At 38.0% G+C, this 117,976-nt stretch overlaps 2 protein-coding genes and 1 long non-coding RNA gene across 9 annotated transcripts; 1 reads left to right on the forward strand and 2 right to left on the reverse strand.

Moving 5' to 3' along the window:
- Positions 1-8,214: 8,214 nt before the first annotated feature.
- LOC127436958 (high mobility group protein HMGI-C-like) lies at positions 8,215-53,335 on the reverse strand. Its single transcript, XM_051691505.1, has 5 exons — positions 52,704-53,335; positions 51,108-51,194; positions 42,007-42,057; positions 16,923-16,955; positions 8,215-12,170 (listed from the first exon to the last, which is right to left on the reverse strand). Exons 1-5 carry the CDS (start codon positions 52,821-52,823, stop codon positions 12,132-12,134), a joined length of 330 nt encoding a protein of 109 aa, XP_051547465.1. The 5' UTR covers positions 52,824-53,335; the 3' UTR covers positions 8,215-12,131.
- Positions 53,336-72,514: 19,179 nt separating this feature from the next.
- Positions 72,515-79,303, forward strand: LOC127436959 (uncharacterized). 5 transcript variants are annotated; one of them, XR_007896491.1, is made up of 6 exons: positions 72,759-73,069; positions 73,268-75,053; positions 76,876-77,004; positions 77,126-77,283; positions 77,402-77,474; positions 77,569-79,303. It is a non-coding gene; the product is annotated as an uncharacterized LOC127436959 (long non-coding RNA). The 5 variants fall into 5 exon arrangements; XR_007896494.1 differs by having other exon boundaries at positions 73,268-73,351; XR_007896495.1 differs by lacking the exons at positions 72,759-73,069; positions 73,268-75,053 and adding an exon at positions 72,515-72,748.
- Positions 79,304-96,107: 16,804 nt separating this feature from the next.
- On the reverse strand, positions 96,108-115,467 carry LOC127436953 (methionine-R-sulfoxide reductase B3, mitochondrial-like). 3 transcript variants are annotated; one of them, XM_051691500.1, is made up of 8 exons: positions 115,308-115,444; positions 110,866-111,056; positions 107,432-107,586; positions 104,547-104,655; positions 103,545-103,622; positions 102,847-102,875; positions 97,430-97,527; positions 96,108-97,279 (listed from the first exon to the last, which is right to left on the reverse strand). In XM_051691500.1, exons 3-8 carry the CDS (start codon positions 107,505-107,507, stop codon positions 97,106-97,108), a joined length of 564 nt encoding a protein of 187 aa, XP_051547460.1. In that variant the 5' UTR covers positions 107,508-107,586; positions 110,866-111,056; positions 115,308-115,444; the 3' UTR covers positions 96,108-97,105. The 3 variants fall into 3 exon arrangements, with proteins under 3 accessions (XP_051547460.1, XP_051547459.1, XP_051547458.1); XM_051691499.1 differs by lacking the exon at positions 110,866-111,056; XM_051691498.1 differs by lacking the exons at positions 107,432-107,586; positions 110,866-111,056 and having other exon boundaries at positions 115,308-115,467.
- Positions 115,468-117,976: the final 2,509 nt, after the last annotated feature.

Here is a 117,976-nt window from a genome sequence, read left to right on the forward strand (position 1 = left end):
ATTTAATAGCGCAGTCATACGGACATTGAGGAGGAAGGGTCGAGGCGCGGGATCGGCTGAATACCGCCCTCAAGTCGTGATACTCCTGCGGAAAACCCAAAACATCTGCCAGCTCATCCTGCAACAAAAAACAAGAGTGGACAGGGGAGACAGCAGAGTTAAGACCATGTGAAGAACAGAAAGAGCTCCAAGACAAAACAGAGTTGGTTGCCCAGTCTATGTGACGGCTATGTGTTACCAACCACAGGTGCCCCAGCCCCACCGAGGTAGTAGGAGACCGGATGAGGAGGAAGGACAGCTGCTCAGAATGATTCCCGGAGACCATGGTGACAGGTCTAGTGGCATGTGTGATTACTGATAAGGGTGGATCACTGAAAGTGTGGGCTGTGATGGGTTCCTTCAGTCGGCATATGGGAAGCCGCCACCTTAAAGCCAAATCAGAGTCGAAAATGTTCCCCTCGGCTCTGGAATCCACCAGAGCCAAGATAACATGGCTATCGGAAACACTCAGTAATCGGAATGGGAGGAGGGTGCAAAGTCCGGGGGCTTTGTCCAGGGGAGTTGCGCTCGCCAGTAACCCGCTACCTACTGGTGAGCGGGGTCTATTAACGGACAGGTAGCGGAGTGATGGCCAGCTTGGCCACAAACGAAACATAGCCCCTTGAGGTGCCGTCACTTACCGGAAAGAAGCGTGATTATGCAGGCAACCTTCATGGTGTCAGACGTGAAAGTAGAGGGCTGTATTGAGAAAAACAGAGAGCATTGCCCTGACAGATCCCTCTCCCGAGTATGGAGCTGGGGGAAGAACTTGCATGCCTGACCTGCTCGCAGAAGCGTGGGAAACAGTTGATGGGGGAGGAGGTAAATCCTGCGCTGGGATCAGGAGGGAAGCGGAGTTGCTGGGTGAGTGCCGTAAGCTCAGTGAGCTGTGATGCCATCATCTCCATGGTGCAGTTCGACATGGATATTTGGTCCTGGTGTTAGCCATGTAGAGCCCCTTGCTGGCCAGAGCAGAACAAATAGTGCTCTCCTCCACTGGGTCCATAACTGGCTGGTTTATTCTGTCACGGACACTAGGGAAAACAGGACCCAAGAGCAGAGGAGATAAATTTCAGTCTTTTATTAAACACAAAGAGTGCTCAGCACCAGCTCGGTCGAGCTCAAAATAATAAAGCCAGGAGGGCGAGGAGAGTGTGTTCGTCAGTAGGTGTTGCAGTGGAAGTCCAGAAAGATCCACTGAATATAGGTGAGATGCAAAGCAACACCCAAGACTCAAGCTCCCCATCACACGGGTAGATAATCCAAGGAATCCTCCTCGGGAGCGACCAACAGGGCAATGGCGAGCTGTGGGGTAAACACCACCTCGAGAACAGCACAACCAACTCCACACTAAACAGGAGACAAATGTGAGTGGTACAGCAAACAATAAACCAGCAAACAAACTGGGGAAACACACAGGATAAAATAGGGTGTGCAATCAGAGAAAGATAGGTGGAGTGTGTGAGAAACCTATTACTATAATCGACGCCTCCTCGGGAGCGATCGGCGCTCCCATGGAAATGCAGATTACGCTCACCGACTCCACCTGTGAAACATGAGGGAGAGAAATCAAACAACAGAATGAACCGGAGCCATGACAATTACCTCGCAAACATAAAGTAAAAAGCATAACTTAATGAAGACACATGTGCTGATATAAACTCCCCTTACAATGTGTGCTTAAAAGAAGGATTGTCTTTTGTTATTTTTTCTGCAGTGCTTTTTGTGTAATGCTGCCAATCAAGAACGATATGCCGATAAATAACTCTTGTTTGTGTGTTCCTCGTCTCTAGATTAATAATTTAGATCAACATCAATGCCGATAAAAAACATGGATAAATGAGCATTGTTGAAAGCAACTTTGTAGAAATGAATGGTGCTGCATTGATTAGACTGTCTGACTGACGGCCTATTACTTAAGGGCTGTTTCGGTTCATGAAACTCACCTATGATTCGCTGGATGGTTGCTCAATCAGCCCAAAGTAACAAAACGCAAATAATACTGTATACAAATCCACCATTTGGACACAATATGGATTTAGCTTGAAAAGATGATTTTGTGCAGGGGACAAAATCATCTTTTTAAAGAGTGCGAGGGACGTGGGGGACACTGCTACAGCACGGCTGCTATGCCCTTAGTGGGTATGATATATTGATGGGACATTGGTCTTGGTGGACTACATCTGCTACACTGCTGCTACTGCAGAGCAAGTATGAAGACTTGCTACTGCTAGAAAAACACATACATACAGAGTTAGTATGTGGACTTGCTGCTGCTGCACAATGAGACAAAATGCAAGACATGGTGCAGCAAACATAAACTATCCCTGTGTAGCAGATCTAGGCAGGTGGAAGCTGGGATGGAGGTGGGTTTCAGAGAAAACTCACGACACGCTGCAGAGAAACCAGCTTAACTGCAAAATTGAGCCATTTAAATAAAACACAAGGAGAGAGACGCAAGATCATTGGCTACCCGAGAACAAGTCAGAGAACCAATCAGCTTACAGCATGTGAGCTAATTGGCTTAACATATCATATGTGAGCGAGCCGATTGGCTAACAGATAACAAGTCAAAGAACCTATCAGCTTGTGCCACGTTGAGTTGCATGGCTGAACTTTGGTCATTTATTAAAAGGGATTTTCTAAGGACGCGTCAATGTACACATACGCCAGACAGACGCTTTTGGACTATCTTCCTTTGGCTGCGTTGCATCATGAACACAGTATTTTTAGGTCACTGTGTCAAGTTAAACGTAGTTTGAAACATAGAAAACCAGATTTCCCTGCATTCGGAATTGCGTTCCATCCCACTGTGTTTGAACACAAGAACGCATTCTCATCTTGTGCCGTTGCTAGTGTCAAGCAAGCCCAGCTGCGCGTTTCCTATCCAGCTGGAGTTTTGCTTACTGCCCCTTGCTGAAAACAGATGATGCTTCAAGCTTGAATTGCTCTGATGGAAGGAATGTTCCTCATTGAGGTCTGGGATATTTTTGAATGCGTTATATTTTATATAATTAAAGCTACACTATGTCTGAACCCCAAATTATGTATCAACAAGTCCCCTTTCTGTTGGTCAGAGTGGATTGTCAGGGGGGTTACTACACTCGGCGACCTGTATGAGAGTGGAGTGTTGAGATCTTTTGAGAATTTGGTTAATCATTTTGGGATTCCCAGATCTCAGTTCTATAAGTATTTATACCGGCAGGTGCTTTGGGAGAGGTGATTGCTGCTTTTGGAAAAGGTCATTAGGCATCAGTGTATTACTCCCTGCTAATTCAGAGTCTGGGGGATGGAGCCTTGACTTCTCTCAAGAGAGTATGGGAAAAAGATTTGAATTTGGTATTGGAGGATGGAATGTGGACTAAGATTCTAAAAAAATGTCAAGTCTGTATCTAGAGATGCAAGGGTTCGCCTTATGCAATTTAAGATTTTACATAGATTTTATTGGACCCCCTCTAGATTATATAGGCTTGGTCTCAAAGACACACCCACCTGCTGGCGATTCCAATCAGAAGTTGGAGACACTACCCATGTCTTTTGGGGGTGTGTTAAGATCCATGAGTTTTGGTTGAGGGTTCGGAGTTATTTGTGTGATGATTTGAACATTCAGGTTTTGCTTTGTCCCAGACTCTGTATTTTGGGTGATGGGGCGGTCATGAAATTAGGGGATAATCACATTAAAAATTGGGTTCTGTCCTGTCTCATGATCGGCAGGCAAGTAATTTTAAGGGGTTGGAAGTCAAGTGGAGCACCCTCTTTTTTGGAGTGGTGTGTGGAAATGGGGAGGGTAGCTGCATTTTAGGAAGCAGTAAATAGAAGGCTGGGGTTTAGGGACTTATTTTTTAAAAATGGGGCAAATATTTAGTTTTTTGGGGGGGACTCTCGGGGAGGGCATGTGGAGAGTGTAGTTTAGTTTAATTATGTATGCTTATTATTATTTTATTTATATATATATATATATATATATATATATATATATATATATATATATATATATATATATATATATATATTGGATTGTGTGTGTGTGTTATATGGGACCACAGGGGTTTTCGTTAGGGGTCAGGGTGGGATTGTATTAGTGGGGTTTAAATGTAAAATGTTGATTCTTTATATATGTGTTGAGTTTTTCACTGTCATGTGCATGTGAATAAATAAAAATGTTAATTACAAAAAAGCTATATTATGTAACTTTTGGTCCTCTAGCGGTTGAAGCATAGAACTGCAAGTTACTTGCAGAGGAACACTGTTATGGTAGTTACGTCAGTCGGGCGTCGCTCTCCAGCACGGACGAATCTGATGGTTTGAGGAGTACCGGTGTAACCATGGATACAGATGATCAACTTATCAGAGCAAATGTCACTAACAACAACAAAACACGCCCCCTCCCCTCGAAAAAAATTAATAAATAAATAATGAAAGGAAGAAAAAGATGGATATCCGAAAAATATGTCTTATTAAGAGGTAAGTAGCATATCTTCCGCTATTGTTTTGACTGAATTGTTGACTGAAACAGTTATTTAAAAATAAATAACATTTCAAAAGTTAGGCAACAATGACATTAGACATAGCTATTGCTAGTCATAACAGATAAATTAAAACAGTGGAAACTATTAAAACTTAGCTAGCAGGCAAATAGTCCAAGGTAGTAACTGGTTTAGAGATTGGCATTGTCAATGAAATCAAGCACTGCAGTTCCACAATCCATAATAAAATGCCCCATTAGAGTGGCTAACACTATCTAACGAACTACCGTGTACTTGCTCATTAATGATTTTTTTTTTTCATAGTGTAGCTTTAATTGCATTAGATTAACGCGTTACATCAACAGACCTAGTTTCTACTAGTATAAACATAATTTGCTGACATCAAGAATTACCATTTTAAATAGTGAAAACTGAATTAGATATCTTTATTCTGCACATGATTAAATGTCACAAAAGCTCGAAATAGCCTGTGAATGGTATTTCTGCAAAGGCATCAGTAAAGAAAGCTTTTGCAATAGGTGTCCATATATATTTCAAGACTATAAAAGTTCACTGTTGTATTGGCCTGCATCACAAAAACATTATTATTATTATTATTATTATTGCACATTTAAGAATAAGACATTTAATTTTTATTTGTAATGATGTGATTATATAAAAACATGTTTCTCTATGGAGATGACAAATTATTTTCAGTACATAAAACATGCAATATTGACTTCATAGACAACAACAATCAAAGGCACCTTTTTTATTGTGCTGAATAAAGAGGAAGATATGTATAAAGAGGACTTTTTCTAATACGTTTTTTTTTCTTGTCCTTTTTTTTTAAAACAAGCAAGCAATTTTAAGTGAAATCACAAAAGCAATACTAAGTGAAACAGCCATAACTGTTAGAAAACAAGTTATACCAAGTGAAGACAGCTGACAGTGAAACTACCTAGTGATAGTTTCCCATCTCCACTGCCACAGAAAATATGTAACATTGCATAATGAAAGACAAACGTTTTAACAAGTCAAATGTCCAGTCTTTCCTAACTTGTGACTGAGGCAGAGAGGTACAGCCTTATAAAAATCCCCCCATACACACAAAAATAAACTATGAATATATATTTATATATATATATATATATATATATATATATATATATATATATATATATATAAATTTAAAACTATATGATGTTCTCTCTGGACTCAGGCACCTGAATTTAAGCAGATAGCAAGTTTGAAAAATGAGGTAACAGGAGGCCCTCTCAGAGGTAGAAAAGTGTATTTGATTGTTCTAGAACATGTTGTCGTGAAAATACAACTTCATCTTCATTAAGACACCCAGAGTTGAAAGCACATGAACAGTGGCTCCTGTAGATACACAATCAAACCAACATAGGGAGTATATGAACACAATGATAAGGTTCAGAAAGGGTTTTCCTTATCTCAGGGACACATAAATGTCAGTTGTGGGCATCATCATAGATTCCCCTTTTTTTGCAAAACAATGAAGGGTGCTTTGTGTGAAAGTTGCCATTTTACACTGACCTAGAATCAGCTTTCCGCCTACAATCATAACCATCACCAGAATTCAGACCAAATGATCTCAAACTCACTGGATGGTTTCGAGGTTGTCAAAAGGCAAAGCTGAGGCACTGACATGACACTTTTACAAGAACTGTAACCATATAGGTAGTAGCATTACAGTGTTTGAGCACCGTTTAATGGTGGTTTGTGGCAAAAGCCAAGCTGCCGCATATAAAGACGGTCATTACATGCCATTGTAAGTTCAAGAGGCATGCCAACAGTTCCTTTAGCTTACTCTGAGGCTCTACCTCAGGCCCAGTTGAGATTACCATGTTAATATTTCTTAAGGTTTTCATGGTGACAGGCTGAAAAAGGTGTATTTTATACTACATAAGCATTACATATACATCTGTTTGAACCATATAACAAGAAAAGAAAATCACATTTGTGTAAAGTACACAAAAAAAAAAAAAAAGCTAATCAAGTATATCTCAATATCTACTAATTTCTTTAAAACGTATTCATATATGCAGTATACAAAATCCGAAAACATACACTGGCAGCCAAAAGTTTGGAATAATGTACAGATTTTGCTCTTATGTAAAGAAATTGGTACTTTTATTCACCAAAGTAGCATTCAACTGATCACAATGTATAGTCAGGACATTAATAATGTGAAAAATTACTATTACAATTTAAAAAAATGTTCAGAACTTCTTAAACCGTAAAAAGTTCTCATCAAAAAATCCTCCACGTGCAGCAATGACAGCTTTGCAGATTCTTGGCATTCTAGCTGTCAGCTTGTCCAGATACTCAGGTGACATTTCACCCCACGCTTCCTGTAGCACTTGCCATAGATGTGGCTGTCTTATCGGGCACTTCTCACGCACCTTACAGTCTAGCTGATCCCACAAAATCTCAATGGGGTTAAGATCCATAACACTCTTTTCCAATTATCTGTTGTCCATTGTCTGTGATTCTTTGCCCACTCTAACCTTTTCTTTTTGTTTTTCTGTTTCAAAAGTGGCTTTTTCTTTGCAATTCTTCCCATAAGGCCTGCACCGGTGTCTTCTCTTTACTGTTGTACATGAAACTGGTGTTGAGCGGGTAGAATTCAATGAAGCTGTCAGCTGAGGACATGTGAGGCATCTATTTCACAAACTAGAGAATCTGATGTACTTATCCTCTTGTTTAGTTCTACATCTGGCCTTCCACATCTCTTATTGTCCTTATTAGAGCCAGTTGTCCTTTGTCTTTGAAGACTGTAGTGTACACCTTTGTATGAAATCTTCAGTTTTTTGGCAATTTCAAGCATTGTATAGCCTTCATTCCTCAAAACAATGATTGACTGACAAGTTTCTAGAGAAAGCGGTTTCTTTTTTGCTATTTTTGACCTAATATTGACCTTAAAACATGCCAGTCTATTGCATACTGTGGCAACTCAAAAACAAACACAAAAACAATGTTAAGCTTCATTTAATGAACCAAATAGCTTTCAACTGTGTTTGATATAATGGCAAGGGATTTTCTCTTCCAAATTAGCAATTTAGCATGATTACTCAAGGATAAGGTGTTGGAGTGATGGCTGCTGGAAATGGGGCCTGTCTAGATTTGATCAAAAATGACTTTTTTGAAATAGTGATGGTGCTGTTTTTCACATCAGTAATGTCCTGACTATACTTTGTGATCAGCTGAATGCCACTTTGGTGAATTAAAGTACCAATTTCCTTCAAAAACAGCAAAATCTGTACATTATTCCAAACTTTTGGCCGCCAGTGTACAGTTGTGCTCAAAATTTTGCATACCCTGGCAGAAATTGTGACATTTTGACTTTGATTTTTTAAAATATGACTGATCATGCAAAAAACACTGTCTTTTATTTAAGGATAGTGATCATATGAAGCCATTTATTATCACATAGTTGTTTGGCTCCTTTTTAAATCATATTGAAAACAGAAATCACCCAAATGGCCCTGATCAAAAGTTTACATACCCTTGAATGTTTGGCCTTGTTACAGACACACAAGGTGACACACACAGGTTTAAATGGCAATTAAAGGTTAATTTCTCACACCTGTGGCTTTTTAAATTGCAATTAGAGTCTGTGTATAAATAGTCAATGAGTTTGTTAGCTCTCATGTGGATGCACTGAGCAGGCTAGACACTGAGCCATGGGGAGCAGAAAGGAACTGTCAAAAGACCTGCGTAACAAGGTAATGGAACTTTATAAAGATGGAAAAGGATATAAAAACATATCCAAAGCCTTGGAAATGCCAGTCAGTACTGTTCAATCACTTATTAAGAAGTGGAAAATTTGGGGATCTCTTGATACCAAGCCAAGGTCAGGTAGACCAAGAAAGACTTCAGCCACAACTGCCAGAAGAATTGTTTGGGATACAAAGAAAAACCCACAGGTAACCTCAGCAGAAATACAGGCTGCTCTGGAAAAAGACGATGTGGTTGTTTCAAGGAGCACAATATGACGATACCTGAACAAAAATGAGCTGCATGGTTGAGTTTCCAGAAAGAAGCCTTTACTGCACCAATGCCACAAAAAAGCCCGGTTACAATATGCCCAACAACACCTTGACACGCCACACAGATTCTGGCACACTGTAATTTGGAGTGACGAGACCAAAATAGAGCTTTATGGTCACAACCATAAGCGCTATGTTTGGAGAGGGGTCAACAAGGCCTATAGTGAAAAGAATACCATCCCCACTGTGAAGCATGTTGGAGGCTCACTGATGTTTTGGGGGTGTGTGAGCTCTAAAGGCACGGGGAATCTTGTGAAACTTGATGGCAAGATGAATGCAGCATGTTATCAGAAAATACTGGCAGACAATTTGCATTCTTCTGCACGAAAGCTGCGCATGGGACGCTCTTGGACTTTCCAGCACGACAATGACCCTAAGCACAAGGCCAAGTTGACCCTCCAGTGGTTAAACCAGAAAAAGGTGAAGGTTCTGGAGTGGCTATCATAGTCTCCTGACCTTAATATCATCGAGCCACTCTGGAAAGATCTCAAGCGTGCAGTTCATGCAAGACGACCAAAGACTTTGCATGACCTGGAGGCATTTTGCAAAGACGAATGGGCAGCTATACCACCTGCAAGAATTTGTGGCCTCATAGACAACTATTACAAAAGACTACACGCTGTCATTGATGCTAAAGGGGGCAATACACTGTATTAAGAACTAAGGGTATGCAGACTTTTGAACAGGGGTCATTTCATTTTTTTCTTTGTTGCCATGTTTTGTTTTATGATTGTGCCATTCTGTTATAACCTACAGCTGAATATGAATCCCATAAGAAATAAAAGAAATGTGTTTTACCTGCTCACTCATGTTTTCTTTAAAAATGGTACATATATTACCAATTCTCCAAGGGTATGCAAACTTTTGAGCACAAATGTATATATATATGTTTTTTAAACCTGAAAGTTTCAAGTTTATTTCTTTTTGTTTCATGTGATGTGTTTTATGTTTTTCTTATCTGTCTTCTCCCCCAGTTGAATCAAGATGACCAAGATTCAAATTTAAAACATTTGTAAAACAGGATCTTGTGCAGTCCGAATGTAATTTTCAGTACCTGAATTGATACTAAGACATCAAAAATCGTTAAATTTTTTCAAGACTGGAGGTAGGTATTTGTCAGCTGATTATGTCAATTTTTATAAATTTTTTGAGGTACATATCTGAATAGTACATAGAGAAAACGAAAACTATAAACTCAGAGCAATAGTGGAGAAAAAAAATACGTAAGAAAAGAAAAATCCATTCGCAACTATGTCATTTAGTGTTGTACAAGCACTTGATCCTTAGAAACCATTGAGTAAATCAGTACAAAATATATATATTCAAGTTAAAAATGTAAAACAGACATCCCAGTTGTAGAGACAAGAGTGTCTTGTTACAAATGTCAGATGCTAATGTGAAAAAAAAAAAAAAAAAAATTAACAAGAACAGTACTTTTTTTCCCTTAGCTGCATGATTAGTTCTACATATGACTACAAACAGACCTCAGATTTCAGTTATTTCCTGCACGACACTCACAAAAAACATTTTGCAGAGCATTGCTGCGCCCTCATGCCAAGTTACGACAACATTTTAACAAGGTTCATTTTCAATGTTGGCACTCACTGCCATCCCCTGCTTTGTAATGAGAACTGTATAGCAGCGTGCATTTCTCAAACTGATTTGCTGGTTGAAGAAATCAGAGGTAGCTTTGAAATGGAGAGGAGATATTGCATTGGTGACAGTGCTGGCATACGACTGAACATCTTTCGTGTCTTCTGACATAACGCCGTCACTGCTGTTCAGGTATTTTTGTAAGTAATGAGGTATCGTGTGGTTTTGTTCCTGTGGTTTTTGAGGTTTAGGTCTTGAAGCAATCTGAGTTGATACATTTCCCTCTAGTTGAGCTTGGATATTATGTTCTTAAAGCTATGCCATACAAAAAAATGAAAACAATTATGTACATATGTGTGCGAGATATGTACAGTAGAAGGCTGCGTCATTGTTCTGTAGTAATGCTGGAAATTACTGACCATATGCCATTTATGTTTGCGCCAACAATAAAAGAATGCGTAATCAAATTTTAGGTTCAAATTTGCCTCCAAGGAATTAAACGTCTTTGATAAACTCTTACCTTCTTACAAAAATTACACTCACAATCAGTTAACTAACAGGGTAGTGGGTCTGACCGCAATTTAATACCCAAATAAGGCAGATCTTTTAAAGATCACTGTCATTTTGATGAAATTACTAATGCATCGCAAGCAACAATTTCTGACAGATTAACATTCTTAGTCATATTCCAGGTTTAAAACAAGTTAAGCTCAATCGACAGCATTTACAGCATAATGTTGATTACCACCAAACATTATTTTGACTTCTCCCTCTTTAAAAGAAGCTAGGTTTAGAGGCAGAAATGTGAAGATTATAATTTTATAAAAGCATTTACATAAATTCTTCTGTTAAAACCTGCATTATTTGAGCTGTAAAGTTGTTTAAATAATCGCTTTTAGTCATTTAAGGGTTGAGTGTTACGTCGTCATGGCAACAAAGTTGTAAAATTGGCTATAACTTTACACAGAAAAGGTTAGTAAGTGATTTTATCACACTAAAATTATGTTAACAGATATTGTTTTCATCATGTATACACTTTTGAAAGAGTGAGTATTTTAACATTTCCAGACTGGCCCCATTTACTTAGATTGTAAGTGCTTCACTGTAACCCAGATTTTCTTTTTTTAAAGAAAAGGAGGGACAAGTCAAAATATATATAGATATTTTTTTTGTGGTAATCAACATTATACCACAAATGCTGTCCATGAAGCTTCATTTGTATTGAACATGGAATATTACTTTAAAATATCTTAAGAACATTTTTAAAGGTTATGCAGCAGCATTTCACACCAGTTTGAATATTTCATTGAATTTGAGCTTATTATGAAATCACTAGGACATTTTTGAGGTAAACCGCAAACCTTAGCCAGTCAGCTCTTTTATAAACTAAAATGTTCTAAAACAAAAGGGAAAATAAATCTTTGGTGGCACGGTGCTGTGGAGAGGGTGTTCAAGTGTGTTTGTTTGTGTATGACAGAATGGGTGTGTCCATTTAAAGCTCCACCAAAATACAGGAGGCATCTCATGTTGTGACTACTTCAATGACAAAAACGGACCAATTAATTTTCTTCTTTACCAATGAAGCCTGGAAAATTAGTCAACGAGAGTGTATTGCAAGGAAACCGCTGCAGCACATATTGTGTATTTAACCCCTGCACATACTCTGTGCGCTTACAGCAGTTTTGAACACTTAAGTGGGAACAGCAAGGTGGCTCCAATCATCATCTGCAAGATGTTTGTTTGCATTTACGTCGTTTTTAGGTTTAAGCTCTGAGATGTTGTGTGTGTTTATCACAAACAAATAAAACCAAAACAAACGAATGAGGGAAAAAAAAAATTATAAAAAAAAAAAACCGATCAAACAAAAGTGGGAAGTCAATAATAAGTGGTCAAGGCAGTCTTTTCCCTTGGAGAGAGCTGACAGCTGGATGAGGTAGAGGTAAAATCCTGTGGTTGCTTAGTCCTCCTCTGGCTCTGCCTCCTCCTCTTCTTTTTCCTAAAAAGCACAGTGGGCAGACAAAACACACAGAAATCAGGATCTATTCACCACAAAAAGACAGAAACATGGCTGTGTGTATTCAGAATGTGCATTTTTGTCATTTTGACTGTTCGAGTTCACAGCAGAGAAATCAGCTGAGCACTTGTACATAAGATCACATTCATCCGGCTGACATCTTTTAACCAGACTGACCTCATGGAAATTATGTGACTGTGGCGACCTTTTTGCAAAATGATATTATGTAGCTATTAACACATATTGCGCCAGTTCCGATTATAAATGTCCACTGAGTGGCGCTTAAAGTTAAAGGTGCACTCAGTAAATTTTTGAAGTATGTTGAAGTATAGCTTACACTGACACATAATGGCCCGGATGCTGCATCATTCAAACACAGTAGTTTTCAGTTACCAGTGCCATTGCAGAAATTTACATTGCACAGTAAACCAGGATTAGTTTAATCCATTAATGAAAGTGTCCAATAACAGGGCAGTTACTGAGATTAAGCAAGTAGTATTCAGCTAGTCATGTGATTCTAAAATGGCAGCCCCCATGAGGTGCCCCTGCTCCATGTAAAATTAAAAAGCTTTTATAAGGTTACTGATATGACTGGTTGTGGTTATGATTTTTATTTATTTATTTATTTATTTTTTAAATAACTATTCATTTCTTTAGAAGTAAATCTTTTTAAATGAGGAAAAAATTACTGAGTGCACCGTTAAATTTTCTTTCAAACAAGGTTAAGGTTAATGCACTATGGAACCTACCTCCCAATCTTAAACGTTAAACCTAACTGATAGTTTCATAAGGGCAAATGTGACATGAAAACGCTATTACTGAAGCAACTACACAATTTTGTGGTGCTTCTATGACACTTTCATGTCAATTGACTCTCGTGTTCTTTGGGAGTGGTGTGGAAGTGCAACGCTCTATCGAGTGAGCTACAGTACAATTTGATCACATTCGAACAAGCTTAAAAATGAATGAGTTACACTATAGTAAACGTTTTTGATGTCATAAGATAGCATTGTGTGAGGAACAGGGTGAAAAGTGTTTATGAACTGATAATCTGCCCTTTTACTCGTGATTTGTGTGAAAGGGGATAAAAGTCGTTGTTGTTGTAGTAGTGTTCATTTCACCAGGAAAGTGATGTGATACGTACAACAGGCCATGTACAAATTTTGCAAAAATGTAGGTATAGGAACATGTTTCTGTAAAACCATGTTTCAGCATCTCACACACTGGCCGTTGCATTTTTAGATAGCGTGTCAAGTAAACAATAGTCAATGTTTTATGCTTTCTCTGTGGTTACAATGTTCTTTTTTATGCGCTCAGACAGTGAACGTCCCACAGCTGCTGCCGAGATGACCAGTATTGAGATGGAGGAAAGTGGTGAATGGGGGGACTAAGCAGAGATGCTTAACTTTGGGAAGTTTTCAGAATGAAATGGATTTAATTTTCCACATGGCTTCATTTTATTTGGGGAAGCTAACTGACATAATTTATAACCCTCTTCCTTTCCCAAGTCGCTGTGTTGCTCCCATTCAGGGGAAAGGGCCGTTGCAAAAGCCTGTCTGCATTATATGAGCCAAACTCCATTCATTAGTGCGGCAGACACTTCAGCTGTGAAGGACCAGCTAAGCGCTACCATGTGTGACATGGGCGAGTGAAAGAACGGAGAAGGAGGGGTTGAAGGAAGGTGAAAAAACTCTTTAATCATACTGGGATATATACCCCATCACTCATGCCACACAGACCAGAAAATACCAGCTCCATTCCAAACTCTTTAGTGCTTAAATTCTTTAGTTTTTTCATTTTCAGCACTAGAATTTTGGAAAACAAGGACATTTTGTTTTTTTTTCTTAAGGATTCTACAATCATTTTTAATAATTTGCTCACAATTTGCTATTATTTAATTTAATATATAATTAAGCAATAGAACAAAAGAGGCTGTGCTGTACAATAATATTACCACTAGTAAAGGGTATTATTATATTTCATGAATTAGTTAAATAACTAATTCTATTTATTAACATTATAAGAGTTCTTCCATCAAGTAATGCAAATAATTAGTCTAAATATAGGTGATATTATATATACAGTATGTAGACTTTGTGCATTCATTAATTACAGTTTAATTCATGTGAGCTCACAGGTTTATGTATTATGATATTATTATTTGTACGAGATGGTGAAATCGTAAGATATTATATGACTTGGCTCGTACGAAAAGGTATGACTTTTATTCCCCTACGGACCAGGCAAATAACAAACAAAATTTGGAATCGATACAATACAGGCATAACATTAATGCAAGCCCAACACTTTTTTCATTGACATTTCTTTAAATAAATCTGGTTACACATTCTGTTCTTATTTATGCAATAGAAATTACTGTTTTCTATGGTAGTTAAAGTGACACATTTTTGTGGGAGTCAACTCGTACGAGTAATTATGACCAGTTATGAGACTGAATTCTCCCATTCCCTTCTGTATTTTGAAATGAAAGAAGTTGGTATTGGTAACTAGAGGTGGCACTAAAATCAATTACAATGTAGTGCTGTGTGGAGTAAAACCAAGTGGACACACTTTCCTTTATGCAATTAAAAAAGGCTGACATTCTATTGATCACTTAATGCAATGGATTCCATGCTTTGGAAACAATTCAACAGCAAAATACACAACAAAATTGCTCTCTATTTTATGACAAAGGGAAGACCTACCTATATAAACATTTGTTTTAATGAAAATGAAAGTCATTACAAGCGACTGTAATCAGTGTTAGAATGTCTTATAATTACACAACTACATACACACTACATAATTATTACAAAAGAGGATAATGATCAAGTTTTGCCTTGTGGGTCAGAGGAACTATCTTTGTCCACTTAGCTACCTGGGCAGTGAATGTGTGTGTGTGTGTACAGTGTTTTTATGTTCTGTAGCTTCCAGTGTGGCTCAAAGCCATCAGAGCCTTTGCATTCCCACATAGCAACAAATCAGGCTGCAGTTATGCATTCACACTGTAAACTGGTCCGCACCAGCGAACAAGTGGGGGCAAGCAGATTCCTGTTAAATGTGTGGAAGTTGGTGTGGGGGAGGTGGGAATTGTAGCTTAGCCATTTGGGTCTTTTCTTACTATTACAGTCTTTTCATACAAATAAAGACACCTACACCCAAGGAAAACCTCATGATTATATGTCCATACACTTTAAAAACGTTTTGTCAGGCCCCTAAAAATGTGGGTCATCTGATAACATCTAAATTAAAAGAATAGTTCACCCCAAAATTAAAAATGTCCTTTATTTAGCTTTGTTTTTCCAAACCTTTCTCTTCCATGGAACACAAAAGAAGATGTTAGACAGAATGTTAGTGACCGACGGTCTCAGACACCATTTACTCTCACTGTACGGAGTGTGTCAACATTCTACAAAAATTCTCCACGTGTTCCAAGGTAGACATTTTTCAGTGAATCCCTGTTACTCGTTTTGTTCAAGACAAAAATATGACTCAATATGACCAAATGAACCTGATTACGTTAGGACACCAACGAATGTAACTAAGGGTCAGACCAGGTAGAAACGTTTTTTAAGGTAACAGCTGCATGTTTTCACTTTTTATAGTATAGTCATGTATTCCAGCATATTGTGAAATGGAATATAGTTTAACACCAGTTCACATTAATTATTTTAAAATGAAAGAATTAAACTTCACACCAATTCGGAAATACCATACTTGTTTTATTCAGACTGGAGTTTTAATTTAGAGAATGACAAAAATTTGGTGGTGTAAAAAGTAGTTTTGGTGTGAAAATTTGTTTTATGAATATTTTGTATTTTTGCATCGTCAAACTTTCACATGGTTTACTCTAACCAACATATAGAAAGCAGACTTTGGTCTTTTTCTCATGAGCACACTGAAGCAGCACCGTGCACAGAGACTTTGGAACCAACTCCATTGTTAGAAGGAAGGAATTTTGACAAGAGAAAAAAAGGGGCAACCCTTCAAAACTAATCCTGTCTGCTTAGATTGCATATCCATCTGTGAGGGGATGAAACTGAAGAAGGCTGGGATTCCACACATAGTGCTGCAGGATTTACATTAGCCTTAATGATTGAGCACACAGGTCTCTCATCAAGTCAGAATCATGCCATCCTTTCACTTACTTTGGAATCCTAAAGACTTTAATACCAAAACAGTAAATGTCCTCCCTCTCATACGTTCACACAATCATCAGTCTATTTTTCTCTCAAACACAAGGCTTCTCATGTCCTCTCTTGACTGATTGTACATGTATTATGGCTCAAACAAGTGTGTGTTGAGTCTGAGCCATTGCATAGCAGTTAGGGTCGACAGGGGTTCAAAAGTGGTGAAACATGGATAAAGTGGCAAAAGTTTGTCATACAAATGAAATGCGTAGATCTCAAAAACAGATTGAATTTTTTTTTTCGTATGCTCTGAGTTTGGATAAAAGTATCTGCCAAAAGCATAATTGTAAAATGCTTGAGCTGCCACATTAAATCATGGAATGCTCGAAAGCAGAGCGGCAGGACACACATCTTGATTGGCAGTTAACTATTCTGCAGTACATATGAGTCATTAAGAATGTGACAGCCCAGAGCCAACTGCACTGGGCAGATATCTACTGATTAAAAATAGTATAAGGCAAATACTGAGAATACTGTGTCATATCTGTGAGCATGTCCACCTGTTTCATTAACCATGTATGGTACAAGATTTCATTTTACATACCTGAGCGGGCTTTTCCTGAACCACTTGCTGTGGCTGAAAGACAAAAAGGGAAACAATCATGACTTTCTAAATGCAACAAACTAATAGTTGCCATACTGGCAGAACATTCCATTCACAGAAATATATTTGCACTGCAAAATATACACAGTACATTGTAAATGGGAGCGTTAAAATGAATAAATCAGAAACAAAAAGGAATCGGGCGGCACACCTTAAATTGCCAAAGCAAGCATTTTTTTTACAAGAGAAAGCAGCTTATTACAATCAATGGGTAAACACACCAGATCGTAATCAATGTCAACAGAATAGAATTGACCAATGATTAAAATGAATAAATGCTTAGTAATTTTTTTACCATATTAATTTAAAGCACTGAAGATAGTTTTTAGGGACTAAACTTTTAGTGCATCTTATTAAAGCATTAAAACTCCTTTTCTGACCAACATATACATCTTATCACATTGTAGATTCTGCAGATTTTGATTTGGGATCATAGAAAGGCTTTGTTTGTTGATATTGTAATTTGACTAAAAGTACATTTTATTCAGCCACTGATTGATAGAGACATACTTGTACTCAAGGTTCTTATTATGATGGCTTAAAAAAGTGAACATACTGTTTTTTTTTTTTTTAAACTTGGTTAGGGTTTTTTATAAGAGTCCTTAAACAAAGACCAAAATTTCCAATGGTAACTCATCCTAGAGCTGTTAAGCTACATTCAAACTTGGTATATACCTTCAAACTATTCTGACATGGGTCGCTATAACTTTTTTAAATGATTGGACTTATAATTTTCCTGTAATGGATAATCAAAAATCTAGGGTATAGATTTTTGATTATCCATTACAGGAAAATTATAAGAGACAGTTTAGCAGAGACAGACCACAGGTATTAAAATGAATAAGAGAAATTGGAACACCCAGTATGTATAAGAGGAAATCTCACAAAGCCTCACATGTAAAAGAGCCAATCAACTTTTAGGTACAGATATCGCCAGTCAACTCGAAAATACGCATACGCATTAGCTGTACCAGCCTGATCTGAGCTAAAGAAGCTTAATTTAAGATTCCATTGTTGTTAGATTTTACTGATTTGAAATTTATTCTGTGATTGTTATCTTGACCAACCGTTTTGGAGATTTTGGTCTTTCCCCATTTAAGTAGAGAGGGGCTGTACTTGAAGAAGAGCTAACAAAATGTATCAAAACATCAAAAGCCACAACATGTATGTTAGATCCAACACCAACTAAGCTCTTAAGAAATATTTCCTGTAATCTCAGAACCTTTTCTTAATATTATTAACTCCTCGCTATCCTTAGGACATGTCCCAAGAAACTTTAAAATGGCAGTTATCAAACTGCTTATTAAGAAGCCACAGCTTGATCCAGGAAAACTGGCTAATTATAGACCGATTTCAAATCTCCCATTTATGTCGAAAATACTAAAAGGTAGTGTCCTCCCAACTGTGTTCATTTCTACAGAGAAATAGTATATATGAACAATTTCAGTCAGGATTTAGGCCCCATCACAGTACAGAGACTGCACTTATCAGAGTTACAAATGACTTGCTCTTATCATCTGATCACGGCAGCATTTATCTTCTAGTGCTTTTAGATCTTAGTGCTGACTTTTACGCCATAGATCACGACATTCTCTTGAATAGGCTTGAGAATTATGTTGGCATTTGTTGACTTGTATTAGCATGGTTTAAGTTCTATTTAGCAGACCGCTACCACTTTGTAAGTGTAAACGTGGAATTGTCAAATCAAACAAAAGTATGGAGTGCCACAGGGATCAGTTTTAGGGCCTCTGCTTTTCTCCTTATATATGCTTCCCCCGGGAGATATTATCAGGAATCGTGGAATAAGTTTCCACTGTTATGCTGATGATAACTTTATATTTCTACGAAACCTGACAAAATGTCACAATTCTCCAAATAACAGTGTATCAATGAAATCAAAGATTGGATGGCCAAAAATGACCTTCTACTCAATTCCAACAAAACAGAGGTACTAATTATTGGACCAAAAACCTCTAAAATAAGCTACTAAAATATAATTTGACTATCGATGGATGTACTGTTACATCGTCTTCTACAGTGAAGAACTTGGGTGTTATATTTGATACCAATCTGTAATTTGAAAATCCAATTTCCAATGTTTGTAGAACAACATTCTTTCACCTCAGAAATATTGCTAAGTTATGACACATGCTCTCTGTTGCTGATGCCGAAAAACGAATTCATGCGTTCATGACCTCAAGACTAGATTATTGTAATGCATTACTGGGAGGATGTCCAGCGAGTTCAATAAATAAACTTCAATAGGTTCAAAATGCAGCAGCCAGAGTGCTGACTAGAATCAAGAAATATGATCATATTAGCCCCATTTTATCATCGTTACATTGGCTACCTGTTCAATTTCATATTAATTTTAAAATGTTGTTAACTACGTACAAAGCTTTGAATGGTCTAGCTCCGCAGTACTTAAGTGACCTTCTACCACGCTATATTCCATCACGTTCATTATGATTGCAAAATTCTGGCCTGTTAAAAGTTCCTAGAATATCAAAATCCACAAAAGGAGGTAGATCATTTTCCTATTTGGCTCCTAAATTATGGAATAGTCTCCCTAACACTGTTCGGGACGCAGACACACTCACTCAGTTTAAGTCTAGACTAAATACTCATCTATTTAGCCAGGCATACACCTAATTTATCCATAAATTCACAAATAGGCTGCTTTAGTTTAAGAAACATTTATCATCCTCTATAACTCTGCAAAAAATTGCATGGCATCTATGCTAATATTGTTCTATTTGTTTCCCTGTCACCGAAATGACCTGCTGGTTGAACTGTGATGCACCTAACTGATCTCTGCCTGCATCACCTTGGTCTAATGATGGACTACATTCTTAACATGGAATACACAGACTTTCAATTATTTGCCAACAAAAACCTTCATCAACCAATTAACAAATGACAATGCATCTATGTGAACTTCTGCAGTTAATCCAGGCTGAACTTCAAAGACATTAGTCATTAATCTTACAGTTCATACAAAATCTTTTTTTAAACACTGGCCCTTAACACTGACTTAGTTTACTCATTTTAAACCATGACCTGCACTGCACACAAATAAATAATATTGGCATTATATTCATGCTGGTTAGCCATAGGGGAACTGGCCCCCACAGTGAGCCTGGTTTCTCCCAAGGTTTTTTTTTTTTCTCCATTAACCAACATCTTATGGAGTTTTGTGTTCCTTGCCACAGTCACCTTCGGCTTGCTCACTGGGGTTCTAAATACAATTATTATATATACTGTATATATACATATATATATATATATATATATATATATATATATATATATATATATATATATATATATATATATATATATATATATTAGTATATTATTTAATAATTAATTTTTATACACAATTTACAATCTTATTTAATCAAACTACACAATGATCACTCTAAGACTTTATAGATATTACAGTTTTCATTTTCTGTTAATGCATGATTTTCTGTAAAACGATGTGTGTTGTGAAAAGCGCTATACAAATAAAAATGATGACTATCTATCTATCTATCTGTCTGTCCTGTAAACTGTCATTTTAAAGCCAAAATCGAAGTTTGTCTTGACAAATTTGACCTGTAGTTCATTTTAAAGATCACTCACAACACGACCAGATGTGCACATATAGAAGTGAACACAGCAGTGCAAGAGGAGAGTGTACAAAGCCCAAATTGTGCCCTACTTGCATTACATCACAAACACTAAGCACTGCCACCCCACAGGAAGTGGTTCTAAGACCGGAGCTTGACAGCTGAGGAGTCCTCCGCTGTTCTGAGAGCCAGGCAAAAAAAAAAAAAAAAAAAACCCTGAGAGTCCCCAGTGTTTGGAACCAAAGCCAGTACACACACACACACACACACACACACACACACCACTTGGGATTGTTGGGAGCAGCTGGTGTGTTTTGTGCCAGCTCCGCTTGGAATGCTATTAGGCTGTAACACAGTAAATGTCAACACCAGATGGAAGCAGGCGAAGAATGTAACTGGCGATAAAGGCAAATTGGGAAAATGATGCACACATTCCAAAACGGAATGGATGGAACACAAATATACCCTGGATAACCACAGACAGCAATACACATGAGGAGGAGTGTAATTCCAACACCTTCCTGGTTGCACCTATTTGCAAACACATGAAATACAAGATAGTGCCATGTGCACTTCATGATTAACAGATCATCCTTAATACCAAAATTGTAGTCTGTTACATCCCATTCTAATGATAATAGCAAAAGTACAAAATACATACAAATTGAACTATGGAAAAAGGTGATGCTGTAGACGCTTAGCATGTTACCCTCAGATTCAGCAACAATTACATATCCCATTCACTACTATTAAAGGAAGATGAACCAATCAAATATGTTAGGTTGTAACTAACATGTCTGCAGTCCTTCGATTATTTTTTAAGGTTAGGATTTTGGATATGATATGACTGCTTTTTTGAGTTTGGGTGAAGGACTATATGGATAAAAATGTTATTTTGTATTACAGTAGGAAGCAACTTTCCCATTGCATGTTTGAATATTGTCATCTCTGCAATTCTAATGGAACAACAGTCCTGTTATTAGCAAGCACTGAATTAAATTACATTTTCGGTTTCTGCTAACAAAAGTGGTTCTTTATACTCTCTCGCACCAACAGAGCAAGTTTCCAGCATCAAATAATTTCTCTGTCGTCACTGAAAGCGAAATGTTGCTCTGAAGTGACAAAACCACTATTGTGCCTAACGATTCTCGAATGGAAACCATGCCATCCTGTACCAATCCAGGTTCATTGATATGGTTACGGTTTCCTTTTCCACTGTGGTGCTGCGAAATCAGGATAAAAATGGACTGACTAAGCAAGAGAACAATCTTAAGTCACCACATCATTAAAGTCGTTCCACCATCACGGTTCTCTGCCCTGAGTACGGTCATCTATCTGCACTGAGAAATCCACATAATCGATAATGAAAAAGTGATATGTGTGGAGCAGAATTTTGGACTAATGACATAGCCATGGACGGGACTACCCAGTAAAATAAATAACAAATAAGTGACCACCAAAATGTCTTTCTTCACATTATTTGTTGCAGCCATTGCTGGTTTGGACAAAAAAAGCCATTAACATTCTTGCTTGATGCTTTATCACATCATATTTAGGTTTTACCTACGCAATACATTTCTCTCAACATTATCTGTTTGGTCCCTATTGCTATTGGTTTTAAGCATGAAGTTTCCGTGACTGACAAGCCATCATCCCTCTCTTCCCTTTTGTGTTGACCTAAACTGAGGATTATTTGGAAGGCTAACTGCCTATGAATCCCTGTAGGTGATCTAACACCTTCACTTTGGCCCCTCTGAATGGCATGATATGCTAATTTGGAAACAAACCACTAGCCCTTACTATTGTAGACTGAGAAAGGAAACTTAATTTCTTGTTTAACATTCATCCATTTGGAGAAGACAAGAAATTTAACTTGGGAAAACCATTCTCTTTCCTTATCATTGCTGGAGGAAAAATACTGTCTGTAGAAAGCACCATTTTCTTAATGGCACTGAACTTGGCCCCCTAATGCACACAGGCTTATCAGAAATGCCATCCCTTCTTGCTCTTCTGCCCCTCAACACCAAAGGTGAACTCACAGCATTGTCTTTCACAAGATTGAGCTCACTCTTTGAAGTCGTTAGTAGCTGACACACCAAATCACTTCAGCAAGCTCTGCTGAAATGAGGGCTAGAGGAGAGCTGAATGACCCTGGTGCCCCTGTGTCCCCCTTGTGCTCTGCGTATGGGCTGCACTGGTAGAAGCAGAAGTGTGTTCCCAAAAACACAAGGGGAAGAATAGTAGAAACCTTAGATGCAGTGTGTATATATATACATACGCACGCACGCACGCGCGCGCACACACACACACACACATATATATGCCCAAAGTAAATTTTAAATATAAAATAAATTATAAATAATCAAGGCATGTTTTTTTTTTTACTGAACACATGGATGAATACATCAATTTCAATTAATTTAATTTATATGCACCAATAAAACAATACATAGTAAACATCAATACTTATCTACATCTGTTGTTCAATGTTTTACTAAAACTACTTCAATACTTTCAATACAGGAAAAATGCCACGCAGGGTCTGTGAATATGTTTGAGTAATGATGCAAATAATTTTTTGAATAACAGTTTTTAATCAGATTCACTGAAATGGACAGAAAGAACCAATTCACGTAAATCAATCAAAAAACATATCAACTCTTAAGGGCTTTTTGTTTAAGTTTTAATCAGAGACACTATTTAAACATCTGTACTGACACTCTCAAAAGTCGCAAGACAGGGAGAGATTGAGGAATTAGTCTAATGAAACCATCTTTAGGAAACTTAATTATACAATAAACACATTAACGTCACTCTGATATTCACAATATTGCTTACTTTTTCTATAACCAGCAAAATCATAAAAAAATTGAATATTCTGTTCATATTTGATTTATCGGCTAGCGCTAGTGTGAACTGCTCTCCATAACTTCTGGATTTACTGTGAGCTAAGCTGAACTCCCAATCTGAGCACAGTTGTGTTGGCAAGTGACACTGCAGTTGATATAATGGGTATGACTACTTTAGATGTATCAGATGACACATGGAAAAATATCTCAGACACTATTCCTGTCCCAGTGGCAAATTTGGGGTAATCATTTGGTGATACATTTAGCCATCAGGGACCGGATATCCAGATGTTCTAATTACAGATAGTGTCTGAACTGCAAAATTCCTTTTTAAGGAAATACACTCATTAAACACACAAAAAAGCCATAAAGTTACATCTTCATTATTGTTCATTTTTAATTTGGCACCTCTTCTGTAAACAATTAACTAATCCATAGCTATAAATAAAAGTTGTTACAAGAAAAAATAATATTATCTCCTCTCTTCTATTCTGCAATTACACTTATGCTGTGGCAGTGTACATTTAAATTTGGTAGAGTGCCACTCCTAATATTGTCGGCTCCTTAATGATAAATTGCTTGAGTTTTTCCTAATTTCCTAAGTCACTTTGGATAAAAGCATTTGCTAAATGATTAAATGTAAATGTTTCTCCATCTAACAGCTCTGTACTCTTAATTTATTGGTGATGGGATCTGGATTTAATGGAGGAAGTCACGCTTGGTGACCAAAGGGGAACTAACTGGCGTGAGACAAAAGCCAATTACTGTGTGAGGAAATTGTGCTATGATTGAGTATGTGAGTTAATTTATTTAAATGTTGATGTGATCGGTGGCCTTTGCACCTTATTTAAAAGGACACACATGAACTGGCACACACAGTCAAAATGTTGTTTTACAACCATACCTAATGCCTAATCGAGAGCCACCCATTTAATTTAAGAAGATAGAGGTTCATAATGAGGGAGATCCTAAAGAACAGTTATATCTCTAAACAAATAAATGGTTTATTCACACAACTTCATCTATAATTTCACACTATCAACACTGTAGTATGGCTTTCCAAACTAGTTTGAAACCAACAGGTCACAACTAATTTTTACATATATATGTTTTAAATTAGATTTCATGCACAAATATGTAGGTGGTAAAAATCAGGAATGCCAAGCTATTTGCACAGTTAGGTTTTAACAACCTTGCCTTTCAGTAGGTGAACTTCCAATGTAAAGGCTTGTGTTTATATGTGAACAGAAACAGCACTCTGAGAGGTTCTTAAGGCCATTAAAGTTTTATGCCAACATGTGAACAGAGCAACTGCTCAAATATTATTGCAAGCCATGAGTCACATTCATCATGTGGCACAAAAAAGTGAGCCTACTTTGAGGCTGGGCTGATTGACAATGACCAGAATTGTTCTACAGCAATTAAAACCATTAACATGGATATACAGGTCAGTTTGAGCACCATATTTGTAATATCCCTGATAAATTGGCTGGTTAGAGTAATGCACATACAGTGGGGTTTAAAAGTCTGTGGTCCACATTGAAAATACTGGATTTAAAAACTAATTTAAACCTGGAAATGAAAAAAGATTTATTTGAAAAATAAATAAATAAATGAATGAATGAATAAATATATACAATTAATTTGATGACAAAATGAAATATTTAAGATTCTGCTCTATTTCTAGGTCACTGATCAAATAGGTTTGTGATATTGACCATATTAACTCCTTTGAACAAAAGGTCAGGTTTCTTCTCTTCATGCCAGCATGAGTGCATAACAAATATGAAAAATGCATGTTAATTTTACAACTCACCTTCTTACTCAAATTGTTATGCTGATAATATAATTTATAATTCAAAAAAGTAACAGAGGCATTTTCACAAGTGGACTCAGATGTTTGAACCATAAACTAAAAAAAAATAAAGGATAAGGCTCTTTCAAGAAACATTTTATAAGCACTAAACCTTTACTATTCTCACTGTGGCGACAGACTAAGGTATTGCATAAGAGTAATATACCAGTTAGGGTAAATTTCCAAACTCTTAACACTACACTGCCAACTAGTCACAGAGTTCATTGCTTGCCGCAACCCGCAACATTGGAAACAAGTACTACTGTGAATTAGTTTTCAGCCAACAGTGTTACGCATGCCTTGAAACAACTGCTGGGAGGAAAACGGAGACACCCACCATGTTCAGGAACATCAATGAACAGTATCTCCAAAATAAAAAACAATGGCAAAGAGGGAAAGAAAAGAATGTAACATCTCTAATTCTTTCCAAGCCTTCTGGACTTTCCCTAAAATAGGTAGTAGGGTCTAGATTTTTTCTCATAAATAGTCTACACAGTAAACCTCGTTTGTTTTCCACAGAAAAGTTGCGTTTTAAAATTCATCTTTAGCCCTCAGACACCAAAGCATTGATACTGATTTTCTTTTTTCTGTTTTTCCTCCTTGAATGTGTTTAGGAAGCCACTGATTGTAAAAACTTTGATTTTGTTCTGGGGTGAATTTTGTGTGATTTTAGCAAGCTATGACATTCAATATGCAATTTATTTCCTGCCAAAACTGTTGTTGTGGTACAGTTCGGAGTGTCAGCTAGTGTTATATGTAGTAACATGTAATAACATGTACTAACACAGATATTATTTAATTACTTTAACCATATGATACCCATTGTAGCAGGACTGGAAGTTGCACCATCACCATCGTTGCATTTTAATCGTGTTAGGTAAAAAAATTCTCTGGACGCCTGTGTTCTGTTCCATCCTGTTGTGCTCTGTCTAGCTGTTTTAATTGCAAGAATGCATCATATGTAAACACTCCCCAAAAAAAGCATTCGATTGGAGTCAGGTGAACCCAACACCAGCCTTATAATGCAAGCCTTTGTTAAGGTTGATTAGTTGACTAGTCATTTAGGCAACCGACTAGTCATTTAAAAAAAATATATTTAGTTTTGCACATCTAATAGTGTTACATATTACTTTCTAAGGACAACTTAACACACTTCCCTTGACATTTCTTCTTATTAAAGAGTTCAAATAACAAGATAAGCAACATCTTCCTCTTCTACATCCAATTAAATCCAGTGTCGACTGGCAGTCTCTTTTTAAGATGTGTTTACCCTGACTACACAATCAGTCAGCATGTTTCTTTAAAAATGATGAGACAGGCTTGACCTTATTCCAGGAGAAAGTTGTGTAGGTGTTGCATTACGGGCCAGAAAACCCACATGATTCCTTAGCTTAAGAGCCTAGTCTTATGTCCCTGGGTCCAACAGCTAGAAAAAACATGGCAAAGCCCTCTCTTCTTGCTATCATTCCAACTGCTCAACATTGATAGTAACAGCAAGTCAGCCAGAGCAACATTCCAAATCAATTCCACCAAAAAGCAGAGGGACAATATCCAAATTTCAAACACTGCCACGGGTCTGTCAAACATCCATCTGAAAAGCTAGATTGTGGCCATTAAATACACATGCAATCGCTCAATGTTCTTGGATTTCATAGAATGTTTGAGCCCATATTCTTGGCAAAAGGTGATGCATACTGTTGTAGAATCATGTTTTCTGGCTACCATGGTGTGTCTCGCAGCTTTGAATGGAGGGAGGTTCTTTAAAATCTCTTGATTTTTGGTAGACACAGTTTTGGAGTCCTTTTTTGTAATTCTATATCAGATCTTTCAGTCTTAAAAAATGAGAAAAGGTCTTTGGACCAGTTACACAAAGAGATTATGTAATGGTTGTAAGTCAGCCTCTGGCACAGGTACCTGGGGTAAAAAGCTGGGAGCGTGCAGCTGCAAGTCTCAGCAGCTCCAGAACACAACGTGCTGGGGCAGAGCAATGCCAAGCTGCTACACAACTAGTGAAAGACTCAAGCCCTCAGAACCTGGCATGTACTACCAAAACCAATCCCTGCTGCTAGAGTCATTTACAAAAACTGTGGAACCCCCTTCTTCCTCTTAAAAGAAACTGCACAAAAGTCCACTGAAGTCATTCTAGAGGTAGACCGATATATCGCTTTTACTGATTAACTGGTGCCGATAGTTACTTTTTGGAACTATCGGTTATCGGCATAGATCTATGCTGATAGTTTTTTTAAATTCTTCCATGTTCCTCTGTGGTCGGTGCTGGAGGATTCTACAGTTTGAACAACTTGGTTCTCCAGTATGACAGCGGCCTCTAGAAGTGAAACAAAAACAGTTACTGACACCTCGTGGGGATTTGCTGTATCTTAATCATTTATCATTGACAAAAATGTCTGCTTCTATATCTGCACCTGTCATAGTAAGGAAAGACTAAGATTTTTAAAAACTATCGGCTGATTAATCGGTTATCGGCCTTTCCCACCACCTTAGTTATCGTTTCTGAATAATCCACTATCGGTCAACCTCTAATTCTTACAGCTGTTGATGCATAGACCAACAAGAAATCTGTGCCTGTAGAATTGTTTCGCAAAACTCTAAATTCTATAAATCCGCCCAATCTTTTGGCTAATTTGATAATGCTTTCAGCTACCAATACACTAAGAATTCTCAGCACTGTTTAACAAATTTTGGCAACATTTAAATCCATTCTTGCCTCAATATCAGCATATTTGAAAAGATCTGCATAATACATCTGGGTCTACTGATGCCTCAATGCTGAAAAGGAATACTGCATTTGAACATCCAAATTTGCATCATTATTGAGGCCATGTCCACATTAATACGTGTAAGTTTAAAACCTCCATTTTCATTTTCCTAATGTCATCATTTTCCAAAGTATGTGGTTAAGGAGAGCATTTTCAAAATGCTCCGTTTTCAGTGGAAGAAGATGGCATTCTAGCGTGGAGGAGAGGCATAAATGAAGTAATAAAATGTGCTTTCAAGTGAAAATGTATTAGTGTGGACATGGCTTTCTGACATAGCACAGACTATGAGACCTTCTTGCCCACAAGCCAAATTCGTTTTACCTGGCTTGCTGGCGAAATACGTGAAAGTCTAGAGCGACAGAACAAAGCTAACATATGTTTTGCGTTTGTGAAAAAACTTTACTTGAACATAGTCTTCTTAGGGCTGCTGACAAGAATTCCACAAAGACAGGAAACATAAAAAAACACTTTGCTTGATTTGATGAGGTAAACTTATCCAAGGACTCCCTTACTAGAGGCAGACCACACAGAGGAGCCACCCAGTAACTGCACCCCTCTCCACCCCCACCGCTCCCATGAATAAAGGCCACATGTTCTGAAAAACTAGAGGTGGAAGTGGGGAAAACAAGCCAGACATCTCTAGGGTACAGGGCTACAGCACTGGCTTTGTGATCTCCATTGGAATGCCTCCACCAGTTTGGCCAATTCTAAAAAGACTCCAGGTCCAAAAGTCCTTCCAAACCCAACTCTCTCCATCCCCTCACACACATCTCTTTTCAGGCTTCAAATCAGCCACCCTCCCCAACCAAACAGTGCTATGAATGCCACCTATCAGAGCCTGCGATTAGGGGTAATTTGCCGAAGGGCCCTTTGTAGAAGAGAAAAATGTCTGCCAGAGCAAGGAATGTGGAAAATTCCTGGCAGGACAAGCAACCTTTTGTTAGGAGTTTTTTTTTTTGGAAGGGGGGTGTTCTGGAGTAAAAGAAAGCGCAGACAAATTGGATCTGGTCTGTTTAGGAGCCTCTGCTGTTTGAAGTGAAATCAGTTCCCAGAGTTTCTCAAAGGAGAGAGGAAGAGTAGGAAGAGGGGTGGGGGCCGGCACAGTAATTCAGGTTTTACTTCAGTTCCACATAACTTTCTTCTAGTTCTTCTAATCTTGACTGGGGTCTTTATTATTTGGAATTGCATCAATACTTCAGTAAGTCCAATGGGATGCTTTACAGTTTCACTTTTTCCAAACCTTCCAACTTGATTAATGCAACAAAATAAAAAAAATTGTTTAAAGTTTTTCCATAAATTTGTTAAAACTTAATGTATGGGTTTGTAGATATTTGACATGTTTGTGGTTGCATCCAAACATCAGATGGTACAGGTGAGTGTGGACACTGGAACTGTGCTGAAGAGTTTAAGATCAATGTATATGTTTTAGGTTATAGTAACCTGTGACACCTAGAACAAATGACTTCCTGGCCTTCATAGGCCCACAGATACTGCAACGGAATAAAGATAAATATGTAAAAAAGCAAAAATAGATGAAGAATAAACTTGATACTCAAGTCTAAATATTTACATACAGCAATATGCATTTGCAAACCACAACCACAGCGTTAATTAACAACAAAAGTGAGTGCAGAGGTGCTGAGCCTTGTAACGTTTCATAATAAGTCATGCTTTCTAACAGTTTTGAGTCTGGGTATGTTTTGCTTCTGATCTGGGGCATATAAAATAGTCACTGTAACATACAAGTTTTTGTGAACATGTCCTGCAAGTGACAGGAGAAAGATACTGATGAAAAAAATGCATGCTTGCAGCCCTCTCTGTGCATCACTTCGCCTGCATTGCCATGCATGATAAAGGTCTTGTGTCATAGACATATCGCCATTAATAATGTATGTCACATTCCTTTTCCTGTTCTTCCAAAGACAAAAGCTTATGGTCTTCCACGCACTTTTTCTCTATTACTTTTCTTATTTATTCATACATCAGCACTGCTACGTATGCTGCCGTTATGGTTTATTAGTTAAGTGTTTATTATGTCGCCTGCCAACACAGCAGCAGTTTAAACTAATTGGCCTAAGTAATTATTTTGTAGAACAGCTTTCAAATTTTTTTTTATTGCCATTGCAGTTAGTCATATTAACATAATATGTGTAACAGAGACAATGATGTAAAGTGTTACCATTTAAGTAGACTTAAAAATATACTTTCAATAAAAGAATCTCACAAATAAGAGAAAACCTAGATTGCTCCAATATTGGCTAAACTATGTTTTTGTTGCTATTTTTTCACAGATCTTTCACTTGCTTTCAGAGGTACTGTCTCTCTTACATTATTCATATAGTGTCATCTCCAGAGCACCTACCGAGGCAGCTGCTATGGTCACTGGTTAAGAGCAAAATTATTAAAGCGCTTGCAGAAGTTGGAACAGGAAAATGAGAAGAGAGGAGGGAAGGGGTCACATGGGTCATTGGTCAAAATCTCTTGAGGTGATCCCAGCAAACTCCTGCTGTGTGAGCAGAGCCCCGGATCAACACACACCCCTACTGGCAGGAATTCAGGTTCTCGGGTCTTGGTTAAGAAGAAGAGATAGAAAAGAGAGGAGAGGAGGGAAGGACACGGGGGAGGGCTTGGAGAATGTAGGGAATGAGGCAGAGGTGTCCACTCGCTCTCTCTCATACTGTATCCAACTTGCACAGCCGTTCAAGTGAGGGACAGGAACGGTTCCAACCCACAATGTAAACCAAGCTTGCGCAAGTGCTTACTTTCTAGACCCCAACTCTTGCCCATGGTTTCAATAATTGCTAATAAACTTTCTGCAGCTCATAACAAAATCTACTCACTATCCGCTTACATCTAATTAGGAGACTTCTGCCAGACAAAACCAAAACTACAAGTAATTTCTGGACATGCAATACAACCAAGATGTTTGGTGCAACTCACAAGTCCATTGATTATTTCTAATGGCAAACTGTAAAACTGAAAGAAATACTTAATTTTCAACAACTATTTAACCTTTTCATTTTTTATTTTGTGATTGGTTACAATGACGTACTGCGCGGGTTCCATGAAACACAAATGGAGATGTTAGTGTGACAGACTTATTGTGCCTCCATTCACTTTCACTGTATGAAAAAAAAACATGCCATGAAAGTTAGGGCCCTACAAATCCATTTGATTTTTTTCCCAATTCTGTTTTATTTTTACCCAAATTCCATGTTTTATATTTTAATTTCTCTTAATTCTGTATCTGACAATTTTATTTAATTTCATCAAATGATGTCTAATCAAATTAATTCATTAAAACCTTAATAAAATGAAAATTGAACAAATAATTTTCAATTTCACACTGTATTATTTCTGTCAAAATTAAGCGCATTTATACAGATCCTCACAGCAAAATCAAAAACACGAGTTATTTTTGTCAAATAAAGTACTACACCACAGAGTGTCACAGATGTGAGATATTGCTCAAATATGTTATTATAATATATAGTATATTTTTACTATTACATAGTGCAGTACTATTCAGTAGTAATATGTTTGTCGTGTACATACAGTGTGTGTGTGTATATATATATATATATATATATATATATATATATATATATATATATATATATATATATATATATATATTTACACACACACAGGCAGCCAAAAGTTTAGAATAATGTACAGATTTTGCTGTTTCGGAAGGAAATTGGTAATTTAATTCACCAAAGTGACATGCAACTGATCATAAAGTATAGTCAGGACATTATTGATGTAAAAAACAGCACCATCACTATTTGAAAAAAGTAATTTTTGATCAAACCTAGACAGGCCCCATTTCCAGCAGCCATCACTCCAACACCTTATCCTTGAATAATCATGCTAAATTGCTAATTTGGTACTAGAAAATCACTTTTCATTATATCAAACACAGTTCAAAGCTATATGGTTCGTTAAATGAAGCTTAATAAATGAATGTCACTTTGGTGAATTAAAGTACCAATTTCATTCCGAAACAGCAAAATCTGTACATTATTCCAAACTTTTGGCCACCAGTGTATGTGTATATATATATATATATATACATACATATATATATATATATATATATACATATATATATATATATATATATATATATATATATATATATATATATATATGTGTGTGTGTTTTTGTCTGTAGTTTCTCACCTCCGGATAAGCAGTTTGCTACATGGAACAGTTTGATTATTTAACCACAAAAGACTTAATTATACTAAATATACAGTCTGTATGTGCTGAGTGCTTCATAGTGAATGAGTGCTCTGCTCATGATCAGGTGTTTTCAGTATATGAGCGGCCGGCTTCACACATTCATTTTATAGCTCACAGCACAAGCAGACTTTATAAATACTGTATTAAATTGCAGCCTTTAGTGGTTTAATAATCACACTAGGACATACTGCAACTTTAATTTGTTGTATTGTGTATTCAAGCATTCATTTTATCCCACGCAATAAATACAAATTTTATGACCATATTGCGCGATTCCGTTCTTGTTTTCTGCATCGCAGAATTATAGGGCCCTGTAAAGTGAATGGAGACGAACACTCTGTCTAACATTTCCTTTTGTGTTAAAGAAAGAAAGAAGAAAAAAAAAGTCATATGGATTTGAAACAAAATGATTAAATTATTAAGTAAATGACGATTAATTTTGTGTGAACTAACCCTTTAAAATGTAGATGCCTGTATGGCTCAGATTCTTTACACATTTGGGTTCGTTTACATTTAAGTAAAGCTGACACCATTGTACTATTTCAGTCCCATTTAGTGTGCAGGAACCACGATAAAAGATGTTGACGGAAGGAGCATAGGCCAAACCACTAATTCATGTGAGAAGGACAAGACCTCAGCTGACTGCAGATTCTCCTGCCTAGAACGCCCAGGCAGCCGAGTTCAAGATTTTGCCTGTGAGGCTTGCAAAGGCTATAAAAAGGTTTTGATGTTTGACACCAAGTTCCCATCTCAATACCCTCCTCTTGGCTCACACATGCACACATTAAAAAAGGGAATAAGGAAAAAAAATAAGGACAGAAAAAAGTATTTTCACACTTTGGCAGTGGTTGAGGGTTTTCCAAGCCTCCCCACCAGATCGACACTGTTGGATGACTCCCAATCACAGCCTACAATCTCCAAATGCCGCCTGCCTCCCCTCTTCCCTGCCAGACTCTTTCCCTCGGCTCTGATTCCGCTCCTCACCACCTGACAACACTGTCTGTCTCTCAGCCAAGAGTAGCAGATCCTTGTGTGAGACGAGGGAACTTCCTCCCTTCATCTGCTCATCCGTGCCTCTTCACTCATTCATTTCCTAATTTCCTTGTCTTTTCCTAGACTTCAGGCGGGGGAGTCGAAGGCGCAAGTGTTAGGATACAATGTTCAAAGTCATTTTTTCCTCTCCAATTTGGCAGTAGCCGTTTTAAAGGGGTAGTTCACCCAAAAATGAAGATTCTGTCATCATTTACTTACCTTCATGTTATGACATGTGAAGACTCATTTCCTTTCACAAAAGCAGATGTTAGGTAGAACGACAGCCTCAGTAACCATTCTCTTTCATTGTATGGAAAAAAGAACCAGCCTAAAAATACTAAGCTTCCTTAAGGCTGATAAATGAAATAGTCATTCAAGCAAACCACCGACTAGTTGATTTTGAAAACGTAGTTTTGCACATCCAACTCTGGGCAATGAAAGGGCAGTGCACTGTTTTTATCCAAAAAAAACCATTGCTGGGTAAACTAAACAAGGGAGTTGAAGTTAGAACCACCTGGGAAGGAAAGAGCGAATATGAATCAAAACCTTGTCATTAACCTCATATCAATGGAATTCTTGGCGTGAGATAAGGTGGACATCATCTTTTTAGTGTATGTAACATCCCATATGGGTTCGCTTCTGAGGGAATACACCATGGGAAGTATATCTACTGTCTTTGCCTGTGTTCCTATTTATTACCGTGGTAACAAACAGGCAGGGCTGTTGGCTGAGGAGCCAAGCGCTAAGTAAGCGAACACTTGACCATTGTGGTGGGAGTTGGAGATCTAGAGAGAGCAGAAGAGGCAAGAACTTTCCCTCCACTCACTTGCAGAGGAATCAAACACGTAACCTCGATGGACACAAGCCAGTTGGCACTCTAAAAGGGATCTGCAGTGCACAAGTGAATAATGTTTGCTGTTCGAGGACATAGATAGCTCGTTCCAACACGCCCCCAACTCGAAAACACAGTGTGGTTTGTACGCTTGGCACGGCATTCCCTGACCATCTCCGCACCTGTGCAAGAGGAGCACCCAGAAAAGGAAGAGTGGGGCAATAAATCAGTATTTTGGCTTCTGAGGCAAATCTTCCAGATAACATTTCGCCTGGAGTAGAGGATCTGCAGAATGCGCTCTATAGCAGGACTTCCTGTTGGCCTGGTTCATAAATAACAAAGGACTAGCTAAAAACAAGTAATGAAACGTTATAATGTAATTCTGCACCAGTGAATGGAGTTATTTACACTTCAATATGTTCTATACTTCAAAAAAACACCTGAAATACAAAATTCTGTCAATTACTCATCCTCATTATTCACATTGCGGCATCTTTGAAGAGACGGTAATTAGGGATGTGCACAGATAGCATTCGGTTAACGCGCCACTATTCGAATACCAAAATCCCTATTCGCTATTCTACACATGATGTCTTCAACCCCACCTGAACTCAATGAGTTCAGACAAACTGTCAGGTTTTCTGGCCAAGTTTGGTTTAGTTTTTCAGGGATAGGGCGATTTAGGGGCTGTTCAAACAAGATTTTGTGTGTGTATGTGCACTGTTTTTCTATATACTGTTAAGACTTACTGAATGGATGTCTTTGACCGTTGCACTGAATCTCACTTTTTGCACAGCATCTCGCTCTCATGCAGGATCGCCACATTTTTAGACACCAAGTGAAAAGAACAGTTAAAAAGGACTTTAATTTTCATAAATGCATCTTGAAACACCTGCGTTATGTTTCATTCATTGTGCTGCGTTCTGAAGTTCAGGTTACAAAAAGGACTCCATGTGACTGTTACACCATTAAACATGTTTCCAGGTTGATTTTCACAGAGCAAAGTTTCAAATCTTGACATACGATAAGACACATTCACGTTCAATAATTAGACAAGTTCAATGTCCTTTCATTTTAAACTATTTAAGCACCCCAAAGAGGATATTTAACCGCAGCAGCGTAACTCCTTGCACATGACAATACTTGCGTTCACTGCCTCATGGAAATGTGAACCTGCCTGGGCAGAGCGCATATACAGGCAGTGACAGTTTAATTATTTCTGTTTGAATTAAATGTGAGATTTTATCATTTGAAGATCTGTGTATTGTGCTATTTAGGCTGATAGCTCACTGTGCACTTTATTTGCTGCTAATTTAAGTAGTGTTTGAGGAAGTTACATAAATGTTCTTTATTCCCATGTCCCAACTCCCAATGAAAAAAAAACAATTCACCGTTCATGAAATCTTAAGGTTAAACCAAATGTTAATACAATAACCATAAATATCCCTAATGGTAAGTATATCCCACACAGCCTAGTTTTTTTATTCATGTCAAAAATCAATGGCATGCACTTTATATAGCCTTTAAAAAGCTCCAAGATAACATCTAATTTTCCGCAATTCATGTTTTTTATCAACTGAAATTTCTTGGAAAGATGTCTTTTTTTGTTAATATTTCTTTGGCAGAACGATCCGAAACACTTTAAACAAAAGTACAACCCATTGAAGAGACTGTAAATCTGTAAACTTCACAGCCTTGTTATCATTCCCACCAAAAATTAAAGATGGCACTACTGTGAATAATGTCCATAGAACACATGAGATGTTAGCCAGAATGACAGCCTCAGCCACCATTTACTGTCATTGCATGGAAAAAATATGCAATGAAAGTGAAGGGTGACTGAGACTAGCTTAATGTCTAACATCTCTTATTGTTTTTCCCAGAATATTGAGAGTCATATGGGTGTGGAACAACCTTTAAATTACAGAATTTTTATTTTTGGGTGAAATATCCCTTTTTAATGGATAAATAATAATAATATCACAAGTGTAATATGTTTCCTGCAACAGCATCATACAGCAGGTCTTTTTAACTGAAGTTGGTGCACAACCACCAATATGAATTCCCTCCATGTTTGATAATTAGACAAAAGTTTAATCTAAGATATTCAGATCTTTTATTGGTTAAATGTCTTTTCACCAAGCGAATCCACAGACCAACATTCACCAAACCTGCATACCTATGCTTACATACATAGTCTCTCACAATCATATAATTATGAAAGGAAGTAAATGAAACACAAAATCTAGTGTGGCTGCACCTTAAGAATCCAAGGAGCAAAATCAAACTTTTCTACATCCTCTGACTGTTGGATTTCTTATTAGAAACCATGATACCCAATGCATTATTCAGCAGATCTCTGGCTACAGGGACAGGGATGTTCTGAAGTTGAATGAACCACAGACTGATGGGCCACAGTAATGAGGCTTCAGAATTTTGGTGAGCTCAAATTTCTCTTTTTCTTACGGTCTTATAATTCTGGCAAAACTTGGTGGACTCACGCTTTTATAGTCTCCAGTGGAATGGATATGGTTCAACAATCATATTCTCTCCTTATGGCCAGAGTCACCTTCCACTATTAACCATTTAGAGAGGTGGAGATACTTGGTTGGGGAGGGGGCAAAGAAAAACATTCCAGCAGCCCCCTTGTAGCCAAAAAGGATATGGTATAATTAGTTCCAGGAGGGTGAGCAGTAGCTGAATGAAGAAAACGGATTGTTTATCCAGAAGAGGAATGGCAAAGCTCTTTTCAAGTTCACGATGTATACGTGAGACTGCTGTGCAGCCAGGCCAGACCTCTCGGCCATGCCAATTCATCTGTAACATACTAAACAGATCATAATCCACACACAATGACCCATATGAGAGGAGGGAGGGCTGCAAACACATTTCCTATTGCCCATTCATAAAATAGAGGAGACAGAAAGCCCAAAAATGTTGGTGTCCTGCCGCTGACTGCAATGGCAGAACCCAATAAAGTCTTGGCATACATCAGGAGATGTAGAGCTCATTCTTTAGCAGACTCTCTGACCCTAAAAAAACAATCTGAATCCTATCTCTGTCTGCTCTCCATTGTGCCTCTCCATTCATTCCACTTTGTCCACTCATCATTCAGGATGTGTGTAATATGACTACAGTTCGAAGAATATGCCTTAAAGGAAAATTCCAGGTTCAATACAAGTTAAGCTCAATCAACAGCATTTGTGGCAAAAGATTGATTTCCACGAAAATTAATTTTGACTCACCCCTTCTTTTCTTAAAAAAATAAATAAATAAATCTGGGTTACAGTGAGGCACTTACAATGGAAGTGAATGGGGCCAATTTTTAAGTGCTAAAATACTCACTTTTCCAAAAGTATAGCCACAAGACATAAACAATATGCATGTAGACAAGATTTTAGGGTGATAAAATAATTTACTAACATTTTCTGTTTGAAGTTATAGCTAATTTTACAGCTTCGTTGCCATGACGATGCAATGTCAACAAACCCTAAAATGACTGTAAAAATTACAATTTAAACAACTTTACAGCTCAAATAACGCGAGTTTTAACAGAAGAATTAACGTAAGTGCATTTTTAAAATTATAAGCTTCACATTTCTGCATTTAAACACTCCAAAAATTGGCCTCATTCACTTCCATTGTAAGTGCCTCACTGTAACCTCAATTTTTGCATTTTTAAAAAAAAAGGAGGGACAAGTCTAAATAATTTTTTGTTATAATCAACATTATGCCACAAATGCCGTCAATTGAGCTTAACTTGTATTGAACCCGGAATATTCCTTTAAGTCCAGAACCACATCAGTCTGTAACACTCACATCAACTGCAAAATTAATCTTAACATTAATATTGATTAATAATTTTTTGAGCACAAATATTACCCACCAATAAAAAAGATCCCACCTAAAAATACAGCTTAAAAACTGGTTTGCTGGTCTTTAAGATGGTCAGTTTAAGATGGTCTCCCAGCCCACCTAGCTGAAAAGTGCCTCAGCTGTTTTCTCCAGCTTGAATAAACTTTTTCTAAAGGGAAAAGATTTGCTGCTTTAAAAAGCTGGTTTATTTGTTTCTCCTGAGGAAAAAATTAATCACACTTCCATGAGAAAAGTTCTTGTTCATTGACAGACTTTGCCCTTGCAAAGTCTACTTAACCTTTGACTCATAATGTTGTAGTTTTCAGGTAAAACTCATTTGTCAGAAAATATAAACTCTTTTGCATTTTAAAATAAAAGTCTACTAACTTTCTGCTTCAACTTTCAAACAAACAATTACTTTTCTTTTAAATTCCTTTAAGACCTTGAGGCTTTTTTCTGCTTTTCCTGTTTCTCTGAGGAAACACGATAACAAAGTATACTTTAGGGCTGAAACGATACGTCGGTGTTATCGTCAACTTCGAAAATAAAAAATTGTCGACAAAACTTTGTTGTCGAATAGTCGTTTGATCTAATTTAACGTAACATGAGATCAGATATGAAACGAATGATGGCGCGTGAGAGCAGCACTGCAGTTCGTGCATGACCGAGGAGAGAAAACACAGCTTACGGTCCAGACTCACTCCAAACTTTCCAAACAGCTTCAGGTGATTTAGATCGTCAGAGCGTCTTTAAAGGAAACACCCCGCCGTTATATCTTTAATGCATCCTTTATTAAAGTTCAAATAATAGGGAAGCAGGTCATGTAAATAAGTACAAACTCCGAAACTGGCATATCAGCGGTCAGCACCACTTCTATGAGTCATGTGAAGTGACCCGATCTGAGGGGGAGAGATTGAAACTGCACCCGGCTGATGTACACTCTGGCGTGAGCACGCTTGTCCCTCGTGCACACTTGCTCCAGTTAGATTATAACATAATAGCTCGCCACGAATCATAATACATACTGTATGTGTTGCAGTGTGTATCTTATCGTGAAGAAAATCGGTGATATGCTGCTCAATTAAAAAGAGAGAGTTTGTTTGTTTTGAGTTAAAGATGAAATTAAAGTTGTTGCTTTGGCTTGTTTTCCAATATGAATATCTAAAACTCCTTTAAAATAAAGTACATTTACTTTAGGAGCTAAACTGCAGAAGAAAAATTTGTTGTCTGAAAATGCTGAATATATTAAATATTTAAATATTTTAAAATATCTAAAAAATCCTTAAAAAAAGATACATTTACCTGAAGCAACATATTAGATATTTAGGCTTGCTTTCAGAAAATGTATCTTGAATATAATTATATTTTGACGTTACTGCATTGGCAGAAGAATAAATAAGTGAAAAAATACACTTATATACAAAATACTCTTATATTTAAGATACATTCTCTGAAAGCAAGTTTAAATATATTATATGTTGTTTATCAGGTAAATGTATCTTGTTTTAAGGATTTTTAGATATTTTTAAATGGAAAACAAGACAAAACACTTGATTACAATATGATTGTTTTTTACTGAATTAAACTGAATAAAAAAAAAAATATTTTTCCTTTAATTCAATTAATGTCATTTAGAGGTATTTTAAAAGATGATTTTGTCCTCTTTATTTTTAGTAAGCACATTAATTACAACCTTTTAATTCAAGGCACAAGCTGAATAATCTTTATGGTTAAGAGCTAATGATTGATCGTTGCAATAATCGCCGAATAGTCGAATAATCGTTCTAATAATTGATAGATTAGTTGATTATCAAAATAATCGTTAGTTGCAGCCCTACTTAGCATCTACAATGCATATTACTCCATTATATATTTGTTTAAGACTAACTGCCATCAATGTGTGAGTGGATCAAGGTTAATGCATGTTTGTGTGGGGAACGTGCCACGTGGGAGTGTGTACCTGCATCACGCACCCATCATGAAAGCACAGCCGAACGCACCTCGGGCATCGGTACCAAGGAAATAGGAAATAAATGTGAACCTTATCAGTTTAGTCCAAAGTGTTCAGCCATAGCCAAATGATCACATCCAAACTCTAAGTCTCTCTCACTGTAGTGCTCTATGAATTAAAGAGATAATTCGGGGTCACATTACGTCTTGGTATGTGGTATACCTCAGCCTTTAAGTTTGACCGTTACAATGCAATTTATTGGTTAAACAATAACATTAAATCAAATGGGCTACGGTAAGCGTTTTAGGGCTTAAATGGACAGATCATTCTCTTTGGGGCAAGTCATTGCATGTGTAGAGGATTTGATGGCTAGAGACGGGTAAACACAAGCACGAGCATTGGTTCAGTTGTTTCTATATGCATGCTGACACATTCATTTAATAATTTCATTTAACCATTTAGCAGACACTTTATCCAAATTGAGAAATGAGAAAAACACATGCAATTTATAATACAGGAGCAAATAATATTAGCAGTACAGCTTGCAAGCTTGCAAAAATTCCCAATCCTGTTTCCTCCTTCTCACCATCATTTCCTGTCCTATTTTTCCTATAAATAAAGGGGCAAAAAAAGAAATTAAAAAACTGTGTGTGTGTCCAAAGATGTTCTGTCCTAGACCTGTCTGGCATGCTGAGTAAAGTCTGAACTTCATCATGTTAGCAAAAGGGCTCAGCCAACACTTGAAGGTAAAGGGTGTTTTGGAAAAGCTCAGTTCACATGTGACTCAAATTACATTCCTGGATGATAGAGTCAGATGGGTTGTGTTTTCCTCCATTACCAATTTACACATTTCTGCATTGAACAAACCATTTCAGCTTGTGCTTCCAAGACACCCCCCCCCCCCACCTTTGCATTATGTTGGAATACATGCAAATATTTTGAACACTTCTATGAAAATGAATTAGAAGATCCAAGAGTATAAAAAAAATACAACAAACATTTGCACTGTACTATAATCAAATCCGTATATTGTCATTTTCTCTTAAACTAACTGCAAATTAAACGTGACACACTTTATGAGCCAGTGTGTGTTCAGCGACCTCGGAATGCTTTGCTTTTCCTCTCTGCCTGAGAAAATTCCATAAGGAATCGGCATACCACAAAGGGTTCATTCTCTCCATATCTTTCCACAGTCATCCTGGTGGCACTTTTAACTGCCTGCGGCTTTACTCCCAAAGCTATCAATCAAAAGTGTCACTTGCGGGCTGATAAACACTGAAAACTTCAGGTTATCTAAAGAATTACTGAATTAAATGTGAGCGCAAACATCTGCACAATCTCCACTTTCATTTGCACACTGGCAACCAACAGATTAAGTTAAACATGATTAACTAAAAAATGTACTTGATTAGATGGATACTGATTCCTAAAGGTGACAGGAGAAGTCTAAACTCTAATATTTGTTCAGCTGTGTTATTTTTGTTTTGTTTTGTTTTTTTGCCTGGTTGTTAGTTACAATCACTGACACCATTTTTAATTAGCAAACATTAAGCAAAATAATACTTAAAATAAAATATAAGAAATATTTTGAATCATGTTATTTTGAGGCATCCCAAACATTTTGACCAAAGCATTTTCATGATTTTCCTGTTATCTTCCAATCGTTTGTGATTAAAAAGAGCAATTTTTAATTAATTAAAAATGTCAGATTTATCAAGCAAAATGTTTGGACAGAATAGAAATTCCCAATACTTTTCCATGACTTAAAGATTTTTTTCCAGGCCTGGAAATTACAATTTTAAAACTCTTCTGGTATTCAGGATTCTCATGACCGTGGGAACCCTATTTTAATTGTATTTTTTATAACATATTCACAGCACAGTAATACATTGAAAAGACATACGCATTTCTATTCTGGGTGGAATGTAAGAGTTTTGAAAGGTATGTGAACGGGCTGTGATGGATTTGACTCTGATGGGCCTCTGATGTGTCATTATTGCAAACAAACTCACCCACTTCCTGGGTCTTCCTCTGGGTCTTTTCTCCCCTGTGGTCTCAGCTTTCTGCAAATGCCAAATATCATGAATTAGTGGTGGCAATTTATCAAAAGCTTTAAAGAAAAAACATTCAGTCACAACATTTATGCAAATTCACTTTCATATATGGACACAGAAGGAAAGGGTGAAATGCTGGGGCTCCATTTCCTTTAATGCTTTTAATGCACAGAGAGTTGTGTCAGGTATATCCGGGCCTCCAACAACGAACTGTCTACATTGCTCAAGTTCCTGGACCGTGTAGAGTAATATTTCACTGAAGGAATCTTATGCCATTCAAGTGTAAATCAGAGCACCATTATCAGCAGAACCACCCAGATAAGGGCCATGACAGACAATTATGGAGTTTCAGTCAGAACAGGTCCAACTTAATGGGTGCACTGAAGTAGAATTAAAGTCTAAGAGCTGAGTACTCAAGTTAAAATAAAACACACTGCTGGACGTTTTTCTAACATCTTTCTTGCTAAAGACTCCATAATCATAAACAAAGGGATTTCCCACTTACAGTGAAAAACAAACTCTTTTCACTCTCACTTAACGTTTCCGCAGTTTGACTTCAGCACATCATCTTACATCCATACTGTTTGGGAGCCCATATTTAATCTGATGGCTGTCTAACTACACCATAGGATCCCTGTAAGAGAGGTCAAAGCCAAAACAGAAGGGTAAGACTTCTCCAACTCTGTGTATTTGATTAAGAATTCCTAACTGACATTTTGCATTGTTCGGGCAACAATCCCGCCACCCTCTGAAAAACGCTACTGAAATAATTTGACAGGTGGAAGCAGGAGAATCTTGCCCTGTGGGCTTGCACAGCGGTGCCTTCCTGCAGCGACTGAAGACAATTAACAAGACGATGCGCCTTTATATCTTATTTATAGGATATAAAGTTTTCTTCTGGTAATGGGCTTTTGTCATGCAGAGCCAAGGAAACCTTATTCAAATCATCAAATATCTATAAATTCTGCAAATAACCTGGGAAGGCAGGTGTCAAAGATATCATGTTTGTTAACAAAGAGCATTCAACTGAGCAAGATACAAATCAATGCTGGTAGTGTGTGTGTGTGTGTGTTTGTCTCTAACACAGTGGTTCTCAAAATGTACAAGATTAACAGCATTTTCTTTCATCTTCATATCACGTAAAAAGTTTTATTTAAAAATACTATGAAAACTGAATGAAAAATTACACTTCACTGAAAAAGAATATGAATGAATGAACATTTGTCACAATGCCAACATTGTTCTGTTATTTTGTGTATAATTTCTGTATTACATAAATACATCAAACATTTTAATTGTGCCTATACACTTTCAAACCATACAAAAACAGAAGGAAAATTAAATAAATAAATAAAAAAGTGATACTGCTGCAGGAGCAGACCCTGGGCATGAACACATTGCAAATCCTCCATTCATCTGCACTTAAATAGCAGAAGATTTTTCTCTCAATGGAGACACTGAGATTTTTGTTTTTTCAGATTTTTTTTTTTTTAAAGATAAAAATAATAATAATAATAGCAAGGATTCATACCTGTGAATGTTTATCCACCTCAGTAGTATCTATAAAAGCATTTTTAAACTCCAGTAAACTTCCAGTAAGGATAAACGACTGTGCTTGGCCCATCCTGGCCAGCGCTGAGAAACGTAACAGGTACTACGTGTCAGCGATAAGACTGAGGGATAAGAGGATGGTTATAGGCTGTCCAAGTTCCAAAAGCACTATACAAGTCGTCCTTAAATCTTGTCCTTATATATATCAATTCTTTTGAAGCCATTCGATAGTGTTGTATGAGGGACCGACCGAAATATCAGTGTTAATTCATCATTTCCCCCATTTGAAACTGGCGCGCAAGACATCTTTGTTTACATAAGCGCAGCTGAGAGCGCACCTGACACTATTACATGCTTTGTGCAGTTTGCGCTGCAGTGCCTGCCAAAAGTTTAAACAAAGAAGGAGAAAAAGCAGGAGCTGTAGAAATTGCGCACATTGATTCTTGCGTGTATTGTCACTATTTTTGCTGAATGTGTTAAAGTGATTTGAGAACGGGTCAGTCTTCCGCGCCCCCCCAACGGGGCGCGCCCCACACTTGCTCTAACCTATTAACAACACCATAACTCATTATAAGGATTACACTAATGTGAGAGAATTCCAGGAAGATAGTTACCGAGGTACAGTATCAGTGGCTCGGTAATGAGGGATCCTGAATCAAGAGAGAATCCTATAAAGCCAGACTCCCCTTTGTTTTGGACACTTTCCCCTCTGGACACTTTATTCCTCGTTTTCTGTTGTTATTATTTTAAATAAACGCCTCTCCGAGGCCTGACACCACACCCACTGTGTCTGTTTCTTGCTCATCCTGCCACACAAGGCTCATATTACCACCTCTCCAACAGACACTGTTTGTTTTGAATACCCCAATGACGCTTCACCGTTCAGCAAAGGCGTGAAGGCCGGCCCCAAGAACGGACACAGATGGAACTCTGGGTCAGCGGTCAGCCAAGTCCGACAAACATTTTTTTTTAAATGTTAGGAAACTGAAAGCCGAGTTTTCAAACAAAAACAGATTAGTGTGGATGTGGACAGAGACTTTTTATCCCGAGATGGACCACTGGTTTTAAAATGAATGGGAGAAACTGGAACTCCCAACAGCCAATGAATGTACAAAGGGAAGTCCCACCATACAAGTTTTTTTTTTTTCTCTCCTCTTTTCTCCCCAATTTGGAATGCCCAATTCCCAATGTGCTCTAAGTCATCGTGGTGGCATAGTGACTCACCTCTATCTGGGTGGTGGAGGACGAATCTTAGTTGCCTCCGCGTCTGAGACCGTCAATCCGCGCATGTTATCATGTGGCTTGTTGAGTGCGTTACCGCGGAGATATAGCGCGTGTGGAGGCTTCACGCTATTCTCCACGGCATCCACGCACAACTCACCACTTGGCCCACCAAGAGCGAAAACCACATTATGGCGACCACAAGGAGGTTACCCCATGTGACTCTACCCTCCCTAGCAACCTGGCCGATTTGGTTGCTTAGGAGACCTGGCTGGAGTCACTCAGCACGCCCTGGATTTGTGACTAGTGACAAGTTTTTTAGCGTTATCTAGGCTAAAGAACAACAATGTATGATACCATTGTTCTCAGATTTTACTGCTGATTTGAAATATCTTCTTTGATCGTAACCAACTTTTTTGGAGATTTCGGTTTTTCCCCATTCAAGTAGATAGGACCATGCCGCTTACATAGAAAATAGTTGACCAGCCTGCCCGGGAGAGTTCCAGAGATGGCCGCCGAGTGAATTGACTTGCTTTGAAATGGACTTTGATGTGGTCTAATATGTTTTGGTTGAAAACTCTGGAAAACAATGATAGGAAACGGGAAACAAAGTAAGCAGTACTAGAGAGTTTTCGAAAGTCTCCATTTCCAGTTCCAGTGTGGATGAGAGGCATACACGCAGCTAAATCAATGCGCTTTCAACCAAAAATGTATTAGTGTGGACGTGACCTAAAGTTGGCTATTGGATTTACAGTAGAATGTTGGAAACATAACTGTTATTTTCACACAGACCCAACAAACACCAACAGGGTTTTCACACTTAGAAGCCGTTCAGAAACATTCTTGCGTCCCCCGTGCTGTTTTCATTGATGTCTTGAATATGTGCACCGTGTCTTGCTGTTTTTTTTTGAGAGGAAGCTGCGTGTTTTTAAGACAATGTGTCACATTAAAAACAACTTCAACTTTTTTAAAACGTGTCTCGTGACATCTGTGTTCTGTTCAGTTCGTTGTGCTGCATGCGTCTAGCTTTTTTTTTTTAGCATAAGAACTCATTTGGTCTGAACAGTCCCTTATCTAGAGAGCAGAGTGGCCAATTGCAGATATATTGCCAATTTCAACACTTATTTGATCACTTATTTTACATGATATTTACTAAATATTTACTTAAAATAACAAGTTAACAAGTTTTTAGAACAGACAGAAGAGGGAACTACAATTTATTTTTAATCCGTCAAAAGGACAAGATTATTGGCTAATAATCTCAAAAAGGCCAAATATAGCTCGGATGGACATAATTAGGTTTCCCTTAATTCTATGATCTAAAGTAAGAAATAGATTTTTGAGTTTCTTGAGTTTCTGTGTAGTGACTTAGCGAGTTTTCAAAGAGATACAACCCCTTTAACCTCATTCTCTCTATCTCTTTTACGTCTTAGTCTTTATTCTCAGTGTCTCTGTCTGTCTTTCTTGGGCCAATCAGTGTCTCCCTGCCCTCAGTTCTCTGTTGGGGATGCTGCATTTTTAATCAGGAGATTTAATGGTCTGCAAGCTGACACCCTGATCAATTAATCATGTCTGTGTTTGCATGTCTTGTCCAGCCAAGTCCCGTGTCCATTGCAGATACAGGCCTGGCCGCTCCCTGTCCTCTGCGACACCAAGACATCCTGGCATGCGAGTGAGGCCCGGTACAAGGCCATCTCTCATTAAGGTAAGGGAGGGCAGTCTCGCCTCTTGCCAAATGCACTTTTGCAAATGGCCAGTTTAAAATTAGCCCTCTGGTGCCCTGTATCAAGTTCCAACAATGATAAGTCAACAGAAAATGTTCCAGTTTGTCATTAGGGGCGCTTTATTGACGAAACGATCAGAGGAGGGAGAAAACTGTCAGATTATATCTGTTGACAGGCACAGCTGTGTTAATCGCCATCGAGGAATATCCTGACACATTTAGTCTGATTTAGGCTGAATAGGTCATTTGATACCATTTCTGTCAGATCTTTGGTGCAATTGAGGGCTGACAACTGTGGAATTTGTAAAGTGCAAATTAAAGAAATATTCTGTATTTAATACAAGTTAAGCTCAGTTGACAGCATCATTGCTGAATCGCACTTACAATGGAAGTGAATGGGGCCAGTACATAGACATTAAAATATACACATTTTCAAAAGTATAACCACAAGATATAAATGTTTTAACATGGTTTTAGTGCAATAAAATTGTTTACCAACCTTATCGGTGTGAATTTTGTTGTCATGATGACACCAGCAAACTCTGTAATCTCGTAAACATCTTAATGATGGTGCATCTCTGATCACAACAAAATCATGTTAAAACCTATAATGTTTATGTCTTGTGGTGATACTTTTGAAACAGTGGGTCTGTTCCAAAACCTTAGTGAGCTGCCTTGCTGTCTCCTGCCTATTTAGGGTACATCCTAATTTAAATGGAGCCTCATAAGAGAGCAATTTGGAACACTCTACATAGGCGGCATCTCCAAGCTTCATCCAAATAGCGTTCCTCAAGCTCAGCGCACAGAAGACTTCATTCCCAACTGATTTCACTACAGGTGAAGTGAGAGGAACGATGCGATACTCTAGTGAGCATAAATATGCATAGCACACATACACATTTTGGGTAAAATAGTCTGTTTTCTATCATATGTAAAAAAAAAATATCAATAGTTCTCAATATTGAATGGATTATAAGTATATTTATAATGGAAATTTCTCTCGCTTTGTCTGCCAACCTGGGATTGAAGGATATATAAAGTATGATGATACCTTAGAATCTGGTCAAAAAGAGATATCTAAGGCGGCAGACTTTTCGTACAGCATTCGGGAGAGCGCATATGATGTCTCCACCATCTCTCTAGGTTTTGGAACTGACCCAGTGTTACCCCACGTGTAAATAAATGAACACAATTAACACAGTGTATGTTTTTTTATACTTCCCGAAACTTGGGTTGGGAGAAAGATATCTCGAGTTGTTCCTGGCAGGCTACTCCACAGGTTCGATATGGTTAGGAATAGGGTGGGGGCGAGGTTATTGCATCTGCTGCCTGCCAGGAACAAACCCAGGCACCTTTGTACAATGGGTGAAACTTCACTATTGTTTTTCCCCACTTTCTGTGGCTAAACTGGGCGAATCTGCCCATTTGATCCCGTTATTAAAAAAAGTACACTGGTAAATGCCAGAAGATTTTGTCTAACTAATTAAAGCATGTCCACTGATTTTATGGCATGCACACATATATTTGTATCAAACATTAATGCATTAATATATTTTGACCGCAAAACTGCATAACTGACCGTTGTCCCTGGCCACCAATTTCCAACATAGCTTTACTCATATTTCATGTCTCTCACATTACTATTCAGTCTTTTTCTTGTCTTATATTAAACTCCAAGTCCAAGTGAATATTCCAAGTACGTTTATTTATTTATGTGCCAAGTAGCCATGCAACAAGCGAGTGCTGATCACACTGTTGGGATTTATTTTATGATAACTGGCTGATTGTACTTTATGCTTTACGCATTAACGCATCTTGATTGAACAAACCTGGAGGTAACTGTTTATTTGTTGTATTGTCTCAAGACAATTCCAGTTTGTCTATTCATTCTGGTTCATGAGTATGCAGTTTCTTAGGATAGTTTCACATCTCAACAGCTGACCAGGTAAACTCTGATGGGAGTTCCATTTTCAAAATAAAATCAGCATGTTTCTCTGCATACAGTACATTATCTACAGTATAACTGCCCTTTACCATTTAAGAGCAAGTGCAGCATCTGCCTGTGAGTGAGCTTAAGAGCTTTTAAACAGAGGACCTAACACTCCATCCTCTTACGGAGGTCTTTAAAGTGGTAGGAGACACTAAAGCTGACTGATTCCAGGTTTGGACGGATTCTTGTGCAAAGTGTCTCTAGTGAAGTGCCTCACCAATTTTAACTCCTTTCATCTCAGTAGATTTATCAGTCTACTGTATATCATAACAATGCCAAAAGAAATGAAACAGGATTACGCTGGCAGAAAAGTGCCCGAAAGTTTCAAAGCAACCCTGTGACTGTTTACAGCTGTAAATTAATGCTAAAGAGAGGGGTATGAGCCGTCAGCAACTTATTAACACAGACTAATTCAACAAATTTCAGCTCTCCTCAATGGCTTGGAGATGAGAATTACTAGTAACACTTTTAAAACTCGAATGCAGTGTCAGTTGGGGGGTGGAGGGGACTTCCCACAAACATATGCCAGACTAGACCACACACACAGGAGTGAGCGAGGCAGAAATGTTAGTGACTTCATCACGAAACACTCTCCAGAACAACCCCTCTTTAAAGGCATTCCCAATACATAAACAGAATTCTGCAATTCGAATTGCCGACAGTCACATTCAGCTAAACTGCTGTGCGCCAGCTAAATCTTCTGTGATGCTGCAATTTGCTTTTCTGTTTACATGGGCATTAGCAAGAAATGGGAACAGACTTCTTTTGGCAATATGCAACAGAACATGCTCTATACTCCCTGTGCATGCATGAGTGTGTATATATGTATGCACGTCTGCATGTTTGTGGTTCTCTCACATATGCATGGTAATTTGCCATGGGGAGACAGAGTATTTATGTGTGCGAGCATGTGTGTGTGTGTGTAGAACTCACTATTACTTTTGGGTGTTTAGGTCAGCAGGGGGGAGCTTAACGTTTACTGCTGTGCTGAAGCTCAAAGTGATGTGCTCAGGTCACTATGGTTGGGCCTGGGTGTTCCACCTACCCATTCACACAGGCGACATTGGCATTTTGTGATTAACTCATCAAGGAGGCAGTCCCCCACATTCACTTACACATAGACTGTCCTGGATGTTGACACACATCACATGTCTTTAAAGAAATGTTTTAGGTTCAATACAAATTAAGCTCAATTGACAGCATGTTGATTACCACAAAATTTAATTTTGACTTGTCCTTCCTTTTCTTTAAGAAAGGCAAAAATCGTGGTTACAGTGAGGCACTTACAATGGAAGTAAATAGGGCAAAGCCGTAAACGTAAAAATACTCACCGTTTCAAAAGTATAGCCACAAGATGAAAACAATGTGCACATAAACATGATTTTAGTGTGATAAGAATCCTTCACTAACCTTTTCTGGGCGAAGTTATAACCAATTTTACAACTTCGTTGACATGACGCTGTGAACCCTGTTATTCCAGTACACAACTTTTAAACAACTTAGCAGCTCAAATAATACACAAGTTTTAACAGCAGTTAAAATCATAAGCTTCGCATTTCTACCTTTAAACCCTCCAAACATTGGCCCCATTCACTTCCATTGTAAGTGCCACACTGTAACCATAATTTTTGCTTTTTTAAAGAAAAGGAGGGATGAGATTAAAAAAAAAATACAAAATACTTTTTTTTTTTTTTTTTTTTGGTAATCAACATAATGCCACAAATGCTGTTGATTGAGCTTAACTCCTATTGAACCCAGAATTTTCCACACATTCCTGATAAGTGATTCATAAAAACTGCAAGAGCATTTTTTTCCTCAATTAATACGCCTGAGGTTAAAACCAACACGAAATGGTGTTCATAACCCATTGTACTTGAGTAATATGATGTTTCAGAGTGAAAAAGGGTATACAATAAGAAAAACATATGTAGGGCGGGACTTATTTTATACATCGGGAATTGATTGGATTTTGAAAAGTTGTCTCTGTATGACAGATTGTTTAAGGGGAGGGGTTTAAAAATAAGAAGGCTTGATGATGTCAACCGAAAAAGAAAGAAGTTTCAGAGACGGAGCAAGCTATTACAGTTTGATCTAAGAATACTAAGACATTTTTTGTTCTTTAAAATAACATGCAATGAAGAATCTTTCAAAGTAAGACCAGGAATGTGTAATAAGAAAATAGAAGAAATTGTGAAATCATGCTGAATAATATTCCTTATCCTATGAAGGTGTTGTTGTTAATAGTACAATAATTATAATGAGAAGGTTAAGAAAACACAAAGAAAGTGCAGTTAAAAAAATTATTAGACAGACAGACAAAAGTCGAAATTGAGTCAATTAAAATCACTTATGGCAATTAAACTTGATGGGATACAAGTAAAGATCTGGTGTTGATAATGTCATAAATATAGCAGCAGGGTTACGAAAACACACAAACAATATGTGTCTTTCTGTTAAATTTTCAACAGAGCTGAATGAGTTGCTACAAAATGTGGCGAGTGTCTGTGTGTGCAAGCACATGTGTGAGTGTGTTTGTAACTGTTGTGGTGTGCAGAAAGCAGTCTGGTTTCTTACCTTCTGCGCTGCTTTGGAGGGGCCCTTGTTCTTGCTTCCTTTGGGGCGTCCCCTCGGCCGTTTGGGGACAGGCTCTCCTGTGGGTTCCTGAGGAGGAAAGGAGGTGAATGCAGGCCGTAAGGTCAGGAAAAAAGCCACGGCCTAACACCGGCCCCCCCTCAACCATCACCATGCTGCACCCTCCCCCCACTCACACAGGACAGAGTCCCTTTCAACCATGCACACAGTTACTGGTGGTCTCCCATTCACTTGTGCTTTACGAGTGAAGACCAAAGGAATGGACAAAGGTTGTGTGTGCCTATGTGTGTGCACACAGGAAAAACAATACGCAAAATTAATACCTGCACAGGCAACAATAATAATTAACATGTAATACACAAAAATGTATAATGCAAAGAAAATGTGTTGGAATAAAATGTATGTAATTTCCAGGTGGTTTAAAAATTGGATAGGGTGAAAAATAAAAAGCATGCACATATTTTTCTTGCATTAAATAACATCACCTTTTACTACATGTCTATATATATTTTTATGGCAGGAAATACCACGGTAATAATAACGTGATAACATAAATCTGAATGTTCAGAAAACCCTTTTTATAAACCACATGAATTTTGAATTTAAAATTAACAAATAAAATGTAAACTATATATTTTAAAATGTAATATGTCCATTTTAGAGTCCTCTTTGTTCTGTAGCAAAAGATTGTGACATTTGTGTAAAATACATTAGTTGATTGTGTGATTTTATTTTTTAACCCAACTCATCCTGGTGTATACTTGCAAGATGATGTATTAGAGTGACTCATTAGTGAATTATTTGAGATAGTGAATCACATCCTCTAAAGCATCAACCCACTCAACACAAACATTTTGAAGGATGTGGTCATGACAAAACAGTTAGATGTTCGGTTGCATTACATTTTAATTGTATGCTGCTTGTTGTTATAGTAACCATTGCACACACTGACCTATTCAAAAGAAGTATTGTTATTATCAACACAACATCAGAGGTCTTGGTCACAGCACATAAATATATAGAGTAAATGATAAACAATGCAACCTGCACGGAGAAATAAAAACAAAGTAACAAGCAATTGTGTTGAAAATCAGCTTCGCGTGTTTTGTAATTTGCGCGTGCAAACAGCCGAAAATCACTGGTGGGCTATGCATCATTTACTAAACCCTATTATCTTCTGTCGATTTGTTGACAATTCATTAGCAAACGTCAAATTTGGTTTGGAGAGCTGAAATGTTTTGAAACATTTTTCAAAATCACAAAGAAAATATTTTAGATCTCATCACAACAACAACAACAACAACAACAACAACAACACTGCACGCAAGTTTTAGAGCGGAGTACCCTATAGCGCGCGCTGTACATTCAGTCAGTCCGTAGACATTCTTCACAAGAGAAACTCAAACTTTAAAATGCATAAAACACAAGAAAATTAAATAATTCGGTCTAACTTCACCTCATTAATTTGTTCACATTCAAACATGACTACAGCCATTCTTGAATATACAAAAATAAACACTAAACATAAACAGGCAGTAAAGTATAGTCTAAAGCACATTCAGTCGCGAACACACTGACCTGTTGCGGTTTCCTCGGTCTGCCCGGACCCCTCTTCGGTGGCTCGGCCGGGGCGGGCTCGGGCTGCTCCTGCGATCCTGAAGCTTCGCCGGCGGCTTCCTCACCGCGCGCGCTCATCATGCGTGTGCGAGTTTTTTTTTTTACCAAACAAAAGTCAGCTCGAGCGCTCAGTCAGTCAGTGAAGTCGCGCTCACCGGACGTCCTGCTGCTGAAATCCGCGCTGAATCAGAATAAGCAGCACGCGCTTATAAAAACAATGCAAAGGGATGCCAAATGTGAAAATTAAATGCGCGCCTTTCGCCGTATTGTGAGAAGCACGTGCTGCCTCTTGGTTGAAATTTTGGCAAACACATGCACAGGAAAAAAAAAAAATCTCTTTAGATTCGGGCGGGGATGGCTTTCAGTAATAAAATAAGCCAATTGGTGATCGATTGGAATTTCAGTCACCCTCTGTGCAAACGAGAGGGAACTTGTGACAGTGCCCTGTCAAATCCACGCTACTGGTGCGGGCGATTCAAGAATTTGCGGGGAAAGACTTTCTACGCGGATTGGTTTAAGCAAAAAATTGTTTCCATTTTAAATGCATCCCTGCTGCCCACACGGAAATAGTAATTTCAGCGATTGGGGATGAGGATGAGGTATATACATTAAAAAGAGAGAGAGAGAGAGAGAGAGAGAGACAGAGAGAGAAAGAAAGAGAGAGAGAGAGACGAAAATCACTTTTCCCGTGGGTGGATAACACAAGGAGAGAGGGAGGGGGCACGAGAGGCGCAAAGACAGAGAGAGAGAGAGAGAGAGAAATTGGACAACAGCCAGAAAAAACATGAGAAATACTGCGACGCTAAGAGGAGAGACCACATTGAGACGAACTCACGTGTCCAGCACCATTCATGTAACTGGCGACACTCCAGAGAAGTTTAAAGAGACATCACATTTCATAGACTGTTTATATTTTTGTTTGTTTAGATGAATGGAATCAATCCACCAACTTCTTCACCTAATTTAATTCAATATGTGGTCAATTACGCCGTTCATTCATTAAAAAAGTTTGACACAAAGACATGACTAGCATTTTTTAGAAATATGTTGAAAATGATGTACACTCACATTAGATCAAGACTCCAGTCATATCAGTAACCCAATAAAAGCAGTTTCAATTTAAATGGATCGGGTCGCCCCTCACGGCGCTGCCATGTTGACGGCACATGACACTGTGTCATGCAATTGACCGAGTTATTACCATTAATAATGACAATAATAATAACATGTTTTACTTAATATAGCGCTTTCAGCCAATGGCTGAAAGTATGGCGTATATGGGGTTTTCATGGGCATGGATTATGATAATTGTGAATGAAAGTGCGTACTCCCCCTACTAACATACTCATATTTAACGAACAAATCTGAGGTGTTTGCAGTGTTTGTGAATCCAGAATAAAGTTTTTGGGAGGGTCCATTTTACATGTAAATCTCTCCTAATTTACTCATATACAGTACTTACCAAAGTTTCATGAATGAGGCGCATTGAGTGCAAATGGAAAGATAAAATGTCCCTGTTGGAATGATGAAACAAACCGCTACTACCTGCAGCTCTCATGGCGCGGATCACAGATGAAAGGCGCAACGTCTAAGGTCAAGCACAAGCGCAAGGCGATATTCAGCCGGCAGTGAGATTGCGAGTCTCGGTAGCTCGTCCAGCTCAGCACAGTCCAGCTCGGCCCATTGAACATAGGGGCCATGGTTTGTTCCTTGCAGGCAGCAGATGCCCTAACCCCGCCTCCACCCTAATCCAAACCATTTCTACCTGGAACAACGGATGACACCTTTCCCCCATGGCGAGAAACTTACTGAGTGCACCTTTAAGGATTACAAAACGGATAGTTCTGGCTCTGGATGCACTCCCTGGCAGCTATTTTCTATGAACTCCAGGGGCATAAAAGTACAGCTCCTATCTACTTGAATGGGGAAATACCATAATCTCCAATGGTTGGTCAAGATGATGATCAAAAAACATATTTCAAATCAGCAAAAAAAATTTGACAGTAACAGTATCAGTAGAAGGAATTGTTGTGCTCAAACAAGACTTGTATAATTTCAGGTGCGTAGAGACAAAAAAAAAAAAAAAAAATGTTTATACAAAAGCATGTATCCTGAAGCACTGACTAAAGCTATGGGCTGAAACTTTTGTTCGCTGGTCTGTTTTTAACTTACACTCTGCACTTTTTCACTAAGCAAGTCTACAATAAAAAAATATATATATTTTTGCTAGACTTTTTTTTGTGTGTGTGTTTTTCATTCAGTGTACGGACAACTTCTCTTGTGGATTTTCAATAATGGTATCACAAATTGTGCTTCTTTAGCTCAGATCACGCTAAACAAAACACCATTTTTCAGGCTGGTCCAGTTAATACGCATGTGTGTTCTCGAGATGACTGACAGGCAATGTCTGTATCTAAAAAGAGATTGGCTCTTTTACCTGTAAGGCGGGACTTCATTTTCTACATCCGCCATATTGGGCGTTCCAATTTCTCCAATTTATTTTAATACAAGTGGTCCATCTTGGGATAAACACACTCTGGCTTAATTCAAGATTTTACTGTGCAGCATCCATGAATGACCATTATGTTTGTTATTGTTTACTGTCAAGGGTGACAATTAATGATTTTTCTTAAACATTTTAATAAACATTTGTGTACTTAATATTTGCATTATGTGGTAACCATTTTATATATACACAGGTAAGCAATAAGGCACTCGAGGCTGTGCCATTTTTTGAAGGGGTTCAGCCGTGACTACATTTACAATATAGCACGACTTTTCATAAACAATTGCTTAAATATAATTTCTTTTGAATTTAGTTGATGCAGTTTAGGCAATTTTTTAAAGCCAGAACTTTGCCATTCAAACCAAATGCATTTGGTTCAAGTCCCTCGCGAGCATGGCTTGTTACCAACTACGCGCATGTGCATTAAAGTTTGTATGCCTCTCAAAAGTGTGCGTTGTTACTGAAAAGTGAAGCTGCTGTTTTTTGTCCCTCAAGGCCGTGAGCACAAGCAGCCCGACCTCCAACAGCCACGTGTCTTTGAAGTTTTCCGCGCATCGACGTGGAGTGAGATCAATTACACAAGAACAACAGTGACAAAGAATAAACTGCTTTACGTGGAGGGCCTTTCCCACGATCTGACCGAGCCTGCTCGACAAACGGGGGGAGAATGGAAAAGTCCTCCCTTACCCTCTCCAACTCAACACAGTTGTGTCAGAGATGGGCTTTATAACCAAGAGCTTGAGGATCTTTAACTCCAAACGATACACACACACACACAAACACACACACGTTGGTGCAGCTATCATTATGAAGACTCTCTATAGATATAATTATTTTTATTCTGTACGATCTATAGATTCTATCCCCTAACCATAACCCTACCCCTAAACCTAACCCTCACAAAAAACTTTTGAAAACTGCATTTTTACATTTTCAATAAAACATTGTTTAGTATGTTTTTAAGTGATTTAAATTATGGGGACACTAGAAATGTCCTCATAAACCACAGTTATAGCATAATACCCTTGTAATTACCAGTTTGTAACCTAAAAAAAAATAAACCACTTAAACCTGCCCACACACACACACACACACACACACACACACACATGTATCACTTTACACTAAGATTCTACATCTTAACATTAGTTAATGCATTAAGTATGAACAACAATTAAGTCATTTTTTACTGCATTCATTATTCTTGGTTAATATTAATTTAAATATAGCCTACTATTGCTCATTGTTAATTCATTATGCATACTAATCAAAAATCAAATCAAATCACTTTTATTGTCACACAGCCATATACACAAGTGCAATAGTGCGTGAAATTCTTGGGTGCAGTTCCGATCAACATATCAGTCGTGACAGTGATGAGACATATACCAGTTTACAATAAACATCAGATTTACACAACACAATTTAAAGTCTAATATACACATAATTACACACAACACAATATACAAATAATAACATACACTGTACAGTATACAATACACACAATATAGATACACATTAATCAATAAAAAAGTATATATAGTGTATACAGAATGTACAGTAGGTTGTATTGTACTGTATTGACATTCAGGCTGTCAGTTGATAGTAAGTTGTTAAGAGAGAATATAATATAATAATAATATATTATGTACTACTGTTAACCTATAGCTTTGAACTTTATATGGTTATATTGTATGTGTTGAAATCAACATTAACCAAAATTAATAAGTGCTGTAAATGTATTGTTCACTAACAGTTGATGTTAACTAATGTAATTAACTAATGATAACAAGTACAACCTTATTGTAACCTTAAGTTTTATATATAAAATTCATATATAAAAATTATATAAATATCATGTAAACCATAATTGCATTGTGTAATGTAATAAGTTCTAATGGATACTCTTATATAGAGAAATTGAACATTTTGTAGAATTTTTGTTGCACTTTACATTATGCTTTTCTGCCTAATCTTCCTCAGTATACAGGCCCAAACAAAATTATGATATAGGCCTATGGCAATATTTGCAAAACAAATATATGTTCACATATGGTTTTTCACCAACATATACTGTAAATAAAAAGGCATACTTGTACATCCATACAATACATATTTTTAAATACTACTACTAATATATATATATATATATATATATATATATATATATATATATATATATATATATATATATATATATATATATATATACACACACACACACACACACACACACACACACACACATATACATACATACACACATACATACATACATACATAGAGTATATATATGGCTATATATTAGATTTCTGGATGGGGGAATTGAACATGTTTGTAGAATGTGCTGCAGAAGAAGCGCCTTTCTTGTTAAAGAGAGTGGTTAATTTGTCATTGGTATTCAGTTCATTCATAAAAAAAAAAAATAAAAAAAAACAGCTCTCAGACCCCCAAAGAAGGTGGAGGGGAGGAATTTCAGACCACTCCCCCGCAGACAGAGCGGCGTCAGGACCGCCAGCAAATGAAACGAATACGATCAATAGCCCCAGCCGCAAATTACTGCCCAAAGTACTACCAAGATCGATTACGGCCAACTTCAAACTTTTGTCAGAACATGGAGACATATGACTTGAATGTATACATATGATTGTACAAAATGCGCTTCGCTGTACCTTTGCAAGATTCAAGACTGGTAAAAACCTTTCCATTGCCAAAGCATTAGTGAATAATTATAGGCCCATAGACTGTATATAATTTTTTATATACAGTTTTATTATTTATACTGTATCCACACACACACACACACACACACGCACACGCATGTAGGCAACACAAAATGTAATTAAGTCAAACTTTAGCTTTTTAAAAGGCACATGTTTGTATTTTACATTGGATAATGTTTACTATGTTTAAATATATATATATATATATATATATATATATATATATATATATATATATATATATATATATATATATATATATTATAATTTATTTTTTTACTATTAAAAGTAGTGCCTGAAGTGGTAAAATCACAAGAATGCAGCCAAAATGTGAGGGGAAATAAAATGCTCACAGGGTGTAAAAAGTAGGAGCATGGGCATTTCAAAGACATTCTTTGGGTTGGACACAGATTCCTTTTTTTTCTCTCTCTCCCTCGGACAGTGGAGGGGAATGCGCTAGGCAAGTTGTGGGAGAACTCGTCCACCACGGCACACTAAAAAGATTTGAGACCAACCACAGCCCCTTTGCCACCCGATGTCAATTTTAACTGTTTCACCCCCAGACAGCCTCAAAGCAGCAACCACATATGCAATACATTTATGAAAGCCGGCTGCCAGGGGCCTACAGCTTCACATCAGGCAAACTCTTAAAGCATTTTCCTCTTTTCATCAGTCTTATAGCTGCATAAGTAGTGGTATGAGGAAAAAATGAAATGAAAATTTTCAATGTTCATGGGTCCTCTTATCAAAACTTGTGAAGTAGCAATAAGAGGCAATTCTTATATTTGCTATTACTAGCTCTCTTAAAAACAGATTTTCACAGTTCATTGGTTGGTTGTTGTATGACGCCATTGAAAATAAAATAAATACAGTAAGCAGAAAAAATAAACTGGATCCAGATGATCAGCCATGTACGACTGTTTGAGAAGCAAGCAGGCGCATAACCACACAGTCAAACTGCCTGTTTGGTCACTTAGGAATGCACTATCTAGGGTCAGTCACCCTGTCGGTGGGTTAAAGGTGACGTGGGGCCATAAAGACAAATTATCAGGCCAAGTTGCCTCTCCCATTACCTCCCTTCTGAAGTGATATGGACGTCTGGCCAGCTCCCAGGCCACCTTGGAGAGACAGGGAGGCAATGTGTGCATGCTCACACAAAACTCCCACCTCACTGAACCTGAGTTCCTTGTGAACAGCAGGGTCCGCTGGTCTATACATAGTCTCCAGGCTCTTGCGTCCCTTATGTAGCAGCATGGAAAAGGCGATGGAAATGGACCTCAGTGAGCTCATGCGCTAGTTTGGGAAGCACTTCAAGAGGAAAGCAAGTACAATGTGGTGTCACAAGGTCAATAAATGATGCTGATCCAGGAGAACACTTGCATGTCTCCATGTTAAGGGGCTTCAGCTCAAGGGAGCCTTTCTTAGACACGCAACAGAGTGGGTTGGTTTAGAATTAGTGTGAATATTTTGTCATTAATCTACCACAACCCACTTTTGACCACACTGATGTTTAATTAGGTATCACTTCTTAACCTATCATTGTCATCATGCATGCATCTGTTAACTTAGGGGCTGTTCACACAGGATGTGTTAATCACAGCGCAACAGAAAAGAGCGCAGTTGTCTCATGATGCGCTTTTAAAAAGTTTACTTTTATTTATTATTATTTTAGTTCTGTACCACAATGGAGCAATGCATATAATGTTATATGAGAATTTGGGGGATGATGAACCTGGCTATCCACTTTCCAAATGTATAAATATAATCAATATTAAAGGGGTAGTTTCTTTCTTCTGCTGAAAAATAAGTTGGCAAACTCTTGCTACACACTCTATCACGCTTGGTTTGTATGAAAGTGCTTAAATATAACAACTTCAACATGTTTGCATTTTATATCAGCAAAATAAAAACAACCCTTCATATAAAATAACCATTAACAACTGCTTTGCAACACTGGCAATACTACTATATTTTTTCACAAATAATGATCAGTGCTTTCAAAAACTGTGACAATATAATTTATTCTAGGTGTACGCTGAGCTCGGCAGACCTGCTGTTTTTAAGAGCTTCCAGTGCTGGAAAACTCACCATGTTAACTTCCTGTGAAGGTGGCATTCAGGAAACTGAGAGTAGACCAACCCACTGACCTTTGATATTAGGGCTGTCAGAGAGCTACAGGGCCAGAGATTTTCCTCCACACCTTGTTTGGGTCAAAGTGTACAAAACACAAAGGATGTACCTCCCAGGCTGAGGTGAACTGCAAAAATCTTGTGCACTGTTTTTCCTCCACCTTCCTTGTTCTCACAGTATAAACAGAATCTGCTCTCTCCCAACCTGTCACACTTGAAAGTTCTAATTTTTTCTTTGACCACCTAATACAGACATTAAGAACACTATTTAAATCTATATTCAAACAGAAAATGATAACACTTTGAGAAACAGAATATAGCATAGGCAAAAAAGAAAAAACAAAAAGCAGTATTGCATGGACCTTAAAAAAATGGTCTACATTGATCATGGAGAGTCAAGCTATTTATTGCTGGACATAAAATATTATAACAGCAATGCAGGCCAACCAGTGAATTCTTACTGAGCGAATTCATCTTTATCTAATTTCTCAAAAAACAGTTTCAATCAACTAGCTGGTTTATCAGCTGTTTTCATCCTCCTGTCTAACCACAAAAGGATTAAAACAAAATACTTTCATGAGGAGCATCAGAGTTGCCACCTGAATTAAGTCACTACCTGACCTGTCTGTTCCACTCAGTGCCAGCTCTAAATGTGTGCAGAGAAGACGACAGCTGGCAGACCAAAGGCTCCATCTGCCGGCATAAAGGAGAGAAGTTGACAACAAACACTCCCCATTCACTCAAATGTTCAGAGGACGCCAAATGAGCACATTCCATTGAAAACCTCCAGCCCTGTTAAATCTATTCCGACACTTTATCATCTTTCAGTGCACCTCACTGCAGATGGATTGTGCTGAGACATTATGATAGTAATACAGCAGTTACTGCTCTTTGTCTAGGACTTGTTCAGACTCACATTTAGATGTTTTTGTAGCAACTGAAAATGGGAAATAATAAGCACAAGTTCTGTCATGGTGTAAATATTACAAACTTTTTAGATATTACTTATTAAATTGTTAAAGGAATAGTCCACCCAAAAATGAAAATTCTCTCATTTACTCACCCTCATGCAATCCCTGATGTGAATGACTTTCTTTCTTTTGCAGAACACAAACGAAGATTTTGTGAAGAATTTTTCAGCTCTGTAGATCCTCACAATGCAAGTGAATGGTGTCCAAAACTTTGAAGCTCCAAAAAGCACATAAAGGCAGCATAAAAGTAATCCATAAGACTTTAGTTGTTAAATCCATGTCTTCAGAAGTGATTATAATAGGTGTGAGTGAGAAACAGATATTTAATATCTCAATATTTATTTATTTGTTTTACCATAAATCTCCACTTTCACTTTGTTCCTTTTGTTTTTTGGCAATTTGCATTCTTCGTGCATATCACCACCTACTGGTCGGGGCTGGTCAAAGGTGTTTTTTTTAGAGGGACAATATAACAGTACTTAATAGTGTATCCACAAGTAATTCACAACTTTTTATTTTCAAACAAAAAATATACTTTGAATCAAGCAATTCATAAAACACTGCCTACTAACAAAATAAATTATACATGTATACATTTTTTAGTTTTCTTGTTGACGAAGTCACCATAAGGTCTCTGAAATAAGAGCAAGGTTATTCAGTCTATCCTGAGACATTACTGCCTTTATATTACAAGTCTTGACATTTACACAGGGTCCAAAATTAACTTTACAAATTGTAATATTTATTATAATTTATTGATTATAAAAACATGTATTTCTTCTTACTAGCCATGAAACTACTTTTTGCATTTTTTTAATAAAATGTATTTTTGTTTCTATGACATTATTTAGCTTTTTTCCCCTTTTCCCCCAGTTATTCATTGTGTCAGTAAAGTGAAACTGCCTCTCAGAAAAAATTAGCTACATCATTATGATTTTGTTCCTCATATATTCATTGGGTAGCTTATTGTGCAGAATATTCCACACGTATCTCATGTCATTGGAAAAAAACCTTTAGGCATCATGCTGTAGATAAACATCTGATGGTAAATGTTTCACTGAGGTAAAAGATGTGCAAGTTGTGGTAGATGTTTCCTTTAACTGACAGTTTGATTCACGAGGGCCCCTGTTTCTCGGGTCCACTATTAACCCCCATCCGACGCCCCTGGCTGTGTCGTTCCAAACCCGAATTAGTTTCTTTTGAGGAATTTTACAGGATGTACAGTTCGCTGGTTTCAATACAATGGCAGCTGGTAGTGACTCACTTTAAATCTAAAAAAGGACCCAGAAATGTCATAAAAGTCCATGTGAGTGTGTCATACTTCGTCTTCTTGGTGAGAAACTGAAATCCAAGTAATTTTACAGTGAAAATCTTGACTTCCGCCATGGCTCTCCTTTGCACAGTCATGAAAGGTTACATTCATACGGGTTTGAAATGACATGAGGGTGAGTAAATGATGACAATTTATTTATGGCTGATCTATCCCTTTAAGTACTAAACGTGAAGTTTTTCTAAAACAAGAATTCCAAACTTTAGATATGAAACATTTCTTTTGAATTTCTAATGTGAACATCTGAACCTGAAAGAGTTCAGTGTGACCATAATCGATGGCTGTAAATCAGTGAGTACATTTCTGTGTACAAGTGTTTATTTTACTTCCACACAGTTGTTGTAAAATAAATTCCTTTTCTTCACACGCTCTTCCGTCATATGGCGACAGCAATCCAAACTATGTTCTATAGGAGGTCTTGCCAAGTGGAGACACATGTAAAGTTTATGAATAGACTGAGTTTTGGGCACAACAAAATCTCTGTTCTTCCATTGGCTGAACTCAGCGAAACAGGGCACAGCAAACCTCAACTTTGTGAGTTTTTCCTCAAAAGCAAATGTTTTTCCAACCAAGGAAATATTTTCAGAGGCACGATATCCCCATTGCACACACACACACACAAATACAAACATGCCTACATGCTTTCTTACCCCATGTTTCTTAAATGCACATGGTCACACACACACACACAACACATGGTATCAGTGTAGCCCTAGTAAATTCTGCTGTGTTCTTCGATTAACTTGCTCTCATTGACAAATTTATGGATCCTTGGCCTCTGAGACAGGAAGTCTTCAAAAAAGAGAGTGAACGGTCCACTGCACATTCCTGACCTCCCCAAAAACATCAAGTGAGTCTGCCACTGAACCTCAGCTGCCTTCACACTGTACAGACCTGCGTCTGGCTGCAAGAGGCATCAGCAACTCAACTTTAAATGTTAATGTATATTGAACAAACTAACTTTATGAAAACAAATCTGGATATTTGTTATTTTTTATATTTGGATAGTTTACATATTTCAAGCAGAAACAAGAGATGATATCTCTTTAACCACAATCGTGTCTCTTAGGGAGCAATGAGATTAAATGTAAAGAAATTGAGACTTATGCTTAAGTCTCCTGATTCTTTGATTTTTATTCTGAGAAAAAGATCACATTAATCTCACATGTCTCCTCTAGTGTTAGAAGGTATCTTAACAATGTCTGACTAACATTGTGCTCATATTTGCCAAGATACAGAATTCTGCAAAATCTGATTTTTATTTGAACTCAAAATTTCTTAAGTACTAAAAGAAATATTCTAAGTTCAATGCAAGCTCAATAACAGCATTTGTAGCATAATGTTGATTACCACCAAAAAAAAAATATTTTTTTTTTTTTGTCCCTCCTATTCTTAAAATAAAAGAGAAAATAAAGACGTACAAATCGAGGTTACAATGAGTCACTTACAATGGCAGAAATGTGAAGCTTATTATTTTATAACAGCACTTACATTAATTCTTCTGTTGAAAATCATACATTTTGAGCTAAGTTGTTTAAATCGTCGCTTACTGGGATTACAGGGTTTATGTCGTCAATGGCAACAAAGTTGTAAAATTGGATATAACTTTACACAGAAAAGATTAGTAAGCAATTTTCTTGTGGTTATACTTTGGAATTTGTCCCCATTCACTTCCATTGTAAATTATTTTTTTTTGATAAATAAAAAAGAGGAGGTCGAAATTAATTTTCCAAATCAACATTATGCTAAAACAACAACAACAACAAAAAATGCTGTCAATTGAGCTTAATTTGTATTGGACCTGGAATATTCCTTTAAAAGACCATCCTCACTCATTTTATAGCTCTATACTGTATATACACTTCATACCATATGTCAACAATTGTCTCAGTTTTTTTTTCTAATTTAGGAGAAACACTCAAGACAAAAGTTGAGACCAAGACAAAGAGGTAACACAATATGTAATAGTCATAATGTAGTTTTACATGGAACATACGTTCATTTATCTATAAAAATATTTAAAAATATAAATACTTTCATTCTAGTATTATATATAGTACTGTGCAAAAGTCTAAGGCGCATTATATTTTTCACAAAAACATTTGTCTTTAAACGGTTATATTGTATATTCTGCTTTTAGTGTATCAGTAGGAAATTTTAATTTTATATTTCAACAATCACTTTGCAAATAGAACTGAATAGAAGAACAAGGAGTCCTACAACAGATGGTATGGCCCCCACAGAGCCCAGATCTCAACATCGTTGAGTCAGTCTGGGATTACATGAAGAGACAGAAGCAACGGAGACAGCCTAAATAGATAGAAGAACTGTTACAAGTTTTCCAAGAAGCTTGGAACATCCTATCTGCCAACAGCCAAGAAAAACTATGTACAGGTGTACCTAGAAGAATTGGATGCCGTTTTGAAGGTGAAGATTGTCACCAAATATTGATTTAGCTTTTCTTTTCTTTTTTTTTTTTCCTTTACTGGACTTTGTATGAAGATAACTGATCAATGAAAACTGTTTCTATTTTGAAGACATCCTCACTGTGCAACATTTTTCACAAGTAACTTAAACTCTTGCACAGTACCATACATGCAGGTTTTATGATTTCACATTAATTGAGAGAAAAATGTATATTTCTATTTTAATTCCCCCCCCCCCCCAATACATTCATTCTAATGTAAAACCTTAGTGAACAAAGTGTTGATATTTTCCTTATGTTTTCCATTAAGAACTCTATTTGTGCTCCGTGCTCTCCATGGAAACAAGGGTTTTGTGGGTCATTGATTAGTTATTGATCAATTTCACTAATGGCAGAACTTAGACATTCCAGATAAGAAAGCACATGTTGAGCCTTTGACACTTTAGCAAATACTGCATACCTTTCGGAAACCTGTGCTCCACAGTCACCTGTAGTTTGCTTGAATACCTGTGTCAAGGGTCAGTCTCCACGACCTTTGTTTGGATGAGTGGAATGTGAGATGACAGAAAATAACAGAGGGAGGGGTCAGCAAAGGTCAAAGCTGTCAATTTGTGTACTACACCAATATCCATTTTAACCACAGACCACGACAGTCAGCAACTTCTGTTTTTACTCCACTTTGTCGATGATGGCTAATGTCTCTCTCAGCCCCTTAAAGACACAGAGGTTTCAAGTAAGATCAGTTAGTGATTGTTTGGTCTGGTTCCCACACCATTCCAGACAAGTCTCTCAACACATTCTATATGTACCTTTACAGATTCTGTTATTTGTCTTCCTTGCATGAAGAAAGGTGAAGGCATGAAGTTATCTGTGCTTACCAAGGAAATGTCCATGCTATTCATGCTTAATAATGGAAATATGCATATTTTGCATGCATATTTCATTAACCACTGATGTTAATTAAATATGCATACATAAACACTTCAAGGGTAGTTCATCTAAAGATGTTCATTTCACCTCATGATGTTCCAAACATGTATGACTTTCTTCCGTGGAACACAATGTGACAGAATGTTATGGACAAACAGCCTCAGTCAACATTCACATTCATTGTATGGAAAAAGATGCAGTAAAAGTGAATGCTGACTGAGGCAGTCAGTACATTAAGTTCTGCCTAACATATCCTTTTATGCTCCATGGAAGAAAGAAAGAAAGACATACAGATTTAGTACAGAGTAAATGCTGACAGAATGTAATGTTTTTTTTGGGGGGGGGGGGGGATGAACTACCCCTAAAAATCATGCACATTACGATATCGAATTAATCTGAACTCTTCAATCCATCTCAAATATCTGGATGCTCCAACTATGTTTTGTGCACTACTTTGTTCACACTTAGATTAAAGTTGGAGACGGAGGGTTTGGACCAATCAAATTATGGGACTGATCAGTTGGAAGTGAACCAATTAAGGGAGAAATATTCAACCAATCAAGGTTCGATGCCAATGAGATGCTTGTTGGCTTTATCAGAAAGAGTGATTTTCTAAAATGTCCATTTGTGGCAATTTTGGCATATTGAAAAAAAATTTTTTGGTTATAATTCATTTAAAAAGTAATACATATTTGTAAAATAAATTTTGAATCGCCCCTCCTTTTCTTAAAAAAAACAAAACAAAACAAAAAAACAAAAACAAAGCTAAAATCTGGGTTACAATGATGCACTTACAATGGAAGTGAATGGGGCCAGTCTGTAAACATTAAAATACTCACTATTTCAAAAGTATAGTCACAAGATGTGACTAAACAAAGATTAAATATGATTTAAATGTGAAAAAAAATCCCTTACTTACCTTTTCTGTGTAAAGTTATAACCAATTTGACAACTGCAGTGCCATGACGATGTAATGTCAACAAACCCTAAAAAGACTGTAAAAATGAAGATCCAACTTTACAGCTGAAATAATACACAAGTCTTAACAGAAAAATTTATGTAAGTGCTTTTATAAAACTATATGCTTCACATTTTTGCCTTTTAAACCTTTTAAATGGCCCCATTCACTTCCATTGTAAGTGCCTCACTGTAACCTCGATTTTTAAAAAAACATTTTTTAAGAGGGACGAGTTGAAATAAATTTTTGTAGTAATGAACATTATGCCACAAATGCTGTTGATTGAGTTTAACTTGTTTTGAACCCGGAATATTCCCGGAATAAATCTCCTTCTCAGTGAAGCCAAGTGGAGAAATTGCATGTAATTAAACTCTGGTCATAAATTGGACGTGGCCCCTTTAAAAGTTTTGCAAGGCCCGCTGCATTAAACACATGTGCTGGTTAGAGATGTGAAAACAAACATTGTGCAAGAGAGCTCCCGGTTTTGTTCATCGGTTGAGAATTATTTGGGTAAATATCAAAATTAAATGTGTGTTCAGAAGAGTCATATGTTAAAACATGTGTTATGAGAATTCTATTGTTTTAAACTGCAATACATGTCTTTAAAGCCTGGTTAAAAAATGCATAAAATGCATAAAAGGCTGGAGTTTATTTTGTAGAGTAACACACTTTCAGGACAGTTTGATGGATGAATCTACACGCTCTTTGTGCTTATTCCGCCTATTGGCTGGAGTTTGTTTTGTGGAGTATTTGTTGCAAAGTCAATGGAGTGAGTAAGCCATCTTGTTGTATTCACGTTGCAGCTGAGTGGATTGGCTCACTGAACATTCGCTTGACTGTTTGAAGAATCTGCACGCTCTTTTTGTGCTGGTTCCGCCTGTCGGCTGGAGTTTATTTTGTAGAGTAACACGCTTTCAGGACAGTTTGATGGATGAACCTACAAGCTCTTTGTGCTTATTTCGCCTATTGGCTGGAGTTTGTTTTATAGATTTTCTTTTGCTGTGTAGTTCTGTCTCACAAAATTTTTATAGAAACACCAGACTCGAGCAATCTGACAGCAAGGCTGTTGCAGGGGTTCTCATGGGCTTGCATGGACTGTTTGAGTTTGGAGGGATGGATGCCAGTTGGCGATGTCGTGCATGGGATTAATGTGCACATTTTTCCTTTTTCTGTTTTTTTGTTCTGAGGATGTTCGGGTTTTGATTGTTGCACTAATGTTGGAATGTGATCTTTATAATCTTATTTTTGACACACGATTTTTTTTCTTATATGTCAAAATGTCAAATGTTAATATGAGTGGATTATCTCTCTCCACGGGGAATGGTAATGGGTTGGGGCACCCCATAAAAAGAAGGAAGGTTATTTCTCTTCTTAAGCGTAAGAAATATGATATAATGTTTCTTCAAGAAACACACCTTCCTCCGCAGGAAGCTGAAAAATGTGGGAAGATATGGGGTGGGCATGTTATCTTTAGTGCTGGCTCGAGTAAGAGCAGGGGAGTCATTACACTGATAAGTAAATATCTACAATTAAAATGTCTCAAACAAATTAAAGATAAATTAGGAAGTCATTATTGTTTTAGCTGAAATTCAGGGACAAAGTCTGATTTTGGCCAATATTTATGCACCTAATGTTGATGATCAGGGCTTTTTTATAGATCTTGAAGGGATGTTGCAAGCCGCTATGTAATGATGCTGGCAATGATGAAGACGATGATGTGTGATGAACCTAAGTGCAGTTTATTATCAATCATGAAATCCAAAAACCGTAAATCCCAACGTGAAAAAAATACAAAAACATGAACTTGACTTGACATGACATGACATGAACAATCCAATAAAGCTGCATTCACAATACCTGAACAGGAACAGGAACTAAACTTTAAAATAAAAGACATGAACACAAAACATGAACAAAAACACATCTAGATGTGACATATCCCCCCCTCTAGGGGCGGCTCCCGATGCCCCAAATAAAAAACACAGGGTTCAAGAGGGAGCTGGTGGGGGGGGCATGGAGACCTGACGTGGTTACATGGCATGACGTGGTAACATGGTACGGCAGTATCCTGACTTGGCCATGGTAGGCATGGATGCTGACTCGTTGGCCGTGGCAGGCGTGAGCGCTGGCTCATAGAGCGGAGGCGGGCCTGGACCGTGAAGCAGAGGCTTGGCCATGGCTTGTGACATGGCATGGAGCAGTCTGGGGCTTGGCTGAGACATGGCATGGAGCAGACTGAGGTTGGTCTGTGACATGGCGTGAAGCAGACACAGGCATGGCTGTGACATGGTATGGAGCAGACTCAGGCGTGGCTGTGACATGGCATGGAGAAGACTGAGGCTTGGCTGTGACATGGCATGGAGCAGACTCTGGCGTGGCTGTGACATGGCATGGAGAAGACTGAGGCGTGGCTGTGACATGGCATGGAGCAGACTCTGGCGTGGTTGTGACATGGCATGGAGAAGACTCAGGCGTGGCTGTGACATGGCATGGAGCAGGCCGAGGCATGACATGGCATGGAGCAGACTAATGCGTGGCTGTGACATGGCATGGAGCAGGCCGAGGCGTGACATGGCATGAAGCAAACTCAAGATCCAGGGCAGAAGGTGGCGCAAGCTCTGCGACCATGATGTGGGACCCTGACTCGGGACCATGACGTGGGACCCTGGCTCAGCAGCCATGACGTGGGACCCTGGCTCAGTGGTCATGACGTGGGACCCTGGCTCGGCGGCCATGACATGGGACCCTGGCTCGGCAGCCATGACGTGGGACTCTGGCTCAGCGGCCATGACGTGGGACTCTGGCTCGGCAGCCATGACATGCGACTCGTGCTTGGTGGCCATGACGTGGAACTCCGGCTCAGCATCCGCCTCCCCCACAGTGAACGTAGAACCACTTATCTGCAGGGCAAGGTCGATATACTGAGCCAGATTGAGGGGACTGCGACCACCAGGCATCAGGGAAGAGATTGGCTCATTCAATCCCACCTGGAAAATGTCCTTGAGGGCGACTTCAATAAAGTCCACCCGGCAGGCCAGAGCACAAAATTTCTCCACATAATTTTCCAGGGATCGATTCCCCTGGTGAAAACGAAGAAGCTGGATTGCTGGGTTCATTTTGTCGGTCAGGTATTCTGTAACGATGCAGGCAATGAGAGGCAGACGATGAAGACAGTGATGTGTGATGAACCCAAGTGCAGTTTATTATCAATCGTGAAATCCAAAAACCGTAACTGCCAACGTGAAAAAAATACAAAAACATGAACTTGACTTGACTTGACTTGACTTGACATGACATGAACAATCCAACAAAGTTACATTCACAATACCTGAACAGGAACAGGAACTAAACTTTAAAATAAAAGACATGAACACAAAACATGAACAAAAACACATCTAGACGTGACACACTGGCACCCCTTATGATATAATATTGGGAGGGAGCAACATTGACGCTTCACAGGATCTTGGTCTTACAGATATTTGGAGACTTTTGAACCCACCTGGGAGGGACTATACATTTTTTTCATCAGTCCATGAGATTTACTCTAGAATAGATTTTTATTATTATTATTATTATTATATCTAAATCCCTCATTTCATCTTTTGCTGATTGCTCAATTGGAAACATTTTAGTCTCAGATCACTCCCTGGTGTGTTTAGAGGTGCTGCCACACATGGAGAAAAGGAAATCATATAGTTGGCGCTTTAATGTATCCCTTTTGCAAAATCCTGAATTGCAACAAATGTTAAAGATTGAAATCAATGTCTATATGGCGAACAACTGGTCCTCAGTATCCTCTGTGGGCATGGCTTGGGAGGCACTTAAGGCAGTTCTTAGGGGCCGGATCATATAGTATGCCTCATTCACCAAAAAAAAAAAAAAAAAGTGCAGGAACTCATGGAATTGGAAGGGAATATTAAAAGTGCTGATGCAGCCGAATGTCGTCTAATGGCCTCAGGAAATTGACCTGATTGAAATATAGAAATTATACTATTTTGTCACGGAAGGTGGAGTTTTGACTATTCAGGGCAAGACAGTCATACTCTGAGTAGGGGTATAAGGCAGGGAAATTTCTAGCTAGATATATAAAACAGAGAGAGTCTTTTTCAACCATTCCTTCAGTGAAATCTGCTGGTGGTATATTTACCTCGACCACTGATATTAATAAAGCCTTTAAAGAATTCTATCTTGATCTTTACAGTTCCACATCTTCGTCTACTGATGAGGGTATTAGAAACTTCGTGGAACCATTAGAACTTCTAGCTGGATCAGGGAAATTGGATGGTAACTCTTACACTAGCTTGGATCTTTGTCCTTTTTAAGAATCAGACTGATCCTGGCTTGCGTCATGGTTGGCGAAGCTTTCCATTCTTTAATGATGGAATAACACACCGTATAAACGTATAAACTTCTAGCAAAAGTGGAGCCAGTTCTGTAGAATATGATCTAAAAAAAGCTCCAGGGCCAGATGGCTTTGCTGCTGAATTTTTTAGATCATATTGCTACAGAACTGGTGGAGGAGCGGTTTCTGTAGTGAATGATTTTATTAATTTTTCTAAATGCAGATATTGTACCTTGTTATTGTTTGTCATTTCGATCATTTGCGTATCTCACCATTTCACGCAAATTTTTAATTTTTTAAACCGAAAATAGCATGTATTTAACCAAGTCAAGCTGACTAATATGTATTACTTTGTCAAAATAAGGGTTACCGAAGAATTATGCAAGAGGGAACCTGAAGTTCTCCATGTTTCCTATTCTTTCAGACAACAAAGCACTTGAATGTGACGTTCTCGTAATTATGACTTCATAAGGAATAGGATAATTCCAAATAGCACATGAAGGCAGCATAAAGTCTCCTGAGCTATGAAAGAACAACCTGTGAACAATAACATTTCCTCTTTGGTACCTTTTAGTGCTACCAACAACAAACAGTTCTTTTGAAAAATAGAACCACTTGAAACCATGAGTTTCAGAGTGTAAAATTTGGCATGTAATTTAATCACAGAATGAAATTCTTTCATCTGCCGGATGATGTTTACATATTGATCCTGTGGAGAAAAAAAAAAAAGCAAAGGTTTACACTGGTTTTGTTGATTGGACCAAATGCTAGCAGCTGCCTAATCTAACTACTCAAACAGACAACCTCAAGAATTTGCCAACAGCCCATTCACTATTAGCCTAAGCAAACAGAACTGGGTCACCATTAAAACACCTGCCAAAACCAACGGGAGAACAGCAGATTAGAGTAAAGTTAGTTTAACTCATTTGCTTGAGTGGTGGAAGCCATCGGAAAGGCCTGTTAGGTGTGACCAAGTTTACCAAGTCAACCCAAGGTTTAGTCTTTTGGAAAAGCATTTCTCATTTGAATTTCAATATGTCATACTTCCAAATGTGAATTGTGTGAACTGTGTAAAAAGCACACAAATTTGGCACACTGTTGCCCCCAAAATTACTACAATTTATTCTCACCTCACAGACATGAGTAACTTGTATGTTTGTGGTTAGAATACATTCAAGTCATTTTGGGAGCTACATTTTGTGTTTCTTTATTTATCACTTTCATCAAGCCACAGTATAACGAAAACCAAAACAAACCAAAACCCACTCAAGTCTGCCTTCAAGCTAAGTGCTTGTAATTCCCTTGGTTTCTCTTTAAATGTATATCCAAGAATGTATGCAAATGCACATACGTTTGTATGCACAGTATGTATCTAGTACTATATGTATAAATATTCAGACTTCCTGATATGGATTGTGTAAATAAATGCCGTCTGAGTGCGTCTGTCTGGGCGACCTCTGGCAGCGGCGAAGCGCGTGAGCACTGCTCACAGGGACCCTGAAAGAATGCACTTTCTGTGGGCCCGCTCCAAGATTTGTTTTGAAAAGAAGCCAGGGGAAAGTCTGGAAGACTAAGTGGAAGCAACTGAGCGTCGGTGACATCCTAAAGATTTTGGCGTTCACTCAATGCTTCCCGCCGTCCAGAGAGCCAGAGGCTATTTACTTGCTTTCGAGGGGGAAAAAGGGGAGAGTGAGTAAAAGTGTGAATGAAGGTTTTTTGTTTTTGTTTTTGAGCTAATACGTGTTTACTTAGTGCTACTTAGCAACTGCATGACGCAACTGTAACCCATGACTATCAGTCACACAATCGATTTTTCTTGATATTTTCACGTTAGCTTCAGTGATGCCAGATACAATATAATAAGGAGACGCTGGTAGGAAAGTGAATGGGAGAAATACAGCTCATATACTGTCAGTCTTGCCTTTTAGTTTAAAGAACCAATAACCTGTGCAGAAGTTGTTGCAATAATGAAAGTTTTGAGTTTTTGCCAGAGCATTGCTACAGTGTTTGGTAAGTTGTTATGTGGTTGCTTCACTCTAAAAAAAGATGGTTCTTGAAAGGTTCTTTACTGATCATAATAGTTCTATTAAGAACCATATCTACTTGAAGAACCTTGTTGTGCTTAAATAGTTCTTTGCTTGGGATTAGGGTTGTTTATTCCCACCCTTTTTGGTTTTTGAATATTACTGTCAATAAATTCTTTCAAAGCCGTCGCGTGATTGGTTGACTCGCAGCGCTGGAGTCCTGGCAGCTCGAGCGACCAATTTCACAGACTGTCAACACTCTACACAGGTAAACTGCCGCTAAAATATTTTAACAATTAGTAGTTTTAACAGCAAAGTTATCAGGGACAACAAATCCCGTCAGCTCAGTTAAATGGTAGTTAGGGTTTGCTTATTTCTCTTTCGCTTCACTCGCTGTGTTTTTAAAAATGAAACCACGGCAAATGTAAAATTTACAGTGTATCGTAAATGTTTTGTTTGGGAGCAAATTTGAAGTCATGATTTATAACACCTTTGTTACTGTTATGGCTGTAACTGTTTGCGTTGGGGAGATCGCATTTTCTCAGCTCAATCACGTCATCAAAATCCAAGACAAATATACAGTAAACTGTACGGAGCAGTGTTGCCAACTATTTCTCATGGGAAGTCGCCAAAGGCCCGCTGAAATGTCGCTAAAAGTAGCTAAATCACGTGATGACGTCATTTATTACGTAAGACGTCAATTGTACACAGGGTTGTTTCAGACCATTCTGATGCCTTAGGCGAGATCCCTATTGCTGGGAGGGGTTCGTTGCAGCGGCCTCCACTTTGGCGCCCAAAAAGCCCAATATCGTAATATATATATATATATATATTGTACATATCTGATGTGTGATACTGAACCATCAGTGTGTATTACTTGTGCCAGTGTTACTGTGTCACAATGAATTTTTGACAGTGACACCTCATCTGTTTATATCACTTATCTCTATATAATTTATTGTAGATAAGGGTTCATATACATTCTATTCTCTCTCTTTTTCTCTCTCTCGCCCTGCTAGATAATTTCGCAATGCTCTTCTATCGCTGTAGGCTGACTTTTCTTTTCTAAAGGGAGAGCATGCACGTGAATTGAGGTTGAGATTGTCACAACAAATACCAACAACACATAAGCTCGTAAATCATTCGATTTATAGAACATCCGTATGCACATAAATCCCACTCCTGATGGCATGCAGGTCAGTCACATTACTTGAAACACAGGGGGGCGGTAGAACACCGAGAAAAATGAGATATCATTCACGATAGAGCTGATGTTGTTTGTAGCGCCAGATGTGGAAAAATGTTGCTAAAGCAGACTACAAAATTCGCTAGTCAAGTCAAGTGATTTTTATTTGTATAGCGCTTTTCACAACACACATCGTTTTACAGAAAATCATGCATTAACAGAAAATGAAACTGTAATATCTATAAAGTCTTAAGAGTGATCATTGTGTAGTTTGATTAAATATGATTGTAAATTATGTATAAAATATAAATAATTAAATAGTAATTGTATTTATACCCCTGTGAGCAAGCTGAAGGTGACTGTGGCAAGGAACACAAAACTCCATAAGATGTTGGTTAATAGAGAAAAAAGAAAAATCTTGGGAGAAACCAGGCTCACTGTGGGGGCCAGTTCCCCTCTGGATAACCAGAATGAATATAATGCCAATATTACTTATTTGTATGCAGTACAAGTCATGGTTTAAATTTGTAAATTAAGTAAGCATTAAGGTCCAGTGTTTAAAAAAAAAGAAGATTTTTATGAACTTTATGATCGTGTGACGAAGCGACACGATCCCGTTCATTTTCAATGAGAGCGCAGCAAATGTTGGCAACAGAGATCGCCTTGGGGAGCGACAAAACAAGTTGAGAAAATGTCAACTTTATGCAAATGACGAGCAACATTCGGGAGCAACTACCAATGAGAGTGAAGACAGACGAGCCTACGTCATCCGTCTCCAGGCAGGGTGAGTGTGAGATACTGGAGTCGACTTGAGTGCAGGCAAGACGGAGAAGTTAAAAGTTTCTGTGAGCAATTTCACTGTTCCATATCATTTGTCTGTAACCACATACATAGATATGGCCTAATGAAATGATGCGTGAAAAACCGTGTCAGCATTCTGAGTGAATTTGATTCATATATTGATATATAATTCGTCTTGTTTAATGATATGATGCATTAAGCACTGCTGCAGGTTATATAAAAAGCTCTCCCCTGCAAAATGTGCATTGTTAGAGGCAAAAGAACTGATTCCTTGTCAAATTAGTATGATATCTTAGTTTTATTGGCACTATCATCTGTAAACAGCATTTCAAATGCTATTATGGCTAGTTGTGCAATCCACCAATAACGTTAGTGCAGCGACAGCAGTAGGAACGGCCACCAGCGACAGAGATCGCAAAGTCTAGCGACATCCCGCCTGCGGTGTGAACGGGACTTAAGGGGTCAAAAAGTTGCAAAATCTGGCAACACTGGTACAGAGAAACTTTCCCCAAGCTGTTACTATTTTAACGATTTTATGACAAATTGCACAAAATAAATTTTCTCGTTGCAATATTGTCCTCTACGCATTCAGTAATTATAAATTATTTTACTCAGAGCTTCTTGTAAAGCCTGACATATGAAAGAATTGTCAGAAAACTCTAATTTTTTTACATTAAACTGTTTTTAGTACCATTAAACAAAATATAAAAAGAAATCGTAACAATTATGCAAGTTTTTTTTTATGCATCATATTTGATTCATTAGGCTTTAAAGGTCATTATCCTCCTGAGGCCCAGCAATTCATTTTTGTATAGGGCACTTGCTATTTAAGTTTTTCTTAGTATTATCAGAGGACTCCCTGGGCTTTTCAGAGATACCAAATATTTAAGAGTTTGGCAATGACAAATTCCTATCCTTGGACTATAAATATGGATTGAAAGGTATCAGTTCAATTCAGCACATCAAATACAATATGAATTAAATATTTTTTTAATAAACCATTTTTATCATATGTATTTTATGCGCTAAACACTATATTGACATTTAAAAAGGGTCTCAGGAACTTATGGTAAGATGATATCATAATAGCTTGTAATGTAAAATAATGAGATCTTTATAATGACAGAGCAGGCTGTATATATAAAATAGACATAACTATTTCACACTAAATATATCTTATAAAAATGTCAGAATTTTCAAAGCTCTGTGATTATTTATTTATTATTTTTTTTTTTTTTTGTGGTGGGCATGAATGGAATATAATGGTGATTGAGAGATATACCTCAAAAGCCTGTTGTATCATATTTGATACATGTTTTTTCAATGAAATAATATACAACATTTTAACCAAGCATAAGTTGCTTATATTCAGAAAATACTCATTTTAAAATATTAGTAACAATATAATTATTACTGTCACTTTTATTTGATTAAAATAAGCTGCCATTTATCCCAACATAAGAGTAATTATTTGCGGAAATCCGCCGCCATTGTAAATAGACGATATAAACACTGAAACCACTATTTTTCACAAATAACCACTAGATGGTGCCATAAATATGTGAAACTTACCTACCATACGTTTTTTTTTTTTTTTTTTTGGGCTTTTCAGCTTGAACAGAGATTGAGACAGGAGCTGTCAAATGTTGTGTATCATATTTGATACATACAGCGTTATAGGGTTAGCATTCAGATACAAATAAAACCTGTGTCCATTTGTTTTTTGAAAATATATTTAATAATCTTGAAGGGAATTAATTCTCATAGAACCTAGAGCTCATGACATCTGTTTTCTCTCTCTGCAGGTTATGCGACTGCTGGACCAACTTTAGTGCTTAAAACCACTAAATAATAATCACAGAATAGATGAAACTATGCCTCTTATCAGACAACAGATAATTTTGTCACTGCTTGATAAAGGCAGCAGCACATGGGTATGTTTTTGCAAAATGTTGCAGTAGAGCGCTTTAAATTTTAACATTTACAAAGTACAACTTTCTGTAACTGGTGGTTTCCTACCCATAAGACTGTCTTTGTTTGTTTTGTTTTTTATAGATGTCTACCAGAACATGCAAGTGAAATGATATTATGTTCTGAAAAAGGAGGTGATATTTTAGATTTTTATTGTGATTTCAGCTATCCACCCCACCTGTGGTATGAGTCATTGTCTGATCTGATAACAGGATATGTCTGCCTTAAAACTATCAGATTATGTGAGTTTTAAGTACTCCTTTTCATCTCTCTTTCTTTTCTTATATCTATTTTTTGCCATGAATTTATACACTGTAATTAATTAATAAAGTTAAATTTTTTTGTCTCACATGTTTACAGTTAAAAAGCAGCTACACTATGTCTTCCAGCTGTGTTTGGTGAGGATACTTCTCTCCGCTTTTCCACTAAGCATGTGAGTGATAAGGACTGAATTTGTGATCCATATGGAATTTTCAAATATATTGTTCACATACTGAAACACTGACCTATTGTGCATTTCTATTCAGACAGACACTGTTGGACACCACAACCTCAATACCTGCAGAGAGGGACTGCCACTAACTTACACTAAAATACACAGTGATTGATAGTGAAGACATAGGAGGATTGTGTATATATTTTAGTGAAATTTAGCCTTCGATACACACATTTTGTGTTTCCATGGGACTTTTCTCTAGCTTTAAGGGATAGTTCAACCAAAAATGAAAAGTCTCTCATCATATACTTACCTTCATGCCATCACAGATGTGTTTGACTTTCTTTCTTCTGCTGAACACAGATGAAGATTTTTAGAAGAATATTTCAGCTCTGTGGGTCCATACAATGCAAGTGAATGTTGACCAGAACTTTGAATCTTCAAAAATTACAAAGTCAGCATAAAAGTAATCCATCTGACCAGTGGTTTAATTCATGTCTTCAGAAGTGATATGATAGGTGTGGGTGAGAAACAGATCAATATTTGAGTGCTTTTAAACAATAAAAATCACCTTTCACTTCCACATTCTTTTCTTTTTTGTTTTTGTTTTGGTGATTTGCATTCTTCGTGCATGTAGCCACATACTGGTCAGGGCTGGTCAAAGGTGGAGATATATAGTGAAAAATGACTTACATATTGACCTGTTTCTCACCCACACCTATCATATCGCTTCAGAAGACATTGATTAAACAACTGGAGTTTTATGGATTACTTTTATGCTGATTTATGTGTTTTTTTGGAGCTTCAAAGTTCTGGCCACCATTCACTTTTATTGTATGGACCTACAGAGCTGAGATATTCTTCTAAAAATCTTTATTAGTGTTCTGCAGAAGAAATTAAGTCCTACACATCTGGGATGGTATGAGAGAATTAACATTTTTTGGTGAACTATCCCTTTAAAGTATTGGTTGTCAGCATGGAAGACAAATACTCTCTCTATAAAAGATAAAAAATTTACAAGTTCTATCCCAGTCTTCATGTGTGGAGCAATGTAGTGGTCTGCTATTTCATTTGCATATGCATTTATTTACTTTTTCACATTATGTATTTGTTGATGTATTTATTAATGTGAGTGATTTATGCATTTGGAATTATTTAATCCGAATAATTTATTCATGTTTTCAACTAATGATTGATGTAAAAGAATTGTTAGTTTTTTTTTATTTTATTTTATTTTTACAATTTTTCATTTTAATAGAAAATAAAAGTACTTAATTGACAAACATGCCTTGCTTTTATATATATATATATATACACACTACCATTCAAAAGTTTAGGGTCACTTATTCATTCTTTCTTTCTTTATTTTTTTATTATTTTTCACATTTTAGAATAATAGTAAAGTCATCACAACTATGGAATAATAGAAATGGAAATATGGGAATTATGTTGTGACTAAAAAAATCCAAAATAAATCAAAACTGTGTTATATTTTAGCATCTTCAAAGTGGCCACACTTTCCCTAGAATTTGCAGACATGTAAACATGACATTTTTTCAACCAACTTCACCCTGGGATGCTTTAAACAGTATTGAAGGAGTTCCCATCTATGTTGGGCACTTAGTGGCTGCTTTTCTTAATTATTCGGTCTAAGTCATCCATTTCAAAAACGTTTTTTTTTTTTTTTAAATAAAATTTTAGTTTTGTAATTAAATAAATTAATATGTTGGCACAATTATATTTTTGTCTACAAAACTAATTTCAAATATTTAAGCATACGCCTTCAGATCAAAAGATTTTTAAGATCATGAGAAACATTTCAGGCAAGTGACCCCAAACTTTTGAACGGTACTGTGTGTATATATATATATATATATATATATATATATATATATATATATATATATATATATATGTATATGTATATGTATATATATGTATATGTATATATAATATATATATATATATATGTATATAGATATAGATATATATATATATATATATATATATATATATATATATATATATATATATAGCCACAACATTAAAATCACCTGCTTAATATTGTGTAGGTCCCACTCGTGCCGCCAAAACAGCACCAACCCGCATGTCAGAATAGCATTCTGAGATGATATTCTTCTCACCACAATTGTACAGAGTGGTTATCTGAGTTACTGTAGACTTTGTCAGTTTGAACCAGTCTGGCCATTCTCTGTTGACCTCTCTCATCAACAAGGAGTTTCCGTCTGCAGAACTGCCCCTCACTGGCTGTTTTTTGTTTTTGGCACCATTCTGAGTAAATTCTAGAGACTGTTGTGTGTGAAAATCCCAGGAGATCAGCAGTTACAGAAATACTCAAACCAGCCCGTCTGGCACCAACAATCATCCATGCCATTATCTAATCAGCCAATCATGTGGCAGCAGTGCATAAAATCAAGCATATACGGATCAGGAGCTTCAGTTAATGTTTACATCAACCATCAGAATGAGGAAAAAAAATTTGATCTCAGTGATTTGGACCGTGGCATAATAGTTGATCTAGTGGATAGTTTAAAAAAGGGTTCTATTTAACACTAAAAAGGGTTCAGCTATTGTTACAAGCCGAAGAACCCTTATCTGGTACTGTTTAGAACCATTTTTCTTAAGAGTTTAGGGTGTTCTGGGATTTGGGTGTTTGTAAACACTTCAGAGTATCCATGATATTCTTGTTCCTGGATCAGGTTCCTACTCCAATGTAAGTCAATGTTTTTTCCCACCCGTTATCCTGTTAAAGTCAGATCACATCTAAAAGTAAAAGCACACCTTTCCCCAACAAGCCGAAGTTTCATTCATATTCATATTTAAGGTATAATTTATTTCAGTAGCACAAACAATGCAGATTTTTGCAACAAAGAAATACCAAGGGGTTAAGGGTTTGTTCATATCCCTATCCATAAGTATGAACAACAGTAATAGTAATGCCTGCTAAGGTTTAGGGATAGGATAGGGTAAGGATTAGGGTTTTGATTGAAAAAAACATGATGTATCCATGATGATAAAAGCATTTATTTAGCAATTTCATGGATGCAATTCAAAATGCAAAACAATAATGATTATTGCACTAATCACTGTCTTTTCAACTCAATCAAAACTAAGAGGGATTTTGCTGAAGTGCACTGAAATCAATATGGCACAATCAGTTCTCATCTTGTCTTTTTGCCTGATTATTTTCCCTCAACGAGACAGTCAGATTCTTTCTATGGGAAACAGCAAATGAAGTTGTTCGGAAGAAGGCATGGATTTACATTTTCTATTCAGAGTTTAAATCAAAGAGCAGTTGTTCTGTGCAGTCCAATTCTCCAGAAGATTTTCCACATTTCTGGCAGGGGAAATTCCCATGGCTTTCTCCGCAGTTTGGCTAAGTTGTTCCAGAACAGGGCCATTTTATTCTCAGGTATGCAAATCAAGACTGCTTTGTAACCATTCTATATTTAACTCTGGGCTCAGAGATATTGCCTTTCCTCCCATGGGCTATGGGAGAAAGGGGGCCAGATAAGCACCTTAATCTTGTCTTTTCCTCCAGATGCAAGCCCTGCACTGGCTGAAAGTACAAAGGCACAAATGCCCTCTGTCAGTTTTACTGTGTCAGTTCTTGAAAGCTTTCTTATAAAAACTAATTCTCGATCAGTGGTACAGACTGAAGAACTCAACAACGGGTACTAACAAGAGGCCCAGGTCGCAATTTCTCTCCACCTCCTGCCCGGCATAATTGATCCCAGAACCTTCAGATACTATTCCTAACTTTCTCACACACACACACACACACACACACACACACACACACACACACACACACACACACACACACACACACACACACATAGTGTGTTGGTGCAGCTATCATTATGAGGACTCTCCATAGACATAATGATTTTTATACTGTAAAACTATAGATTCTGTCCCCTACCCCTAAACCTAACCCTCACAAAAAACTATTTTAATCTGACTAATCTGACTATTAATTAATCAGTAGGAATGTGAAGAGTTAACATGTTCCATACATCCTCTGCTTAAAGGATAAATTTCAGCACATTTCCTTGTGTCAATATGGTTCCACTCTGTTCCTTCCCCTGCTCCCCTGCAAAAAACACAAAGTACCCACTGGTTGTTAACCCAGTCTGCTGTTGTGAACAAAGCCCTATGTTTTCAGATATGTGAGTCATAATTAACCTGGCTGACATTCTCTTACACTCCATAACCAGCTCTGTTTCAATGCTTTGAGGAATAGTTCACCCAAAATGAGAATTCTGTCATTATTTAGGCACCCTCATGTCATTCCAAACATGCATTACTTTGTTTTCTTCTGTGGAATACAAAAGGTGATATTTTTGATGAATTTCCTGGCCACTCTTTTTCATTTAATAAAAGTGAATAAGGCTTGGGTTATCAAGCTCAAAAAGCACTATAAATGTATCAAATAATGGCCCATATGTGTTGTGGGCTATATGTGAACTAGATCAATTAAATCATTGAAAGGTGTAGGCTTAAAACAACAATTTGTTCACGATCACTAGTTCATTCATGAATGTTGATGAATGTGCCAAAGAGATCTTTCAGTGAATAATGATGGCCCAATTATTGATACTGATGATATACAGTATATATATTCCTCGAAAGTGTAGGAAGTTTAGGAAGCCACTTGTTATAAATATTATAATTTTTATGCATATTTTTCTTTTTGGAGTGAATTTTGGAACACTGTTTGCAAAATAAATTATGCAAAATGGCAATACAGTTTACAGTTTTTTAAGACAGTAAGTGGAAGTTTTGAATTCACTACATAATTCAACACAAAATGTATATTAAAAATAATTTATTACAATCAGTAAGGGTAAATTCATGAACAATTAAGACATTTCACAATTTAAAACTAATGAGGACTATTGAAATTGAAGATATATTAGCGGGTATAATCAAAAAATTAGCGGGTATAATCAAAATAATAATAATAATAATAATAATAAAAAAAACTTCTCTATGTAATGTCGAATATTTAATACCATAAAAAAACAGATAAAAATTATTTGGAATAGTTTATCTATAAATTTACTTATTAGGCTCCATCGTGTGAGTAAAAAAAGTTTGACCACTATTGCCCAACGACAATGTTGCATTTTTGCTTGTAACATCTGTGCGGTCTCCTGCCCACCAGAGGGAGCCCTCATCTGAATTCTGACCTGTCACTTCCTGTTTCCTGCCACATCAGTTCCTGTATTGTCATTTCCTGTTTGCATCATATAAATAGCCATGCTTTTCCATAGTTACTTTGTGAAGTATTGCCAGATCATCTGCCTTACCAAGCGTTTATATCATTGCCTTATTGCCTAGTGTTTTGACCTGTTTGTTTTGACTACTCTTTTGGATCTTCCCTTTTGTCTGTTTGCCTGGTTGGACTGCTTTACTGTGTTTTGACCTCACTGCCTGTTTCTCTGACACTGTGTTTGGATTTCGATGGACTGTTTGAATAAACATCCGCATATGGATTCTTCCTCGGCTTCCGCCTCTCCATCATTACAGAATACTTCGCCAACTATGAATCCAGCGGAAGTTTCTCAGCTCCAAGCGGCGTTCGCTTATCAGAGCGAGATGCTGAAGAACTACCAAGAGCAGCTCAACAAGTTGCAGTCGGCAAACGATCATTTGACCCACTATATTCGATCGCTTCCTTCAGCTACACCACCAACGGTAAGACTGGCATTGCCAGACAAGTTTGGTGGCTCTGCAGGACATTGTCGTGGTTTTATCAGACAAGCACGCATTTATGTAGAAAGCCAGAGAGATCAGTTTCATGATGAAGCAAGTAAATGCACTTTTCTGATGTCACTGTTATCTGGAAAAGCGATTGATTGGGCTGCAGCGGTTTGGGAGACAGATTCACAGTTTCGTTGCTCCTCTGCATACTTCTTACAACTACTCAGAGATGTGTTTGAATATCCTGAGAGGGGACAGGATATTTCCACTCAATTGTTACACATGTCTCAAGGCAACCATACCGCTGCAGACATCGCTATTGAATTTAGAACCCTTGCCGCTCAAAGTGGATGGAATGATGTGTCTCTAAGGGCTGTGTTCAAACAAAGTTTAAACCTTGAGCTTCAGACGGAACTGGCTTGCAAGGGTGAGGATTTTACGTTCTCTAAGTTTGTTGCTATGGCTATCAAGATAGATAACCTGTTGAGAGACACTCCTAAGAGGAAATCTGCTCATCTGCCTCACACACATTTCCTCACTACACCAACCATCAACCAAGAACCCACGCAACTAGGCTATGCACAACTATCTGATGAAGAGAGAACTCGACGCCGCCAACATGATCTGTGTTTTTACTGCGGTGAAGCAGGCCACCGTAGCTTAGAGTGCCCACACAAAGTCGGGAGAGCCACCACTACTACCAGACGGGTGAGTGTTAATCAATGCTCTCTTCAGATTTCAAATTCGTTGTTGATTCCTGTTCAGCTGACTACTAAAGATGGTCCCATTACCTTGACAGCGTTGATTGACTCTGATGCTGCTCTAAATTTGATTAACAAAGATATTGTCAAGAAATAGTCAACCTACATTACCCTGTGTTCCCACAATCTGCATCACTAATGTCAACAATAAACCCATTGAGGGAGGTATCACCCATCAAACTGCACCTGCACAGCTACAGATTGGTCTGTTCCATAGTGAAAACATCACTCTACATCATTGACTCACCCAGGTATGAAATCATCCTTGGACATCCATGGTTATCTGTTCACGATCCTGTATTATCATGGCATCATGGAGAACTGTCTCACTGGTCCAAATTCTGCCTAACCCATTGCATGAACATCAATATGCCAAGACCATGTCTCACCACGAGTGTTGAGAGTCCGCTCACTACCCCTAGTCCCAAAAATTCCTGCTTGCTATCACGACTACTTAAAGGTATTCAGCAAAGTCAAAGCTACACAGCTACCACCACACCGCCCCTGGGATTGCACCATCGACCTTCTGCCCAATGCCATGCCACCTAAGAGTAAAGTCTACCCACTATCGCATCAAGAATCTCAAGCCATGGAAGATTACATCGAAGAGGCTATTAACTCTGGATTCATTCGACCTTCAACCTCACCAGCAGCAGCAGATTTCTTTCTTCGTTGAGAAGGATGGAGGTTTACGACCATGCATTGATTATCATGGACTTAACAACGTGATGGTGAAATTCCGCTATCCGCTCCCTCTTGTTCCTGCTGCCCTAGAACAACTTCGAGAAGCAAAGATATACACCAAGTTAGATTTAAGAAGCGCTTATAATCTCATCCGGATTAAGGAAGGTGATGAGTGGAAGACTGCATTTCTCACCACCAGAGGTCACTATGAGTACTTGGTGATGCCGTTTGGGCTAGCCAACGCGCCAGCTGTGTTTCAGTCATTTATTAACGATATCTTCAGAGACATCTTGAACCAGTATGTTATTGCTTACATTGACGATATCCTGATTTACTCCAAGTTGGAAGCTGAACACATTGAACATGTCTGAAACATCCTCTCTCGTCTTAAGCATCAACTCTATGTAAAAGTTGAGAAATGTGAGTTCCATGTTCAGAAAACAACATTCTTGGGATATCACATAAGTCATCAGGGAGTGGAGATGGACACTACTAAGATCCAGGCAGTCACTGAATGGCCCCAACCATCCACAATCAAGGAACTTCAAAGATTTCTAGGTTTTGCCAACTTCTACCGCCGTTTCATCAGGAATTACAGCATGATCGCCTCTTCTTTGACGTCTCTCATGAGAGGCAAACCATCCAAGTTAAAGTGGACAAACGAAGCCACCATCGCCTTCGAAAAACTCAAGTCAAGTTTTACTTCGGCACCTATCCTGAAACACCCTGACCCTAACCTCCCATTCATAGTGGAGGTGGATGCATCTGACTGCGGAATTGGAGCAGTACTGTCACAGTGTCAGGGTCAACCAGCTAAGTTGTACCCATGTGCATTTTTCTCAAGAAAACTCACTTCTGCTGAAAGAAACTATGATGTTGGTAATAAGGAGTTACTGTCCATGAAAGCTGCGATAGAGGAGTGGAGACACTGGTTGGGAGCCATTCACCCGTTCCAGGTTATCACCGATCACAAAAAATTTAGTATGTAAAGAGTGCCAAGAGACTAAACTCACGTCAGGCCAGATGGTCACTATTCTTTTCAAGATTCCAATTTACTGTGACATATCGCCCAGGAAGTAAGAATAGCAAGGCAGACGCCCTCTCCAGATGCCATGACCCTCCTCTCCAAGATCATTCTCGTGAACCCATTCTCCTCTTCTGTAATTATCGCTCCTGTGAACTGGGACATCATGGAGGAGATCCAAAGAGCCACGCAGCAAAATCCTCTGCCTGCTATGTGCCCCTCGAACAAACAATATGTTCCCCAGGAACTACGACAACGGGTCATGCAATGGGTTCATACCTCCATCACCTCAGGTCATCCAGGTATCTCATGCACAATCAAATTAATCCACAACGCTTTCTGGTGGTCAATGATGAATAGAGATATAACTGATTACGTGAAAGCCTGCCAAGTTTGTGCACAATCGAAGACCCCCAAGGAACTGCCATCTGGTCTTCTGCAACCACTACCCATCCCGCAACGTCCATGGTCTCACCTGTCAATAGACTTTGTTACCGATCTCCCTCCATCCGAAAGTTTCACAACAATTCTTGTCATCATTGACAGATTCTCCAAGTCTTGCCGTCTTATTCCCCTCAAGGGTCTGCCAACCGCCATGGAAACGGCTCAAGCCCTGTTTCACCAGGTTTTCCGCATCTATGGTTTACCTGAAGATATCGTCTCTGATCGGGGGACTCAATTCACATCTCAGGTTTGGAAAGCCTTCTGCCGACAATTAGACATTAATGTGAGTCTGACGTCAGGATATCACCCCCAGTCAAACGGTCAAGTTGAGAGCCCGAATCAGGAGATCGGTAAATATCTGAGAACATACTGTAGTCGGGAGCAGAATCGGTGGGCAGAGTTTTTGCCTTGGGCAGAATATGCTCAGAATTCATTAACCCATGCCTCTACCGGTCTAACTCCATTCCAATGCGTGCTAGGATATCAACCTCCTTTGTTTCTGTGGTCTGGCGAACCTTCCTCTGTTCCTGCGGTCAACGACTGGATACGTCGTAGCGAGAGGGTATGGGATAGCGCTCATGTCCATCTTCAAAGAGCTGTATGAAGGCAAGAACTCCAGGCTAACCGAAGACGGCGCCCACATCCTCGCTACCAACCGGGACAGAGGGTCTGGCTCTCTACGAGGGACATCAAGTTACGTCTGCTGAGCAAGAAGCTCAGCCCAAGGTATGTTGGCCCATTCAAAATTGTAAAACAGATAAATGAGGTTACATATCAGCTTGAGCTTCCTGCTAACTACCGCATCTCTCCATCATTTCATGTCTCGCTCCTCAAACCGGTCCACCTGAATGCTGATCCCAACGCTGAGTCTCAAGAACCACCGCCTCCGCTGGACATTGACGGATCGCCAGCTTATAGGGTGAACATGCTGCTAGACTCGAGGCGTAGAGGGGGTCGGCTCCAATACCTGGTGGACTGGGAGGGATACGGGCCTGAGGAGAGATCATGGATACCTGCTTCTGATATTCTGGACCCCTCACTTATAGAGGAATTTCATCGATCCAGGCCAGACTGCCCAGCGCCACGACCACGGGGACGTACACGCCGAGCGCCAGGAGTCGCTCCGTAGTATTGGGGGGGGTTCTGTAACATCTGAGCGGTCTCCTGCCCACCAGAGGGAGCCCTCACCTGAATTCTGAACTGTCACTTCCTGTTTCCTGCCACATCAGTTCCTGTATTGTCATTTCCTGTTTGCATCATATAAATAGCCATGCTTTTCCATAGTTACTTTGCGAAGTATTGCCAGATCATCTGCCTTACCAAGCGTTTATATCATTGCCTTATTGCCTAGTGTTTTGACCTGTTTGTTTTGACTACTCTTTTGGATCTTCCCTTTTGTCTGTTTGCCTGGTTGGACTGCTTTACTGTGTTTTGACCTCACTGCCTGTTTCTCTGACACCGTGTTTGGATTTCGATGGACTGTTTGAATAAACATCCACATATGGATTCTTCCTCGGCTTCCGCCTCTCTATCATTACATTGCTACACTACAATTTTTTTTTTTTCAAAACTGTATAAGTTGATCTTTTAGGGGGACGTAGTAATTTTTTTTTTTTTTTTTTTTTTTTTTTAACCACTAAACAGGAATTAAAAAATATATTGCAGGTCAATTACTTGCTTCGAAAATTGCTACATTTTTTCCAAAAGTGTTAGCAATTTTGTCATCCAGCTTTTATGTGATTTTTAGCAAGCTGTTACGGGTAATGCAAAAAAAAATAAATAAATAAATAAAAATACATTCTCACCAAAACTGTTGATGAGAAAGTTCAGAGTGTCAGCTTTTACTATGTGTAGATTGTTACCCGTTTTTTTAAACAAAAAAATTATATTATTTAATTGTTTTAAAAAAACAGTGCAATTCTGGGTCTCTAAGGGTTAAATTCTATTCTATTCCTCACACAAAGCTATCAAATGTCTTCAGAAGACTTGGAATATAGTGCATAAGTCATATGGACCAATCTTACCATAGTTTCATGGTGCTTTTTCATCATTTTAAATCCTGTGCCTGGGTTTGGAATTAGGGATGTCCCAATACCGATACTGGTATCGCGCTCAGGTACTGGCACTGGTACTCGTAAAAATGCTCTGATACCAAAAACCGATACCATCTAACATACGAATGTCATTACGTAAACATTCAACCCACAAATTAAAATCATGTAATGTCCTAGTGAGACTATATAACTGCAAAAGTTGCGATTTAATTAGATAAATATATAGTTTGCATGTAATTCAAATGTGAGCACTTGTGAATGTGTGGAGACAGTGTTGTGCTGACGTGAGCTGCTCATATCTTTTAAAGCTCCTCCTTGGCTCATACAGGGAAAACACGATCATAAGCATTGCACGTTGTTTGTAGCAGATGACAGCGAACATAGCGCAAATTCACTTTGTAGCGTGTAGCACATACAGAGTACATACATATTTAATTAAATAGCAGTCTTTTGCGGTTTAATAATCACTCTGAGTCATGTAACGACCAGCTTTTCCAGAGTGGGAATCTGCCGTCATACTGTCAGAGCTCCTTGGTCAAAACAACACAGACACTTCAAAATAAAAGCTCCATCAAAATTAAAGGTACATTTATAGGAAAAATTATGACAGAAATATACCCCTGTAAAGTTATATATATATTCACTGTAATAGTTCTACTACTACTACTACTACTACTACTAGTACTACTACAAATAATAAGTCAGTAGTAACTGTATTATACTTAAGCAGTGTCTAACATCTATGATGCTCTGTTATACAGCACTTTATTTGACAAAATATAACTCCAATGTTGTATTTTGGATTGTGCTGTGAGGTTCTGTATATAAGCACTTCATTTGATAAAAAAATAATACAATATTATGTTGAAAATTAATTGATATATTTTCATTTGATTAAAGTTTTAATTAATAATTTTATTTAAACACCATTTTAATGATAAAATTGAAATAAACTGTTGATATGGAGTTTAAAAAAAAAAAAAAACAGGTATAGGACTCAGTACCAAAAATAAAGTATACTAGTATACTAGTACTCATACTAGTTCTCAAAAAAAAAAATGGTATTGGAACATCCCTATTTGGAATGAAATGATGATGAGCAAATAATGAATTAGATTTTTTTCGGTGAACTATTTCTTTAAGCTTTAATGTAGGTGCATTTCACAACAGTGGACCCAATCCTGCTTGGTCATAAAATGTATGCTTCCGCACTTGTCACCAATTTAAGCTCTAGTAGAGAAGCTCCACTTCAGCCCCTCGGACAGCTTTGGGGTCATCCGCAGTCCACAGACGCTGGATGCGCGCAAGGTGCGAACTTAGGCAGTCAAAACAACCTGGTAGATTCAAAACAAACAGGGCAAGAAATTACTTTTTCCCAGCTCGAGAGATAGGTGCACTTGAACTCTTCATTCCCACACACCACATCCATTACCCCATAACTGGGATTAAAGGAATAGTTCACCCAAAAATGAAAATTCTGTCATCATTTACTCACCCTCATGAGGTTCCAGACCCATATGACTTTTTCTTCTGCGGAACCCAGGACCCAGCGTAAACACTGTGGAAAATTGCTGTTTGTTTGAGTGATACGTCCAGCTTGACGCAGAAATGTTGGCTAAACCAATGCCATGACTTTAGGGTGGGACAATCTTTGTTTTTCCACAATTGGCAGACAGAGGATGTATTTGGAAATCTGTTTAACAACGTTTCTTTTTGCTATTCCATAAGGTGACGCTAATGGCGCAGAAATAACCAAAAGTGTCATAAAATTAGTCCATACAACTTGTGCGTCATATTCCGAGACTTCTGAAAGCATACTATCACAAATCAAATCGTTGATCATCTCCTGTACACAGAGCACAAATGAAATACACCAACATGTCAATAACATCAAATTGGTTTTAATTTTCAAAGTGATACATTATCAACTGCTATTGTATTGAAATCAGCAAACAGAACATCCTTTAAAATATTCTCTTTTGTGTTCCATGTAAGAAAGTCATGAGGGTGAGTATATGATGACAGAATTTTCATTTTTGAGTGAACTATTCCTTTACATTGTGAAGGATATGCAAGATGGCTGATGAATGAAATCAGTGGTCTAAATTTGAGTTTGGACCGAAAGAGAGCTGATTTGTATCTTGAATGTTTTTTGGCTCTATGCAAATAGTCTCTAGTTCTGTACTTTCTTTGACATGACCCAAGCCACAGAATTATAGAAGACAAGACTCTGCTCTTTTTTTTTTTTCTGGACGAATGAATAATTTTTGATTGGAACTTCCTCTGGTAAGGTAGCCAAGCTCAGACACATTTGGAACCAATCAGGCGAAAGGCACGCTTGGTACAGGAGGGCCCCAGTTCTGCGCAGCAATGCTGAGTGTTGCCATCATGCTCCAGGATTCTGGCTGTACTGCATACCCTGAGCCCTTCATGTGGTTTCTGTCAAATTGCATCATTTGGAGCGAGGCCACAGGCAGACTCTGTCCCTCTGCCCCCACACTGCTCATTGAGAAAAGTAAATACTTGGCAGAAGTTAACAGAGCTGCAATGAGATCATTGACTTTTCTCCAGGAGAGGAGTCACAACACATCCATCAGATGAATGCCTGATAGAGCTGGCAAGAGCAGTGCTATTCCACAAATTTTTTTTTTTTTTTTTTTTTTTTACTTTCGATGTAGTTTCCTCCCTTTCTTGACTTCTGCAATGGACCAGATTATGACATTGAAGCAAATGGAGGTGAAGGGTGATACTGTCTTTAACAAATTTGTTAGAGCCTGGGATGGAACAATGCTTTCCGGATGGTCAAGACAGACTGATCACACTGTGAATACAGCAACAGTTGGTCAAATATTTTGCTGCTGAAATCGGTCTGTGCTTACCGAAATTTGAATCACTACCCCCCATTGGCCAAAGCTGGAAGTGTTGTTGAACGTAAGGGCAAGTTTGAGTTCCCGTTTCTGGGTAAAATGTCCACAGAGTGGCACCAAAAGCAAGCTGTATTTTGCTTCAGTTGTAACTGATGTAATAGTCAACAGAAATGCACGTTTCATTAATCCAGACCACTAATCCAAAACCTAAACCTAACCGTCAGTAGAGTAAAAATTTAATTTTTGAGTAAAAATGCAACCTCCGAATCATGCTCATAATTTTTTATGTGAACACTATTACTTCCTGGTTGCCACAAGTCCAGAACTCATGTCTTAAAGGTTGCTTCCCCAACAAGCTGTCAACAGAGCAAGAGGGAAATGCGATCATGTCTTGATGCAATAATCTCTGATGGGGATACCACTTGTCAGTAATTCGGCAGAATGGGATTTATTTCAGGGTGTATAAACTTTTGGATGAAACATGTCCATTTCTTGCTTGATCATATGGGTCAAGAAAGGGTTTGCGGCTACAGGACATCATGATAACTAGGAAAGGAGTTCATGATTATTTGGTCCAGTAGATACATATCAATATCAATGAGGAACTAACGGATTAGATGGAAGACAAACTATAGTGGCAGCAGGGTGGTGTAGTGGTTAAGTGTCAGGGTAGGTAACTGGAAGGTTGTTGATGACACAAGGAACAAGCCATGATCAATCAACATTGTACCCTTGAGCAAACCCAAAGTTGATCCACTGGAACTGAACCTGAAGTAAGTTAATTATGCTCTTCTATGGCAACATTCTGTACAAAGAAAGTTCTCCGGTCCTGGTCATATGGCGATAAATAAATATACTATTCTTGATTCCAATGAGAAGTTCCAAAGCAAGCATCAAAGTCTCATCTTAATTCACTCTTGGTGCATGAGTTGCATCCAACTACAGACAAGGTAAGGAAATGGTGTATTAACAAGGTGTAACAAACTGATGCTGGAGGTGCCATAATATTTATTCTAATAATCAGCAACATAAACTGATTAAGGGGAACTTGGCACATGCTGACTTTGCCTAGACATAGAGATTTCTTTGCACAGACCAGGAGATTGCACAGGCATTGGGGTAGGTTCATGTTTTGCTTTCCAAGCTCCCATCATGAGTTACCATAATTTTAATGTTTTCAAATATTCCATACTCTTTGAATCTGAAAGAGACATGAGAGATACACGTCATGAGTGTGTGACTGAGCAAGGAGCCTGATTTATTAACTAATTAGTTTTTAAGTCCTCTACAGATTGAGAGAAGGAAGTAAGCAGAAGACTAACACTGATAATTCATAAATCTTGTTTAAATTCATGGTTTCCCATGCCTGTAACAAAGCTGTGGTCTTAAGCAAGCATTTTCAGTTGAACACAGAGGCAGGTCTCTGAAAAGCCCCTGTAATCCTTCAGAGTCTGCACAGAGCTACAGTTAATGGCAGGCCATGAAGCAGGGGAAAAAAGCAGGCTTCTACACATACATACCTAAAGAAACTGTGAATCAAGACTATGTTCAGACTTTGGGTGGTATTGCAGCAACTATGGGTTCTTTTTTTTTTTTTTTTGGTTTAATGCTATCACAGAGTAGAACAATAGGGCCAGTGGGACAAAGTAGATTGGGTTTTTTTTCACCCAATTTGGAATGCCCAATACCCAATGTGCTTTTAAGTCCTTGTGGTCGCATAGTGATTCGCCTCAATCTGGGTGGCAGAGGACGAATCCCAGCTGCCTCCACATCTGAGACTGTCAACCCACGCATCTTATCTCGTGGCTTGTTGAGTGTGTTGCCACAGAGACATAGCACATGTGGAGGCTTCACGCCATCCACTGCGGCATCCACCCTCAACTCACCATGCGCCCCACCGAGAACGAACCACATTACAGCAACCATGAGGAGGTTACCCTATGTGACTCTAGCCTCCCTAGCAACCGGTCCAATTTGGTAGCTTAGGAGACCCGGCTGGAGTCACTCAGCACGCCATGGGATTCGAATTAGCGAACTAGCGAACTCCAGGGGTGGTAGCCAGCGTCTTTTACCACTGAGCTACCCAGGCCCCGACAAAGTAGATTGTTAATGGCTTTTGGTAACAATTCATTGGCCAATTTTGGTGGCAGGAAGTGAGGTGGACAAAGGTTACACTATGTGGATTAGACTAGCCTGATCTCATGAAAATTACGTGACTCTGGCAACATTTTTGGAGAATGATATTACGTGGTTCATTACATGTATCATGGTAGTTTCAAGGTGAAATGTCCACTGTATTGCTCTAAAAGTGAGTTAAATGTTCTCCCAAAAAGATGGAGGTTTCTAAGATTACTACTCTATTCAGTTTTAGATCAAGAAAACCTCTCTTCCTACCCTAAACCTTAAATCTAAATCAAACCTTTGCATCACAAGTGCAATGCTCTAACAGTTGAGCTACTGCGCAGTTTGAATGCTCTTGAACAAGCTTGTAAATGTAATTGGTTATGTAATGCAAATGTTAAAATGTATTGCCTTAAGCCTGATTTATACTATGGAAGAAGCCAAACCTTTTTCTCCAGGACAAACTAAAGCACCTTAGGTGAATGAAGCCGGCGTTTATACTACGCGTGGCTTCGTTTTAAAATTAGTATGTTAAGGGGGATATCACTGTGTTTAACGTACTGTTCCAGCCATGGAAGTAATGGCAATAATGCAGGTCTTTCTCTCTGTGGATTGGCAATTTTAGCGCTGCATCGCTTCTTTGCTTTCTTAAACTTGTCACGGAGCCCCTTCCACTTTTGACGACAAGTCATTTGAGATTTTACAAAAACTCCAATCTCTCTCCACGCATTTGTCGTGGTCATGCTGTCTTTGTGGAGTTTGTGCTGCGAATCATAAGATCTTAAGATAGCATTGTGTGAGTAACAGGGGAAAGTAAGCATTTTTGAACTGATAATCTGCCATTTTACTCGTGATTTGTGTGAGAATTCTAAAAAGTCATCTAGCGTTTATTTTACCAGGAAGCTGCAGAAATACGTAAAACATGCCAAGTAAAAATGATTTAGCAAAAAATTTCAGTATAACATGATTCTATGAGACCAGCTTGGATAAGACATGACTCTGAAGGTGCAGACAGACTGATGGACAAGATTTACTTACATCGCCCTACATTCGAGAGAGACATGAAGTGACTCACTTCCACTGTGGAATGTTTTGGAATTCCAGCTTCAAAGTCTGATTTATACAATGGAAGAAGCCAAATCTTGTTCTCCTGAATTAACTAAAGAACACTATGCATACGAAGTCTTCATTTATGCTATGTGCAGCATTATTTTAAAATTAGTTTGTTGGAAAAAATAAAATAAAACTTGACTACAGCCACCATTACTTAACTAATCACCAACGCTCTGCAAATTGCAGAGTTCTCCCAGGTGAAAAATTTCAGAGATGTGCGTGAAGAGAAATACTACCAAATGAACACCTTAGCAGAACAAAAACATCAGTTTTGAATTTTATGCAAACTGAAAGAAACCTGTTCGCCCAGTATTTTTAATTTAACATTAACATTTTGTGTAGACACACTACCTAGTAGTTGATATCTACAAAGCATGTCCCTCTTGTTCATTTTTGCTCTATAAATGACAAAATTGTTTGACTTCCAGGTGGGAGATAATATGGGGTTGAAAGCTGATTTGAGACACTCCAGCTGCCTGTCCCCTCCAAATCCTCCATCCTCCGTCGAAAGCCCCCCTCACCAGCGTTCCCTCAGTCTAAACACACCTGACTTGTAAATATTCTTTATTGCATTTGTAACGTAAACGCTCTCAGCGACAGGCCCGTTGGACGATTTTTCCCACACTCTCAGAGTAAGACCAACCACTCTGTTCTCTAAACAACAGCACTCCAGAGAGGATGGCGAGAATGATGTCATCTCTCCAAGCTCGGAGAACGTCCAGAAGCTTGCCAAGTGCACCACTGCCTAGTCAACCCCACGAGGACTTCCAGGGTGTCTGGATCTTTTCCCTCACAATGGCAACCTGTGAATAATGTTCCCCTATGAAGTGATGTGCTGGAACAAAATTACAGTCAAGTCTTTTGGTCTGTTGGGACTCAAGCAATTGTGAAATAGTGATTTTGTAATGCTTTGTAAAGCTCAACAAGTTTGAAATCAAAGCGTTAGTTCACCCAAAAATGAAAAATCTCTTTTCATTTACATGCCATCCCAGATGTGTATGACTTTCTTTCTTCTGCAGAACAAAAAAATTTAGATTTTTAGAAGAAAATCTCTGCTCTTTAGGTCCAGACAATGCAAGTGAATGGTGACCAGACCCTTGAAGCTCCAAAAAGTAGATAAAATCAACATTAAAATAATCCATAAGACTCCAGTGGTTTACTCAATGTCATCTGAAGCGATCCAATCGGTTTTGGGTGATTTACATCAGCGTCTCCCGCTGAATGCGTTTACATACGGGCCCTCCGAGAACTTCGACAGCGGACTCCCACCCCACGCCCCGGGAGTTTGGGGCCCCCCTGCAGCTGCTGCTTAAGCCCGTGCGTTAATGCTGCCCTGGATAGGTGTCGGTGAGAAACTGATAAATATTTAAGTCCTTTTTTTACTATAAATCACCACCTTTCACAAGCCTCAACCAGTAGGTGGCGATGTGCATGAAGAATGCAAATTGCCAAAAACAAAAATCTATAGTACAAAAATCAGTTTTTTTACAAACAACCTACCATATTGCTTCTGAAAACATGGATTTAACCACTGGAGTTGGATGGATTACTTTTATGTTGCCTTTATATGTGAGTTTTGGACCCCCTTGACTGGTATTGTATGCATCTATATAGTGGAGATATTCTAAAAATATTTGTTTGTGTTCTGCAGAAGAAAGAAAGTCATACACATCTAGGATGGCATTAGGGTGAGTAAATGATGAGATAATTTTTGGGTGAAATATCCCTTTAATGTGTGCATAATACAGCTTTGGAGTATAGTATTGTATATAGCATATGTAAAACAATAGTAGTATTAAATGGTAGAAATAAAAATGCTACACCAAATAAAATATGTTTAGTATGTGTCCTTTATATGTGCGAAACAAAACTTACAACAACAAATTGTTCTTAATAACCCTTTAATCACACTGGTCAATATGAATAATGAACAATAAAAGTCTATCAATCAAAGTGAATTAATATCCAAGAAAATATTCAACTCAGAAAAATAGGCACTGCAAGCAGGGAGACCAAAAAAAGCACCCTTAAAAGTCAGGCTACATTTGTGTTCAGACTAAACATTTGTCATCTGTTCCATTTTATTTCAAAGAATGCTTTGTTCTCCACTCGCTGCTTATTTTACTGCTCACAGGAGCACTTGCATAGCATTTTCCTAAGACTTCATGGCCTCCCGGTATCACATGTCACTTCAAAAACAACACGGCACTCTGAGAAAGTATACCTATATAATTTGTTTCCAATCAATGGGCTTTCAATATATCTTTGTGCAGAAAACAAATATGAGTCTATATTCTTAACATTATGACATCCACCATTGAGTGTTCAAAAATAGAATAGCACATCAAATTTCTTGGGAGCAATACCAGGTTTCTAGATCACTTTATTTTTCAGGTATGGTTTACCCAAAAATGAAAATTCTGTCATAATTTATTCAACCCATATGACTTGCTTCAATGGAACACAAAGGGAGATGTTAGGCAGTATGCTAGTGTCAGTCACCATTCACTTTGGTTTCATCTTTTTTCTATTCAGTGAAAGTTAATAGCGACAGAGGATGTCATTCTGCCTAACATCTGCTTTTGTGTTCCACAGCGAAAGAAAGTCATATTTTTATTTCTGGGTGAACTATCACTTTATCCCCCTCCATTAAGCAATAAAGTTGAGGAGCAAACGTTAGATCATTCTTATCTGATATTGCATTCCATGCATACCATTCCCATAATTTGGACAAATGATGCTGAGAATATATTTGCATTTGGAAGTTCAGGAGTGACTTTGGAGTAGCCTGTGTGACATCTGCAACTTGATTGGTCCATTTCAAGTCTCATTAAAGAGCTTCATTCTTACTAGAAGATGGTGATTGGCCAGCGCCTTCGGTTGGCTCCACCCCCCCAGAGGCACTGTTTTTCGATTGGAAATTGAGGGAAGCTGAGTTCATGCAGTAGCGCTTCCTTGTTGGCCGGGGTCCATCATCAAAGAGGTGGCCCAGGTGAGCACCACACTACAAAGAAAGGGCAGGAAAAAACATCTTAGTGAGGGCGATTTCAAATCATATAAAACCGTTGAAAAAACAGTTTGCAGGATTATTTAGGATATTATCATACGGTCACATTTAGGATGAATATACACAGGAGGCCCCAGGTTTTTGTACCTGACTGCAGGTTATCTCCACTCTGTGCATGCCATATGAAAAGTCATCTGTTTGTGTGATGGAGTCCTTATTGATCAAATCAAAAAAGGAAGGCCATCCTGCAAAATTAAAAAAACATGAAGGGCAAAGTTAATCTTCATGCAAATGTGTGGGTGGACCTTACAAACCTCTAAACACATTATAATGTGCGTTTCCATCTCTTGCATTACAAGTTTTAGTTTTGGTACACTTCCTGGTCTACCATGAAACTTAAGTTCATTCTGGATGGAATACACACTCACTACTTCTTGGCACCTCTCTCTCTATATTTCTCAGCAACAATGCATTCTAAGAAGTAACCTTTATAAAATATACAGCATATGCATAGAATGTGAAGCAACAGCAATATTTTTGCTTGGATGTCAAGCAGCAGTTTGTGAAGATGTTTTTGACAAGAGCATCAGACAATGTAGGGCAAGTTTTGCTCCTTTTGTCGTCAATGAAATTTCCGCTTAATGTCGACAAAATAAAATGATAATTTTGGACAAATATTACAAGATATGTCCCATTTCACATTATTTTCTTGTTGAAGATGCTATTTCACTTAGAAATGTGTCTCATTACAGACGTAAAATGGGTTGCGAACACTGTTTCATGTTGATTTTGAGAAAAATATTTGTGCATTGTAACTTAATTTCTTTGCCAAGAGAATTCATGAAAGTTTTCAATAATAAGTAGCTAGGCTCCAAATGAGACATCCACATCACAACTATACTGAACTGAATTTTGTTTCTCGCAAATCCAGAGTGATCTTTTATCTACACAACTTTGCTGGCCATCGTCTCATGAGGTCAGGAAGTGAAATAAACCTCACCAAAAAATGGACAGCGTTATCAGCAGAGTTACGAGCTGTCTCAGAATCACGTTTCTTTCATCTGGAAAGTTTCTGCCCAGTAACAGGACTGCAAGTGGAAAGAATGGCTGTTGTGGCTCATGGGTGGTCCTGCACATGGCTCTCTGAGAAGGTGGAACGTCTGGAGAGGAGGAACCTTGGGAACTTACTACTACACAGACACTGCAGACACATTTCTTTAGGTCTTTTACAACAGACCTACCAAATTTCTGTACAACAATACTGAGCACACAAATACTTAGCACCTTGATGTGTCATGAAGCATGACTTAAGACTGTTGCTTATTTTGAGGTCCGTCAGAAAGGTAAATTGTTTTATTTTATTTTTTTTTAAGTTAAAATACTTTCTTCTACCTCAACTTAATGTGCAGAGACAGAGACATCTATAAGTAATCCAGAAACTGTGTCTTTTAATCAAGAGAAATTTTTCTTAATAATAACAGAGAATCACACAGGTAGATTTTTCAAGGGCCACAGTGGGAGTTTTGGCATTCGAAGTCATTTCAGTAACCAACAGCATGTTCTCTCTTGATAAATAAGTATCACCATACAACTCAAGATGATTTTACCTTTCGCCGTGAGACCAGGTCAGGCTTGAGGAAGCAGGAGCTGGCTCACTGCTGTGATACTATGTGTTAAAAAAACAGAAGTCAGTTAGACACTGTCTATCAGTCACCCACCCGCCCATTCTATACTTTCCCCTTGAACATCCCCCTTCGCCATCGATACCGGTCCCCCTCTCTCTCCTCCCTAACACTTGGCCACAACTACAAAGCCACGAAATTCCAATCAGACACAGGAAGCTCTAGGGGCAATATAGGAATCCTATGACTCAGACCAGGAGAATCCCGGCGGATCGTTGCAGGGCTGATCTAATAGAGCTTTATCGCCAGGGCGAGCAGCCCAGTGAATGGAGCAGTGTAGCAGCAGCACTCTAACAAAACAGGAAATTGAGTCTATATGAGTCCAGGCTGCAGCACTGCCTGTATGCAATGCAGGACGTTTGGCTTCCATGCCAACAGCGAAGACAGAAAACATTTGACTTGAACGAAAAACCGATTTTTCAACATGGGCCCCAGATGTTTCTCATTTCGTGCTGTTTTCTGTGGAGAATTCATGCATACACATATACGTCGTTCAGAGAGCAAAAAAAAAAAAAAAAGCATGTGAAACACTCAAGTACTGTATGGGATTTGAAGCTCAGATCTGTAATGAATCGACAAACCATTAGTGCAATATATTATAATGGCATTGTGTACACTTAGCGTCAACTCAACATTCATTAAGTCTGAGCTGATGAGTCTTTTCAAGCTTAAAAAAAAAGAAAACATTTTAAACACATCTTAAACTCATAAGAGAAATTTATGCCATTACAACAGCAAACTTCATTTGGGCTATGTTGAGGCAGCACTTAAAAGAAAGCTGCAGTTACAACTATGAACCAAATGTAATGCTTACCTGCCCTACCACATTAAAATCATGTGATCTCAACATGCAAATAAAAGATTAAAACCATCAAAACTTTAAAATACTTTAAAAATAAGCTTTTATTTATAAAAGACTAAATTATCTTTTAATGTTCCCAGCGTTATTTGTCATAATTGCATTTTTACTAGTAAGAATTCCAATTAGAGAGCTCTCTATCTGAATTTTTACTAGTAAGAATTGCAATTAAAGAGCTCACAATTGCATTTTTTTTAGTAAAAACTCAAATTACAGAGGTCTAGTCTACAACTGAACATTTACTTTGTCATATGTTTCCATTGACTCCAATTCTTTTTTAATTAGAGCTCTACAATTTAATTTTAACTAGTAAGAATTCCAATTACAGAGATTTTTACTAGTAAAAATTCAATTAGAGAGCTCTTTAATTTAATTATTTACTAGTACAAATTCCATTTAGAGAGCTCTCTAATTGAACTGTTCCTAGTAAAAAGAAAATCGCATTAAAGATATGCTTAACTGCAGAGCTCTGCAATTACATTCTTATTAGTAAGAATTTCAATTAGAGCACTATAACTGCATTTTTACTTGTAAGAATGCAATTGTAGATCTCTGTAATTGAATGCTTTCAAGTAAAAATTTAATTTTAGAGCTCTACAATAGTGATTCTTACTGGTAAGAATTGCATTGTAGAGTTCTCTATTCAGTGCAATCTCATTGGTAATGGAGCCTCATGCATATTCATCTGGCTTGTATAAATTGGCAGGCAGGAAAATGTATATAATTATACTTTATTTATAAAATGTAACTTTTGTTGAAAATAGATATATGATCCAGTGTCCTTTTAGTGATTCTTAAAATGTGTTCAGAATATTGCTGTGTCTGTTTGACCAAAACCCGTGTCCTATGAACGATCTTTAAATATTTAAATCATGGATAGGTAGCCTAATAATAATAATTTATTTTATTATAATATTTAATTACATTTTATAATAGCGAGTGTTACTTGGTGTGTTTTCTTTGCTATTAAATATTATCCTTCTCTAACAAAGCATATCCGTGTCATCATCTTGATATTACAGTAATTCTGACACTATGTGAATGCAATTATTATGCTCACTACATAAGCTCGTATATATCTAACCACACCACACATGGCCTTTATTTTGAAATGTAGCATACCTCAGGTGGGATTTGGAAAGAGAAATGGGTGTAATCGATTCTGTTTTGTATCTAAAGAATACGAGTTTTACTAGTAAGAATACAATTGTAGAGCCCTGCAATTGCACTCTTACTAGTAATAATGTCATTAGAGAGCTCTGTAATTATAATTCTTACTAGTAAAAAATCAATTGAAGATCTCTTAAATTGGAAATGTTACTAGTAAAAATGCAATAGCAGAGCTCTGAAATTCAATTGTTGAGCTCTGCAACTGCATTCTTACTAGTAATAATGCAAATAGAGAGCTCTGTATTGGAATTCTTACTAGTAAAAAAATCAATTATAGAGCTCTGTATCTGGAATTCTTACTAGTAGAAAATATATTGTAGAACTCTCTAATTGAAATATTACTTGTACAAATGCAATTACAACGAGTAACGCTGGGAGCATTAAAAGCTAAATCAGCTTGCCATATTTATTAAGCTACTGATATGACTGGAGCATTACACAAATTTCATGCGAGTGTGGATGATTTAAAAAAAAAAAAATTTAATTACTATTCACTTCTTTAGGTGAAACATGTTTTTAATGAGGGAAACTTTACTGAGTACACCTATAAACCTTTAAGTTACTTTAGAACATCAAAATCTGTCAAAATAACCAACATATTGCCTTTAACAAGACCATTATGGATAGATTTTAAACTCCATCAATTCAAAAGTTTGCATTAGTTTTCTGCTAAACAAAAACAAACCTCCACATACCTCTTCCCTGAAAGATGTACACAAATTCATCAGAGTTATTTCCTAATTACTAAGGAAGATGGATTGGCAGTGTTTGATGTGGACAAATGAAGAGTCAGAAAATTCCAAAGTATGTTTACAGCCAATGTCATTAATCTTGCGGGAACAGATAGCATTCATTAAAATAACTGGATGTTTTGTAAGCTTCTTAAATCAGTGTGTTGATTCATGTAGGTGCTGTAACTCAAATATTAAGGAGCATGTGAGATTTCGTGCCCCACATTTAGAGCCCATTAGGCAGCTGACTGGATACACATTCGGCCTTGCAATCAACCGTGAAGGAGGTTAATGAGTTCAAACACTCCCTTTGTGGAGAACAAGAGAGGTGGACAAGAGAAGAGTGCAATGAGCACTCAGTATCCATTTTATCTTTTTTTTTTTTTTTTTAGAGAAACAATTGTGCTTAAATTCTGTTTTGCATCTAAAGAATAAGAGTAATTGATAATTTTGTCATCATTTGCACAATACACACCCTCATGGTGTTACAAACACAAATTACTTCCTGTCTTTCGTGGAAAACAAAAGGAAATATTAGGCAATGTTAGTATCAGTCAACATTCACTTCCCTTGCATCTCTTTTCCAAGGCCTCAGTCACCATTTACTTAGTGTATGGAAAAAGGATGCAAGGGAAGTGAATAGTGACTGAGGATGACATTATGTCTACCTTTTCCTATTCATACTGGTTTGGAAATGGACCAATATAAGAGTGTGTGAATGATGACAGAATTTCCATTTTTGGCTGGGCCTTTGTGTTCATGTGTAAAATTATATATGAATTCTTTGGTATCTCTAACATTAAAGTCAATATTAAATACTGTTCGTAATTCATTTACTTCCACAATGAGACATTTCTATGTGAAACAAGATATTCAACGACAAAATATGAAATATAAGAGGTTGTGAAATCAGCAAAAAAGGAAGGTAATTTCAGAGGCGGAGCAAGTAAATTTTAAAGAAAGATTATGATGACAAAACATTTATTGTTCACGAAATGACCAGGAATATACAGTATGTTAAGAAAGTAACTAGGGTCAATTTTGATTTCATGCTTACTAAAGCTTAAGTATTAGAAAATTATATATGCTGCAGTTCTGTTACAGGGGAGGAAGAATTCATACCTGATCCAGAGTCAAACTTCTTATCAGACCTATAAAAACATTTAAAACAGTGTACAGTCAATATAAAATAGAAACGAAAACATTAAATATCCAAATGAAGACACAAACATGTAAGGATAGGTTTTGTTTTTTTTGGACGACAAAAGCTTTTCTGAACTCTGCATTCAGTCCAATTACAGATTATGTTATGTTATACTTGGTCTGTCTCTTTTGGGAATATCACTGAGACCTGAGCCAACACTAACTGTAAATTCTGCTGCCTTTGATGCTCTTCAGTGAGCTGAGAAAAAGGTGACTGGGTCTGGGCCCGCTTCGGACACCCCGTCAGGTAGAATTTAACCTCTGGCTACACACATCTAACCAAGTCCACTGCTGGGCCATATGAGAAGTAGTGCCAATTAGACTGGACAAATACAGAAGCTTGAGCTACTGTACCTTCTGTTCTGAGAATGCTCTGATTTATTGGCAAATACTAGTTGTTTTAGTGTTGAAACTGCAAACGGATCAGACAGCCTTTACGCAAGTCTCTCTAACTAACAAAAGTATGCTATTTAACTGCAAAGAACAGATGACCAAAACAAACTGGAAGTCTAAAACATTATTAAAGAGAGCAGCCTCTTCACTTTCTTTGAGGTTTCTAAATACCCAAAACAAAGTTGAGGTGGGAAATTTGAAGATGGGCCACTCTGGACACTTACGTGAAAAGTGGGGTGCCGCAAACAACACAGTGGTACGTTCCTTCCTCTTTGTTATCTGTATATTTTCCTGTAAAAGCACTAGGAATAAAAGTAAAAAACTAAAAAACAACAACAACAACAAAACAAAACTTCATATATTAAAATGATCAAGAAGGTATACAGTTAGTTCAGGCCCCAAAATCCACTTCTCCTCTCCTCAGACCTGCTAAGGGCATTTTTCACATTCCTACTGCCAATGGGCCAATAAATACTTTCTCCACGTGCGTTTTACCACTGAGCGATGGAGGGAAACAGGGTAAGAGTCAGTGTTTTCCCTTCCACTCTGCAAACAAGCTCATTTGTCCTCCTACTCCTCGGCATTTCATTGCCTCGGGTCATTCAGAAGAAAATGTGCCGTGCATTTATCAGTCACGTATAAAAGAAACGCAGAGGATGTTTATGTGAGAGTGCTATGTGTTGGGTAGTCACAATTCACTAGAACAGACTTTTGCAGTATAGGTGCATCCCTCGAAATTGACAAAGGGTAAAGTCCCTGATTTCAACTGTGCAGACTTCCTGTGTTATACATTACAGTCGAAAGTTTGGACACACCTACTTGTTTTTTTTCTGACTATGTTCTACATTTTCATCTTGCATTTTAGCTTCTTCAAAGTAGCCTTCTTTACCTAGATTACAGCTCTGTACACTATTTTCTCAACCAACATCATGAGGTGCTTTTAAACAGTATTGAAGGAGTTCCCATGTATGCTTGGCACTTGGCTGCTTTTCCTTCACACTCTGATCCAACTCATCCATTTAAAAAATTTATTTAATTTTAGTTTCATTTAGAAATACATACGCAGACAAAATTCATATTTGTGTACAAAACTAATTTCAAGCATTTATGCATAAGCCTTTAGATCTTAAATGTTTAAAAATCATGAGAAACAGATTCAATCAAGTGTGTCCAACCTTTTGACTGGTAGTGTATGTTGTAGTTTTGAGTTAGGATGGGCAACTCACCTCTCTGTACCTTTCTCCTGAGTAACATGGTACTGCATGGGGGTCAATCGCTTCCTCAGCTCCTCCTCTGGGAAGGTTTTGGGCCATGTCTTCTTGCTCCGGCATGTTCCTACAGGGCAGAAATTAAGGTAGGACAAAAGTAAGTGTCCCTTATAACCATAAAATTGAAGCGCCAAACCACAAGAAACAATTATCACTCTAGTCTAGTAATTTTCTACGGGACTCTATCCAAGCAGGAGTCAGCACTTTTGTTTGATCATTTTTGTTGTAAATTATTTGGACAATGACAAGAATCTGTCCTCTTTAATTAATAAGTTGACTCTTGCTTGGGAAAATCTAAATTTCAGTGACACACACACGCTCACAATTCATACGCTTCCAATTCAGTGATGTGCTACAGCCAAAGTATTACACTGAGGCAAATTAGATTTTCCCTGTGTGACATATACTTTAAGTTATGACATTCTAGATGAGTGCTCATGTTGGATGTTGCGCAGAAGGCCATCTCTACTGCTACAGGGGTTAGTACACTTGTTTCCTAGCTTTGTAACCATGCTGACCTCTAGAGGTCAAACTGAGGGCCGACTAATTGTCACCACAAGGCAAATGTTTTTTGACAGTGATAACTTGCATTTCCCAACTTCCAGACAACTGATTATATAATTGTAATATAAGTAATAAGAATGCATTTAGAATCCCATTCATAATAAACATCAAAATGGTCATTTCATAAAGTGACACAGTTGTAGGGGAAATGTGGTCACATCCTTGCTCAAATATCCAATGAAATGTAGACTTCAAGCAGTTTAGTCAGAAATATAAATTTTGGCATTGCTAAGGTGCTAAAAAGAAGACAAGCATGTAGTCATCTGTACACCATTTAGTCACTGGGACATGCAGCAATTTTAAATTACACCCAATTCTACTGCAATTTCCCAATATAGAGTGCATTCTCCCTCCCTTTTCTAAGCTAATAATCATTGTTTTTCATACTTTGCAGTGTACTTGTGGGGTCGGTCCAGCTCATGTATTGTTCAGCCAGTTTTACAGCAAGTGTTCTGGTCTACCTTTCCTTGGACTATGTGGAGAATTCCTCTCGACAAGACTGAATCCATGTTAGAGGAGGAAATAATGGGGTATTTAAAGGTCTCTCTGTTGAATGGGCTCCATTGATGGGCCTTCTCTGTCCAGCAAGTACAAAGTTACTTCTGACAAACACAGGGAAGAGGGGAGGAGAGTACACAGAGGAGGGGGTCCCCTCCCTGCAGGACTCTCCCATATTCCTCTGGTCTCTGTGAGAGGAACTTCTGGATCTTATTAGTGAAACAGAGAGAGAGAATTCCTATTTTTTGTGCATGGATGGTTTTGAACCCTATTTATACTTTGAGAAAGGAAGGGGGGATGAAAAAAAAAAGTGTTTTATTTCTTGGTTTGTCTAGAATAGCCTCTAAGGAGGCATTTAAAGAAATGCAGGAATTTGGTCCGTGTCACCCCCTGCAAATGATTTAGTTTTGGTGCACTGAGAGGTCACTCTACAAATCAAAACATTCCTCCAACATCCCTCTGCTATAACCTCAAGTGTAAGTTATTTCATAATTAGAGGCAAGATTTTTTTTTAGCATATCCCCTTTAGGCTGTATCACTTAAAACCAAAAATATCTCTTCTTCCCCAGGCATTTTTTCATGGTTCTTCTCACCTATAAATTTTAAGCAGCTCATTGCAAACAGATACTTTTACAGTGCTTGAAAGGCAGAACTGTACTTACATTCCTTAAACATTCTGGCAAGTGTTTGTTCTAAATCTCCTCACCCTAAGGCCATGTCCACATTATAAGGTTTTCCCTTGAAAATGCATTGATTTGCTATGTGTTTACGCCTCTTATACATAATGGAATGCTGTTTTCCTCCACTGAAAACACTTACGATAACACTTTCCATTACTGCATACTTTCGAAAAACAAATCACATTAGGAAACTAAAACAGATAAACCGATAAATTTTGCTGGCTTTCAGGCACTGGTGTTTCCTTCAGGAAATTCTAATCTAGTTTTGTTTTACCATTTTGACACAGGAGGTTCTTAATTTTACAATATTACTTTGACTGATTAATCTTTATGAAACTATCTGTCTAAATGAAAGGTTTTAACAATTTTTGTGATTAAAAAAAAATTGCCCTCAAAAGGAAAATGTTTTAAAAACAAAGCAACAGTAGAAATGAATTAATGTTAAAGCTTGACTGGGCATGCAGGCTTAAAAGAAGGTAAAACAGTGAGTTAAGTGTTATTCCATGAACAACTGAAGAGCTATATGGAAAAAAGGAGCAAAGCAAATGTGACATTTCTGGGCAAGGGGTCGTCAAATGCAGAAAAAACAACTCAATAACTTTACTATTATTCTATTATGTTCAAAATGTAATAATATAGAATGAGTAGGTGTTTCCAAATGTTCTGGCAGGAAGTGCATGGATGTCCATTTACAAAATAACATTTATAGTATAAATTAGAAAAAAAAACATTTACTATAAAAAAGTATTATCTGTTCACCTGTTGAATATCAGCCAGATTCCATACAGCTTTGGACAAATGAGGACGTTTCCACAGGCTAAAATATTCTTTCATTTAAGTTGAGACATCACCACAGCGCAGAAGCCCTTTGTTTCCATATTAGGCCAGTCAAAATAAAAAAAAGACATTTGCCATCCAGTTCTAGAAGTAAAGGTCAATAGGCTGCCTTTAGTTTCTCCACAAGTAATCTTACCATCAAACCAAACACACACCCCTTGCCCAATACTCTTGCTCGTGTGCCCACACATAGGAAAGCATGTGTCAGAGGAGGCAGAGCACACTGCAAACACTGCAAACACACACACACAGCATCCAGGTGACCTGAGGGGAGCCCGCAGGCCTTGAGTTTTACAGGTTGGCCTTGGGTGACCAGATGCAGTAGATTGAATCCGGACATAGCTGGCGCTGATGCTGCTGGAAGAAGAGAGAGTGGCGAGACAGAAGTCACCTGCTAAAACACCCTCCTAACACTCCGGCTAAAAGAAATACAGACAAACATAGGAGGGAGAGGAAGGAGAGAGAAGACAACACAGGTCAACACAGATGTAAGTCATAGAGATGGACACTTAGAGTGGCCAATCACGAGACGGCCACCGCTTTTCATGCAGGGGAAGACTGATTAATATCACTGTGTAAAGAGAGACAGGTGAACAGGATCTGTAAAGATGGTGTTTAAACAAAGTACCCCCCTCACCCCCACCAATTCAAATGGAGACCTTGTAGGCAGAGATATTTTCTAACTTAAACAATGGTCAAATGTACAGTACAAGCACAGGAAAGAGATTAATGATAAAGATGACTGATTATTTGACTAGTTTAATAAGCAATTAAAAGGTATAACCTCAGTATAACCTAGTAGGTTCAACCCTCAAGTTCTTTTTCTGTAAGACTAAGACAACAATTTAATTTTAAATAAAAATGTATGTAAGGGTGAATCTCATGAAGCCTGTCAAGAACATTTCCCATCATATTTCATCCTAAAATCAAAAGTAATAAAAATAAGAAATCATATTTTGTTTAAACAAAGTGAAGTCTATTTTTTGCATTGCGACATTACCTTCATGACACTTAAGCACCCCCCATCCTTATTACTGTAATGCACAAAATAAGAAAAAAAAGGTCTATTATTTAAACTGTAAAGTATTTATACAGTTGTGCTCAAAAGTTTGCATACCCTGGCAGAAATTGTGAAATTTTGACATTGATTTTGAAAATATGACTGATCATATGACTGATACAAGGATATTGATCATATGAAGCCATTTATTATCACATAGTTGTTTGGCTCCTTTTTAAATCATAATGATAACAGAAATCACCCAAATGACCCTGATCAAAAGTTTACATACCCTTGAATGTTTGGCCTTGTTACAGACACACAAGGTGACACACACAGGTTTAAATGGCAATTAAAGGTTAATTTCCCTCACCTGTGGCTTTTTAAATTGCAATTAGTGTCAGTGTATAAATAGTCAATGAGTTTGTTAGCTCTCACGTGGATGCACTGAGCAGGCTAGATACTGAGCCATGGGGAGCAGAAAAGAACTGTCAAAAGACCTGCGTAACAAGGTAATGGGACTTTATAAAGATGGAAAAGGATATAAAAAGATATCCAAAGCCTTGAAAATGCCAGTCAGTACTGTTCAATCACTTATTAAGAAGTGGAAAATTCGGGGATTACTTGATACCAAGCCAAGGTCAGGTAGACCAAGAAAGATTTCAGCCACAACTGCCAGAAGAATTGTTCGGGATACAAAGAAAAACCCACAGGTAACCTCAGGAGAAATACAGGCTGCTCTGGAAAAAGACGGTGTGGTTGTTTCAAGGAGCACAATATGACGATAATTGAGCAAAAATGAGCTGCATGGTCGAGTTGCCAGAAAGAAGCCTTTACTGTGCCAATGCCACAAAAAAGCACGGTTACAATATGCCCAACAACACCTTGACACGCCTCACAGCTTCTGGCATACTGTAATTTGGAGTGACGAGACCAAAATAGAGCTTTATGGTCACAACCATAAGCGCTAGGTTTGGAGAGGGGTCAACAAGGCCTATAGTGAAAAGAATACCATCCCTACTGTGAAGCATGGTGGTGGCTCACTGATGTTTTGGTGGGGGGGGGTGTGAGCTCTAAAGGCACGGGGAATCTTGTGGAAATTGATGGCAAGATGAATGCAGCATGTTATCAGAAAATACTGGCAGACAATTTGCATTCTTCTGCACGAAAGCTGTGCATGGGACGCTCTTGGACTTTCCAGCACGACAATGACCCTAAGCACAAGGCCAAGTTGACCCTCCAGTGGTTACAGTAGAAAAAGGTGAAGGTTCTGGAGTGGCCATCACAGTCCCCTGACCTTAATATCATCGAGCCACTCTGGGGAGATCTCAAACGTGCAGTTCATGCAAGACGACCAAGAACTTGGAGGCATTTTGCCAAGACGAATGGGCAGCTATAACACCTGCAAGAATTTGGGGCCTCATAGACATCTATTACAAAAGACTGCATGCTGTCATTGATGCTAAAGGGGGCAATACTCAGTATTAAGAACTAAGGGTATGCAGACTTTGGAACAGGGGACATTTCATTTTTTTCTTTGTTGCCATGTTTTGTTTTGTGCCATTCTGTTATAACCTACAGCTGAATATGAATCCCATAAGAAATAAAAGAAATGTGTTTTGCCTGCTCACTCATGTTTTCTTTAAAAATGGTACATATATTACCAATTCTCCAAGGGTATGCAAACTTTTGAGCACAACTGTACCTCAAGTTGTACTGCCTTTAATTTGTGCCAATTTAAAAATATATATAAATAAAAATTAAGTAGCCTAATATCTATCTATCTATTTTATTATTATTTTTTTTTTTATTACTATTATTATTAAGAATGATGAGAACAATAAAAAACTAACCAGGACCATTATGGTAATGAGAAGTTGGGATAAAAAAGCATTTAGTTTCAGCACAACAGCATAAAAAAATCATATATAAGAATCACAATTTCTTATTTTTCTTTCAAATTTGGGGAGAAATGTGACCTGGCCATGTTTTTATGAGATTTCCTTCATGCATCGTAATGAGCTTTATCATTAATTTAAGAATTTAGAGCCATGATGGGAGAGAAAAGAAGCACAGATGCAATTTGCATTGCAGAGTGCAGACAGATATGATGCTAATACAAAGCTTATAAGCGGTTTCTATGGCTGTAGCACGTCAATCCTGGATCTGTGGGCCATAAAGAGAAAACTAAACTGGGACAACGAGTTACACTCCAATTCATACCAATACACTTTGCCAAAGCCAGGACTTACTGGCATTGTTCAACATTGGATGAACAGTCTTAGTGTTCAATTCCCTGAAACAATGCACAGCACAACAATCTATGTCTAATTAGATTAAATTTGCCTAAAGAACATTCAGAACCACAGCCCCATAACTCCAGCTGATAAAATACAGTATCTAGAGCAGTGGGTGGAGTCAGAGTTAGGAGTGGCCCTGCGTTCTTAAGGGAGCGCCTGCATTGAAGCAGGGCTGTGGATGCAAGCGGTGCCATGTAACGGAGAAGACGGACAGCCATCCTGGCCTATGGCAAACTTGAGCACACAGTGGGACAGAGCTATGAGGAAGAAAGCGGGAAGGTGTGGGCCAGTATCACTCAGCAGTCAGGTATTAAACAGCAGATTAAAGATGTTCTAATTAATCCTTCTCCAAGCCCTCTATGATCAACTATATAGATACAATCCTAAGAGAAATATACCTTAAAAACTGTTCAACAAAAGTTCAAATAGCTACTGTGTGTCAGGCAGGTTTATAGTTCAACTAAAAGAGCAATAACAGTCAAAGACTTGATGCAACTGAGTGAGAGGGTGAAGCTATGGTTTGTAAGGAATGAGGTCCATCTAGTGGTCATGCATGTGTTGGGGAGAGAGGGAGAGATCTTTTCACCATCTACAGCAAAAAAAAAAAAAAGAAAAAAAAAAAAAAAAAGACAAATTATAAAGTCTTTTAAATAAAAGTTTGATTTTGAGATTTTTCCACTTCTAATAATGGAAAATAAACAGCACACAGACACACAAAAACCTATCACTTAGAATGTTGTAATAGAGACTTTCTTTGTTCTGCTGAACACAATAAATTTTTTAGGATAATATCTCAGCTCTGTTGGTCCATTCAATGCAAGCGAATGGGTATCACAATTTTGAAGCTCCAAAATGCACATAAAGTCAGCATAAAAGTAATCCATACAACTCCATTGGTTAAATCTATATCTTCAGAAGCAATATTATAGGTGTGGGTGAGAAACAGATCAATATTTACAGTTGAAGTCAGAAGTTTACATACACTTAGGTTGAAGTTATTAAAGCTCATTTTTTAACCACTCTCCAGATTTCATATTAGCAAACTATAGTTTTGGCAAGTTGTTTAGGACATCTACTTTGTGCATGACACGAGTAATTTTTCCAACAATTGTTTACAGACAGAATGTTTCACTTTTAACTGACTATATCACAATTCCAGTGGGTAAGAGGTTTACATACACCAAGTTAACTGTGCCTTTAAGCAGCTTGGAAAAGTCCAGAAAATGATGTCAAGCATTTGGCAATTAGCTTCTGATAGGCTACTTGGCTAATTAGAGTCAATTGGAGGTGTACCTGTGGATGTATTTTAAGGCCTACCTTCAAACTCAGTGCCTCTTTGCTTGACATCATGGAAAAATCAAAAGAAATCAGCCAAGACCTCAGAAAATAAATTGTGGACCTCCACAAGTCTGGTTCATCCTTGGAAGCAACTTCCAAATGCCTGAAGTTACCACGTTCATCTGTACAAACAATAGTACGCAAGTATAAACACCATGGGACCACGCAGCCATCATACCGTTCAGGAAGGAGATGCATTCTGTCTCCTAGAGTTGAACATAATTTGGTGCGAAAAGTGCAAATCAATCCCAGAACAACAGCAAAGGACCTTGTGAAGATGCTGGAAGAAACAGGTAGACAAGTATCTATATCCACAGTAAAACGAATCCTATATCGACATAACCTGAAAGGCTGCTCGGCAAGGAAGAAGCCACTGCTCCAAACCGCCATTAAGCCAGACAACAGTTTGCAAGTGCACATGGGGACAAAGATCTTACTTTTTGGAGAAATGTCCTTTGCTCTGATGAAACACAAATTTAACTGTTTGGCCATAATGACCATTGTTATGTTTAGAGGAAAAAGGGTGAGGCTTGCAAGCTGAAGAACACCATCCTTACCATGAAGCATGGGGGTGGCAGCATCATATTGTGGGGGTGCTTTGCTGCAGGAGGTAATAATTATGATAATAATTAATAATAATTAATAATTTATAATAATTTTATTTATCACACATTATACATTTGCACATATACAGTGAAATTCTTTTTTTTCACATATCCCAGCTAAGCTGGGGTCAGAGTGCAGGGTCAGCCATGATATGGTGCCCCTGGAGCAGATAGGGTCAAGGGCCTTGCTCAAGGGCCCAACAGTGGCATCTTGGCAGTGCTGGGGCTTGAACCCCTGACCTTCTGATCAGTAACCCAGAGCCTTAACTGCTGAGCCACCACTGCCCCCCAGGTAGTGCACCAGGTACTGGTGCACTTCACAAAATAGATGGCATCATGAGCAAGGAATATCATGTGGATATATTGAAGCAACATCAAGACATCAGCCAGGAAGTTACAGCTTGGTCGCAAATGGTTCTTCCAAATGGACAATGACCCCAAGCATACCTCCAGAGCTGTGGCAAAATGGCTTAAGGACAACAAAGTCAAGGTATTGGAGTGGCCATCACAAAGCCCTGACCTTAATCCGATAGAAAATTTGTGGGCAGAACTGAAAAAGCGTGTGCGAGCAAGGAGGCCTACAAACCTGACTCAGTTACACCAGTTCTGTCTGGAGGAATGGGCCAAAATCCCAGCAACTTATTGTGAGAAGCTTGTGGAAGGCTACCCAAAACATTGATAATACAAAGGCATTGCTACCAAATACTGACAAAGTGTATGTAAACTTCTGACCCACTGGGAATGTGATGAAATTCCCTCTATTATTATTCTGACATTTCACATTCTTGAAATAAAGTAGTGATCCTAACTGACCTAAGACAGGGAATGTTTTCTACAATTAAATGTCAGGAATTGTGAAAAACTGAGTTTAAATGTATTTGGCTATGGTGTATGTAAACTTCTGACATCAACTGAAAGTCCTAAAAATTTACTATAAATCTCCAATTTCACTTCCACATTCTTCTTCTTTCGTTTCTGGTGATTCGCATTCGTTGTGCATATCGTCACCTACTGGGCAAGGAGGAGAATTTATGAGCTGAGATTTTATGAGATATTCTTCTAGAAATCTTTCTGTGATCTGCAGAAGAAAGAAAGTCATACACATCTGTGATGCCAGGAGGGTGAGAAATGATAGAATTTTCATTTTTGGGTGAACTATCCCTTTAAAGGAATGTACTGGGTTCAATTCTGTACTCAGATTTAGATGAAGAAAAATTGTTAGGAGGCCTTTATTTACTGTAAGATAGGATTAATAGCCTACATTAGCACATTACAAGTACAATACAAGGTAAGCTCAACCGACAGCATTTGTGGCATACTATTGATTACCACAAAAAAAAAAAAAAAAAAAATTACAGTAAGGTCCTTACAATTAAAATGAATTGGGTCAGTCCATAAATGCTAAAATGTACACCGTTTCAAAAGTACAGGCACAAGACATAAACATTATAAGTGTTAACATGATTTTAGAGTAAAATCACTTACCACCCTTTTGTGTAACATTATATCAAATATTACAACTTTGTTTTCATGACGATGTAACACAGATAGCCTAAATCCTACAATATGGTAAATGGCGTATCGTTGTTAAATCCCTTATTTTATCACGCTAAAATGATGTTAACATGTACATGTATAATGTTAATGTCTGTGCCCATACTTTTATGGATTGGCCTCATTCACTTCCACTGTAAAAGACTTATAGTAACCATGTTTTAAACAAAACTAAAACACTTCACTTAGGTCTGGGCTTAATGGCAGGATTAATTTCAGCACAGATACCGAGACAAGCTAGGCCATAATTTAAAAATACCATTCATAGTCTTCCAGAGAGGACTAAAAATAGAGTATGCTCAATTTCAGCGCTGCAGAGTGTGATGATAGCAGGTCTGTAATTGTTCACAGCTTTAAGTTTACATCTTCGGCATTCCAGAATGGTCTTTAAATGATTTTTACACCTAATCTTTTTATCTTCGCATAGAAAATGCATTTATTAATTGATGTTCTACTAAAGCAGCACATCCATCAGAACATTATCTATACTGCATAATAAATCACTGAACCGACTTTCTAATTAAAGTCCTATGTTCTATGACATAAATCCATTTGAAGTCTCTATGCACAGAAAATACCAAGCACTCTCTAAACATCAGTGCAGTTTATAAATACAGCATGCTGAATACTTAGGGTAGAGTTGCAAGTGCAACTATATTTGGTGACAAGGGACTGATGAAGCCTAAATGTTTTGAAAGCGTAGTAAATAAGTTAATATATCAACATTTTGACAAACCTATAGTATTTGGTTTTGACGGTAGTTGATGGGCCACTGTAAACAACAATTGTGAATTGCTGGTGAATAAAACATATACACACACACACACACATTATCTGTTACTGGACATTCTGTTACGTTGAAGCAGGGTATGTTGAAGTTAATTTCGGCAGGTGTCAGTAACTTAAAGGGTCATTAAAGAAACATGACGTGAAATATTAATGCCTGCGGTTTCCATAAACAAAACGTTACGTAATAATGCCACCCTACTATGACAACAAGTGTGGGAGGACACAGAGTATTTCAAGTGTAACTGATACAGTATGCCTCTGATAGATGACTACAAAAACATTCCCCTGCGGTTATTTACATAATACTTTGTCATAAGCACAAGCATTAAATTAATAAACATCCGAGACAAGCGCATATAAACACACAGATACACGGTCACATATTGCAACTGCGTCAGTTTCAACACGAAAGAAAATTAACGGTGTTGTTACGTGTTTAACACGCATTCATATAGACCTGTTTCTATTACCTGCTGCTCAAGCTTACAGTAAAGTTGCCTGAAAGTGCTTAATAATAAAAAATAAATAAACATATATTAAGTAGTTAAACGTACCAGACAGAAGGAATGGCGTTAGGACCGAGCAGAACAGCAGGGCAGAGAGTGAAAGGGGTCTGCTGTGAAAGAAGCGCATTTGTCAAACAGCTACACCTCTGTGTACTTCTTAGGTAATGACAAGTGCATTGTGGGAAATTCCTCTCGCCTGTCGGTCGGTCAGACACGCTCCTAATAGGAGCAATGCGTAATTTGCGCGCACAGTTACACAACACGAAGCAGTTTGTATCAAAGTTTATAAATATTGATTTTTAAAATAAACTCAGCAAAAAAAAGAAACGTCCTGTCACTTTCAACTGCTTTTATTTTCAGAAAACTTAACATGTGTAAGTATTTGTATGAACATAAAAAGATTCAACAACTAAAGACAAACTAAACAAGTTTCACAGACATGTGACTAACAGAAATGGATTTATGTGTCCCTGAACAAAGGGGAGGGGTCAAAATTAAGTAACAAAAGTAACAGTCAGTATCTTGTGTGGCTACCAGCTGCATTAAGTACTGCAGTGCATCTCCTCCTCATGGAGGAGTTCTTGCCAGTTCTTGCTGTGAGACGTTACCCCACTCTTCCACCAAGGCACTTGCAAGTTCCCAGACATTTCTGGGGGGAATGGCCCTAGCACTCACCATCCAATCCAACTGGTCCCAGATGTGCTCAATGGGATTGAGATCCGGGCTCTTCGCTGGCCATGGCTGAACACTGACATTCCTGTCTTGCAGGAAATCAAGCACAGAACGAGCAGTATGGCTGGTGGCATTGTCAAGCTGGAGGGATGTCAGGATGAGCCTGCAGGAAGTGTACCACATGAGGGAGGAGGATGTCTTCCCTGTAACACACAACATTGAGATTGCCTGCAATGACAACAAGCTCAGTCCGATGATGCTGTGACACACCGTCCCAGACCATGACGGACCCTCCACCTCCAAATCGATTCCGCTCCAAAGTACAGGCCTCTGTGTAACGCTCATTCCTTTGACGATAAACACGAGTCCGACCATCACCCCTGGTGAGACAAAACCGCGACTCGTCAGTGAAGAGCACTATTTGCCAGTCCTGTCTGGTCCAGCGAAGGTGGGTTTGTGCCCGTAGGTGACTTTGCTGCTGGTGATGTCTGATAAGGACCTGCCTTACAACAGGCCTACAAGCCCTCAGTCCAGCCTCTCTCAGCCTATTGCAGACAGTCTGAGCACTGATGGAGGGATTGTGCGTTCCTGGTGTAACTCAGGCAGTTGTTGTTGCCATCCTGTACCTGTCCCGCAGGTGTGATATTCGGATGTACCGATCCTGTGCAGGTGTTGTTACACGTGGTCTGCCACTGTGAGGACGATCAGCTGTCCTTCCTGTCTCCCTGTAGTGCTGTCTTAGGCGTCTCACAGTACAGAAATTACAATTTATTGCCCTGGCCACATCTGCGGTCCTCATGCCTCCATGCAGCATGCATAAGGCATGTTCACGCAGATGATCAGGGACCCTGGGCATCATTCTTTTGGTGTTTTTCAGAGTCAGTAGAAAGATCTCTTTAGTGTCCTAAGTTTTTATAACTGTGACCTTAATTGCCTACCGTCTGTAAACTGTTAGAGTCTTAACGACCGTTCCACAGGTGCATGTTCATTAATTGTTTATGGTTCATTGAACAAGCATGGAAAACATTGTTTAAACCCTTTACAATAAAGATCTGTAAAGATATTTGGATTTTTACAAAATTATCTTTAAAATACAGTGTCCTGAAAAATTGACTTTTATTTTTTTGCTGAGTTTATGTAATATTGGAAAAAAATGAGTTCATAAAAGTTTGTCTTTTTATTTTTTTCTCCCCTTTCTCCCCAATTTGGCATGCCCAATTCCCAATGCGCTCTTAAGTCTTTGTGGTGGCATAGTGACTCGCCTCAATCCAGGTGGCGGAGGACGAATCTCAGTTGTCTCCGCGTCTGGAGACAGTCAGTCTGCGCATCTTATCATGTGGCTTGTTGAGCATGTTACCGTGGAGACCTAGGGCGTTGAGGCTTCAGCTATTCTCCGTGGCATCCACCACAACTCGCCACGTACCCCACCGAGTGTGAGAACCACATTATAGCAACCACGAGGAGGTTAACCCAACGTGACCCTATCCACCCTAGCAACCGGGCCAACTGGTTGTTTAGGAAGCCTGGCTGGAGTCACTCAGCACAACCTGGATTCGAACTCGCGATTCCACGTGTGGTAGTCAGCATCTTTACTTGCTGAGATACCCAGGCCCCAGTTTGTCTTTTTATTAATAAAAAATTATAAATATTAGTTCATAATGTAAGCTAAAAAGAATAGCATATGTTTCTTAAAAGTTGTGTGATTTTATTAACAAAAATTGTTACATTTTAGTTTATACAATAAACTGATATGTAATATATTTACTGTACTAAAGCATAACATTATCATAATATGTTATCAGAGATTTAGGAAACAAGCTAAGTTGAAATACTGTTTTTTCCGAAGTCAATGCTACAGCCAGTATATTCTACTTTGAAATTTATGTTTGTGTTTTGGCCTGTGTGATCTTGCCATTGCCCATTTCCCAATAGGGTTGCCAGATTTGAAACAAGTTAGCGGGCAAACACAGTGCGCTGCAGACATGGAAACCATTAACACATCTAGCTAACATTGACAGAGTTATAAAAAAAAAAACACATGATCT

Source organism: Myxocyprinus asiaticus, chromosome 47 (genome assembly GCF_019703515.2).
Source record: "Myxocyprinus asiaticus isolate MX2 ecotype Aquarium Trade chromosome 47, UBuf_Myxa_2, whole genome shotgun sequence".
NCBI classification, from domain to species: Eukaryota; Metazoa; Chordata; class Actinopteri; order Cypriniformes; family Catostomidae; genus Myxocyprinus; species Myxocyprinus asiaticus.

What these genes read in the sequence shown, in the direction of transcription:
- LOC127436958 (XM_051691505.1), bottom strand. Translation starts at nt 52,823, where the DNA reads ATGATGAGCGCGCGCGGTGAGGAAGCCGCCGGCGAAGCTTCAGGATCG. An exon ending in GACCGAGGAAACCGCAACAG is followed by an intron (nt 51,195 to 52,703) that starts GTCAGTGTGTTC and finishes TTTCCTCCTCAG; the next exon opens with GAACCCACAGGAGAGCCTGT. An exon ending in GAGGAAGACCCAGGAAGTGG is followed by an intron (nt 16,956 to 42,006) that starts GTGAGTTTGTTT and finishes TTTGTCTTTCAG; the next exon opens with CCACAGCAAGTGGTTCAGGA.
- LOC127436953 (XM_051691498.1), bottom strand. Translation starts at nt 115,386, where the DNA reads ATGCGCTTCTTTCACAGCAGACCCCTTTCACTCTCTGCCCTGCTGTTC. An exon ending in AACGCCATTCCTTCTGTCTG is followed by an intron (nt 104,656 to 115,307) that starts GTACGTTTAACT and finishes TCTGCCCTGTAG; the next exon opens with GAACATGCCGGAGCAAGAAG. An exon ending in TGCGGCACCCCACTTTTCAC is followed by an intron (nt 102,876 to 103,544) that starts GTAAGTGTCCAG and finishes ATGTTTTTATAG; the next exon opens with GTCTGATAAGAAGTTTGACT.